The sequence below is a fragment of the Nerophis lumbriciformis genome, linkage group LG37, assembly GCF_033978685.3.
Source record: "Nerophis lumbriciformis linkage group LG37, RoL_Nlum_v2.1, whole genome shotgun sequence".
Taxonomy (NCBI): domain Eukaryota; kingdom Metazoa; phylum Chordata; class Actinopteri; order Syngnathiformes; family Syngnathidae; genus Nerophis; species Nerophis lumbriciformis.
This window is the reverse complement of record NC_084584.2, coordinates 21266176-21410354: the sequence shown is the minus strand read 5'-3', so window position 1 is coordinate 21410354 and position 144179 is coordinate 21266176. Positions and strand designations below refer to the sequence as shown.

General features: G+C 40.5%; 4 protein-coding genes across 5 annotated transcripts in view; 1 reads left to right on the top strand and 3 right to left on the bottom strand.

Moving 5' to 3' along the window:
* The window catches only part of snx27a (sorting nexin 27a), a 38703-nt gene extending 24914 nt beyond the window's left edge, over positions 1–13789 (bottom strand). The window contains exon 1 of the mRNA XM_061931360.1: positions 13692–13789. Coding sequence (XP_061787344.1) covers positions 13692–13729 — 38 coding nt within the window. The 5' untranslated portion in view covers positions 13730–13789. The remainder of the gene's footprint in view (positions 1–13691) is intronic.
* A 5794-nt stretch (positions 13790–19583) lies between these two features.
* On the bottom strand, positions 19584–20872 carry LOC133577258 (ictacalcin-like). The gene is made up of 3 exons (XM_061930925.1): positions 20710–20872; positions 19920–20062; positions 19584–19845 (listed from the first exon to the last, which is right to left on the bottom strand). The coding sequence occupies exons 2-3, from the start codon at positions 20055–20057 to the stop codon at positions 19705–19707; spliced, it is 279 nt and encodes a 92-aa protein (XP_061786909.1). The 5' UTR covers positions 20058–20062; positions 20710–20872; the 3' UTR covers positions 19584–19704.
* A 25980-nt stretch (positions 20873–46852) lies between these two features.
* LOC133577369 (protein S100-A1-like) lies at positions 46853–52653 on the bottom strand. The gene is made up of 3 exons (XM_061931119.1): positions 52530–52653; positions 47142–47312; positions 46853–47079 (listed from the first exon to the last, which is right to left on the bottom strand). Exons 2-3 carry the CDS (start codon positions 47277–47279, stop codon positions 46918–46920), a joined length of 300 nt encoding a protein of 99 aa, XP_061787103.1. The 5' UTR covers positions 47280–47312; positions 52530–52653; the 3' UTR covers positions 46853–46917.
* A 5504-nt stretch (positions 52654–58157) lies between these two features.
* On the top strand, positions 58158–117615 carry trim46b (tripartite motif containing 46b). 2 transcript variants are annotated; one of them, XM_061931115.1, is made up of 12 exons: positions 58158–58416; positions 70707–70968; positions 73931–74114; positions 76654–76852; positions 76931–77077; positions 86826–86921; positions 87037–87290; positions 87407–87528; positions 93287–93628; positions 98894–99123; positions 112060–112127; positions 112200–117615. In XM_061931115.1, the coding sequence occupies exons 1-12, from the start codon at positions 58297–58299 to the stop codon at positions 112639–112641; spliced, it is 2466 nt and encodes an 821-aa protein (XP_061787099.1). In that variant the 5' UTR covers positions 58158–58296; the 3' UTR covers positions 112642–117615. The 2 variants fall into 2 exon arrangements, with proteins under 2 accessions (XP_061787099.1, XP_061787100.1); XM_061931116.1 differs by lacking the exon at positions 58158–58416 and adding an exon at positions 59090–59169.
* The last annotated feature ends 26564 nt before the right edge of the window (positions 117616–144179 follow it).

The window sequence follows — 144179 nt, the reverse complement described above, 5'->3', positions numbered from 1 at the left end:
ATTTTTACTTTTTTATTTAACAAAACAAATGTTCCCACTTAAAACTGACGTCATCGCTTATGCGTCGTTTAGCCACTGGGCGTCACTGTAATACAAAAATAACAAAATAATAAATCATAGTAATAGTCGTTTCATTAAATCATCTTCTTACGCAAACAATAGTAGTATTAATAGTATGTTGTCGTGATTTTTTTGTGAATGGTAGTTAATAATAATCTAAAATAATGCATTATGTTGAATGTGTCCAAACTTTTTCCAGCGAGGGCCGCATACAGAAAAGTTAAAGGCTGCAGGGGCCACTTTGTACTTTTTTGTACATTCAAGAGCCGAAAACTTGTCATGATCTCATATGACCGTTATCATTAGGTTATTGTATCTTGTATTATTTCTTGTCCAGCACTCTTATTTGTCATTCCACATTCTGTTTGCCTTTATTTGCTGCCATTCCTCTGGCCTGAGCCAGTCCCTGATTGGCAATGCAGGCTGCTTTTCGGAACTGGGTTATTTTGCTTTGTACCTCAACATGTTACCTTTGCTTGCTTTGCGCTTCATACGCCTGATTTCCATTTGTGCACGACCCAACTGCACAATATTGTTTTTGTGTTACCTGCACTTCCCTAATAAAAAGGCTTCTTTTCTGCACTTACCTGCCCTCTCAGCATCCAAGGGTCTATATATACACCGTAACGTAACAAAAAAACAATACAATGGAGTTAAAAAAATCTTATTAATATTCTTTATTAATATTAGTATCATTATTACACTAGTGCAGTGGTTCTAAAACTTTTAGTACCATCATAATGAGCCATGTTAAAATACAGTAGTAATGGGCCTAAATATTCATTAAAAACAAGGGAGAGGTTTTATTTGACAAATATATTTAATATTTTTGGCCACTGTAACATTACACACAGTTTGAACACTGTGTTGAATATTAATTATTCAATTGGCTCCATCTAGTGGACTCCATCTGTGGTACCACAGTCTGAGAATTACTGCACTATAGTGCTTTAGCACACTAAAAATCTTACCATATCTTGCAGGAAATCTGTACATGTTCATCAAACACCATGTAGAAGACACACAGTTCAACGGAAATTGGAAATTTGGCTAATTCAATTGTACCTTAGTATTCTAATTGTCTGACAGTTTCCTAATCAAACACATGTTTGTATTGTCTGTAGAAGGTGTCGCGGGCCAATAAAAAACAAGCTGCTGGCTTCAAATGGCCCCCTGGCCACACTTTGGACACCACTGTGTATATTTTTAAGCAATAAAACAATAAATAGCAATAATACTACAATGCGGGTTATGGCAGTCGTGCCCACGCCTTATTGCTTGTTGTTGTCATTTAATAGCTCTTAAATACAAATCACACCAGCTATTGTGATGATGGGTTGAATAGAATAGAACTGATAAGAATAGAACAGAATAGAGTAGAATAGAGTCCCTTTATTGGGTCAGGTCACCAGTCTGTCTCCACTGGCTGGCACACACAGACATTCACTAGTGCAGCTTCGGGGCAATTTAATATCTTCCAGTTCATCTAACGTGCACTTGTCTTTTTTCAAAGCGTGTGAGGGAATTGGCCCCAGGCATCATGTGGCCATAACCAAGATTTTGTTTATGGCCTCATTTTGGTCTTTAATATTACTTATTCATTTGCTTACTATCATTAGATTCTTTCAGGATTTCGCCCCACCCTAACCCCTAGCTCATGCTTCACATATACACAATACTTAATTTGGTTGAAACTAGCTTTTTAAAACGCATGTAAAAAAATATTGCTAATGTTATTGCATGCCACATGCAGCTTATAATGTCTCCAAGATTTTGTATGGAAAACATTTTAGACTAACAAATTAAAGATAGGATCTTCCCATCGTGATAACCCAAAAGCACAGTCGATGGCGCACTTCATGATCAGAAAGACAACATGTTTATGTCTTAGTTTCATCAATATCGTTTCCCATAAAGCATTCATTTAGACATTTATAAGAGGGTCAAAAAAGTGCCCTACAATATCCTTAAATCCCTAAATTAGTAAGCAAATAGTGCCAACACATTTAATATAAAGTAGCTAGAATGTGAATTTAAATATCATATTCACTGATTATAAACAGGACATGTTTATGTAGAGATCAGCTGATTCATGCATGATTATCATTAATGGATAATAATGATCCTGATAATATGTCATTACTGTAATTATTGATATTAGTGCATCTACTGGGGGTAAAGCCTCCCCTGTCTTTAAAAACAAGTGAATCGTCTGTTTGGAACAATAATCAAGGTTCTTGAACCCAACACAGTTATGTGCTATAATATGCAAAAGTGAAACGTATTAATCATAAGTTTGTCCGATGCCACCACAGATGGATTTATTATATTTGTACCTTTAATCTATCACCTCGTCCGGGTTCCCAAATGTTTGTGCGGTGTATGAATGCATAAATGTGAGCTTTGATGACATTATGACGTATCTGTTGAGCGACCATGCAGTGAAGTGTTCCACGCTGGATTCGCTGGTACAGGGCGCAATTAACTATTTTGGTATTTTTTGCTTTGGTTTGTTTTGTTGCTTCTTCCAAACATGTGACGCCAACGTAACACTTGGCCCCCCGCAGCCAATCTTGATTTAAACATTTTCTGGCAGCAAGCAACATACCATGCACTTGTGTGACTTTTTTGACAAAATACAATAATGCAAAGTCGTTTGTCCTTTCCTCCCATGTTTTGCGAAATTTTGCTTCAAAATCAATCCAGACAACCGTAAGCAGCAGCCTACTATGCACTGTAGTGACCTTTTGAGCGTATAATTGAGCAAAATAAAACATCTATTTGTCTGCAGATTTTGGTCAAAACCCAATTAAAAATTGAAAAATTCAAACAGCCTTTTTATCGAACTTTGACAGGAAAAAATATTCCTATCATAACCTTTATGATGTCGTCTTTTATAACTGATGGATTTTAATGAAAGAAAAAAAAACTTCAAATCTTTAAAGTAACAATAGAGTGGAAAAATAAGTTGCCTCTATGTTCAAGCTTTTATCATATATCTGATTTATGACAACAAAAGACTTCCATAGTTTGCAAATAAATAGATATGATCAAAATAGTCTCAACGTCACAGAGATTACCGAGCCATTTTGAGAAATAATGAGTAAACGAGTCACAATATATATCAAGCAGACCTTTTGAGAGCCAACAACGATTACTTTGGGAAAAAAATGATGATCACAGACCTTATATTTTTGAACCCGAACACAAAGAGGACGAGCAATAAGTTTTAGAAGCCGGTTGAAACACTATAGCATCTGCAGCATTGCGAGGTGCTAAACATACAAACTAACCATAATAAAAAAAACACTTACTGTAATATTTCCACTCTCGCTGGGATGCCAACCAACAGGACGCTCACATAATTCCGTTTGGATGAAGATTCAATCACAATCCTTACGAAGGGCTAAAAAAAGTTGCTGTAACTAGTATCTTTTTTGCCAACTCGTACAAACCCCGTTTCCATATGAGTTGGGAAATTGTTTTAGATGTAAATATAAACGGAATACAATGATTTGAAAATCATTTTCAACCCATATTCAGTTGAATACGCAACAAAGACAACATATTTGATGTTCAAACTGATAAACATTTTTTTGTTGTTGCAAATAATCATTAACTTTAGAATTTGATGCCAGCAACACGTGACAAAGAAGTTGGGAAAGGTGGCAATAAATACTGATAAAGTTGAGGAATGCTCATCAAACACTTATTTGGAACATCCCACAGGTGAACAGGAAAATTGGGAACAGGTGGGTGCCATGATTGGGTATTAAAGTAGATTCCATGAAATGCTCAGTCATTCACAAACAAGGATGGGGCGAGGGTCACCACTTTGTCAACAAATGCGTGAGCAAATTGTTGAACAGTTTAAGAAAAACCTTTCTCAACCAGCTATTGCAAGGAATTTAGGGATTCACCATCTACGGTCCGTAATATCATCAAAGGGTTCAGAGAATCTGGAGAAATCACTGCACGTAAGCAGCTAAGCCGTGACCTTTGATCCCTCAGGCTGTACTGGATCAACAAGCGACATCGGTGTGTAAAGGATATCACCACATGGGCTCAGGAACACTTCAGAAACCCACTGTCAGTAACTACAGTTGGTCGCTACATCTGTAAGTGCAAGTTAAAACTCTCCTATGCAAGGCGAAAACCGTTTATCAACAACACCCAGAAACGCCGTCGGCTTCGCTGGGCCTGAGCTCATCTAAGATGGACTGATACAAAGTGGAAAAGTGTTCTGTGGTCTGACAAGTCCATATTTCAAATTGTTTTTGGAAACTGTGGACGTCGTGTCCTCCGGACCAAAGAGGAAAAGAACCATCCGGATTGTTATAGGCGCAAAGTTGAAAAGCCAGCATCTGTGATGGTATGGGGGTGTATTAGTGCCCAAGACATGGGTAACTTACACATCTGTGAAGGCGCCATTAATGCTGAAAGGTACATACAGGTTTTGGAGCAACATATGTTGCCATCCAAGCAACGTTACCATGGACGCCCCTGCTTATTTCAGCAAGACAATGCCAAGCCACGTGTTACATCAACGTGCCTTCATAGTAAAAGAGTGCGGGTACTACACTGGCCTGCCTGTAGTCCAGACCTGTCTCCCATTGAAAATGTGTGGCGCATTATGAAGCCTAAAATACCACAACGGAGACCCCCGGACTGTTGAACAACTTAAGCTGTACATCAAGCAAGAATGGGAAAGAATTCCACCTGAGAAGCTTAAAAAATGTGTCTCCTCAGTTCCCAAACGTTTACTGAGTGTTGTTAAAAGGAAAGGCCATGTAACACAGTGGTGAACATGCCCTTTCCCAACTACTTTGGCACGTGTTGCAGCCATGAAATTCTAAGTTAATTATTTTTTGCAAAAAAATAATGAAGTGTATGAGTTTGAACATCAAATATCTTGTCTTTGTAGTGCATTCAATTGAATATGAGTTGAAAAGGACTTGCAAATCATTGTATTCCGTTTATATTTACTTGTAACACAATTTCCCAACTCATATGGAAACGGGGTTTGTAATAGTAAAAGTCGACCAGCCTGTCAGTCCATGGCCACATTTGTCTACTATCAGGTGAGAGATGGATGAATTATAGTCTAAAATATACTTTTATCAAGTTTGAGATGAAGCAGAAGCAGCCGCCAGTTTAATGTGTCAACAATAGCAGAGTAAGCTAGTAGTTAGCTCACTGCTATCAATGCGCCGCTAAAAATAGTATGTCTGCGTTGGCGTTTATAATAACAATATCCCTTGTATCTGGTTAATATTCAGGTCATGACATGTAAATAGAATATTGTTAATGGTTTTAAAGAACTCCTCTCTGAGCTGCCACCTTAACGTGGTAGAGGAGTTTGCGTGTCCCAATGATCCTAGGAGCTATGTTGTCCGGGGGCTTCTATGCCCCCTGGTAGGGTCTCCCAAGGCAAACTGGTCCTAGGTGAGGGATCAGACAAAGAGCAGCTCGAAGACCTCTATGAAGAACACGAACAAGGAACCCAGATTTCCCTCGCCCGGACGCGGGTCACCGGGGCCCTCCTCTGGAGCCAGGCCCGGAGGTGTGGCACGATGGCGAGCGCCTGGTGGCCGGGCCTGTCCCCATGGGGCCCGGCCGGGCACAGCCCGAAGAGGCAACGTGGGTCCCCCCTCCAATGGGCTCACCACCCATAGCAGGGGTCATAGAGGTCGGGTGCGATGTGAGCTGGGCGGAAGCCGAAGGCAGGGCACTTGGCGGTCCGATCCTCGGCTACAGAAGCTAGCTCTTGGGACGTGGAACGTCACCTCGCTGGGGGGGAAGGAGCCTGAGCTAGTGCGTGAGGTGGAGAAGTTCCGGCTAGATATAGTCGGACTCACTTCGACGCACAGCAAGGGCTCTGGAACCAGTTCTCTTGACAGGGGCTGGACTCTCTTCCACTCTGGCGTTGCCAGCAATGAGAGGCGACGGGCTGGGGTGGCAATTCTTGTTTCCCCTCGGCTCAAAGCCTGCACGTTGGAGTTCAACCCGGTGGACGAGAGGGTAGCCTCCCTCCGCCTTCGGGTGGGGGGACGGGTCCTGACTGTTGTTTGCGCTTACGCGCCCAACGGCAGTTCAGATTACCCACCCTTTTTGGATTCACTCGAGGGAGTACTGGAGAGTGCTCCCCCGGGTGATTCCCTCGTTCTACTGGGGGACTTCAACGCTCATGTTGGCAACGACAGTGAAACCTGGAGAGGCGTGATTGGGAAGAATGGCCGCCCGGATCTGAACCCGAGTGGTGTTTTGTTATTGGACTTTTGTGCTCGTCACGGATTGTCAATAACAAACACCATGTTCAAACATAAGGGTGTCCATATGTGCACTTGGCACCAGGACACCCTAGGCCGCAGTTCCATGATCGACTTTGTAGTTGTGTCATCGGATTTGCGGCCTCATGTTTTGGACACTCGGGTGAAGAGAGGGGCGGAGCTTTCTACCGATCACCACCTGGTGGTGAGTTGGCTGCGATGGTGGGGGAGGATGCCGGACAGACCTGGCAGGCCCAAACGCATTGTGAGGGTTTGCTGGGAACGTCTAGCAGAGTCTCCTGTCAGAGAGAGTTTCAATTCCCACCTCCGGAAGAACTTTGAACATGTCACGAGGGAGGCGCTGGACATTGAGTCCGAGTGGACGATGTTCCGTACCTCTGTTGTCGGGGCGGCCGATTGGAGCTGTGGCCGCAGGGTAGTTGGTGCCTGTCGTGGCGGTAATCCTAGAACCCGTTGGTGGACACCGGCGGTGAGGGATGCCGTCAAGCTGAAGAAGGAGTCCTATCGGGTTCTTTTGGCTCATGGGACTCCTGACGCAGCAGACAGGTACCGACAGGCCAAGCGGTGTGCGGCTTCAGCGGTCGCGGAGGCAAAAACTCGGACATGGGAGGAGTTCGGTGAGGCCATGGAAAAAGACTTCCGGACGGCTTCGAAGCAATTCTGGACCACCATCCGCCGCCTCAGGAAGGGGAAGCAGTGCAGTGTCAACACCGTGTATGGTGGGGATGGTGCTCTGTTGACCTCGACTGCGGATGTTGTGGATCGGTGGAGAGAATACTTCGAAGACCTCCTCAATCCTACCAGCACGTCTTCCTATGAGGAAGCAGGGCCTGGGGAATCTGTGGTGGGCTCTCCTATTTCTGGGGCTGAGGTTGCCGAGGTAGTTAAAAAGCTCCTCGGTGGCAAGGCCCCGGGGGTGGATGAGATCCGCCCGGAGTTCCTTAAGGCTCTGGATGTTGTGGGGCTGTCTTGGTTGACAAGACTCTGCAACATCGCGTGGACATCGGGGGCGGTACCTCTGGATTGGCAGACCGGGGTGGTGGTTCCTCTCTTTAAGAAGGGGAACCGGAGGGTGTGTTCCAACTATCGTGGGATCACACTCCTCAGCCTTCCCGGTAAGGTCTATTCAGGTGTACTGGAGAGGAGGCTACGCCGGATAGTCGAACCTCGGATTCAGGAGGAACAGTGTGGTTTTCGTCCTGGTCGTGGAACTGTGGACCAGCTCTATACTCTCGGTAGGGTCCTTGGGGGTGCATGGGAGTTTGCCCAACCAGTCTACATGTGCTTTGTGGACTTGGAGAAGGCATTCGACCGTGTACCCCGGGAAGTCCTGTGGGGAGTGCTCAGAGAGTATGGGGTAACGGACTGTCTTATTGTGGCGGTTCGCTCCCTGTATAATCGGTGTCAGAGCTTGGTCCGCATTGCCGGCAGTAAGTCGGACACGTTTCCAGTGAGGGTTGGACTCCGCCAGGGCTGCCCTTTGTCACCGATTCTGTTCATAACCTTTATGGACAGAATTTCTAGGCGCAGTCAGGGCGTTGAGGGTATCTGGTTTGGTGGCTGCAGGATTAGGTCTCTGCTTTTTGCAGATGATGTGGTCCTGATGGCTTCATCTGGCCAAGATCTTCAGCTCTCACTGGATCGGTTCGCAGCCGAGTGTGAAGCGACTGGGATGAGAATCAGCACCTCCAAATCCGAGTCCATGGTTCTCGCCCGGAAAAGGGTGGAGTGCCATCTCCGGGTTGGGGAGGAGATCTTGCCCCAAGTGGAGGAGTTCAAGTACCTCGGAGTCTTGTTCACGAGTGAGGGAAGAGTGGATCGTGAGATCGACAGGCGGATCGGTGCGGCATCTTCAGTAATGCGGACGCTGTATCGATCCGTTGTGGTGAAGAAGGAGCTGAGCCGGAACGCAAAGCTCTCGATTTACCGGTCGATCTACGTTCCCATCCTCACCTATGGTCATGAGCTTTGGGTCATGACCGAAAGGACAAGATCACGGGTACAAGCGGCCGAAATGAGTTTCCTCCGCCGGGTGGCGGGGCTCTCCCTTAGAGATAGGGTGAGAAGCTCTGCCATCCGGGGGGAGCTCAAAGTAAAGCCGCTGCTCCTCCATATCGAGAGGAGCCAGATGAGGTGGTTCGGGCATCTGGTCAGGATGCCACCCGAACGCCTCTCTCGGGAGGTGTTTCGGGCACGTCCGACCGGTAGGAGGCCACGGGGAAGACCCAGGACACGTTGGGAAGACTATGTCTCCCGGCTGGCCTGGGAACGCCTCGGGATCCACCGGGAGGAGCTGGACGAAGTGGCTGGGGAGAGGGAAGTCTGGGCTTCCCTGCTTAGGCTGCTGCCCCCGCGACCCGACCTCGGATAAGCGGAAGAAGATGGATGGATGGATGGATGGATGGATGGTTTTAAAGAAAGTTTAATGAGCGCAACAGAGGACCCTCGTTCGGTTGACTCAATTGTTGGTGATTTATTCGTGATTTCGAATGCATAAAAAAGCCAAGCATACGTGTTCATGTCTTACATAAGGATTGTGAATAATAAACTGCGTATCTCTTTCAAATGTTTGCTTATTTCCAGTAGGACTGATCTGATAACATGGTCAGAGTGCAGAAGTGTTACTCCAGTGACGTAGAATGTACGAAAATTACCGAAGGTGTTCGGAGCGGAATATTCAAAATGGCTGACTGAATTTCAGCATCAGAATCAGAATCAGAAATACTTTATTAATCCCATTAAGATTTTCAGCACAATCCCATTCAAGAGCAGATAAACATTGCAGGGAAACAGAACAGGATCGCTGACGGGTCTTATAAAAAAGGTGAGAAACAGGTCAACGCTGGGGGGGAGTGAGAAAAAAAATAAAAAATAAAGTCTAAGCCTGGGCCCCTGGAGAGTGGGTCCAGACTGAGGCCAAGGGAAAACAACTTCATAGCCATAGCACACATAAGTATGTGTGTAAGAGGGAAACATCAAACATCAAAGAACACAAAGGATATTAAAGACATTAAAAGAGCAGAGATGACGCAACCAGCCATTTCTACATACAGCTACAAAAGTAAAACAACTACAAAAAAAAACATATACACTATGGTGGCCTCTGTGGTGTTCCATGCCATCGTCTGCTGGGGTGGGGGAAGCATGGCCAGAGACAGGAGCAGACCCAACAAAACAACCAAGAGAGCCGACTCCACCCTCGGCCGCCCACTAACTCTCAGCCAGTGTCCAGTCTGCGTGGATGAGCGAGGATACGTCTAAGGAGACTGAGGTGTCCGATACATGCTCATTCAGCCAAGACACTGTGAAGCCTGTCCGTCCCGGCACTCCGCGTAGCTCCGCAGCCCTGTCTCTTCATCCGCATCTCCTCCAGTCTCTCCAAAAAAACTCTGGTGTGGCAGAGACCCAGCAGCTGGTCTCCATGGCCAAAAGGCTCCCAGAAGTTCACAAAAAAGCACCGCAGAAGTCATGAAAGTGCCACCCCTGGTCGCACAGTCCCAAAGGATCCCGAACCAAAAGGCATCAAAAAACCCAAAAACACATGGAAACAAGATGGGAAACATCGGGAACACAAAGGATGATACAAGAGCACATAGCTCCTGCCACCAGCATCCACTACAGCGGCGCCATCTTGGGGAGAAAAATAAAAATTGTGGCATTTTCTTAACCTCGTTGGAGGTACCGAACCCCACCTGTTTCATATGCGCATTCACTGAACCCTTCTTTAGTGAAAAATAAAATGTTTTTTATTTTTCAAATTCAAGAAAAAATTATATGTTTTTTTACTGGTGTACAAAATGAACCGTGCACGGAAATCACCTTGTTCAAAGAACAAAACCAACACAGTGCATGAACTCAAAACAAACTACACACCTTACACACATTACCATGAATTGATTAACGTGGACCCCGACTTAAACAAGTTGAAAAACTTATTCGGATGTTACCATTTAGTGGTCAATGGTACGGAATATGTACTGTACTGGACTCTTACTATTATGTTGGATCCACTATGGACTGGACTCTCACAATATTATGTCAGACCCACTCGACATCCATTGCATTCGGTCTCCCCGAGAGGGGGGTTACATATGCGGTCCTCTCCAAGGTTTCTCATAGTCATTCACATCGACGTCCCACTGGGGTGAGTTTTTCCTTGCCCTTATGTGGGCTCTGTACCGAGGATGTGGTTGTGGCTTGTGCAGCCCTTTGAGACACTTGTGATTTAGGACTATATAAATAAACATTGATTGATTGATTGATTGATTGATACTGTGTAAACTGTACTGTTTCATACAATGCATTCTCTTCCTTTGCAATATGCTAGTAAAAGTTTCAATCGATCAATCAAACAACCTGCAAATCAGATGGAAAATTAGAGGGAACATTGTTTGGGGGTATCCATAATACGCTGATAGGGAGAAGTTTTTATTTACATGATAAGTCGGATGTGTCTTTACCTCCGTGGCGGAGGCTCTGCCGAACCCCTGAGGCCGACTCACCGAACCCCTAGGGTTCGATCGAACCCAGGTTAAGAACCACTGTTTTAGACGGTATTTTCACATACAGTACTTTGCGGATTGTAAATACAATTGAATATGGTTTCATGGATACAGTGAAACACAATTAAGCATATTAAGTCAACTTGTTTTTCCACTCCTCTGGTACTTTAACAAAAGCCCATGATATGATCAGGTGTCCAACCCGACTGGTTGTGGAAGAAAAAAACAGCAAAGAGGGTAAAGCTTCCCGTCAAAATAAGACACCTAACGCTACTGAGCATGCGCATCAGCGCTAAACGTTTTCTTGAATTTAAATACCCATTGAAATGAGCTAGCTACCTTGTGTAGAAAAAAAGAGTTGAATTTGTTACAACAAGTAAGTCATTCTTTTAAAGTAGTTTTCTTCCCTAGTGTCTTCTGACCAGTATGCATGTAGACAATTTCAGTGTGAGGAAGCTCCCATTGTATATTAATGGACAGTAAGTATGTAGACCAAGGGCGTCAAACGTACGGCCCGCAGACAGATTTGTTTTACTTGGCCGGCGAGATGAATTTGCTTAGTGCAAAAATGAGCTGAAGTTTTTCAATGAAAGAAACTGCTGTTCCAAATGTGTCCACTCGATGTCGCAATAGCAATTCCGTTGGGCAAGCAAAGGGTTTGTAAATACAGAAAAGCATGGCTGCGACTCCTCGCCCTGGATCCAAATGAAACGTAAAACCTGTCGTTTTACGTCTTCTGCTTCGAACACATGGTTCTTTGAAGTGAAGTGAAGTGAATTATATTTATATAGCGCTTTTTCTCTAATGACTCAAAGCGCTTTACATAGTGAAACCCAATATCTAAGTTACATTTAAACCAGTGTGGGTGGCACTGGGAGCAGGTGGGTAAAGTGTCTTGCCCAAGGACACAACGGCAGTGACTAGGATGGCAGAAGCGGGGATCGAACCTGCAACCCTCAAGTTGCTGGCACGGCCGCTCTACCAACCGAGCTATACCGCCCCTTTGGCACCCTCATTGGCCCAAAATGTGCAGAGTGTAGCTCAACTCTCTTTGAATAGTTTCTACCTACATTTTTAATGGTTTGTTGAGTCAGCACAAGGTTAATACGGGTCCTGGGCATGACGTTAAAGTGCATCCGGCAATGGAGGCTCCTCTATGGGGTCTTGGGGCACTAGGAGGTTAACCCCTTTACTACTGTTACCCCAGGTGGCCCTTGGCAAAGGCCTAGTACCTGACTGCCCCCTAGCCAGGGATACGGGGAAGACCTCAACGGCGGAGCAGGCGGAAGACGGTAGATTTAAGAGCTACCACAACGGCTGCGATGGCGGAAGAAGGCTGCAGCAGAAAAGGGTCCCCAGTCGTCTTGGACTCCATGCCACTGGACCCTGACCCGATTCTGTCAAGGATGGTGTGGTGACTGTCTGTGCACCAGTCTCCCCACGTTAAACTAAGTCACGCACAGGCATCCTCCATGGAGGGATACACCCCTACCAGGAGGATCGTCATACTCGTTCGAGTGACCGCCGATGAATACGGTGAAAGACAAATGAGGTATTTGATACCTGTAGAAGAGTTTTTATCTATCTATCCATCCATCCATCCATCAATTTCCTAACGCTTGTCCCTTTCGGGGTGGCGGAGCCTATTTCAGCTGCATTCGGGCGGGGTACACCCTGGACAAGTTGCCACCTCATCGCAGGGCCAACACATATAGACAGACAACATTCACACACTAGTGCCAATTTAGTGGTGCCAATCAACCTATGGAGGTGCGAGGATATTTATTTTGTTCAATCCCAGATAGGCTGTGACTTATAGTTTAATGGCTTTAGTTTAGTTTATTATTTCTTCGGTCAATGGTCAAAAAAATAAACAAACAGTTTTACATAAACAAACAGTTGTACATTCATAAATTTAAAAAATATATAAGAAAATGTTGCAGACCGAAAGGGTTTAGGCTGAAGTTGAACACTTATTGCGCCTAACCTAACCCTATAAACATAGCCAAGTACGAGATGAGCTTCCAAAAAAAATATACAATTTCCTTTTCACAACATATTTTAAATACACATTTTACACAACATAAATACTGTTCAATTATATACACAGTAAAGGCATGTGAAATATATACAGTATATAAAAACCTTTGCACCAATTATATACTATATACAAATAATTATACTTCCATTATATTTATATCCCACATTTAGTTTTTGATAACATTGATCATAGTATTAGCTACTGTGTTGATTCAAGAGTAATATGTTTTTCCAAGACATTGGTCTTAAAGTTTTTTTTTAAATGTGTGAATGAAGATACACTAAGACAAAGTCTAAGTTTGTGTCCTTTGTTGTGTTTTTGAAACTGCACCATTTTTTTCCTCAGCAATTCCGACCAACTTAAAGTGTTTTGTCAAGAGTATTATTTGTGATTTGTACATTTTCAGAATGGCCAAAGTAAAACAAAGAAAACAATCTGAAGTTTTCTTTATTTTTAAGTTATCCTTCCGGTCCAGCCCACTTGGAAATAGATTTTCCTCCAAGGGGCACCTGAGCTAAAATGAGTTTGACAGCCCTGACGTAGACAATTGTGAGGAAATAGCAATTCAGCGAAAAACAAAGGTTGCGTGTGCACCAAAGAACTACGACAATAATATTAATTAATAATTTTTTGATGGCTAAATATGCCTGTCAGAATATGCTTGTGACGCTTGGGTCGCAGGATAGCGAAGATTATGATTTAAGATGCAGAAGGTAGCAAGAGACAGCGTGCAGGTATGAGATATTTAATGCATTAGGGAATGCACAAAAAGCTAAGACTATGCAAAAACAAACTTACTTGGAAACTGCAGAAAAGGGAACAGCGTTGAACAGCATCCACACAGTTAACAATCCACCAACAAAGACCGCCGCACCAGCTGGACTTAAATAGCGACGACTAAACTCAAAACAGGTGCGCTGGGAGACAAAATAAAGCTGCTGCAAGACACTCAAAAAGAAAGTGGAACTACAAAATAAGTGTGCAGGACAGGAACTCAACATTAAACATGGAAAAACACTAAAAAACTCCAAATAAGGCACGGCCTGGTGTAACCAGCCGTGACAGTGCTACCTCTATTTCATACAAATAACTACCGTATTTTCAAGCCTATAGAGCGCACCGGGATATAAGCCGCAACCACAACATTTTTTACAACATTTTCCCCCCCATATATTAGCCGCACCGGACTATAAGCCGCAGATATATACGTTGTAAAATGAGTTATTTACACATAAATATTCTGTAAATGTTTATTTACATGCCTTAATTGTTTCCAAACGTTGTCTGTAACACGGCAGTAAAACGGCTGATCCAACAAAACAGGAGTCATTGTCATGGACCCACTAGCTGCGGAAGCTAGCTCTCCAATCAGCTAAACAGACTCAATAACTCCACGGTGACGTCTGTTTTAGTTATAGTGTAAAACTTACAATCTTACAAATATCTGCCTCCGTGGTGTCGGAGGCAGATATTTACATATATCCGTATTTAAGTGTTACTTCTTTATTTTCATAGTCATATTACAAAACAGCTAGTGTTCTTCTTCCAATTGTGGTCTTTTGGTTGTCTGCAAGTACTGTGTGCTAACCTTGACTTTGGAATGTAAGGAGGACAGATACTCCTTTTCCTTATCTGTTCCTGTGCCCAGCTGAGGAGGACAATGGGCATGTGTTTGGGCTGGAAAGAGAGACAACGAGGGGGGGAGCGAGAGACACTTTATAGAAGAGAAGGTTTCCATATTTTAGATCAGACCATCTTAGCTGCGCGATTGAAAGTTCTATGCTGGACTGGTCTCATTCTATTTCCAAAGCTTTGGAAATAAATGACAAAATACCTATTCTGTCTCTGGTGGTTCTTCTACTCAGCTTTAAGTGTCATAAAAGAGCTTGGGAGTGGCCAGCAACTTGAATTCCCAGGGAGGAATAACTGGTCCAAACGCAACAGTTGCTTGGAGTGATGAAAGAAGACTCCATATGTGTAGCTAGCACTACCCGTAAATGGAAGGACACCTGCAGTGAGCAAACTCATCCATAAGATGGCGGCATAGCATGAACAATAAAACACGTTCTCGGTGCATTTGCTCGTTTTTATTTAAAAACTATTTTCATTGGAAACAAAACTCCATAAATTTACCTGCACTGTCAGAAAAATTGTATCTAAGTTACCACAAAACTTTGTGTTTCAATGATTTCCCGGCAAGAGGACAAAAGCTGTCTTTGATCTTACCAATCAAAAGGCTTGTAAAACTCCACTGTGTAGGATGGGAAGCGACATGGAGGTGTGGGTTTCTTGTATTGTATTGTAATCCACAGGAAGATTTGATCTTGACCCGAGATCTACAAAGCGGAGAGGAAGCAGGGCCTGACCCCCCTCCAGGCACCTTTTCTTTGAACTGTTTTGTGACCAAAGGCAGCGGCTGTTTACGACCCTCTTCCTTTAGAAACAGCTGTTGCCATGTAATCAGGGAAAGTCCAAATAAAAGAGGAGGCGTAAAATCTTTCGTCAGAGCGTGGTGGGAGACTGTACAAGAGTACAGACCAGACATTTCTCCTCAATTGAGCTAAATCGAATTCGGTCTCTGTTTGATTCCTTGCTTCTTTGTCTGTTTAATAGATGTCATCAGTGTTTGAACCTGACATCTTCTGTCATAGAAGCAGCAGAGTTCAAGGTGTAAGAAAAAAGTAGCGGTTTATAGTCCGGAATATAATAATAGCCATTCTACAGTTGGAGCGGTATCTGATATCCAAATTGCTGTTTCAAAACTAATGGTAGCATTTTTTTTGACGTGGGAGTGTAAATTGAATTATGTAACTTGGAGCTTTTTTTTTTTTTGACAAGGCAGCTCATTTTGACAGAACATCGGCTCTGGTCGGGAGACATGGATCTGTACAGCCGTGCGTTGTCAGCATAACCGTGGAAATTAATTCCATGTCTTCTGACGACATTGCCAAGTGGAATAATGTAAATATCAAAAAGAAGAGGACCTAAAATAGACCCTTGAGGGACACCACATGTGATTTTATGGCTCTTTGAGGTGTTTTTATCCATACTCACTAATCATTTTCTGATTCGGAAGTGAGCCACGTGTGAGTAGTACCACAGAGGCCCAGCAGGCGTTTCGGTAGATCTAAAAAGGCTGACAGTTTTTATGGACTTTTCTACTTCAGGAACTTTTTTTAGGAACTTTCCCATTTAACACCAAAAAGTACGCAGGTAGATTTAGTCCTTCAGGAACTATTTTTGGTTCTTGCCAAAAGGTTCCTGGTATTTTCGAGGGGCAGTCTGTGCTGTCGGCTGCTGATTAGTTGAACACTTTTAGGGGCGTTCCTAAAACGTATTTTTTGAACACACCATTGCAAAGTTTGTGGGGACGCTTTGTTTATTTCTTTTGTGTGGCATCTTTGTGCTGAAGAACGCTGATCAGTGGAACTATCTTGCAGTGTTTTTACTAAGCCGTAGTCTTAGACTATATGCAGTTTACTGTTTAGTATTTTTTAGAAACTTCATTTTGATACGTGACGCCACGAAAAGTGGACGGACTCTTTTAAATGTATTCACAGAAGACATGAAAGTATTCAGTCGGACTTCGAAGCGGCGTCTTCAGCTTAGACTTAGACAAACTTTATTGATCCACAAGGGAAATTGTTGTAAATTGTTCTAGCTGCTTACTACTCAGACTTTGTTGGATATATGTGAAATAAAGGAGGCAGTACACAAGTGGAACAAAGGTAAATGACATCAAATATTAACTATTTACTTTATTACATGCTGTAAAAGTAGTCAGTGATACGCCATTTGTCTAGTTCAGGGGTCGGCAACCAAAAACGTTGAAAGAGCCATATTGGACCAAAAATACAAAAAATCTGCCTTAAATTAAAAGCCTTCTATAAGTGATATAATGAAGTCAACACATGATATACGTGTCTATATTAGCTATAATAGCCTACTATCAAAATGCCTATGTGTCGCAGGCTGACGCAAATCTTCGTTGACAGAAATGTTGAAATGTAATAATTATTCTACACATTTTTACAACATTAGAGACCTTTAGTACATCAGAGGCTACTCAGAAGGTGAGATAACTCCTGGAAATGACTGGCTTTTATTGGCCAAAGGTATAGATGTGTGTGTCCAAGTTAAAGGAAACGGCAGGCTGTCTTCTATTAATAGATTTATTACAATCTTTGGCAAGCTAGGTAATGTTTGCTGTGGTCTGGAACAACATTGCACGCAAACATCTATCTGAAATGCAGCCAATATTACATAAATATAATGATAATATAATAATAAGAAATGCAAAACTAAATTATATACAAAGAGATTAAAAGTAAAGGATATTAAATTAGTTCAAATATACCTACAAACGAGGCATAATGATGCAATATGTACATACAGCTAGCCTAATTGGCTTTGATTAGCTTGCAGTCATGCACTGACCAAATATGCCTGATTAGCACTCTAACAAGTCAATAACATCAACAAAGCGCGCCTTTGTGCATTCACGCACAGCATAAAACTTTTGGTGGACAAAATGAGACAAGGAAGGAGTGGAAGATTTTACATGTAAACAAACTGTTGCGTCGCAGTCCATATTATGGTGAATTCAAGAACCGCCGAAATTAGTAGGACAAAACGATGTTCACCAAATACTCTCATCAGTGAAGCATACACACAAACATATTAAATTGTGGGCTTTCTAACAATTGGGAAGGTTTGTGTCATGTTTGTCCTCAAACAAAAAAAATGTTTTTCCCCCCATCTTTTTCCATTTTCAATCATTTTTTAAAAATGCTCCAGGGAGCCACTAGGGCGGCACTAGAGCCGCGGGTTGCTGACCCCCGGTCTAGTTAGTAGTCTCAACTCGACTGAACCGAACTGAACAAGCATTAGCCAAATCTGATGTGTTTGTGTCGTTGCCGTGGGATAAACACTTCTCCCGGGTTTCAAACCCAATTCACTGGATTGAAAGACATTGACATTTACTATTTATATACGGTTTTCCCGGATGAACTAGACCATAAGAACTCGCCTGACCCTCATGAATTCTTTATTAACTGTAGGGACGGCTTTCTGACTGCGGACACTAAACATCCACAGACTTTCTATGAACAATTTGGTACACTTTGTTTTTAAATGATATTGTTGTGTATGTTATTAGGGACCGCAATGTCCCTTTGGGACAGAGGACCCTATTGTAATTGTAAGGTTTTATTATTATTATACCGGCCGCCTCTTTGAGCTGTAATTTGACCCCCTTAACATGCTTCAAAACTCACCAAACTGGACACACACATCAGGACTGGCAAAAATTGCGATCTAATAAAAAAAAAACCCAACCCCAAAACTCAAAATTGCGCTCTAGCGCCCCCTAGGAAGAAAACACAGACACAACTGCTCCTAGGAAGAAAACAGACAAAACTGCCTGTAACTTCCAGTAGGAATGTCTTAAAGACATGAAACAAAAACCTCTATGTAGGTCTTTTTTAGACCTACATTTCATATATTGACAACCCCCAGCAAAAATCAACAGGAAGTTTGCAATTCCCCCTTCAAAACAAAAGTTTTGTAAAAACCGGTCACCTTTTTTCAAACATTATCTCCTCTGAGCGCGTTTGTCGTGTCGGCTTCAAACTAGCACAGGAGAGAGATTGAACCCTTCTGATTAAAAGTTGACGAAAGAGTTTTAATTTCTGCTCCGGTTTGGATTTTATGTGCCGTCAAAGTCGGTCCCGTCCATCGCTGCTTGCAGCTTTAATTTATATTGCATTTACTTGCGCTTTAGTAAAGGAAATATGACCTAATATTGTCTGTTTATTTACATGTGTATAAATATACTAAACCACTGCTCCATACGCCTTCAACCTATTTTGTATAAACTACCATGAACTGTGAAATGCATTGGAAACACAAACCACACCCTTCTTTTTTTTTTTTGTCCTGTCCAGCTTCTCTGGCAAATCATATAGTTGATGTATATCGGCTGTTCAGATTTACTTTACAAAAGAGAAGTGTGGGATACTTCTCTTGTTGCCTTATTTGTATTTGACTGTATTAAATGTATTTATATTACCATTTGGTGCAGCCGGGTCGGAGCAGGAGGGGATAGAAAGAGAAAAAAAGGAAGAATTGTGGGGACAATAGGGGGATTAGACAGAGAGACAAAAACAACAACAGCAAACACAACAACAACAACAACAACAACAACAAAAGAGCAACATCAGCAAATATGATATGCACAAATATGATGGTAAAAGTGATAGCAAAGAAGCAGTTAGCGAAATAAATAATAATACAGAAATGACAATGAACATTATTACACTACAAATGGAGCATTACAAATACCAATAGAAATAGTGCTATTGATAATGAAAAATACCAATAATATAACTTTATTATCAACAATACAGTTGTTCAAATGCAACAATATATGTACGTAATGATCACTAGAGATACAAAAGAATGCAGAAAAACGGTGAGGAAGAAAGAGAAGCAATCTATATTAACCTTGTAGATTGTTATAGTAACAATAGGTTACAAACCACACCCTTCTACAAGAACCAATAGTTCCAGGAACTAGAGGTTCCAGGAACTTAAAAGTTCCTGAACTTTTGGTGGAAAAGGGCCTAATGAGAATCATCGCTTAACTTGAGATTCTTTTACTATCTTTAAAGGACAATAAAGACACACCAGCAGTGTTTTGGTGACTTTTATTGTGTTATGAGATACGATATCATTGGCTATGACTTACAATGGGCCTTTTTGAGACATCAAATATGCGTCTTTTCACATAGGCGGCTCCGCTTGGGATTTTCTATTTTGTGGTGAAGGACTCGAAGCACAACTGAGTGAGGCAGGCGACCAGGTTGACGTATTCCCGGAAGTCCACACTGTTGTCTTTGTTAACGTCCAGGTCCTTGAAGATGCGATCAATGCCCGCCTTGTCGTTGGATTTCTGCAGCGGACACGCGGACCGGCTTTACACACACTTTAGTTTTAAGGCGATTCCTGTGCGGAGAGGTCACTCACCGACATCGGACCCCCAAACTCCTTCTCGAGCAGCTCCTTCAGCTCTTTTTTGCTCAGAGTGTTCTTGTCGCCCTCCTTGCCGGCGTACTTCTGGAAGCAGTCGATGAGGAGAGCCATGGCCTGCTGGATCTGAGACATGATGGCTGCGGAGAGAGAGGAACAGAAGATAAACGTTCACAAACAAGTCTTTGATGAGGCTGTAAAGGAGCCAAATCCCTGTGCTATGTCTCCCTCTAGAGGCCGAGCCCCGCCTGTGCAGGTTTAATGGAGCACTGTGCCAGTGGGATCATGAGGTCAAAAACTGGCAGGAGACCAAAAAGCCTTGAGTGTTTACAAAGGAAGACTGTCAGACGAGAACCACACTGCATACTTTTAATATATAATACTCTTTTTGTGCAATAGTTTTTTTTTTTTTTCCCCGAGTAAGAACATTGTTTTTTTCCACAAGTGACGCAGGCCAACGCCATGGCGACAGCTTTGTTACTCCCTATCTTGTCAAAAATTGAGCAAAGAAGCACGTTTATAAAGGGATAATAAAAAAGGGTTGAAGCTGTTTCCTAGCGTGTTGCATTCAGGCGCCCTTTCTCATGGCTGGCGCCAGCTGCTCATTATGTAAACACGCACTCAAGATAGAGATGATGCAGAATGAAAGCACATTACTGACTAGGTTTGAACTTTCTTCACAATACGGGAGTGTTTGTCGCTGAAAACCAGAATTTCTGGAAAGAATGAGTCAGAAAAGGGGAAGCTCTGGTAATAAAAAGTTGAATTTCCTTGCTTTCCTACTCACCTGATTGGTTGTTTTTCTCGACACGGGAGCACGGAGACGAGCTGAAGAGCGGGAGCGCGGCCGAAGTGATGAGGAAGTGGATGCAAAGAGGCTTTATACTTCCACCACACCCTTCATCCCTCCCTCACCCCTGATGCTCCTTTCATCCTCCTCCTCCTTCCTGCTCTCCTCTTTCACTCCAGAGGAAGAAAGAGAGAGAGAAAAAAAAGAACACGACTTATGTAACGTTGCAAATAAAATATCAACGCGAGCGGGATTGCGGCACGGGGAGTGGCGCGGAAGTTCCAAAGTCTGGGTTTGATTGTGTCACCGAGCCTTTTTGCTCCACTTTAAGTCACTTTTTTTTTTTTTTTTTGCCCAAGAAAAATAACGGCCTCTGTGCTTCTGCCAGTGAAGCCAACACAACTACTCAGTCGCTACGCACTTTGTTTCCTTTCCCCTCTTGCATTTTTTGTGGTGGAGGCTGTGACTCACACACACACACACACACACACACACACACGCGCACATGCACGCACGCACACACACGGTTCTGTAGCAACACAATGTTTGTGTCTTTGTCAACTAAACAACGCCTTCCGTGACTAAAACTCTGTCGTAACCACAATAATGCAGCCGAGTCCATCTCAAATTAACTTCCACCAAAGTCCTGCAGACATGCACAGAATTTAATCAGCACAAAAAAAAAGAGGAATTTTCCACTGCTTTTGCCAAACATACACTCTTAAAACTAGATTGCAAAAAGGACACACACACACAAAAAAAAAAGAACTGAATTGAGGACTATACCACCGAGATCTCATAAAAGCAAAAAAACAAACAAAAAAACAAATATTAAATTGTATAAAAAATGTTCTATACAAGGGCAGCACGGTGGAACAGGGGTTAGTGCGTGTGCCTCACAATACGAAGGTCCTGGGTTCGATCCTGGGCTCGGGATCTTTCTGTGTGGAGTTTGCATGTTCTCCCCGTGACTGTGTGGGTTCCCTCCGGGTACTCCGGCTTCCTCCCACCTCCAAAAACATGCACCTGGGGATAGGTTGATTGGCAACACTAAATGGTCCCTAGTGTGGGAATGTGAGTGTGAATGTTGTCTGTCTATCTGTGTTGGCCCTGCGATGAAGTGGCGACTTGTCCAGGGTGTACCCCGCCTTCCGGCTGAATGCAGCTGAGATTGGCTCCAGCACCCCCCCCCCCCGCGACCCCGAACAAGACAAGCGGTAGAAAATGGATGGATGGATGGATCCACTATACAAGCAACCCTGCAGTGTGTTTACCTATACGCTCAATTTTTGTATTTTAGTCTAAAAAAAAAGGTGATGGTGGTAGGCAATAGGCTACTAGGAGCTGGCCGAGCACACAATAGCACACAAGCTAGACATAATAAGTAATACGTGTCCCAAATTGAACAATATTGCAGTCTAAAAGAGCACATTTGTCAAAAAAAATTAAAAAATCAAATAATCATAGGACTAGCGTTTTCAAAAGTATCCCGTAACAAACGTGTCTGCACTATGAGTTGAATTTGAGTTTATTTCGAACATGCAAGCATACAACATGATACATCACAATTTCCAGTTTCTCTTTTCAACATGTTCGAAAAGGAGTAGGAAGAAGCAGAGCTTATTTAATCCTACCCCTTTTCTTTTACATAACAGTTGCTAAAACTTTTGTTCACTTCCTGTTCTCAATTTATTCACAATATACTCCATAAGTAATCACAATAAAGATAAGTAAATAAATAATAATTGGTGAAGTAAGTTACATTTCATATGTTGAGGTAAGTAAGATTATTTTGAGAGTGAAAGAATGAAAGAATGGATGAGTTAAATAAATTCAGAATGTTTGTCATGGTTCTTCTTCTTTGTAGTTTGTAAACACTTTAAGTTTGAAGAGTTTCTTGAAGTGGATCATATTAGTACATTGTTTGATTGCTTTCCTTAATCCATTCCATAATTTAATTCCACGTACTGATATACTGAAGGTCTTAAGTGTTGTACGTGCATATTCAGCTTACTGCGCTACGAGCTGAATTCAATGAATTATTGTGACCACTTTGTGTTGCCAGAAAAACAATTACCACTCTACTTCAACTTAAAGACAGCATAAGTTTGTTAATAATGAACAGGTTCGTTTTTTTTTCTCATAGCTACCGTTGTTCTCTGTTTGACTAATTACACTTGATCAAGCCTTTTCTAACACACCACCAGGGTTGTCTCGATACCAATATTTTGGTACCGGTACCAAAATGTATTTCGATACTTTGCTAAATAAAGGGGACCACAAAAATAATGGCATTATTGGCTTTTTTTTTAACAAAAAAAATTCTTAGGGTACATTAAACATATGTTTCTAATTGCAAGTTTGTCCTTAAATAAAATAGTGAACATACAAGACAACTTGTCTTTTAGTAGTAAGTAAACAAACTAATTTGTCTGCTGACATATGCAGTAACATATTGTGTCATTCCCCATTCTATTATTTTGTCCAAATTATAAAGCACAAGCTGTAAAATTGTATTATTAATCCACTTGTTCATTTACTGTTAATATCTGCTTATTTTATTTATTTATGTATTAGCCTTTATTTAACCAGGTAAAATCCCATTGAGATCAAAGATCTCTTTTCCAAGGGAGACCTGGCCAAGAGGGCAGCAGCAAGGTTACATTAAAAACAGTAAACAAATACATAAAACATCACATTTACAACATTAAAACTTGCTCACATGACACATGTGCATACAGACAAGGTAGACTGCAATCCTTTCACAGAAGCTTTAAACTCATTCAACGTAACTAGGGTTTGAAGCTTAATGTTCGATTGTAGGTTATTCCAAGCCTTCGGTGCTGAAAACCTAAATGCTTTCTTGCCCAGTTCAGTTCTTACTTTGGGGACGACAAATTGCAGAACATTCATTGAACGAAGATTGTGACTTCCTTGTTTCTTTGTTAAAAGACAAGACAGATAAGATGGAGTGATACCCAGAATGGTTTTGTAGATGAAAACATACCAATGATTGAGATGTCCAGTTAACCATTGAGTATAACACGCAATGGTGAGTAAGGGGAGCGCAGTTGGTGATGAATCTCAGTGTCCCGTAGTACACACTATCCAGCTTGTGGAGACAACCAGCAGTAGCATTCATGTACAACACATCTCCATAGTCAAAAACAGGTAAAAAGGTTGTTTCCACCAATTTCTGTTTCACAGTAAAAGAAAAGCAAGACTTGTTTCTATAATAAAATCCCAGTAAAAGTTTCAGTTTTTTTACAACATACTGAATGTGCTCCTTAAAACTCAAGTGGTCATCAATTAAAAATCCTAAATATTTAAAAGCAGATACTAACATAATTTGTTGCCCATTTCTTGTTAAAATGTTCTCACACAGTGATGATCTTACAGTTTTTGATGTGGTAAAGAGCATACACTTTGTTTTCTCTGCATTTAAAACCAGTTGAAGATAGCAAAGTTGTTCTTGTACTCTGTCAAATGCATGTTGTAGATATTTAAAAGCTTCAGCAAGAGTGGGTGCTGTGCAGTATATGACAGTATCATCAGCATAGAAATGGAAAGTTGAGTTCGGAATATTCTGTCCAAGATTATTTATGTAAATAGTGAATAATAAGGGGCCCAACACAGAACCTTGAGGGACACCCTTTTTCACTTGCAGTACGTCCGAGGAGGAACCTTCTATCTGAACAGCCTGAGTTCTACTTGTGAGGTAATTTGCAAACCATCCAACTGCTTGCTGAGAAAAACCAATAGCTGAAAGACGTTTGATTAAAATGACATTATCAACAGTATCAAATGCCTTTGAAAAGTCAATAAAGAGGGACAGACAGCACTGCTTCTTGTCAAGAGCTTCAGTTACATCATTTATAAACTTCATAGCAGCAGTAACACTACTGTAATTTCTACGAAAACCTGACTGAAATGGTGACAGAATAAAATTGGTGTCCAAAAAGTCTTTTATCTGTTCACTGATAAGGGATTCAAGCACTTTTGCCAGAACAGAGAGTTTAGAGATCGGTCTGTAATTATTTAGATTACTAGGGTCACCTCCTTTTAATAGGGGGATTACAAGGGCAGATTTCCAATCCAAAGGGATTTCATTTGAAATTAGAGTAAGGTTAAAAATGTGAGTCAGTGGTTCAGCTATAATTTCAGCTGCTAACTTTAAAAAGAGCGGCTCCAACTTATCTGAGCCAGCTGGCTTTTAGGTTTATTTTCTCTTTTAACATGTTCTATCTACACTTCTGTTAAAATGTAATAATCACTTATTCTTCTGTTGTTTGGATACTTTACATTAGTTTTGGATGATACCACAAATTTAAGTATCGATCCGATACCAAGTAGTTACATTGGTCACAATCTAAGTTCCCATGTGTCCAGGGACGTATTTCCTGAGTTTATAAATATTATATGCATTTTTTTTTTAATTAAGAAAAAAGATTTTATGACGATAAAAACAATAGATGTAATCATAGTAGTAACGACTAGATACACTCTTGTACTTGGTATCATTACAGTGGATGTCAGGCGTAGATCTACCCATGGCATTTATTTACATTGTGACGCCGGTGAGCTATTGCATCCTCCTACGGTGTGTAGTGAAGCATGTTTAGCTATTCTTCGTCCTGCAGGGATGATACTTGTAAGAAACTTACTTTATTTGTCACCGTGGAGGCGAGGATTAGTGATTTAGAAGTAGTTACAACACTGCCGATTACCATGAATTGATTAACATGGACCCCGACAAGTTGAAAAACTTATTCGGGTGTTACCATTTAGTGGTCAATTGTACGCATACTTGCCAACCCTCCCAATTTTCCCGGGAGACTCCCGAATTTCAGTGCCCCTCCCGAAAATCTCCCGGGGCAACCATTCTCCCGAATTTCTCCCGATTTTCACCCGAACAACAGTATTGGGGGCGTGCCTTAAAGGCACTGCCTTTAGCGTCCTCTATAACCTTCCATACAAACAGCGTGCCGGCCCAGTCACATAATATATGCGGCTTTTACACACACATAAGTGAATGCAAACGCATACTTGGTCAACAGCCATACAGGTCACACTGAGGGTGGCCGTATAAACAACTTTACCACTGTTACAAATATGCGCCACACTGTGAACCCACACCAAACTAGAATAACAAACACATTTCGGTAGAACATCCGCACCGTTACACAACATAAACACAACAGAACAAATACCAAGAACCCTTTGCAGCACTAACTCTTCCGGGACACTACAATATAACCACCAAACCCCGCCGCCCCCCTTCCACCCCACACTCTTAGTTATTACATCTGGGGATGTCCGACAATGGCTTTTTGCCGATATCCGATATTGTCCAACTCTTTAATTACCGATACTGATATCAACCGATACCGATATCAACCGATATATACAGTCGTGGAATTAACACATTATTATGCCTAATTTGGACAACCAGGTATTGTGAAGATAAGGTACTTTTTAAAAAAGAATTAATAAAATTATAAATAAATGAACAAATTAAAAACATTTTCTTGAATAAAAAAGAAAGTAAACCAATATAAAAACAGTTACATAGAAACTAGTAATTAATGAAAATTAGTAAAATTAACTGTTAAAGGTTAGTACTATTAGTGGACCAGCAGCACGCACAATCATGCGTGCTTACGGACTGTATCCTTTGCAGACTGTATTGATATATATTGATATATAATGTAGGAACCAGAATATTAATAACAGAAAGAAACAACCCTTTTGTGTGAATGAGTGTAAATGGGGGAGGGAAGCTTTTTGGGTTGGTGCACTAATTGTATCTTGTGTTTTTTATGTTGATTTAATAAAAAAAACTAACAAAAAAACAAAACGATACCGATAATTAAAAAAACCGATACCGATAATTTACGATATTACATTTTAACGCATTTATCGGCCGATAATATCGGCAGACCGATATTATCGGACATCTCTAATTACATCATAGCATATCATAGCAAATTCAAGACACCACGCAATTATGCCCCCTGGTGGCGATGAGCAGCACAGGGGCAGAAAGTCATACAAATAAACATAAGAGAGAGGAGATCCTCAATATCAGCTTTCTTACCCATGTGACGATACTGTCCAGCACTTCATTTCCGATACCAATATCAACAAATATCGACCTGACAATCCGCACATACAAAACACTAGTAAATAATTTGTGCCATACCACAAAACACCTCATCCGATATCATTAACGGCAGAAATAACTAAATCGATATCTCACTTTCATGTCAATATGTTATGAGGTCAATATGTCTCTGTTTTCTGATTCACAATCCATCCCTGAAACCGTTCAGCACTTAACATATTTGCTGCAGAATTGCATTAGCGGCAACAATGAGTGCTTGACTCTGCCAACATTCCGAGAAGGGATTGGCTGCAGCTGCAGACTCTAAGTCGCGCCCACAGGAGTGACGACAACGGAAGAGAACAGTGTCTTAAAGACATGCCCACTGACAAGGCGAGAGTGGGCACTTGATATGTAACCTGATCCAAGATGGCTAATGCATGGTTGTTATTATTTTGGTTGTTTTTTCGGCTGATTATATGCAACCTTAACCCAAACCCAAACCGAACCCTAACTTATTTCCAGCAGTATTTACATTTTTTTTTCTTTCTGATTCCCTATTGTCCCTCAAGGTTCACTTTTGTTTAAGACACACTTCATTTCTGTTGTCGTCACCCCAGTGGGCACGTCTGTAAAGGGGCGCGACTTAGAGTGGACGTGACTAATGTTTGAGGCCGCAGCTAGTTGTACTCGAACATTCCAGCGTTAAAAAATGATTCCCGGGCGTGGCCACCGCTGCTGCTCACTGCTCCCCTCACCCCCCAGGGGGTGTGATCAAGGGTGAGGGGTCAAATGCAGAGGACAAATTTCACCACACCTAGTGTGTGTGTGACAATCATTGGTACTTTAACTTTTAACTTTACAATAACCGGTCTCATTTATTGTATGCCATCTAGTGGTCAAATACAGAACTTTGCCATCTATTGGCCATGTGTAAAACTTCACATGTAGTCACTTAAAAGGGGAACTGCACATTTATTTTGGAATTTTTCCTATTGTTCTTGATCATTATGAGAGAAATGACGATGGATGTTTTTTTTTGGGGGGGGGGGTTCCGCCTACAAAGCCCTTGAAAAAACCCTCCTAAAACCGCCATTGAGGTTTTATATACATGTTGTAATGTTGTAAGTATAAATGTAATGTAGAAAATGGGCACATATATAATACCATATTTTCCGGACTATAAAGCGCACTTAAATACCTTTTTTGTCTCAAAACTCGCACCTTATAACCCGGTGCGTCTAATGTAAGGAATACGTTTGGTTGAGCTTACCCACCTCGGAGCAATTTTATTTGGTACATGTTGTAATTGTTCTTCGGCAGAGAGCAAGTGCTTACAAAGTGGAATGAAAATGATAAACAGTACAACAGTGCCATCTATTGGAAAAACTACTGCATTACAACACTCCTACTTAGTTTTTTTCAATGACAAAGTCCCTTTAAATAATATTACAGAGCCGTGCTCTCCTTTACAATAATATGTCAAACAACAACAAAATATTTTTTGTTTTTTTACATTGTTTTCACAGGAACTCTTTTAGCCACCTGTCAAGCACAACTAACCACTTTATCTAAATAGGGAAAAGTCCAATCTCACCCCTGAGATATTCAAACTTCTGTCTAGGCAGTGGTTTGGTAAAGATATCCGCTTTCATGTCATTTGTTGGACAATATTGCAGTTCTATTTGTCTATTCAGCACACATTCACGGATGTAGTGATAGCGAATGTCTATTTGTTTGGTCCTGGAGTGGTTCACAGGATTCTTCGCGATTGCGATGGGTCCTTGGTTGTCTTCCAGGATCACTGTGGACATAGTTTTCACTCCGAGATCACTCAGTAATCTTTTCAGCCAGATTCCTTCTTGAGCTGCTTGACTGAGTGCGATGTACTCCGCTTCTGCTGTTGAAAGTGCAACTGTTGCTTGTTTCTTGCTGAGCCAGCTCACTGCTCCTCCACTCAGTAGAAAAACGTTGCCTGTTGTTGAGCGTCGGTCATCCTGATCTCCATCTGAGAATCCAATCAAGACTCCAGAGTCTGACTGCTTATACTTGAGAGCAAAGTTCACTGTCCCTTTCAAATATCGAAGTATCCTCTTCACAGCGGTCAGATGTGCAACATCTGGATTTGCGTTGAACTTTGACACAGCACTCACTGCTTGAGCTATGTCTGGTCGTGTGGCCATTGCAGCATACAGTAGACTTCCCACCATTGACTGATAGGTATGCTGGTCCACTTGTTTACTGACATCATCGCTCTTTCTCAATTTGACATTGGCATCAGCAGGAGTTGTCACAGGATTTGCATTATCCATTCCATATTTCTGAAGTATGGCTTCAATGTAATGCTTCTGATGAAGAATTACATGATTCTTCTCTTTATCTTGGATCACAGAGATGCCCAGGATATAGGACAGCTCTCCCATGTCTTTCATCTTGTAGCTCTCCTTGAGAGCCACTTTGAGCTTGTTCATGCTCTCAGTTGACACTGTTATCACAATCAAATCATCGACGTAAACTGCAAGTATCTCAAGCTCTTTTCTTGATCTCACGAACACACAGGGGTCTGATGTGCTCTGCTTGAATCCGATTTCCATCATGAACTCAGTGAAAGCCTTGCTCCAGCAGCGAGGAGACTGCTTCAGTCCATAGATTGATTTTTTTTTAGTTTGCACACCAGGTGTTCCTGCCCTGGTTTGATGTAGCCCTCTGGCTGCTCCATGTAGATTTCTTCTTCCAGGTGCCCATTAAGGAATGCAGTTACAACATCCATCTGGTGTACATGTAAATTGTTTTGAATGGCAAAGGACAATAATGTACGAATAGAGCTGAAACGTACCACAGGTGAAAATGTTTCATCATAGTCAGCACCATACAACTGTGAGTAGCCCTTGGCAACGAGCCTGCACTTGTATCTCTCCACTCTTCCATCACTATGATGCTTGACTCTAAACACCCATCTCGATCCTACTGCCTTTCTTTCTCTTGGGAAATTCACCAAGTCCCACGTCTCATTTTCAAGCAGTGACTCATATTCCAAGTCAGCCGCCTCCTGCCATTCTTTTGCATTAGGACTCACCAATGCTCCTTTTAGTGTGATTGGCTCTGTCACACGACACATATTGGCATGATGATCAACAGTCACTATATCGACAAACTCATCATATCCAAATCTCCTTGGAGCATTTCTGATTCTTCCACTTGTTCTGACAGTGCTGTCAACTGTGACTTCATCATGTTGTGTTTCATTCTCATCTGTTTGTATGGTTATCTCGTACTCTGAATAGAGTACTTTCATTTCCTGCTTCCAGCTGAAGTTTGATTCATCGAAGATGACATCACGACGGATTAGAATCCTCCTCTTCTCTTCATCATACAGGCGATATCCCTTGGCATTGTTTGCATATCCCACAAAACGAAGCTTCACAGCCTTTTTGTCCAGTTTCCTTCTTTCTTCATCTGGGATATGTGCATAAGCAATACAGCCAAACACCTTCATGTGACTCATGTCAGGTTTCTTTCCACACCATTTCTCATAGGGTGTCTCTTCCTTCAGAACAGCTGTGGGCAGCGTGTTCTACACGTGCTACAGCCTCTGCCCAGAACATCTTTGACAACTTTGCATGTGACAACATGCTTCTAGCTGCTTCAACTAATATCCTGTTTTTTCTTTCTGCAACACCATTTTGCTGTGGTGAGTGAGGTACAGTCATTTCATGGTGGATGCCTTGAGACTTCAAATATTCTTGAAACTCCTTTGATGTGTACTCACCACCATTATCTGTCCTCAGCCTTGTGACGCTTAGACCAGACTCATTTGAGAATGTTCTCTCAAATTCCCTGAATTTGATTAGCACCTCATTTTTCTGTTTCAAGAAGTATACCTTGCAGCATCTTGTGTAATCATCAATGAAAGTCACAAAATATTTTGCTCCACCTATAGATTCAGTCTGCATGGGACCACAGACATCACTGTGAATCAGCTGCATCTTGCGTTTGGAACGAATTCCTCCAATCGACTTGAATGGCTTCTTAGCCAACTTGCCTTCCACATCTTCACAGAAGGGATTTTTTTTTTTGCAAAAAAGTTCACTCCGTTCACCAGATCCTTGAGTTCTTTAAGCTTGGTAGTGTGACCAAGGCGCTGGTGCCACAGGCTGGCCGCTACAGACATACAGTTTTACTTCCTTTAATATCCAGCTGATATAGTCCATCAGCTCTTTGTGTTCCCATTCCTTGAAGTGTTCCACTTTTTCCACGTATGTAGCAACGAGACTTTCTGAACTGCACTGTATTCCCTTTCTTGATAGCAGCTCCCACTGAGAATAAATTCCCAGACAGCTTTGGAACATACAGCACATCATACATTGTGACATTTTTTACATCACTTAATTTGAAAGTCATTTTCAGGTTGACATTTCCAATTCCTAGGGCGTCAACCACCCTGCTGTCACCCAGTTTCACAGAATGTGATTTTGTGAACTGCTGGTATTCTTTAAAGGGGAACATTATCACAATTTCAGAAGGGTTAAAACCATTAAAAATCAGTTCCCAGTGGCTTATTTTATTTTTCGAAGTTTTTTTCAAATTTTTACCCATCACGCAATATCCCTAAAAAAAGCTTCAAAGTGCCTGATTTTAACCATCGTTATAAACACCCGTCCATTTTCCTGTGACATCACACAATGATGCCAATACAAACAAACATGGCGGATAGAACAGCAAGGTATAGCGACATTAGCTCGGATTCAGACTCGGATTTCTGCGGCTTAAGCGATTCAACAGATTACGCATGTATTGAAACGGATGGTTGTAGTGTGGAGGCAGGTAGCGAAAATGAAATTGAAGAAGAAACTGAAGCTATTGAGCCATATCGGTTTGAACCGTATGCAAGCGAAACCGACGAAAACGACACGACAGCCAGCGACACGGGAGAAAGCGAGGACGAATTTGGCGATCGCCTTCTAACCAACGATTGGTATGTGTTTGTTTGGCATTAAAGGAAACTAACAACTATGACCCAGGTTTACAGCATATGAAATACATTTGGCAACAACATGCACTTTGAGAGTGCAGACAGCTCATTTCAGGCGTGCTAAGAACAAATATTTTTCCACGATTTCAGCACTCAGGTTAACCATACCTAAATAGACACAAAATACTGCATTACACAAGACTACCCGAATGTACTCGAATGATTGAAAAAAATTAATGTTTTTAAGCTAAATTATTGGTAAACACAGTTTATGTATAATAATTTACGTAAAACCGCGAGTAATGAATAAAGTTTTCATCAATTAATATATTCTGTAGACATACCCTCATCCGCTCTCTTTTCCTGAAAGCTGATCTGTCCAGTTTTGGAGTTGATGTCAGCATCTGCTTTGAGTGTCGCAGGATATCCACACATTCTTGCCATCTCTGTCGTAGCATAGCTTTCGTCGGTAAAGTGTGCGGAACAAACGACTGACCATTTCGTCGGCTTTCCCCACAGCCTCGTATTTTGAACAAATTTCGTCCAATTTCTTGCCACTTTCGCATCTTTGGGCCACTGGTGCAACTTGAATCCGTCCCTGTTCGTGTTGTTACACCCTCCGACAACACACCGACGAAAGTGAGAAAATGGCGGATTGCTTCCCGATGTGACGTCGCAACGTGACGTCATCGCTCCGAGAGCGAATAATAGAAAGGCGTATAATTCGCCAAAATTCACCCATTTAGAGTTCGGAAATCGGTTAAAAAAATATATGGTCTTTTTTCTGCAACATCAAGGTATATATTGACGCTTACATAGGTCTGGTGATAATGTTCCCCTTTAATAATGTCTTTATCACACATCATGTGTTTTGATGCTCCAGAATCAATTAACCACTTAGCTTGTTGTGGTTTGTCACTGTTTGCATCCCTGATCACAAAGGCACTTTCAGAGGAATCTTCTTCATCCTCACACATCATGTGCTTGGCCTTGTGGATTTTCTTTTTTGGTTTGTTTTTCAAGGTTGGACATTCGCGCTTGATATGGCCTTCTCTACCAGATTGGTAACATCTCCACTTGCTTTTGTCTGCTGCTCCCACTGTCTTGGAGCTATCCTGCACATTTCCCCGAAATTGTGATGACATGGCGGATGCACCACCTGACGTAGCACCACTGGAATCATTAGCATTCACTCGCTTTTGCTCTTCATTTATGACAAACTTCAGTGTCAAGTTGTCAATCTTTGTTTCTAATGCAGTGACAATTGTAGCATAACTTGGTGGCAAGCTACCCAACAATGTTACAATTTGGTCTTCCTCTTCAATTACAGATCCAATTGCTGATAGCTGATCAGTTAGCTCCTTCATTTGTTTTAAATGATCAGTTAAAGCCTCTCCTTCCTTCATTTCATATCTGAAATATCTTTTCTTCAGGAACAGTTTATCAGCCAAAGTATCCCTCTCAAAATGGGCTTTCAGCGTGGTCCACGCCTCTTTGGGAGTTTGACAGTTTGTTATCAGGTACAACTGGGGTGTACTTACATTTAGCACTAACATAGAGAACACTTTCTCTCTCCGTCTTGTGAATTCCGCCTGTGCTGCTGCGTTAGCATCTGCGGCTAGCGTCTCCGTCTCCATTAGCATGCCCCATAGTCCTTTAGCCTTTAGCAAGTGTTCCATCTGAAACTTCCATGTTGCCCAGTTCTCTGGTCCGCTCAGTCTGTCAATAAACATGTTATCCTCCATTGTGAGTTCCCACAAAACCGTTTATCTTCACACAAAGTCCGTGCACAACAGCTTTTTAGCGACAATCTGGGCCCATAACCTATTCTTCGGCAGAGTTTTTATTAACTGGCAAAACACACATAGAGCAAGTGCATACAAAGTGGAATGAAAATGCCATCTATTGGAAAAACTACTGCATTACAACAGTAATGACAAGTGTGACCAGTAGATGGCAGTCAAGCATAAGAGAGAAGTGTAGGCTGCACCGTTTGATGTGCTTCAACATACGAGTATTATTATGGTGTGTGTATAAGGTAAGACATATTATCTGGCGTTTTCTTTTGCAATATTATGCAAAAGCAACTTTTCTTACCTTCTGGTACCTGCTGATCTCTATTTGGGATCTGCATAAATCCTGGAAAATTGCACGCGTCCGCCTTTGTAGTCCGTGCTGACCCCGTAGTCGATAAGCTTCTTCTTTTTCTCTATCTTCTTGTTATGTGACATTCATCCTCCGCTGTTGCCATTTCTAATATAAAGTAGTGTAAAGTTATTACTTATATCTGTCAGTAAACTCGCCATGAAAGCGCTAAAACATACCGGTGTAGTGAGTTTACATTATTCACCCAAGGAACTTTAGTTATTAGAGAGCTCCGGTCGGACGGTTTTTGCACGGGACACATTTCCGGTGTTGATTCCGGATGAGGAGATGCTGCTCCGTTATTGATGTAAGTAAAGTCTGAATGTCATTAAAACAGTTAGCTCCATCTTTTGACACTTCCTCCACTCCCGTCCTTGCACGCTACAACAAAGACGGGGAGAAGACGTTGTCGAAGGTGAGCCACGTAAATAAAAACCGCCCACAAAAAGGCGCATCCGGAAGCGACTGTTAGAAAGCGGCTTGAAGATGATCTGTAAAACTTAATCTATGCAACATTTTGACCAAAGAACTACCATTACATGTTGTGTAGACCACAAGGAAGTGTTTTACATTTAGAAAAAAAAAAAAAAAAAATTACTCCTCTAATGCGCCCTATAATCCGGTGCGCCTTATATATGAAAAAAGAAAAAAAAATAGACCATTCATCGGCAGTGCACCTTATGGTCCGGAAAATACGGTAACATAATAGTTACGTATTTTGATAATTTTAAGCATACGCGGTTCATTAATTAAAAAAACGCATCACAACGTTTGCTTTTTTTCCCCTTCATCACCGATTATTACTCACTGGAGACTTTATGAGAGCCAACAAACATAAGAAAATATCACTTACTGTACAATGTCTGCTGTCGTTAGGATGCCGACTGATAGGATGTTCATATATTCCCATTTATATGAAGAATGTCTCATCATCCTCGCAAAGAAACGGGATGGGGCAGGCCTGGGCAATTATTTTGACTCGGGGGCCAAATTTAGAGGAAAAAATGTGTCTGGGGGCCGGTATATTTATTTTTGGGAACACTAATACAAAACCTCACAATAATGTCTGATTGAATGCTAAAAACGTTACACAGACCGCCTGAAAAAACTGAATGGAATTTTCTTTTCTTTACTGAATGAGACACCTAGAATGTACATGAAAATAAAGAATGTGGGATTTTCAATATTAACTATGAAAGATAAAAAACGGAATATTGACAACATCTTTTACTTCTCACACCCCTCTCGATCGACATAATTTACAATCAAGCGAAATGCAACAAACACAGCAAAATATGAACGTGAAAGGTAAAAAACCCCATCTAAAATCTGATATATCACTAAGCTTTAGAACTTTCTTGAAAAATCTCCTTCCACGTCTGTCCCTGACACCCACATTTCAGGCTGGCCGCTCTGGAAACATTCTGTGGAAACGCTCCCCACCAACACTGCTCGGTGCCTCGTCTAAGCTGCTGTTACCATAGTAACTAATATATAAAGCAAAAGCGCAGATTCCCACCATTGAAATACTTTGTATACTTCAAGACTTACGGTCATTTGAAAACATCACTGCACACCATAATGGCAGCTACAGTTCACACCTTAAAGATCTAAAAAAAATATTTGGGAACGTCCGGCGGGCTGGATTGAAAAGCTTAACGGGCCGCATGCGGCAAGTCTGGGGTAGGACGACAAGTGTTTTTTCATGTCGTCCTCGCCAGTTTCGGGTCCTAAATGGGTGTCAAAGTGTACCAACTTGTTGGAATACCTTCTCAGACTTCTTCTGTCTGGGTGAGATGCAATGTTCCCTCTAATTGTTCATGTGTGTGAGCAAACGCAAAAACTCCCTGAGCATTCAGTGGAGCCCATGTGAGCAACCTCAGACGTGCACACTGTGGCTACACCAGCAGCACACCTGTCCCAAACCTGACTAAATAACAAGTTCAATCTCCATCCATCCATTGTATACCGCTTGTCCCTTTCGGGGTCGCGGGGGGTGCTGGAGCCTATCTCAGCTGCATTCGGGCGGAAGGCGGGGTACACCCTGGACAAGTCCCCACCTCATCGCAGGGCCAACACAGATAGACAGACACCATTCTCTTATTATTATAATCAAATGACAGCAGTCATTTCCATGAGGTTATTTTCTAATGTAAGTGTTTAGGCCCACTTACAATGACAATAACAAAAAATATTGTTTTTCATGAACTGTGTACTTATGTTGTTTGTCCTGCTTTGGAAATAATTTGTACCCCTTTCAGACATTGCATTTAGTTCCCATTAAAACATTCACATGTTGCACAATGAGATGTAAGCAGGGGATCATGTGTACATTCCTGCAACTTCCTGTTTGTAGAAAATATATTTTTATTAGTATTTATTTAATATACTAACAGCATTTCATGATTAATATTTATAAATTAAGATTCCTAATAAATGACACTAGAATAAGCACACATTTGATTGGTAAATCATAGTGTAACGACCTGGAATTACACTTTTTGCGTGGTGTTGGAGTTGTCCGACTTTTTGTGTGGCTGTAAACGCATCACTGGCTAAGTGCCATATGTGCATGTGTTGGCGCAAGTGAGAAAGAGCGAGCGGCTGCTGTTGATATAACAAAGTTGCTTTTGGTCGGGTTTGTACTGCAGAAAATTACCACTTTTGCTCGATATAATTTTTTTTACTAATGTTTTGGTGATGTGTTTATGGCCGACAATAAAGAGTTTTGCTCAGTAAAGTGATCGATGGAATTCATGTCCTCAAAGCGCCTCGACAGACGTTACAATATTTGACGAAAACTGTTTTCTCTGTCGTGTCCGTGTCGTGTCGAAAATTGTTATGCGCTTATTTTTTTATTTGATTTTGTGCATGGCATAGATTTGCCGTGCGCAGAGGACGCTTGAGCAGTGCGCAATTGCACAGGCGCGCACCTTAGAGGGAACATTGGTGAGATGTATGATTTATGATCTAGAATAATCTTACAGGGAGCAAGGAAACGAGGTGGTAGCAGACCTCTCGATGACGTAAACATAGGGACACATGGTAGGGATCAAGGCGCCGCTATGAATAGTTTGTCTGCGTTAGCCCTTCTAATAACAAAATCAGTAATACTTGGTTATTAATCAAGTCCCGAAATGTAAATGGAGTATTGTTGGTGCTTTTTGAATGTTTTTTTATTCGATTTTATGGGCGAAATAGAGGAGCTCCCTTTGGTTCCGCTGTAAGATGACTTTTATTGACGGTTATTTACAAGTTAGAATGCATTTAAAAAAAATCTATCAGTCTTCATGTCTTTCATAATGATTGTGAACGATAAGCAAAATTCCAAAAAAGTGCAGTTCCCTTTAACAACCTCTTATGGACGAATACAAAACTTACTTTTCATCATATCTGGGTGTCATTCTATGACATTTAGTTGTCAAATAGAAAACTTTAAAATGTCCAGTATTTATTTTATTCTATCTATTGGTCAAATAGAAAACTTGTCTATGGATCTTCTCATTCATCCAGGGCTTTGTATTCCAGACTGTTTGGTTTGTTTTAGAAGATGTTTTGCCTCTAATCCGAGTAGGCTTCATCAGTTCATGCTCATAGACTTAGATTGGTCAGATCTAGTCTTCTAAGACAAACCAAACAGTCCAGTTGCAATTGACTAAGTGCCCTGAGAATCAAATAGAAAACCTCACAATGTCCAGTCTCTATCTTCTGGTCATACTTCAAACTGTCCTGTACTTTCCCCCCCTGCTATCTTGTGATCAAATAAAGAATGTCAGCATATTTGGTAGCTTTTTCTGCCCTCTAGTGGTCAAACAGTAGTCAACATTTCTGGCAGACATTTGAACCTAAAGTGGTCGTGCTTGTGTTGCTATGGTAACAGATCAATATCAATAAGCCCATGACGACGTGACTAATGTCAGCATGAATTGAGCAATTGTGGAAAAGTCTGTAACCAGCATACGTCATGAATCATTTCATAACACAAAAAAGTATTGTTACAATTAGGGATGTCCGATAATGGCTTTTTGCCGATATTCCGATATTGTCCAACTCTTTAATTACCGATACCGATATCAACCGATACCGATATCAACCGATATATGCAATCGTGGAATTAACACATTATTATGCCTAATTTGGACAACCAGGTATGGTAAAGATAAGGTACTTAAAAAAAAAAAAAAAAAGATAAGATAAATAAATTAAAAACATTTTCTTGAATAAAAAAGAAAGTAAAACAATATAAAAACAGTTACATAAAAACTAGTAATTAATGAAAATGAGTAAAATTAACTGTTAAAGGTTAGTACTATTAGTGGACCAGCAGCACGCACAATCATGTATGCTTACCGACTGTATCCCTTGCAGACTGTATTGATATATATTGATATATAATGTAGGAACCAGAATATTAATAACAGAAAGAAAGAACCCTTTTGTGTGAATGAGTGTAAATGAGGAAGGGAGGTTGGTGCACTAATTGTATGTGTATCTTGTGTTTTTTATGTTGATTTAATAAAAAAACAAAAAACAAACAAACAAAAAAAAAACGATACCGACAATAAAAAACCGATACCGATCATTTCCGATATTACATTTTAACGCATTTATCGGCCTGCCGATATTATCGGACATCTCTAGTTACAATCCTGACATAGCTTAAACACTAACACTTAGCCCTTCCAATAGTACACGTAATTTTTCTCTACCACTCAAACTAACCGAATAAGCAATATTTGCACTTACCAATTCTATATTTAAAATATCTCCCCTCTACTTTGGTACTAAGATCACCCAGGTAGACCTTGTAGATGCAGAGGAAAAGATTATTTTGGTGATGTCTTTTTCTAGCAAAAATGGCGAACTGGAATGCGTGACGGCAGCAGAACGGCGCCGCCACAGTGGCGGACTATTTTCATTTTTATTCAAGTCAATGTGCTCCGTTTCCGCCACTGCGGGCTATTCATTCCTGCGCTAAATACATTTGCCCGTCCCCGCAAGACATTTGTTTAGGTTAGCTAAAATCTGCTTATGTTGGACAGGAAGTTATGCACAAACAAAATGAATTATGCGGTTTACTTTCAAAATAAAATACTCCGTTTTCAAGGCGGATCGTATTTTACACTTTAAAACGACGACCGACATGAAGTCGACTTGTCAAAGGTTTTCAGACGTAATTTCACCTTGTTGACACAAATGGATGAAAACATGTTGATTTTGGAGGGTCACAACTAAAAAAATCATACACAGGCATATCCCGGGCAGCTATATGGGGAAATGGGGGCCTTTACTACGACTCCCCTTATAGCGTGATCAAGCGCGGATTGGCCAGATCTCATAAAAGTCCACGTTACTTTGCTGCACGACGCAGTCACAACACAATGGCGGTGAGGATCGCCGGACTGCGGGTGGCGGCCTCGGTCCGTGGCGGCACCGTTCAGCTGCCGTTACGCATCCAATGGAAATCCGGTATGTTAAAAGGTTATGCTAATGACTGGTCAACTGCAAAACTTCACATTATACAATGTTAATTTTATACCATCTAGCGGTCAAAATAATTACATTTAGTTGTCATTTTATTCCCCCTTCTGGTCGAATCAAAAACTTCACAACATCCAGTAGCCATTTTATGCCCTTCTGTGGCCAAATACACAACTTCACAATAGCTGGCACCCAAAAACAAATCTTCACGTAATACAATGTTCATTTTCTGCCATCTAGCTGTCGAATAAAGAACATCATTTCAGATAGTCGTTTACTGCCATCTAGTGGCCAACTACAAATCTCTACATTATACAGTTCCTTTTCTGCCATCTAGTGGTCGAATGTCCTAATAGCTGGTAGTCATTTTCTGCTTTCAGCTGGCCAACTATGAATTTTCACAAAAAATTAGAAAACAAAGAAAAATGTATAAATAAATAGTAAATAAAAAAATAAGAATAAACAAATAACTGTCAATATGTATTGTTTGCTATTAATGGTCAAAAAGAGAACCTCATGATATATCTGTTAGTTATTTACTGCCATCTAGTGGCCAACTACAAATCTGAACATCATACTGTGTTCCTTTTTTGTTATCTGCTGGTCAAATAGAGAATGCCATACTATATCGTTGTCGTTTTCTGCTATCTGATAGCCACAGTGTTGACAAAAAAGCTAAAAACAAACAAACATATTAAATAAAAATGTATAAAAAAAAGATTTATGGTAGATAAACATATATGTAAAAAACTATAAAGCTTCAGCGTTTGCTATCTCGTGGTCGAATAGAGAACCTCATAACATATGGTAGTCATTTACTGCCATCTAGTGGCCAACTACACATATTACAGTGTTGCCTTTCTGTTAGGGCAGGGGTCGGCAACCCAAAATGTTGAAAGAGCCATATTGGACCAAAAATACAAAAACAAATCTGTCTGGAGCCGCAAAAAATTAAAAGCCATATTACATACAGATAGTGTGTCATGAGATATAAATTGAATTAAGAGGACTTAAAGGAAACTAAATGACCTCAAATGTACCTACAAATGAGGCATAATGATGCAATATGTACATATAGCTAGCCTAAATAGCATGTTAGCATCGATTAGCTTGCAGTCATGCAGTGACCAAATATGTCTGATTAGCACTCCACACAAATTAACAACATCAACAAAACTCACCTTTGTGCATTCATGCACAACGTTAAAAGTTTGGTGGACAAAATGAGACAGAAAAAGAAGTGGCATAAAACACGTCCTCGAAAGTCGGAGAAAGTTATACATGTAAACAAACCACGGTGAGTTCAAGGACCGCCAAAAGTAGTAGGACAAAACGGCGCTCGCCAAATACTCGAATCAGTGAAGCATGTTTAATATTTTAAACAGTGTGCTTTATAAGAATTAGGGAGGTTTGCGTCATGTTTGTCCTCCTACGGAAACCATACTAAAACAAACAAAAAAATGTTTCCCCCTCATCTTTTTCCATTTTTCATACATTTTTGAAAAAGCTCCAGAGAGCCACTAGGGCATGCGGCTCTAGAGCCGCGGGTTGCCGACGCCTGTGCTCGGGAGTGGTCAAATAGAGAACGTCAAAAATATGCTAGTCAATTTCAGACTATAAGTCTTTACAAAAAGATAAAAAAAAAGATATCAATATTTTTTTTAAATAAATGAATAAAAACATTTATAAATCTTCACAAAACATTCAATGTTAATTTCCTGCGGGGGTCAGCAACCCGCTGCTCTCGAGCCGCATGCGGGTCTTTAGTGCCGCTTCAGTGGCTCCCTGGAGCATTTTTAAAAAAGGATTGAAATGGGAAAAGATGGGGGAAAAATATTTTTGGGGTTTTAGTATGTTTTTTGTTTGAGGACAAACATGACACCAATCCTTCCCAATTGTTAGAAAGCCCACTGTTTAATATGTTCGTGTTATGCTTCACTGATGAGAGTATTTGGTGAACATAATTTTGTCCTACTAATTTCGGCGGTTCTTGAACTCACCATAGTGTGGACATGTAAACAGTTTGTTTACATGTAAAATCTTGTACTCCTTCTTTGTCTAATTTTGTCCACCAAAAGTTTTATGCTGTGCATGAATGCACAAAGGTGAGCTTTGTTGATGTTATTGACTTGTTGGAGTGCTAAATCAGGCATGACTGCAAGCTAATCAATGCTAACATGCTATTTAGGTTAGCTGTTTTTTGATTGATTGATTGAAACTTTTATTAGTAGATTGCACAGTACAGTACATATTCCGTACAATTGACCACTAAATGGTAGCACCCGAATACGTTTTTCAGCTTGATTAAGTCGGGGTCCACGTAAATCAATTCATGGTACAAATATATACTATCAGCATAATACAGTCCTCACACAAGTTAATCATCAGAGTATATACATTGAATTATTTTACATTATTTACAATGCAGGGGGTGGGATGTGAAGGGTTCGAATGGGGTTCGGACGGGGGGCTTAGGTTTGGTTGGTATCAGCACTTCAGTCATCAACAATTGCATCATCAGAGAAATGGACATTGAAACAGTGTAGGTCTGACTTGGTAGGATATGTACAGCGAGCAGTGAACATAGTGAGTTCAGAAAGCATAAGAACAAGTATGTACATTTGATTATTTACATTTGATTATTTACAATCCGGGGAGGTTTCTATTCTCAGTTCCATTTTGAAAGTAATGGAAAAAATAGTTTATGAACAGGTCGATGGTTACCTTGCCACCAATAAACTCATGTACAAATTCCAATCCGGCTTCTGAACTAACCACTCCACTGACACACGCCTTCTCTATCTGACCGACCACATCAAACATGAGGTGGACACGGGCAAATACTGCGGCATGGTCATGCTGGATCTTCAGAAGGCCTTTGACACCGTTGACCACGCTATACTGTTGGATAAGCTCAGAGCAATCGGATTTGTCAAAACCTCATCGAGCTGGATGCAATCTTACTTGGAGGGGAGGGAACAGGTGGTAGAGGTGAACGGCACCGTGTCCCCCCCCCTCAGTGAGCTGTGGAGTCCCCCAAGGCAGTATATTGGGGCCTTTACTGTTTCTAATATACATAAACGACTTGTCATCAGCATGCGACTGTGAATTGTTCCTGTTTGCGGATGACTCGGCCCTGCTGGTATCAGACAGGGACAAGTCACGTGGAGAAAATCCTCAGTGCTGAACTCTGTAGAACTTGCACCTGGCTCGCTGACAACAAGCTATCCATACACTTGGGTAAAACGGAATCCATCCTATTTGGGTCCCACATCAACCTTAAGAAAGTCAATGACTTCACTATAAAAGTGGGTGACATTGTTATCACCAGGAAAGATGAGGTCACCTACCGAGGTTACATTCTAGAGGCTAATCTTTCCTGTGATAAAATGGCAAACAAGGTAATCAAAAAGGTCAACCAACAAACAAGATTTCTCTATAGAATCTCCTCTCTGGTCAACAAAAGCACCATGAGGATTCTGGCGGGAACTCTCGTTCAACCCTTTTTCGATTACGCATGCACCTCCTGGTACCCGAGCACCTCCAAAACCCTCAAATCTAAACTCCAAACATCCCAGAACAAGCTAGTCAGATTACTTCTAGACCTCCACCCCAGATACCACCTCACTCCTACCCACTTCTCCAAAGTGGGCTGGCTCAGGGTGGAGGACAGAGTAAAACAACTTGCACTGAGCCTAGTCTATAAAATCCGCTACACCTCCCTGATACCGAAGTACATGTCAAACTACTTCCTTAATGTAAATGACCGCCATAACCACAACACCAGGGGGAGCTCTACTAACCACGTTAAACCCAGATTCCGATCTAACAAAGGTCTTAACTCATTCTCTTTCTATGCCACATCAATGTGGAATGCGCTCCCAACAGGTATAAAAGAAAGGGCATCTCTATCCTCCTTCAAAACCGCAATAAAAGTACACCTCCAGGCAACTTCAACCCTAAACTAACACCCTCCCCGGATTGTTAATAATCAAATGTAAACAATCAAATGCAGATACTCTTCTTATGCCTTCTGATCTCTCTCTCTCTCTCTATGTCTACTACTTGCTGTACATATCCTACCAAGTCAGACCTACACTGTTTCAATATCCATTTCTCTGTTCTCAATTGTTGATGACTGATGATAACAACCAAACCTAACGCCCCCCCCCCCTCCACACCCCGAATTGTACAAACCCCGTTTCCATATGAGTTGGGAAATTGTGTTAGATGTAAATATAAACGGAATACAATGATTTGCAAATCATTTTCAACCCATATTCAGTTGAATTTGCTACAAAGACAACATATTTGATGTTCAAACTGATAAACATTTTTTTTGTTGCAAATAATCATCCATCCATCCATCCATTTTCTACCGCTTATTCCCTACATCATTAACTTTAGAATTTGATGCCAGCAACACGTGACAAAGAAGTTGGGAAAGGTGGCAATAAATACTGATAAAGTTGAGGAATGCTCATCAAACACTTATTTGGAACATCCCACAGGTGAACAGGCAAATTGGGAACAGGTGGGTGCCATGATTGGGTATAAAAGTAGATTCCATGAAATGCTCAGTCATTTACAAACAAGGATGGGGCGAGGGTCACCACTTTGTCAACAAATGCGTGAGCAAATTGTTGAACAGTTTAAGAAAAACCTTTCTCAACCAGCTATTGCAAGGAATTTAGGGATTTCACCATCTACGGTCCGTAATATCATCAAAGGGTTCAGAGAATCTGGAGAAATCACTGCACGTAAGCAGCTAAGCCCGTGACCGTCGATCCCTTAGGCTGTACTACATCAACAAGCAACATCAGTGTGTAAAGGATATCACCACATGGGCTCAGGAACACTTCAGAAACCCACTGTCAGTAACTACAGTTGGTCGCTACATCTGTAAATGCAAGTTAAAACTCTCCTATGCAAGGCGAAAACCGTTTATCAACAACACCCAGAAACGGTGTCGGCTTCGCTGGGCCTGAGCTCATCTAAGATGGACTGACACAAAGTGGAAAAGTGTTCTGTGGTCTGACGAGTCCACATTTCAAATTGTTTTTGGAAACTGTGGACGTCGTGTCCTCCGGACCAAAGAGGAAAAGAACCATCCGGATTGTCATAGGCGCAAGGTTGAAAAGCCAGCATCTGTGATGGTATGGGGGTGTATTAGTGCCCAAGACATGGGTAACTTACACATCTGTGAAGGCACCATTAATGCTGAAATGTACATACAGGTTTTGGAGCAACGTTACCATGGACGCCCCTGCTTATTTCAGCAAAACAATACTAAGCCACATGTTACATCAACGTGGCTTCATAGTAAAAGAGTGCGGGTACTAGACTGGCCTGCCTGTAGTCCAGACCTGTCTCCCATTGAAAATGTGTGGCGCATTATGAAGCCTAAAATACCACAACGGAGACCCCCGGACTGTTGAACAACTTAAGCTGTACATCAAGCAAGAATGGGAAAGAATTCCACCTGAGAAGCTTAAAAAATGTGTCTCTTCAGTTCCCAAACATTTACTGAGTGTTGTAAAAAGGAAAGGCCATGTAACACAGTGGTGAACATGCCCTTTCCCAACTACTTTGGCACGTGTTGCAACCATGAAATTCTAAGTTAATTATTATTTGCAAAAAAAGAATGAAGTTTATGAGTTTGAACATCAAATATCTTGTCTTTGTAGTGCATTCAATTGAATATGAGTTGAAAAGGACTTGCAAATCATTGTATTCCGTTTATATTTACATCTAACACAATTTACCAACTCATATGGAAACGGGGTTTGTAAATAATGTAAATAATTCAATGTATACACCCTGATGATTGTCTTGTGTGATAACTGTATTATGATGATAGTATATATGATAGTATATATCTGTATCATGAATCAATTTAAACAAGTTGAAAAACTTATTCGGGTGTTACCATTTAGTGGTCAACTGTACGGAATATGTACTTCACTGTGCAATCTACTAATAAAAGTCTCAATCAATCAATCAATCAAAGGTGGGATGTGGAGAGGGGAGGGTGTTAGTCTAGGGTTGTAGTTGCCTGGAGGTGTTCTTTTAGTGGGGTTTTGAAGGAGGATAGAGATGCATGTACATATTGCATCATATGCCTCATTTGTAGGTACACTTGAGCTCATTTAATATCCTTTACTTTTAACCTCTTTGTATATAGTTTAGTCTTGCATGTCTTATTATCTTATTATCATTATGTTTGTTTTTTTTTGGTTTTTTTCATAAAAAAATACAGTCATGTGTGCTTACGGACTGTATCCCTGAAAACTGTATTGATCTATGGATGGATGAATGGATGGATGGATGTAGGAACCAGAAATATTAATAACAGAAAGAAACAACCGTTTTGTGCGAATGATGGGGGAGGGAGGTTATTTGGGTTGGTGCACTAATAGTAAGTGTATCTTGTGTTTTTTATGTTGATTTAATACATTTTGTATTTTTTTCTTGTACCAATCGATCCATGGAACGGTACCGGGCCACTGAAATAGAGAACTTCATATGCATGTACCCCGTCTTCCACCCAAATGCAGCGAAGATAGGCTCCAGCACCCCCCCCCCCGCCACCTCGAAAGGGACAAGCGGTAAAAAATGGATGGATGGATAATTTCTCATTTTATGCCACCTCGTGGTCAACTACCAAACCTTCCCATCATACAGTGTTGTTCTTCTGCCATCTAGTGGTCAAATAGAGAACAACATAATGTCAGACAGTCATTTTCTGCCATCTAGTGGTCAAGCCGAAAATGACACACAATTGCCTTGACAACAAATCCAAACAACTCCTTCACTATAACACACACAAACACTTATTTGTGTTGTGTGTATCTATATACATACAGTATATATTTTGCATATTTACATGGGGGTGTATTTCATTTCTGAGCAAGAGAAAGAAAGATTACAGGAAATAATGAGTGGATCTTTACCTGGGCGTGGCGCCTGTGGGTTTTAAAGGCACCATTACACCCTGCATTGTTTAAGACACAACATTACACACTGCATTGTGTCCTGGCAACCTGTTTTGCCTTGTAAGTACCTTGTACCATTTTCCCCCGAGTTCAGACTTCTAGGCAGGGAAGTTTAGAGACTGGATTTTTCCACTCGTCTCCCCCCCCCCCCCCCCCGCCATGATGCACACAGAAAAGTATTTAGTGGAGCAACACAGCCTGAAATATTTCCTCATAAATCCACAGCTCATTTGTGCGCCAGTGGCGTGGAAAGGTGTGGAAACGCGTGGAACATTCCGGCATTCCCCCGGGACAGCGATACGTTATCAAACAAAGAGGGAGAGTCTGCTGTGTACTTTGCCTCCTTGTCATGGCTGACTGGACCTTTCAGGTGGGAATGCTCCCGGTTGCCATGGGAATGGGTGCAGTAGTAAAGAGACTTGGCAATAAAAACAAAGTCATGAGGAAGTTGGAAACCCAGTTGGGACATTTAATGGACTACACACATAAAACACGTCCTCTTGCAGGATTCACTTCCTGGCCTTCTGCTTCATTTGCAACTTGTAGCACTGCTCGCAAGCTATGGAGAGTCCGACCACTAATGACACAAACTCCTCAAAGTCCACCTGGCCGTCCCCGTTTGTGTCCAAGTCCTTCATGATCTTGTCCACGGCAGCGGGGTCCTTCTGGGACTGAAGTGAGGAAAGGAAGGGTGAAGATCTAGTGTGGCATTCCCTTTAAGGTCCTTACTTACTCGGAGGAAGTTGGACAGCTCGTTCTCCATCAGTTCCCGCAGCTCCCGCCGGTTGAGGGTCCCCTTGCCGTCCCTGGAGGCGTAACGGTGGAACACGGTGATGAGGGACTCCATGGCGATCTCTAGTTCCGAAGGCATGGTCGCTTCAAGTGGGCTTGCACTGAGGGGGAACTGTGGAAACAGTAAAAATGTCCACTGTATTTGAATCATTATTCAAATTAGGTCATTTATTCCCACTTTTCCTTACAGAGGTGCTCTAAATCGAACTGATTAAGAGGGCACACGGGCCCCCTTTAGGCCACCCCAAATATTTTCACTAAATCCCGAGCTTCCTCTTACGTTAAAATGCAAAACTGTTCCAAAAATTGAGAAAAAGACAAGCTAATAAATCAATCGATGAATGATTTTATGAATTAATTTTACAAATCAATTGATCTATTACTGTAGTTATTACTATATAAAACTGAATTAATCACTCATTTTAATATGACTTTGATTAATATTATTAAGTGATATATTACTATCACAATAAATATTTTTATAACTATATTAGTAGAAATCAATTACAATTCTATTCAACAATCATTAATTTAATTTGATTGCATTTAGCTCATTTGACTCAATTTAAAGGTATTTTCACCATTAATAATAACTATCATCTGTTTATTTTTATATTATTAACAAAACAGTAATAGTACAAATGTATTTATTTCCTATATCAAAAATATGTATATTTGCCTCCTCTCTGAGCTGCCACCTTACCGTGGTAGAGGAGTTTGCGTGTCCCAATGATCCTAGGAGCTATGTTGTCCGGGGGATTTATGCCCCCTGGTAGGGTCTCCCAAGACAAACTGGTCCTAGGTGAGGGATCAGACAAAGAGCAGCTCGAAGACCTCCATGAAGAATAAAAATAAAGGACCCAGATTTCCCTCGCCCGGACGCGGGTCACCGGGGCCCCCTTCTAGAGCCAGGCCCGGAGGCGGGGCACGATGGCGAGCGCCTGGTGGCCGGGCCTGTCCCCATGGGGCACAGCCCGAAGAGGCAACGTGGGTCCCCCCTCCAATGGGCTCACCACCCATAGCAGGGGCCATAGAGGTCGGGTGCAGTGTGAGCTGGGCGGCAGCCGAAGGCAGGGCACTTGGCGGTCCGATCCTCGGCTACAGAAGCTAGCTCTTGGGACGTGGAACGCCACCTCGCTGGGGGGAAGGAGCCTGAGCTAGTGCGCGAGGTCGAGAAGTTCCGGCTAGATATAGTCGGACTCACTTCGACGCACAGCAAGGGCTCTGGAACCAGTTCTCTCGAGAGGGGCTGGACTCTCTTCCACTCTGGCGATGAGAGGCGACGGGCTGGGGTGGCAATTCTTGTTGCCCCCCGGCTCAGAGCCTGCACGTTGGAGTTCAACCCGGTGGACGAGAGGGTAGCTTCCCGCCACCTTCGGGTGGGGGGACGGATCCTGACTGTGGTTTGCGCTTACGCGCCAAATGGCAGCTCAGAGTACCCGCCCTTTTTGGATTCGCTCGAGGGAGTACTTGAGAGCGCTCCCCCGGGTGATTCCCTCGTTCTACTGGGGGACACTCAATGCTCATGTTGGCAGCGACAGTGAAACCTGGAGAGGCGTGATTGGGAAGAATGGCCGCCCGGATCTGAACCCGAGTGGTGTTTTGTTATTGGACTTTTGTGCCCGTCACAGATTGTCCATAATGAACACCATGTTCAAACATAAGGGTGTCCATATGTGCACTTGGCACCAGGACACCCTAGGCCGCAGTTCCATGATCGACTTTGTAGTTGTGTTATCGGATTTGCGGCCTCATGTTTTGGACACTCGGGTGAAGAGAGGGGCGGAGCTTTCAACCGATCACCACCTGGTGGTGAGTTGGCTGCGATGGTGGGGGAGGATGCCGGACAGACCTGGCAGGCCCAAACGCATTGTGAGGGTTTGTTGGGAACGTCTGGCAGAGTCTCCTGTCAGAGAGAGTTTCAATTCCCACCTCCGGAAGAACTTTGAACATGTCACGAGGGAGGTGCTGGACATTGAGTCCGAGTGGACCATGTTCCGCGCCTCTATTGTCGAGGCAGCTGATTGGAGCTGTGGCCGCAAGGTAGTTGGTGCCTGTCGTGGCGGTAATCCTAGAACCCGTTGGTGGACACCGGCGGTGAGGGATGCCGTCAAACTGAAGAAGGAGTCCTATCGGGTTCTTTTGGCTCATAGGACTCCTGAGGCAGCGGACAGGTACCGACAGGCCAAGCGGTGTGCGGCTTTGGCGGTAGCGGAGGCAAAAACTCGGACATGGGAGGAGTTCGGGGAAGCCATGGAAAACAACTTCCGGACGGCTTCGAAGCGATTCTGGACCACCATCCGCCGCCTCAGGAAGGGGAAGCAGTGCACTATCAACACCGTGTATGGTGAGGATGGTGTTCTGCTGACCTCGACTGCGGATGTTGTGGATCGGTGGAGAGAATACTTCGAAGACCTCCTCAATCCCACCAACACGTCTTCCTATGAGGAAGCAGTGCCTGGGGAATCTGTGGTGGGCTCTTCTATTTCTGGGTCTGAGGTTGCTGAGGTAGTTAAAAAGCTCCTCGGTGGCAAGGCCCCGGGGGTGGATGAGATCCGCCCGGAGTTCCTTAAGGCTCTGGATGCTGTGGGGCTGTCTTGGTTGACAAGACTCTGCAGCATCGCGTGGACATCGGGGGCGGTACCTCTGGATTGGCAGACCGGGGTGGTGGTTCCTCTCTTTAAGAAGGGGAACCGGAGGGTGTGTTCTAACTATCGTGGGATCACACTCCTCAGCCTTCCCGGTAAGGTCTATTCAGGTGTACTGGAGAGGAGGCTACGCCGGATAGTCGAACCTCGGATTCAGGAGGAACAGTGTGGTTTTCGTCCTGGTCGTGGAACTGTGGACCAGCTCTATACTCTCGGCAGGGTCCTTGAGGGTTCATGGGAGTTTGCCCAACCAGTCTACATGTGCTTTGTGGACTTGGAGAAGGCATTCGACCGTGTCCCTCGGGAAGTCCTGTGGGGAGTGCTCAGAGAGTATGGGGTATCGGACTGTCTGATTTTGGCGGTCCGCTCCCTGTATGATCAGTGTCAGAGCTTGGTCCGCATTGCCGGCAGTAAGTCGAACACATTTCCAGTGAGGGTTGGACTCCGCCAAGGCTGCCCTTTGTCACCGATTCTGTTCATAACTTTTATGGACAGAATTTCTAGGCGCAGTCAAGGCGTTGAGGGGATCCGGTTTGGTGGCTGCAGGATTTGGTCTCTGCTTTTTGCAGATGATGTGGTCCTGATGGCTTCATCTGGCCAGGATCTTCAGCTCTCGCTGGATCGGTTCGCAGCCGAGTGTGAAGCGACTGGGATGAGAATCAGCACCTCCAAGTCCGAGTCCATGGTTCTCGCCCGGAAAAGGGTGGAGTGCCATCTCCGGGTTGGGGAGGAGACCCTGCTCCAAGTGGAGGAGTTCAAGTACCTCGGAGTCTTGTTCACGAGTGAGGGAAGAGTGGATCGTGAGATCGACAGGCGGATCAATGCGGCGTCTTCAGTAATGCGGACGCTGTATCAATCCGTTGTGGTGAAGAAGGAGCTGAGCCGGAAGGCAAAGCTCTCAATTTACCGGTCGATCTACGTTCCCATCCTCACCTATGGTCATGAGCTTTGGGTTTTGACCGAAAGGACAAGATCACGGGTACAAGCGGCCGAAATGAGTTTCCTCCGCCGAGTGGCGGGGCTCTCCCTTAGAGATAGGGTGAGAAGCTCTGTCATCCGGGGGAAGCTCAAAGTAAAGCCGCTGCTCCTCCACATCGAGAGGAGCCTGATGAGGTGGTTCGGGCATCTGGTCAGGATGCCACCCGATCGCCTCCCTTGGGAGGTGTTTAGGGCACGTCCGACCGGTAGGAGGCCACGGGGAAGACCCAGGACACGTTGGGAAGACAACGTCTCCCGGCTGGCCTGGGAACGCCTCGGGATCCCCCGGGAAGAGCTGGACAAAGTGGCTGGGGAGAGGGAAGTCTGGGCTTCCCTGCTTAAGCTGCTGCCCCCGCGACCCGACCTCGGATAAGCGGAAGAAGATGGATGGATGGATGGATGTATATTTGCCAGAAAGGAAATTCAACTAATAATAATTTCAAGTAAATTGTTTTTTATTTTTAAAAATATTGTATTATTTGCTAGAAAGGAATTTAAACTACAAATAACTTTACATATTTAAAAATATATATATTTTTAGATTGAAAAAATATGCATTTGCCAGAAAGTAAATTCAACGGACAATAATTGTAATTTTGTATAAAAAATATTATACATGATATAAAGGATATTCAACCAACAATAATTTTTTGGTAAATCCTTTTTCATCTTTATATTTAAAAAAATATATCATATTTGCCAGAAATAATTTTCAGGTACATTATTGTATATATATATATAATTTCTTGAAAAAGAAAATTCAACTAACTTAAGGGGAAATTTTTATTCCTTAACTTTTAATATTTAAAATAACATTGTATGATGTTTGCTAAAAAAATACATTTGACTAATAATACATTCAGGTAAGTTGTTATTATTATTTTTTTTTTTTAATGTTTTTTAAGGCCGGGTTTGGTTTTGGAAATGGAATTGTATTATTATGGTATTATTGTGTATTATTTTGTTGGACTGATTAATAAATTAAAAAAAACAAAAAACAATAGAATATCATGGTATATTTATTATAAAGGAAATTCAATAATCTAATAATATTTTAGGTAAATTATTAGTTGTTTTGGATTTTTTGAAAGCATTTTTAATAAAGACCTTCAGTCTTGCCATTCCTCATAGTCATGAGACAAGTATTGTATAACTGCGACGCGTGCTTGCCATACATTCCCCGAGGTCCTCTCATGTTTCTATTAAGTCTTTCAATTAATTTACAATCTTTTAATACTATTTTGGAGGTTGTGGTCATCATTATTACAGTTTTCCATGACAAGTAGGTGACACAGTTCAAGAAGCTGCTTGTAAAGGGTTAAGCAATCCTTTTGGGTTGTGGTTTGCTGCAAAAAACCCTGCCCACAGATGACTCAGGAATTGCAAGGCAGTCTGATGTGAGTGGAAAATAAAGCATACAAGCAAAACACAAATAGCAAAGATGAATAAGTAGTCTCACTATTTAACTGGTTTGCACCAAGGGATACTTGACAACACGCTGCAGTATAGAACCACGCCTATTAGATTTGCAGAAGAGCTGGAGTATGTCCGGGGTGTAGAAAGCTGACATAAAAATGTGTTTAAAGTAACAATAAAGCACATTCAGATAGTGCTCATCTAAGCTGCATCAATCCAAGCACAGCAGAATGAGCTGTACTAACATACTAGCTACGCATTGAAGGTGAAATGATCAACTTTCTTACCGTCAGCACAGGAGGGAAATGATGAACAGAAGTTGACCCAAAGTGCAGCAGAGGTTTTATAGACCGGCAACGCCCTGCCCGAGCGGTGCAGTGTGTGTGTGTGTGTGTGTGTGTGTGTGTGTGTGGGTGTGTGTGTGAGTCAACAGCAGTGAACCATGACACAGACCATTAGAGCTGGCTGTTAACATGATGAAATAAACTTTACTGGACTACGGCTGGCTTCCATGGCGAAAAACAAACAAGCGTGGAAAGTGACTCAACATACCAGATAAAGCCACTCAGCAGAGACAACACATACTGCTGATTACATTTGATCAGTAAACTAACCTCACATTACGTCTCCTATGAAGCGGAGCGTGGAATTGGTAGAGCGTTGGCTTTGTTTATAGCAATCGTGAATAACACAGAAGTTTGCATGCTGGATGTTAACGTCATGTAAAATGTTTTTGTTGATGGAAAAAAATGACAAGCTATTTTCCATATTCATTTAAAGAAAGCCTACCCAGTGGCCTAGTGGTTAGAGTGTCCGCCCTGAGATCGGTAGGTCATGAGTTCAAACCCCGGCCGAGTCATACCAAAGACTATTACCTTAGCAGGGTTGGAATTGGGGGTTAAATCACCAAAATGATTCCCGGGCGCAACCACTGCTGCTGCTCACTGCTTCCCTCACCTCCCAGGGGGTAAACAAGGGTTTGGGTCAAATGCAGAGGACACATTTCACCACACCTAATGTGTGTGTGACAATCATTGGTACTTTAGTGAAGTGAACTATATTTATATAGCGCTTTTCTCTCGTGACTCAAAGCGCTTATACATAGTGAAACTCAATATCTAAGTTACATTTTTAAACCAGTGTGGGTGGCACTGGGAGCAGGTGGGTAAAGCGTCTTGCCCAAGGACACAATGGCAGTGATTAGGATGGCAGAAGCGGGGATCGAACCTGGAACCCTCAAGGTGCTGGCACGGCCACTCTACCAACTCTATTTATTATAAATAATATGTGTAAACGTATACATTATGTATAAATATATATTGTATATACCGCCCCAAATTTAACTTTAAGCTTTTTGGCAAATAGTTTTGCACAATTTGTACCATTTGATGGAATAAATTATCATTAGCTTTTTGGTGTAGTTTATTACATAAAATACATAAATTAGCATTAGTATTTCTTTTATATTCAAACGTGCATCCATCCATTGTCTACTGCTTGTCCCTTTCGGGGTCAATTTTACACATTTTAATTTGCTGATTTTAAATATGTAATAAAAAAATTATACTGTTTACACTTTACCACATCGCAATTTTTTTTTATTAGGCATATTGCACAACATTCCTGCCCTAAATTAAGCATGTTGAAGCATAAAAATGGCTAAATGAACAACAAATATCAATACTGCAATAGTATTGGCCACGAGAGGAGACCAAAACCACTCACACCTGTTCTGTATTGTGGCCACTGATTGGCTCAGTGACAGGATGCATAACTATATTGAATTAAAAGGGTGACTAAAGGGGTTTATTTCATGTCATTTTTTGTTGTTGAAAAATAATTAGAAAATGGATGGATGGATGGAAGTTTTATATGCTCTCTCTCTCTCTCTCTCTCTCTCTCTCTCTCTCTCTCTCTCTCTCTCTCTCTATGTGTGTGTATATATATATATATATATATATATATATATATAATATATATATATATATATATATATACATATATAAATATACATACATACATATTTACAATTATATATATACATATATAATACATATAAAATATTTATTATAAAAATATATGTAAATATATATATATATAAATATACATACATACATATATACAATTATATATACATACATATATAATACATATAATATATTTATTATATATAATATATGTAAATATATACATTATATATAAATATGTATTGTATATAACATTATTATATATATATTTTTTCTAGATTGGGAAAGTTTTATTATAAAAACTGAAATAAAATTTAAGAATATATAATTTTTTACAAAATTAGTTATGCCTTGTAATTTTCACACAAAACATGCTATGACTCGGTTTATTTTTAATTCCTAATATGTTTTTTAATTGTATATTTTTAATTGGAAAATGACATGTATAAAATGGTTTTATTTTAGTAATATATATGTATATATATACAGTATATATATATATATATATATATATATATATAGATATATATATAGATATATATATATATATATATATATATATATATATATAAACACACACACACAAAGATATATATATACATTTATATATACATATACATATACACATTGAAATATAGACGCATACATACATACATACATAAATACATATATACATACACACACATACATATATACAGTATATGCATATACACATACATACTTATATACACATATACATACATACATACATACGTGTATATATATAAACACACATTATATATACATATATACACATATATACATTATATAAACACCTATATATACACACATATATACATTATATATGTACACACACATTATATATACACAACACACATATACACACACACATTGAGTTTGGGTTTATATATATATATATATATATATATATATATATATATATATATATATATATATATATATATATATATATATATATATATATATAAACCCAAACTCAAACCATCCTTGTTTGTGAATGACTGAGCATTTCATGGAGTCTACTTTTATACCCAATCATGGCACCCACCTGTTCCCAATTAGCCTGTTCACCTGTGGGATGTTCCACATAAGTGTTTGATGAGCATTCCTCAACTTTCTCAGTCTCTTTTGCCACTTGTGCCAGCTTTTACGAAACATGCTGCAGACATCAAATTCTAAATCAGCTAATATTTGCGAAAAATAAAGTTTTACAGTTCGAACGTTAAGTATCTTGTCTTTGCAGTCTATTCAATTGAATATAGGTTGAAAAGGATTTGCAAATCATTGTATTATGTTTTTATTTACGATTTACACAACGTGCCAACTTCACTGGTTTTGGGTTTTGTACATACATACATACATACAAATATATACACATACATACATACATACATATATACACAATATATATACATATATACATTATATACACATATATATATATATTATATATACACACATTATATATATATACACACATTATATACTGTGTTTATATACATATATATATACATATATACAGTGTTGGGACTAACGCGTTACAAAGTAACGCGTTACTGTAACGCCGTTACTATCGGCGGTAACTAGTAATCTAACGCGTTATTTTTTATATTCAGTAACTCCGTTACCGTTACTACATGATGCGTTACTGCGTTATTTTGCGTTATTTTTTATGTAGTATCGGCTAGAAACTGAGAAGATCTGAGTGTTGCAGCGCTGCTGAAGAGGCGACAAAAAAGAGGCGCGCCGCGCGCTGTCTGTGTGTACGTGTGTGTGTGTGTGTGTGAGTGTGTGTGTGTGGGAGGGGGCGTGTCTGTGTCTACTATCAAGACGTCATGGCGAACCCCGAAGCCGAGTTTCTTAAAATGGAGATATTTTCAGTACCTTTCTTTTATCGACCACAAAGAAAAGAACATTTTAGTTGAATGTAAGTTTCAAATATGCTGAAACAGCGACAAAAACAACATGCTTTGACGAAGCTAGTAAAGAGACACACACTTCACCTCCACCTCCAACAGCGGCTGGATTTTAATGAGGCACTGCACACTGAAGGTACACACACTCTGTCAATTCTCTTATATACTCTTTCATTTTAAACTTTTAGAGTGTTTGATTATCACATCACTCTAAATGTTTAGACTATAAAGTTCACAAACCTAAGAGGGATACTGGAGGGCCAGGCTAATATTTCCTTTTCTCTAAACTAAGTGGGGAAATGTGTAGAGTGTTCTGGGCTTCAGACATGATTTTATTTCAGAATTCCTTGAGAAAACGCCTGGTTAGGCTTTATGTATGTAGTGTGTGCCTTTCTTGGTTTACAGCTATGTTGTTATTATGCTGTTTGTTACTTATGTATGTTAAGTTGCAGCTATTTAAAATAGTTTTGTCAATTTGTTCTGGTCTGAAACAAATTGGCCCTTTAAAACATATCTTTGTCTTTGTGTGTTGTATGTAGAGCACATTGCTTAGCAGAGTTCAGTGATGCAAATGCATGTCAAGTTGATCAACAGATTGTATTATTCTCCAGTGCAATAACCGTACTAAAATGAAGGCTAAAAAGGCATTAAATGGGACCTTAAAAAAAAAAAAAAAAAAAATATAAGTAACTAAATAGTTACTTTTCACAGTAACGCATTATTTTTTGGTTTAAGTAACTGAGTTAGTAACTGAGTTACTTTTGAAATAAAGTAACTAGTAACTGTAACTAGTTACTGGTTTTCAGTAACTAACCCAACACTGCATATATATATATATATATATATACAGTGTATATATATATATATATATATATATATATATATATATATATATATATATATATATATATATATAATATATATCCATCCATCCATTTTCTACCGCGTGTCCCTATCGGGGGTGCTGTAGCCTATAAACATTATATATATATATATATATATATATATATATATATATATATATATATATATATATATATATATATATATATATATATATATACACACACACACACACACACACACACACACACACACACACACACACACACACACACACACACACACACACACACACTATATATATATACGTTTTATATTATATATATAAATACACACATATTTACTATATACATCTATATATATACACACACACACACACACACATATATATATATATACACATTATATATTATATATATATAAATACACACATATATACTATATACATCTATATATATATACACACACACAAATATATTCTATATATATACACACACACATATATATTATATATATCTATATACATACACACACATATATATATATTATATATATCTACACACACATTATATATATACACACATTATATATTATATATATATAAATACACACATATATACTATATACATCTATATATATATACACACACACAAATATATATTCTATATATACACACACATATATATTATATACATCTACACGCACACACACATTATATATACATTATACATATACATATATATATATATATATATATATATATATATATATATATATATATATATATATATATATATAGATAGATAGATAGATAGATAGATATAGATCATTGTTTTTACGTGCCTTGCAATTCTCTGACAACAACCCGCTACAACGCTAAAGGTAATTTCCAGCAGTTGAAAGGCTTGAGTTTGGCGCCTCCCAGTGGACCACATGCGGAACCACATTACAAAAATAAAATGGCATATATATTTTTGACTCATTACGCCGGTTGCCAAAAAAATAGATATGGAAAAAAAAAAAAAAAATCACAAAAAACTTAAACAAAAAAATATAAAATACAAATGATAAATCTCCAGTTTGTATATTTAATACAAAGGGTGCGTTACGTGATTGGTCGCCGTTGAGTGAGAGTGGGGGTGCGCTATAGGTCCGCAAGTGTTTGTCGCGTTGATCATTCGCGCAATTGTATTTTAGGAGATACACGCAAATAATCCTTTATAAAAACCAAACTGGAATATTCTGGAAAAGCTGAAATGTTACATTTTCTCGTAACCGGAGTGAGGAGGGCGTTGTTCCTCCGATAAATGATCGGCACTCACGCTGCTTTACCCCCCACACCATGTCAACAAGAGGTCGCCACTAACATGGATGGCATGGACTTGAAAGCAGCCACGTCGACGATGGACGCTTTGGTTCGCATCAGTGTGAGTAAATACATCTTTTTTTTTTAATATATTGTGGAACAAGCGGTAGAAAATGGATGCATGGATGGATTGTGCATTGATTAGGGTATATTTGCAGGACGCCATCTTGCACTTAACCTGTTTTATTTAACATAAAAACAATTGAATGAATAGCAACGTATTTAATTACACTCGACTGGAAGTCAACAGTCGTTTTCAGCTGCTGTAACACACACACACACACACACACACACACACACACACACACACACACACACACACACACACACGGATGCCCTTATCTACAGCATGTCTTTACACAACCCCCCTCAATACAAAAGTCGCTTTGTAATTCGGATGATTTTAAAACCACCCCGCTCATAATCATTTGTACGCGTTTGGAACTGTGATGTCTGATGGCGGGTGAGGGTTTTGGAAGGAAACCTTTCCATTCTGGGCTCAAGGGATGCTCGTCGCCATGGAGACGGCAGAGCTGGATGCACGGATGCTGCGTACGCGGCTGACTGCAGGGGGCTTTAAATCCATCCCGGTGCCAGTGTGAGGATTTGTATACATATTCCTATGTATGTAGTTTATGTAATGGGTTAATATCAATAAAAAAAAAAAAAAAAGCCTCACCGGCGAGCTCCTCCCCCCGCATCCCCCCTTTACACCCCCCCCCCTCCCCCCTCCCCTTACTGAAGCTATTGCGTCGCCCCGCTGCTGTAAACGTGCACGCGGCCAACTGTCATGGCGCCGAGGCTCCAGGTGAAGGTAAGGATGTTTAGCACCGCTTTTTATTTCCTTTTCACGGCCGCGTCGCCATTAAGTGGGAATATTAAATCAAGAGAATGAAAGGAGAGAAGGAGGGGATGACATTGGAGAATGACACGGGAAAAGGAAAGGAAATGAGGAACATATCGCAGGTCATGATGTTATTTCTGTCTACGTGTGCACGTCCAGTTTTTTTTAAATGTGCTGTGATAAGCAGTCCTTTTGACTTATGGTGTCACTGCTGATGGGCGGCCGTGGTTTCATCAGCATTTTGGCTGAAAGTTCAGGTGAGGGGCATATTTTAAAAGCCCCCCGACAGGACAGGAAGTGCTGCTATTTGAGTCCGTGCAGGGCCGCACGTCCGCAGCGAGCCGTCAGCGTGCCCTTTTAATGGCGTTTCCTCGTCCTTTAGCGCGTATTAGCACTGGCGTGCTATACCAGGAGTATCAAACTCACTTTCATCGAGGGCCACATCCCTGAGAGGGCCGTTTGTAACAGTGAATATATTTCAATAAAAGCATAATTTCAGTAGAAATGTTCAAATAAATGATATCAGCAAGAACGTTAGCCAGGTAGCGGCAAGCAACAAAATATGACTCCACCTATCAAATGAGCATAAAAACCTGTTAGCATGCAAGTAGTTAGCAGTGCAATGACTGAATATTTGACTCTGAGGTGAATACCTGCAAAATTAGCATTCTAACAGTTAGCCTACATCAAACGTGTCCAAACTTTTGTACCAATGGCCGCATAAAACCAGTCAAAGTATACATTTTGATATTTTTTTAATTTAAAAAAAAAAAATGCTGAAAACTGACATATATTTTATGTCATTTCCTCGTCCTTTAGCACGTATTAGCACTGGTGTGCTATATCAGGAGTATCAAACTCACCATCGAGGGCCACATCCCTGAGAGGGCCGTTTGTAACAGTGAATATATCTAAATAAAAGCATAATTTCAGTAGAAATTGCGCGGGAATGCTGAAAATTTTAAAATAAATGATATCAGCAAGTACGTTAGCCAGGTAGCGGCAAGCAACAAAATATGACTCCACCTATCAAATGAGCATAATAACCTGTTAGCATGCAAGTAGTTAGCATGCATGCAATGACAGAATATTTGACTCAGAGGAAAATTAGCATGCTAACAGTTAGCCTTCATCAAACGTGTCCAAACTTTTGTACCAAGGGCAGCATAAAACAAGTCAAAGTATACATTTTGATATTTTTTTAATTTTGAAAAAAAAAATGCTGAAAACTGACATATATTTTATGTCATTTCCTTGTCCTTTAGCACGTATTAGCACCGGCGTGCTATACCAGAAGTATCAAACTCACTTTCATCGAGGGCCGTTTGTAACAGTGAATATGAATAAAAGCATAATTTCAGTAGAAATTGCACGGGAATGCTGAAAATCTAAAAAAAAAAAAATGATATCAGCTAGCACGTTAGCCAGGTAGCTTCAAGCAACAAAATATGACTCCACCTATCAAATGAGCATAAAAACCTGTTAGCATGTTCGTAGTTAGCATGCATGCAATGACAGAATATTTAACTCTGAGGTGAATACCTGCAAAATTAGCATTCTAACAGTTAGCCTACATCAAACGTGTCCAAACTTTTGTACCAATGGCCGCATAAAACCAGTCAAAGTATACATTTTGATATTTTTTTAATTTAAAAAAAAAAAATGCTGAAAACTGACATATATTTTATGTCATTTCCTCGTCCTTTAGCACGTATTAGCACTGGTGTGCTATATCAGGAGTATCAAACTCACCTTCATCGAGGGCCACATCGCTGAGAGGGCCGTTTGTAACAGTGAATATATCTAAATAAAAGCATAATTTCAGTAGAAATTGCGCGGGAATGCTGAAAATTTTAAAATAAATGATATCAGCAAGTACGTTAGCCAGGTAGCGGCAAGCAACAAAATATGACTCCACCTATCAAATGAGCATAAAAACCTGTTAGCATGCAAGTAGTTAGCATGCATGCAATGACAGAATATTTGACTCAGAGGAAAATTAGCATGCTAACAGTTAGCCTTCATCAAACGTGTCCAAACTTTTGTACCAAGGGCAGCATAAAACAAGTCAAAGTATACATTTTGATATTTTTTTAATTTTGAAAAAAAAAATGCTGAAAACTGACATATATTTTATGTCATTTCCTTGTCCTTTAGCACGTATTAGCACCGGCGTGCTATACCAGAAGTATCAAACTCACTTTCATCGAGGGCCGTTTGTAACAGTGAATATGAATAAAAGCATAATTTCAGTAGAAATTGCACGGGAATGCTGAAAATCTAAAAAAAAAAAAATGATATCAGCTAGCACGTTAGCCAGGTAGCTTCAAGCAACAAAATATGACTCCACCTATCAAATGAGCATAAAAACCTGTTAGCATGTTCGTAGTTAGCATGCATGCAATGACAGAATATTTAACTCTGAGGTGAATACCTGCATAATTCGCATGCTAACAGTTAGCCTACATCAAACGTGTCCAAACTTTTGTACCAAGGGCCGCATAACAACAAGTCAAAGTACACGAGGGCCATTTGGATATTTTTTTAATTTTGAAAAAAAAAATGCTGAAAACTGACATATATTTTATGTTATTTCCTCTTCCTTTAGCACATATTAGCGCTGACATGCTATACCAGGAGTATCAAACTCATTTTCATCGAGGGCCACATCTCTGAAAGGGCCGTTTGTAACAGTGAATATATTTGAATAAAAGTATAATTTCAGTAGAAATTGCGCGGGAATTCTGAAAATCTGAAAATAAACGCTATCAGCTAGCATGTTAGCCAGGTAGCGGCAAGCAACAAAATATGACTCCACCTATCAAATGAGCATAAAAACCTGTTAGCATGCAAGTAGTTAGCATGCGTGCAATGACAGAATATTTGACTCTGAGGTGAATACATGCAAAATTAGCACGCTAACATTAGCTTGCAGGCAATATAGTCAAGTAACAAAATACATGACTTTAGGTATATACCTGCAAAATGAGCGACAAACACTAGCATGCTAACAGTTAGCCTACATCAAACTTTTGTACCAAGGGCCGCAACAACAAGTCAAAGTATATGGGGGCCATTTTGATATTTTTTTAATTTGGAAAAAAAAATGCTGAAAACTGACATATATTTTATGTAATTTCCTAGTCCTTTAGCACATATTAGCGCTGACATGCTATATCAGGAGTATCAAACTCACTTTCATCGAGGGCCACATCCCTGAAAGGGCCGTTTGTAATTGTGAATATATATGAATAAAAGCATAATTTCAGTAGAAATTGCGCGGGAATGCTGAAAATCTGAAAATAAATGCTATCAGCTAGCACGTTAGCCAGGTAGCGGCAAGCAACAAAACATGACTCCACCTATCAAATGAGCATAAAAACCTGTTAGCATGCAAGTAGTTAGCATGCGTGCAATGACCGAATATTTGACTCTGAGGTGAATACCTGCAGAATTAGCATGCTAACATTAGCAAAATGAGCGACAAAAACTAGCATGATAACAGTTAGCCTACATCAAACGTGTCCAAACTTTTGTACCAAGGGCCACATAACAACAAGTAAAAGTATACAGAGGCCATTTTGATATTTTTTTAATTTTGAAAAAAAAAATGCTGAAAACTGACATATATTTTATGTTATTTCCTCGTCCTTTAGCACGTATTAGCACTGCCGTGCTATACCAGGAGTATCAAACTCACTTTCATTGAGGGCCATTTGTAACCGTGAATATACAGTATATGAATAAAATCATAATTTCAGTAGAAATTGCGTGTGAATGCTGAAAATCTAAAAAAAAAAATGACATCAGCTAGCACGTTAGCCAGGTAGCGGCAAGCAACTAAATATGACTCCACCTATCAAATGAGCATAAAAACCTGTTAGCATGCTAGTAGTTAGCATGCATGCAATGACAGAATATTTGACTCGGAGGTGAATACATGCAAAATTAGCACGCTAACATTAGCTTGCAGGCAATATAGTCAAGTAACAAACTATATGACTTTAGGTATATACCTTAAAAAGGGGCGACAAAAACTAGCATGCTAACAGTTAGCCTACATCAAATATGTCCAAACTTTTGTACCAAGAGCCACATAACAACAAGTCAAAGTATACGGGGGCCATTTTGATATTTTTTTAATAAAAAAAATGCTGAAAACTGACATATATTTTATGTTATTTCCTCGTCCTTTAGCACGTATTAGCACTGACTTGCTATACCAGGAGTATCAAACTCACTTTCATTGAGGGCCGTTTGTAACCGTGAATATACAGTATATGAATAAAAGCATACTTTCAGTAGAAATTGCGCGGGAATGCTGAAAATCTAAAAAAAAAAAATGATATCAGCTAGCATGTTAGCCAGGTAGCGGTAAGCAACTAAATATGACTCCACCTATCAAATGAGCATAAAAACCTGTTAGCATGCTAGTAGTTAGTATGCATGCAATTACAGAATATTTGACTCTGAGGTGATTATATGCAAAATTAGCATGCTAATATTAGCATGCAGGCAATATAGTCAAGTGACAAAATATATGACTTTAGGTATATACCTTAAAAAGGGGCGACAAACACTAGCATATTAACAGTTAGCCTACATCAAACGTGTCCAAACTTTTGTACCAAGGGCCGCATAACAACAAGTCAAAGTATATGGGGGCCATTTTGATATTTTTCTAATTTGGAAAAAAAAATGCTGAAAACTGACATATATTTTATGTAATTTCCTAGTCCTTTAGCACATATTAGCACTGACGTGCTATATCAGGAGTATCAAACTCACTTTCATCGAGGGCCACATCCCTGAGAGGGCCGTTTGTAACAGTGAATCTATGTAAATAAAGGCATAATTTCAGTAGAAATTGCACGGGAATGCTGAAAATCTAAAACAAATAAATGATATCAGCTAGCACGTTAGCCAGGTAGCGGCAAGCAACAAAATATGACTCCACCTATCCAATGAGCATAAAAACCTGTTAGCATGCTAGTAGTTAGCATGCATGCAATGACCGAATATTTGACTCTAAGGTGAATACATGCAAAATTAGCATACCAATATTAGCATGCAGGCAATATAGTCAAGTAACAAAATATATGACTTTAGGTATATGCCTTAAAAAGGGGCGACAAAAACTAGCATGCTAACAGTTAGCCTACATCAAATATGTCCAAACTTTTGTACCATGAGCCGCATAACAACAAGTCAAAGTATACGGGGGCCATTTTGATATTTTTTTAATAAAAAAAAATGCTGAAAACTGATATATTTTATGTCATTTCCTCGTCCTTTAGCACGTATTATCACTGTCGTGCTATACCAGGAGTATCAAACTCATTTTCATTGAGGGCTGTTTGTAACCGTGAATATACAGTATATGAATAAAAGCATAATTTCAGTAGAAATTGCACGGGAATGCTGAAAATCTAAAAAAAATAAATGATATCAGCTAGCATGTTAGCCAGGTAGCGGTAAGCAACAAAATATGACTCCACCTATCAAATGAGCATAAAAACCTGTTAGCATGCTAGTAGTTAGCATGCATGCAATGACAGAATATTTGACTAAGAGATGAATACATGCAAAATTAGCATACTAATATTAGCATGCAGGCAATATAGTCAAGTGACAAAATATATGACTTTAGGTATATACCTTTAAAAAGGGGCGACAAACACTAGCATGCTAACAGTAAGCCTACATCAAACGTGTCTAAACGTTTGTAACAAGTTAAAGTATACATTTTGATATTTTTTTAATTTGGAAAATAATATGCTGAAAACTGACATATATTTTATGTTATTTCCTCATCCTTTAGCACGTATTAGCACTGTCGTGCTATACCAGGATTATCAAACTCACTTTCATCGAGGGCCACATCCCTGAAAGGGCCGTTTGTAATAGTGAATCTATATGAATAAAAGCATCATTTCAGTAGAAATTGCGCTTGAATGCTGAAAATCTGAAAATAAATGCTATCACCTAGCACGTTAGCCAGGTAAGCAACAAAATATGACTCTACAAAAACGCAGATTTGAATGTGTCTGTTTTGTGATTTGTGTGTGTGTTTAAAAAATAATCTGTGCCTCCGTGTAGCGATGTGTGTGTCTGAGTTTAGATCTGCACTGGTGATGTTAAAGAGACTGAATTTAGCTTATTTTGCATGAAGTTTTTTTTAAATTTTAATTACCGGTAAACAATTGTTGTCACTGAATTTGTTTCAGGCGGATCAGGTTTTATCCGGCCCGCGTGATGAGTTTGTCGAGTAATAATACATTTAACAAGAGAGACTGCTGTTCTAAATGTGTCCACTGGATGTCACAATAACAATTCTGTTAGGCAAGCAAACAGTTTATACCGGGGCCAAGCAAGAGGTACACAGTAAAGGGGGACTGTGGCTCCTCCTCCTCAACCCACATGAAACTTAAAACCTGCCGTTTTATGTCTTCTGCTTCGAACACATCGTTATTTGGCACCCTTACCCCCCCCCCCCCCTTAACGAGAAAACGTAACTCTTTTGAATAGTTTTTACATCCGTTTCTTACGGTTTGTTGAGTTTGAAACGTGGACATGACAAAGGAGGTATTTGATACCTAGAATAGTTTACATGTTGTGTTTTTTTGTTCAATCCCAGAAAGACTATGGCTTAAAGTTTAATCCTGGCTTTGTAGATACACTGAGATGAAGTCTAAACTCATTGGGCCCCATTCAGCAATAAGTTCCTAACTTTTCCTCTTATCTTTCTTTCTTAGTGATTTCCTCAAAAGAGTCCATTCAAATTCATGACGTGTTCTTAAACGGCCAAATTGTTCCCACCTGCTGTTCTTAAGTTGCTGAATGCCAAATGGTTAGCGCGTGCGTGTCTATCATAATTTGCCATATAAACACGCCCTTAGTTACCCAATATGCATATGTAAACACCCTTAATTCCGTAATTTGCATAGGTAAACACCCTTAATTCCCCATATAAGGGCACAAATCCGGCGGAAAAGCCGAACATCAAACACACGGAGAAAACACAAACAGATTACAGAAGATAAATTCGTATTATCCCGCGGGGGAAATACATACTGTCAAAACCTAAGTTTAAGAAAGGGGGGACTGCTGAGGTAGCCTAAAGTGTTCAAATAAATATTCGTCACTTCGGGCAAATAGCTCTACATGGTCGTGATATATGTGTTCCCTCCCCAGGTCACGATCTGCGACATCTTGCAGTAGCAGCAAAAGCATTGCCATTGTGTGAGTTGAGTCTTTTAAAGAGAGAGAGTATGTATCTATCCATCTATCTATTTATCTATGATATTAATGTAACATTAGACAATAGAAGTAAGGGAACTTGTCACACTTAAGAACAAATAGGCCACCCTAAGAGTGCTCTAGAGCAGGGGTGTCAAACTCAAATACAGAGTGGGCCAAAATTTAAAACTGAACAAAGCCGCGGGCCAAGGTTAAACAAATCAACCTTTTAAGCAAGGCGTATATAACTTTATAGTGACATGCAAAATCGAGTTTCAAATAATAATAATAATAATAATTCAAAAATATCAATGGCATATCAAATAACATTTCTATAAAAATTGAATGCCTCTTTTCTATTTGCAGCCTTCTGAGGTAAATATCAAAATAAACTTTTTCCCCAGGCTAATAATACATTTGAAAATAAAATAACAATAATGAATGAATCAAACATTCAAGCCTTGAAGTAGCAAGAGAGAGTGCATGAATAAAACGTTAATTATTGCTCAGTTTGCTACACTGGTTTGCTTTAACACTGAATATGGAACAAGCAACGCTTATATAACTTAATAGTGCAAAATCTAATTTCAAAAAACAAACGAAAAAACATCAATGGTATATTAAATACAATTTCAATAAAAAATTGAATGCCTCTTTTCTATTTGCAGCCTTCTGAGGTAAATATCAACATTAACTTTTTCCACAGGCTAATACATTTGAAAATAAAATAACAATGAATAAATCAACCATTCAGGACTTTTTACTGCTCAGTTTGCGACACACTGATCTAATCTGATGTGCCCAAGCCAGATACCTGCCATCTTTTCTGGGATGCTAGTTCATTAATGTCGGGGCCCAGGTGAGCGGGTTTGGGGGGGGCGGGGTTTGGTGGTAGCGGGGGTTGTATATTGTAGCGTCCCGGAAGAGTTAGTGCTGCAAGGGGTTCTGGGTATTTGTTCTGTTGTGTTTATGTTGTGTTACGGTGCGGATGTTCTCCCGAAATGTGTTTGTCATTCTTGTTTGGTGTGGTTTCACAGTGTGGCGCATATTTGTAACAGTGTTAAAGTTGTTTATGCAGCCACCTTCAGTGGGACCTGTATGGCTGTTGATCAAGTATGAATTGCATTCACTTATATGTGTGTGTAGAAGCCGCATATATCATGTAACAGGGGCCGGCACGCTGTTTGTATGGAGGAAAAGCAGACGTGACGACAGGTTGTAGAGGACGCTAAAGGCAGTGCCTTTAAGGCACGCCCCCAATATTGTTGTCCGGGTGGAAATTGGGAGAATGGTTGCCCTGGGAGACTTTCGAGAGGGGCACTGAAAATCGGGAGGGTTGGCAAGTATGAGTATTAGCGGTGAATGCGCTGTATAATACCAACGGGCCAGCTCTAATGTTAATTTGATATTGCCTCAAGGGCCAAATTAAATTACACGGTGGGCCAAATTTGGCCCGCGGGCCAGAGTTTGACACCCATGCTCTAGAGCACTCATTTTGTTCCTACCTACGAATAAATCCCAGCTAAGAAAACATTGGTGAATACAAAAATCTCCTTAAAAACTTCATAAGTGGGCCTAAGAACAAAATTTGTTCTTAAGGCCGTGCGCGACCCGAGGGTCCCTGGTTCAATCCCCACCTAGTACCAACCTCGTCATGTCCGTTGTGTCCTGAGCAAGACACTTCACCCTTGCTCCTGATGGGTGCTGGTTAGCGCCTTGCATGGCAGCTCCCTCCATCAGTGTGTGAATGTGTGTGTGAATGGGTAAATGTGGAAGTAGTGTCAAAGCGCTTTGAGTACCTTGAAGGTAGAAAAGCGCTATACAAGTACAACCCATTTATCATTTATTTAAGAAGGGTTGCTGAATGGGGGCCCCATTGTGTTTTTGAAGCTGCACCAATTCCCTCGGAATTTTCAACATACTTGAGGTGTTTTGTCCAGAGGATTATTTGTGATGTGGACGTTTTCACAATGTGCTTGTTCTATTTCTGGTCAAAGTAAAACAAAGAAAACAACCTGGAGTTGTCTTTATTTTGAAGTTATCATGACATGATTTTACCATTCCGGCCCACTTAGGAATAGATTTTCCTCCTGAGCTAAAATGACTTTCACACCCCTGGTTTAATGCATCAAACTCAATTCAAGTTTGATTAAAAAATACATAAAAAATATAAATTCTGCTTAGGACCCCAATCTGTTCGGTAGGCCCCTAAGTGTTATGGCTCATTTTCTGTTATTTTATATTTGCCACCAGTGACTCGTTTTTACAGGATTTGTGCAGAGAGCACCGCCACCCGACAGAGGAATCTCATTTCGGCCGCTTGTACCCGTGATCTTGTCCTTTTGGTCATAATCAAAAGCTTATGACCATTATCGGCGGTCACTCGAACGAGTATGACGATCCTCCTGGTAGGGGTGTATCACTTTATGGAGGATGCCTGTGCGTGACTTTGTTTTACGTGGGGAGACTGGTGCACAGACAGTCACCACACGATCCTTGACAGAATCGGGTCAGGGTCCAGTGGCATGGGGTCCAAGACGACTGGGGACCCTTTATCTGCTGCAGCCTTCTTCCGACATCGCAGCCGTTGTGGTAGTTCTTAAATCTACCGTCTTCTCCGTATCCCTGGCTAGGGGGCAGTCAGGTACTAGGCCTTTGCCAAGGGCCACCTGGGGTAACAGTAGTAAAGGGGTTAACCTCCTAGTGCCCCAAGACCCCATAGAGGAGCCTCCACTGCCGGATGCACTTTAACGTCATGCCCAGGACATTTATGACCATAGGAGAGGATATGTACTGTACCCAGTAAATTGAGAGCTCTGCCTTCCAGCTCAGCTCCTTCTTCACCACGACGGGTCAATACAGCGTCCGCATCACCGAAGACGTTGCACCGATGCGCCTGTGCGTCATATTCCCTGAAAATCGTGTCATCTCTCGACACTTAGGTGAAATCCTACATTGTGGGCTAAAAAAAGAAGGCGCTGCGTTCGGAGCTGAATAATTCACGTCTGACATTTATGAATATTTAACGAGGATGATGACCCATGCTGCTTGCCTGGGACCTATTTACAGCACCTCTCATGACGGAATTACACGAAACCCCCAGGAAACAATAACCAAGTCCCTGTCCTGGCTGCTCAGCACAATATGGCGGATAACCAAAGTATGAAGGAAATGGTTTGTCCAGGCTACTCAGCACAATATGGCTGACTTGACAATAACAAAGACACTTATGATGATGTCTTCAGGGTAGAAATGACCATTATATTAATAATGTATTATTATTATTATTATTAATGTATTATTATTTATTTATTTGTTTATTTAATTGATGTATTTGTAGATACTACTTTGTTATTTTTTTAAATAAATGTTTTTATTAAATTTGACAGGTATTACAATATACAATAGAACAGTAGTCACATTTTCCCCTTTTTTTCCCACCCACTTCCAAAAACAGCAACCCAACACATACCCCATACACACATATTTTGGAGAGTTTGGAATTAGTGAAATAAATACGATGGACAACCTTAAATTGTATTAAATTAAGCCTTGAACAGGATGTACTGTTATTAACTCGGGTTAAGGCAGAATCCCAATCTCCATCATCTATAGATCTGCCAAGCTCTTATTTAAATATTTTGACACTTAGGGCAGACAAGAGATATATGATGTATGTGAATATGATGTATCCATTCATCCATCCATTTTCTACCGCTTATTCCCTTTGGGGTCGCGGGGGGCGCTGGAGCCTATCTCATATATGATGTAATGCAGTGGTTCTCAACCTTTTTTCAGTGATGTACCCCCTGTGAATTTTTTTTTAATTCAAGTACCCCCTAATCAGAGCAAAGCATTTTTGGTTGAAAAAAAGAGATAAAGAAGTAAAATACAGCACTATGTCATCAGTTTCTGATTTATTAAATTGTATAACAGTGCAAAATATTGCTAATTGTAGTGGTCTTTCTTGAACTATTTGGAAAAAAATATAGGTTTTATTTATATTTATAAAGGATTTTTGAATTGTTGCTATTTTTAGAATATTAAAAAAAAATCTCACATACCCCTTGGCATACCTTCAAGTACCCCCAGGGGTACGCGTACCCCCATTTGAGAACCACTGATGTGATGGATAGGAATGTCTGATGCTAAATGTCAATTAAAAAAGAAAAAAAAAAAAAAGAAAAAAAAAAGATCATTATAACATCATTGTAATGTTGGCTTGCCATGTTTTAGCTTTCGCGCTGACATTTTGACTCCTCCCACAGTCCAACATGAAGAGCCTGGAGCACGAGTTGCACTGCCCCGTCTGCAAGGACATCGTCAAGCAGCCCGTGGTGCTGCCTTGCCTTCACAGCGTGTGCCTCATGTGTGCCTGCGAGGTGTTGGTGGCCAGCGGCTACCCGCCGCCGGAGCTCCCCGCCGAGCCCAACTCGCCCGCCTCCACGCCCAACACGCGCTCCCCGCGGCAGCTCCGCAGGCCCACGCCAAAAGCCGAGCAGCGGCCCATCGACCGGGTACTGCGGGCAGGTAAGGTCCGGTCACTTAAAGCAGTGTTTTTCAACTAGTGTATCGTGAGAGATTATGTAATTTCACCTAATTGGGTTAAAAATATTCTTATAATCTGTGAATATTGTGCCGTTGTTAAATGTGTCTTTACTGTCTAGTTCTCGGCAGAGTAACCGTGCAATACTCTTCCATATCAGTAGGTGGCAGCAGGAAGCTAATTGCTTTGTAGATGTCGGTAACACGCATACTTGCCAACCTTCCCAAATTTTCCGGGAGACTCCCGAATTTCAGTGCCTTTCCCGGAAATCTCCCGGGACAACCATTCTCCCGAATTTCTCCCGATTTCCAGCCGGACTTAAGGTGCAGGTGCGGACCTGAGTGAGGACAGCCTGTCGTCACGTCCGCTTTTCCTTCATATAAACAGCGTGCCGGCCCAGTCACGTTATAATATCTATGGCTTTGGGAGAGTGCACAGCTGCACACACAACAAGAAGGAGACGAAGCAGAAGAACGAAAAAGAGGCAGTCATGGCGACGACGAGTGACAGAAAATTGAACGAGGGTGGACAATTCAAACCTAAACTCACTCCTTTCCTGCAAATTAAATTTCACAGATGCTGCCCATACCTATGCTCCTTCAAAGGCTGTGCTACTGGCTACAAAGCATTGCACTTTCAAATACAACAATGAGTAGAGGAGTGTTATGTGTGTGTATATGTGTAAATAAATGAACACTGAAATTCAAGTAATTCTTATATATATATATATATATATATATATATATATATATATATATATTAAAATACATATATATACATATATATTTATATATATAAATAAAATACACACATATATATATATATATATATATATATATATATATATATATATATATATAAATAAATATATATACATATATATATATAAGAAATACTTGAATTTCAGTGAATTCTAGCTATAAATATACTCCTCAAACGCCCCCCCCCGGCCCCCCTGACCCCGCCCACCTCAACCCCCCCCTCCCCGCCAATCTCCCGAATTCGGAGGTCTCAAGGTTGGCAAGTATGGTAACACGTCGTGTCATGGTCACAATATGCAGACGACAGCGGAAAGCAGCGTGCAGGCAATAAGGTATCTAATGCTTAAATCAAAAATAAACAAAAGGCGAGTACCGCTAAGAAAAGGCATGGAAGCTTAGGCATGGCTATGCAAAACGAAACTAAAACGCAACTGGCTGCAAAGTAAACAAAACACAAAATGCTGGACGACAGCAAAGACTTACTGTGGAGCAGAGCGGAGACGGCGCCCACAAAGTACATCCGTACATGACGTGACAATCAACAATGTCCCCATCAAAAAAGGAAAGCGTCCGCACAACTTAAATAGTCTGCATTGCGAAAACATAGCAGGTGTGGAGAACAGCGCTCAAGGAAGACAGGAAAATACCAACAAAACAGGAAAAAAAAACACCAAAATAGCACAAGACAAGAACTAAAAGACTACACACAGGAAAACACCAAAAAACTCAAAATAAGTCAGGGGGTGACAGTACACCTACTCTGAGACAAAAGCTATACTGATGCATGGTTGGTTATGGTTTGAATTAATATCCAACAATTGCGAGAACGACTTTTTATTGTCTATATCGTCTACTGAGTTTCGTTTTTAAATGATTTCTGCTGGTGGTGTGCCTCAGGATTTTTTCAATGAAAAAAATGTGCCTTGGCGCAAACAAGGTTGAAAAACACCAACTTAAAGGTGCACTTGGGTTTCGGGTTGTCCCGATACCAATATTTTGTATTTCGATACTTTGATACTTTTCTAAATAAAGGGGCCCACAAAAAAACAGCATTATTGGCTTTATTTTAACAAAAAATCTTACAGTACATTAAACATATGTTTCTTATTGCAAGTTTGTCCTTAAATAAAATAGTGAACATACTAGACAACTTGTCTTTCAGTAGTAAGTAAGCAAACAAAGGCTCCTAATTTAGTCTGCTAACATATGCAGTAACATATTGTGTCATTTATCATTCTATTGTTTTGTCGAAATGATGAGGGACAAGCTGTAAAAATGAATTATTAATCCATTTGTTCATTTACTGTTAATATCTGCTTATTTTCCATTTCAACATGTTCTATCTACACTTCTGTTAAAATGTAATAAGCACTTATTCTTCTGTTGTTTGATACTTTACATTTGTTTTGGATGATACCACAAATTTAGGTATCGATGCGATACCAAGTAGTTACAGGATCATACATTGGTCATAATTTAAGTCCTCACGTATCCAGAGACGTATTTACTAAGTTTATAAACATAATATACATTTTTAAAAAAGGAAAAAAAATGTTGTGACAATAAATAATATCGATGTAATCATAGTAGTATTGACTAGATATGCTATTATACAGTGGATGTCAGTTGTAGATCCACCCATGGCATTTGTTTACATTCAGGCGCGCTAGTTTTTGTTAGCGGTGATGCCAATGAGCTATCGTATCCTCCTACGGTGTGTAGTGAAGCATGTTTAGCTATTCCTCGTCCTGCAATGATGATACGTGTAAGAAACTTACTTTATTCGTCGCCATGGAGACAAGGATTAGTGATTTAGAAGTAGCTAAAACACCGCCGACTGCGGATAGACGTTAGCCGCTAGCTAGCTAGCCATGTCTTAAAGTACCTCTTCCTGAGGGCGTTTCAGTGTTATAACTTCACCTTTATCGTTAGTTTTTAAGCCAAAATGCGTCCGTTTTAAATTTTCTGTCTGCACACTGTGTCTGCTTATAAGTACTCTGTGATTGTGCGCTGCCGAACATGCTCTTCTGCTTGTAAACACAATGTCATGTCTGTTACAAAAAAAGCGGTACTTTTCAAACAGAGTATAGTACCGTTTTTAATTCATTAGTACCACGGTACTATACTAGTACCTGTATACCATACAACACTAAGGGAAACATTAATCCTCCGTCTGGTTTTGGAGGTCCCCACCCGCCGTCACCATCCATGCCCCGCTCTCCGGGATACCTGGGGCGCCGCCGCAAAGAGGGCCCGCCGCCCCTGATTATGATGTTCCCCTGCGTCCCCTGTGGACGGGACGTGGAGCTCGGGGAGAAAGGCCTCACCGACTGCCTGCGTAACCTCACCTTGGAGCGCATAGTGGAGAGGTAACGCACACTCACGCACACATCGCACAACCAATGTCGTAATGGCAGTGAGTCAGCATTAATAGCGCTGATGGGTTGATTGTAAACAAGAGTACGGCAAGTGTAACACGCTGAGTAGCAATATTTTAAAGTGCATGCAGAGGTGAACACAGAAGATACTATGGAAATATTACTGTAGCAAGCGATTTGTGTGTCTGTTTAGATTTGTGTGTGTAAAAAAAAAATTCCATGTTGCGATTTGTGTGTCTGTGTTTAGATTTGTGAGTTTGTAAACACAACTCTGTGCTTTTGTGTTGCAATTTGTGTGTCTCTGTTTAGATTTGTGTGTGTGTAAAACAATCTATACGTCTGTGTTCAAGTCTGTGTGAAGCAGGTACCCTTAATCAAATGTTGCAATTTGTGTGTCTGTGTTTAGATTACCGGTAGTGTGTGTAAAACAATCTGTGAGAAGCAGGGACCCTCAATCGGCTGTTGCAATTTGTGTTAGTGTTAAGATTTGTGTGTGTATAAACAAAACATCTGTTTGTCCGTGTTGCAATTTGTGTGTCTGTGTTAAGATTTGTGTGTAAAGGAAATCTGTGCGTTCGTGTTGCTATTTGTGTGTCTGTGTTTAGTGGTGAGTGCGGGTAAGGGAAAGCTGAAGTTGCAAATATTTTCCAGACATACAGATCGCAACACGGAAAGACAGATTTTTGTTTTCTCACGCACAAATCTATACGCACACGCACACACACGCACACACACGCACACACACACACACACACACACACACACACACACACACACACACACACACACACACACACACACACACACACACACACACACACACACACACGTACTCGCGAATTGTTTTGCAACAATAATACTTATCGTAAATTGTTAGATCACACATAACACACACATTTATACTACACGCTTTTTTTGGGGGCGGGAATACGCTGTCTAGCGCCTAGTACAAAACCCAAAACCAGTGAAGTTGGCACGTTGTGTAAATGGTAAATAAAAACAGACATCCTTTTCAACCTATAATCAGTTGAATAGACGGCAAAGACAAGATACTTAACGTTTGAACTGGAAAACTTTGTTATTTGTTGCAAATATTAGCACATTCGGAATTTGATGCCTGCAACATGTTTCAAAAAAGCTGGCACAAGTGGCAAAAAAGACTGAGAAAGTTTAGGAATGCTCATCAAACACTTATTTGAACCATCCCACAGGTGAACAGGCTAATTGGGAACAGGTGGGTGCCATGATTGGGTATAAAAGCAGCTTCCATGAAATGCTCAGTCATTCACAAACAAGGATGGGGCGAGGGTCACCACTTTGTGAACAAATGCGTGGGCAAATTGTCGAACAGTTTAAGAACAACTTTTCTCAACAAGCTATTGCAAGGAATTTAGGGATTTCACCATCTACGGTCCGTAATATCATCAAATGGTCCAGAGAATCTGGAGAAATCACTGCACATAATCGATGATATTACGGACCTTTGATCCCTCAGATGGTACTGCATCCAAAAGCGACATCAGTGTGTAAAGGATACCACCACATGGGCTCAGGAACACTTCAGAAAACCACTGTCAGTAACTACAGTTGGTCGCTACATCTGTAAGTGCAAGTTAAAACTCTACTATGCAAAGCGAAAGCCATTTATCAACAACACCCAGAAACGCTGCCGGCTTCGCTGGGCCCGAGCTCATCTAAGGTGGACTGACGCAAAGTGGAAAAGTGTTTTGTGGCCTGACGAGTCCACATTTCAAATAGTTTTTGGAAACTGTGGCTGTCGCGTCCTCCGGACCAAGGAGGAAAAGAACCATCCGGATTGTTAAAGGCTCAAAGTTGAAAAACCAGCATCTGTGATGGTATGGGGGTGTATTAGTGCCCTAGACATGGGTAACTTACACATCTGTGAAGGCACCATTTATGCTGAAAGGTACATACAGGTTTTGGAGCAACATATGTTGCCATCCAAGCAACGTTACCATGGACGCCCCTGCTTATTTCAACAAGACAATGCCAAGCCACGTGTTACAACAGCGTGGCTTCATAGTAAAAGAGTGTAGGTAGTGGACTGGCCTGCCTGTAGTCCAGACCTGTCTCCTAAAATACCACAACGTAGACCCCGGACTGTTGAACAACTTAAGCTGTACATCAAGCAAGAATGGGAAAGAATTCCACCTGAAAACTTCAAAAATTGGTCTCCTCAGTTCCCAAACGTTTACTGAGTGTTGTTAAAAGGAAAGGCCATGTAACACAGTGGTAAACATGCCCCTGTGCCAACCTTTTTGAAATGTATTGCTGTCATTAAACTCTAAGATAATGATTATTTGCACAAAAAAAAATGTTTCTCAGTTCGAACATTAAATATCTTGTCTTAGCAGTCTATTCAATTGAATATAGGTTGAAAAGGATTTGCAAATCATTGTATTCTGTTTTTATTTATGAATTACACAACATGTCAACTTCACTGGTTATGGGGTTTTGTAAGATAATTGCGATAACAACAGTTAGGTGCAATGATATTGTGGACGGGCAGGTACCGACACACGGTGAGCCTGGGCATTGTGGCCGTCATGTGTCAGTTCTGCAAGCCCCCGCACGCCCTGGAGGCCACCAAGGGCTGCGCCGACTGCAGGGCCAACTTCTGTAATGAGTGCTTCAAACTCTACCACCCGTGGGGGACGCCGCGGGCGCAGCACGAGCACATCCTGCCCACGCTCAACTTCAGACCAAAGGCAAGACGCCTCCTGTATGTAGTGTGTGTGTGTGTGTGTGTGTGTGTGCGCATATGACATCACAGTTTCGCTCTTTAGGTGCTGACGTGCACGGAGCACGACCAGGAGAAGCTACAGTTCTACTGTAGGACTTGTCAGCGGCTGCTTTGTCCGCTCTGCAAGCTGCGACGTGTGCACACGGGACACAAGATCCTACCTGTGGCCCAGGCATACCAAGCTCTAAAGGTACCTACCGCCCCCAAATGACTTCAATAATAATTATTAAAGAAACAGGTAGCTCGCTTGGACCACATTTATGAACAAGTATAACAACAACACAGCAGCAACAGAGTCAATAGTGTAGTAGCATCAAGAAAAAAACGTGTTAATAGCGCTGATGAGTTCATTGTAAACAACAAAGGGGAAAGTTAAACACGCTTCATTGTCACACAACTACATTTTAAAGTGCACACTGAGGTAGATAAATCTGGTTGTGGCAATATAAGAAAAGAAAAAATAAACACCACATCAGGTGGTTGCCCACAACCACAGCTGTTCAGAAGTATATTGCTCACCACACACCAGGCGACTAGAAGACTAGAGGGTTCTCAATATATCAATTAATGCTGCAGCTAGCCAATATTGCACTGAAATTTCCTTTGATTAATTGGGTACAATTTTGTTTGGCTAAAAAACAATTATAAATACTAGAGATGTCCAATAATATCGGCCTGCCGATATTATCGGCCGATATATGCGTTAAAATGTAATATCGGAAATTATTGGTAACGTTTTTTCTTATTATCGGTATCGGTATCGTTTTTATTTTTTATTTTTTATTAAATCAACATAAAAAACACAAGATACACTTACAATTAGTGCACCAACCCAAAAAAACTTCCTCCCCCATTTATACTCATTCACACAAAAGGGTTGTTTCTTTCTGTTATTAATATTCTGGTTCCTACATTATATATCAATATATATCAATACAGTCTGCAAGGGATACAGTCCGTAAGCACACATGATTGTGCGTGCTGCTGGTCCACTAATAGTACTAACCTTTAACAGTTAATTTTACTCATTTTCATTAATTACTAGTTTCTATGTAACTGTTTTTATATTGTTTTTACTTTCTTTTTTATTCAAGAAAATGTTTTTAATTTATTTATCTTATTTTATATATTTTTTAAAAAGGACCTTATCTTCACCATACCTGGTTGTCCAAATTAGGCATAATAATGTGTTAATTCCACGACTGTATATATCGGTTGATATCGGTATCGGTTGATATCGGTATCGGTACTTAAAGAGTTGGACAATATCGGAATATCGGATATCGGCAAAAAGCCATTATCGGACATCCCTAATAAATACACAAGAAAAAATATATAATAATAAAGAATACAAATATGTTGCAGGTTAATGGGTCGGAGCTCATCATTCATTTATAACAAACACACGATGACCGTTGCATCATATCTTATATGGTGGTTTTTGACCACTCTTCTATAGTTTTAATACAAATAAAGTGCATTGTCTTCGCTTGAAAACAACATCTAACATACAGATCGCAACGCATTTGAACATGAATCACATATACTTGCATCTTTAAAGCCAGTTCCCTTAACTATAATCTACAGATGTCCGATAATGACTTTTTTGCCGATATCCGATATTCCGATATTGTCCAACTCTTAATAACCGATTCAACCAATACCGATATACAGGTAAAAGCCAGTAAATTAGAATATTTTGAAAAACTTGATTTATTTCAGTAATTGCATTCAAAAGGTGTAACTTGTACATTATATTTATTCATTGCACACAGACTGATGCATTCAAATGTTTATTTCATTTAATTTTGATGATTTGAAGTGGCAACAAATGAAAATCCAAAATTCCGTGTGTCACAAAATTAGAATATTACTTAAGGCTAATACAAAAAAGGGATTTTTAGAAATGTTGGCCAACTGAAAAGTATGAAAATGAAAAATATGAGCATGTACAATACTCAATACTTGGTTGGAGCTCCTTTTGCCTCAATTACTGCGTTAATGCGGCGTGGCATGGAATCGATGAGTTTCTGGCACTGCTCAGGTGTTATGAGAGCCCAGGTTGCTCTGATAGTGGCCTTCAACTCTTCTGCGTTTTTGGGTCTGGCATTCTGCATCTTCCTTTTCACAATACCCCACAGATTTTCTATGGGGCTAAGGTCAGGGGAGTTGGCGGGCCAATTTAGAACAGAAATACCATGGTCCGTAAACCAGGCACGGGTAGATTTTGCGCTGTGTGCAGGCGCCAAGTCCTGTTGGAACTTGAAATCTCCATCTCCATAGAGCAGGTCAGCAGCAGGAAGCATGAAGTGCTCTAAAACTTGCTGGTAGACGGCTGCGTTGACCCTGGATCTCAGGAAACAGAGTGGACCGACACCAGCAGATGACATGGCACCCCAAACCATCACCCAACCATGCAAATTTTGCATTTCCTTTGGAAATCGAGGTCCCAGAGTCTGGAGGAAGACAGGAGAGGCACAGGATCCACGTTGCCTGAAGTCTAGTGTAAAGTTTCCACCATCAGTGATGGTTTGGGGTGCCATGTCATCTGCTGGTGTCGGTCCACTCTGTTTCCTGAGATCCAGGGTCAACGCAGCCGTCTACCAGCAAGTTTTAGAGCACTTCATGCTTCCTGCTGCTGACCTGCTCTATGGAGATGGAGATTTCAAGTTCCAACAGGACTTGGCGCCTGCACACAGCGCAAAATCTACCCGTGCCTGGTTTACGGACCATGGTATTTCTGTTCTAAATTGGCCCGCCAACTCCCCTGACCTTAGCCCCATAGAAAATCTGTGGGGTATTGTGAAAAGGAAGATGCAGAATGCCAGACCCAAAAACGCAGAAGAGTTGAAGGCCACTATCAGAGCAACCTGGGCTCTCATAACACCTGAGCAGTGCCAGAAACTCATCGACTCCATGCCACGCCGCATTAACGCAGTAATTGAGGCAAAAGGAGCTCCAACCAAGTATTGAGTATTGTACATGCTCATATTTTTCATTTTCATACTTTTCAGTTGGCCAACATTTCTAAAAATCCCTTTTTTGTATTAGCCTTAAGTAATATTCTAATTTTGTGACACACGGAATTTTGGATTTTCATTTGTTGCCACTTCAAATCATCAAAATTAAATGAAATAAACATTTGAATGCATCAGTCTGTGTGCAATGAATAAATATAATGTACAAGTTACACCTTTTGAATGCAATTACTGAAATAAATCAAGTTTTTCAAAATATTCTAATTTACTGGCTTTTACCTGTATACAGTGGTGGAATTAACCCATAATTATGCCTAATTTTGTTGTGATGCCCCGCTGGATGCATTAAACAATGTAACAAGGTTTTTCCAAAATAAATCAACTCAAGTTATGGAAAAAAATGCCAACATGGCACTGCCATATTTATTATTGAAGTCACAAAGTGCATTATTTCTTTTAACATGCCTCAAAACAGCAGCTTGGAATTTGGGACATGCTCTCCCTGAGAGAGCATGAGGAGGTTGAGGGGGGCGGGGTTGGGGGTGGGGTGTGGGGTGTGTTGGGTTGAGTTGAATGGTTGCCCCGGGAGATTTTCGGGAGGGGCACTGAAATTCGGGAGTCTCCCGGGAAAATCGGGAGGGTTGGCAAGTATGACTGGGAGACGCAACTGCTCTGTACTTCTCCCTACGTCCGTGTACCACTCCATACAGCGCCGTTTTAAAAAGTCATACATTTTAATTTTTGAAACCGATACCGATAATTTCCGATATTACATTTTAAAGCATTTATCGGCCGATAATATCGGCAGTCCGATCTCTTGTCATTATCATTTTTAGAGCATGCTTTTATAGTGAAAGTACGCAGGAAGTGGTAGATTTTCTCGAATTAGTACAAATAACCATTCGATTCTAAAACACAAGATTTCGAACATGACATTGTTATGACTTTCAATGTGCACGCTGACTTAGTAAGGCCAGTATGTCTCTTACACTCAAGCTAATCATGCCACTTGTTTTAAAACTTATCATCGGCGCTCGCCAACAGTTAATATCATGCTTTTGGCGTTACCAATAAGTACATCATTCCTGGGAGCAGAGAATCTACTAGCTCAGTGGTTCTCAAAAAGTTTCCCCAAGTACCACTTGAGAAAAAACTTGGCTCACCAAATACCACCCTGATGACCAACATTAGAATACAGTAGCGTAGTAGGCCTAAGTGTTCATTAAAAACAAGGCTGAGTTTTTTTTTAACAAGTATATTTATAATCTTTTTTGGCCACTGTAACATTTCACACAGTTTGAACAGTAACACTGTGTATGAATATGGGAAAATACAACACTGTACTTTAATTAAGTGATTTTGTCACTGTACCACAACTTGAGAATTACTGTACTAGAGGAATTGAATCACCCCTAATATTTATCACAATGTCACGATCGGACCCATTCCGACAAATTCAACCTCATAGCTATGTCCAAAGGCCTCAACTTCTCTGTACATTTTGGCCAATCAGCCTTATTTTCGGCAGTCGAATTCGTCTCTGAGCGGCGCTCAAACGCGCACGTCATCTTTCTAATCAGAACTTATTTTTGTTTCTGGTGTAGACGAAGCAGAAACAGCAAAGAGTAACACTATATTAACTCTTTATTGCTCAAACGGCACAATTTTTATCCTCCCGCTTAGCTCAGACCTACTTCTGGTTCCTGTCTATGGCGCTAAGCCTTCTGGGAAATGTAGTATTCAAACATTCCCTTCCTTGTTGCCATGTATATCTATATTTATTTCACCTTTATCTATTCAGAGTAAGACAATTAAGAACAGGTTTCATTTGCAAAGCTGACTTAGCAAATGGGCAGCTTTTACATGTTAGAGATGTTGAAGTGTGATGATTATCTCTCGTTCTCTCATTTACTAACAAAATAATTGCGCTATAAATCGCCCTCAACAGTTCGCAAATGCTCTTAATGTGCGAAGGTTTTCTTTTTAGTTGTAAGAAAGACAAACAGTTTTCAAGTGTAAAACATACACGGAGAATGTCTGCAACTTGTGGACAACAGAGCAGACAGCAGACAATAAGAAAGCCTTCGTTGGAGTTTCTTTATATAATTATTATAATGAATTATTACTCGGGTTAGTTACTGAATCCGGTACTCTTTTGGCACCGACCAAATCCCGCTGGTCCTACCAGGCACCGATTCACGTAAAATCTACCAGTGCCATATTACAGTACCTGGGTTGCACGTGACGTCACGCCCTGTTGCCGACTCAGCCGGCTCTTCGCACTTTGGTACTTGGCGATCACTCAAGCAGCACTGAGAGCGGACTCAGCCAAACTACCTCGAGGTATTGTTGCAATTTTTAAAGCCAACAAAGCAATTGGCTCCCAAAAAGGCCCTAACATAGGTAAAGTATGTCTCCACTTTTCCAAAAAAAAATACATTAGCTTGATGCTAATATACCTTCGCTTTCCTATTGATACGCTACTGATTAGCATTAGCGATTTTAACTTTTTAATTTCAACATCTTCAAATTTGTAAATGAAAGTAAAATGAAATGCATGTTAAAATCAAACAGCTGGTGTGTAAAAAGTACAATACTTACAGTATAAACACTTTTTAGGGTGCAACAAAAACAAAAAAAACCACACACTTAAACTATACACTACTGCCATCTAACGTCTTGGACTTACAACTGTATTTGCAACTTAGGGCCTGATTTACTAAAGGTACACTGTCTAGCATCTAGTACAAAACCCAAAACCAGCGAAGTTGGCACGTTGTGTAAATGGTAAATAAAAACAGAATACAATGATTTGCAAATCCTTTTCAACTTATATTCAATTGAATAAACTGCAAAGACAAGATACTTAACGTTCGAACTGGTAAACTGTGATATTTTTTGCAAATTTTAGCTCATTTGGAATTTGATGCCTGCAACATGTCTAAAAAAAGCTGGCACAAGTGGCAAAAAAGACTGAGAAAGTTGAGGAATGCTCATCAAACACTTATGTGGAACAGCCCACGGGTAAACAGGCTAATTGGGAACAGGTGGGTGCCATCATTGGGTATAAAAGTAGCTTCCATAAAATGCTCAATCTTTCACAAACGAGGACGGGGCGAGGGTCACCACTTTCTCAACAAATGCGTGAGCAAATTGTCAAACAGTTTAAGAACAACATTTCTCAAAGAGGTATTGCAAGGATATTAGGGATTTCACCATCTACAGTCCGTAATATCATCAAAAGGGCCAGAGAATCTGGAGAAATCACTGCACGTAAGCGGCAAGGCTGAAAACCAACATCGAATGCCCGTGACCTTCGATCCTTCAGGCGATACTGCATCAAAACTGGACATCAGTGTGTAAAGGATATCACCACATGGGCTTAGGAACACTTCAGAAAACCACTGTCAGTAACTACAGTTTGTCGCTACATCTATAAGTGCAAGTTAAAACTCTACTATGCAAAGCGAAAGCCATTAATCAACAACACCCAGAAACGCTGCCGGCTTCACTGGGCCCGAGCTTATCTAAGGTGGACTGATGCAAAGTGGAAAAGTGTTCTGTGGTCTGATGAGTCCACATTTCAAATTGTTTTTGGAAACTGTGGACGTCGTGTCCTCCGGAACTAAAAGGAAAAGAACCGTCTGGACTGTTATAGGCGCAAAGTTCAAAAGCCAGCATCTGTGATGGTATGGGGGTGAATTAGTGCCCAAGGCATGGGTAACTTACACATCTGTGAAGACACCATTAATTCCTGAAGGTACATACAGGTTTTGGAGCAACATATGTTGCCATTCAAGCAAGGTCTTTTTCATGGACGCCCCTGCTTATTTCAACAAGACAATGCCAAGCCACATTTTGCACGTGTTACAACTGCGTGGCTTTGTAGTAAATAAATTTAAAAAAATAAAAAACAATATTTATTAACGCACGCAAACACGGTGGCTTCACGGTGGGCTTCACGGTGGCAGAGGGGTTAGTGCATCTGCCTCACAATACGAAGGTCCTGAGTAGTCTTGGGTTCAATCCCGGGCTCGGGATCTTTCTGTGTGGAGTTTGCATGTCCTCCCCGTGACTGCGTGGGTTCCCTCCGGGTACTCCGGCTTCCTCCCACCTCCAAAGACATGCACCTGGGGATAAGTTGATTGGCAACACTAAATTGGCCCTAGTGTGTGGATGTGAGTGTGAATGTTGTCTGTCTATCTGTGTTGGCCCTGCGATGAGGTGGCGACTTGTCCAGGGTGTACGCCGCCTTCCGCCCGATTGTAGCTGAGATAGGCTCCAGCGCCCCCCGCGACCCCGAAGGGAATAAGCGGTAGAAAATGGATGGATGGATGGATTTATTAACGCACGCAAACAGTACCAAACATTGGTACCGTTGAGTATTTGTATTGATTCCCAGGTATCGGTTCAAATGTGAACAGTAACCATCCCTAAGTATTATTATTATATTGAAATAAAACAGGACAACATTCTGACTATTAGTTCTGAGTACATCATGTGCGTTTACTGCCATCTAGTGTTTCCTTTTAAATCTGTTCTGTACTGTTCCTGTTTATTTTGAACATGTATACGATGTCAGCATGTTACATCCCATATTACACATTTTCATTTCTCATTACAACATGTCTGAAAAGAAGTAGGAAGAAGCAAAGCTTATTTAATCCTACCCCTTTCCACTTCATATTAACTTGTTATACACTATATTGCCAAAAGTCTTTGGCCACCCATCCAAATGATCAGAATCAGGTGTCCCAATCATTTGGCCCGGCCGCAGGGGTGTAAAATCAAGCACTTAGGCATGGAAACTGTTTGTACAAACATTTGTGAAAGAATGGGCCGCTCTGAGGCGCTCAGTGATTTCCAGCGTGGAACTGTCATAGGATGCCACTTGTGCAACAAATCCAGTCATGAAATTTCATCGCTCCTAAATATTCCAAAGTCAACTGTCGGCTTTATTATAAGAAAATGGTAGAGTTTGGGAACAACAGCAACTCAGCCACCAAGTGGTAGGCCAAGTAAACTGACAGAGAGGGGTCAGCGGATGCTGGAGCGCATAGTGCAAAGAGGTCGCTACAGAGCTACAAACTTCATGTGACCTTCCAATTAGCCCACGTACAGTACGCAGAGAGCTTCATGGAATGGGTTTCCATGGCCGAGCAGCTGCATCTAAGCCATACATCACCAAGCCCAATGCAAAGCATGGGGTGCAGTGGTGGAAAGCATTGGACTCTAGAGCAGTGGAAACATGTTCCCTGCAGTGTTGAATCACACTTTTCCATCTGGCTATCTGATGGACGAGTCTGGGTTTGGAGGTTGCCAGGAGAACGGTACATTTCGGACTGCGTTGTGCCGAGTGTGAAATTTGGTGGAGGAGGAATTATGGTGTTGGGTTGTTTTTCAGGAGTTGGGCTTGGCCCCTTAGTTCCAGTGAAAGGAACTTTGAATGCTCCAGGATACCAAAACATTTTGGACAATTCCAGTTTGGAGCGGGCCCCTTCCTCTTCCAACATGACTGTGCACCAGTGCACAAAGCAAGGTCAATAAAGACATGGATAACAGAATCTGGTGTGGATGAACTTGACTGGCCTGCACAGAGTCCTGACCTGAACCCGATAGAACACCTTTGGGATGAATTAGAACGGAGACTGGGAGCCAGGCCTTCTCCACCAACATCAGTGTGTGACCTCACCAATGCGCTTTTGGAAGAATGGTCGAAAATTCCTGCAAACACACTCTGCAACCTTGTGGACAGCCTTCCCAGAAAAGTTGAAGCTGTATCAGCTGCAAAAGGTGGACCGACATCATATCGAACCCTATGGGTTAGGAATGGGATGGCACTTCAAGTTCATATGTGAGTCAAGGCAGGTGACCAAATACTTTTGGCAATATAGTGTATATTCATTCCTTGTTCTCAATTTATAAATCAATGGTATAAAACAAGTAAAACATCAATATGTTTTTTTCTTTCTTTTTTTTTTAAAACTTAAAACATTGATAGAAAAGTCATAAAATCATGAGTTTATTTAATGTTATCAAAAAATATAAACCTCAAAACATCACACCTTTTACTGCAATCTTCTTAATAAATGTGGCAAATTTAGACATTTTAGGTTGCAACAATCACAAAAAACTAGGGATGTCCGATAATGGCTTTTTGCCGATATCCGATATTCCGATATTGTCCAACTCTTTATTTACCGATACCGATATTAACCGATATATACAGTCGTGGAATTCACACATTATTATGCCTAATTTGGACAATTACCGGTAGGTATGGTGAAGATAAGGTACTTTAAAAAAAAAAAATAAAAAAAAATAAAAAAGAAAGTAAAACAATATAAAAACAGTTACATAGAAACTAGTAATTAATGAAAATGAGTCAAATTAACTGTTAAAGGTTAGTACTATTAGTGGACCAGCAGCACGCACAATCATGTGTGCTTACGGACTGTATCCCTTGCAGACTGTATTGATATATATTGATATATAATGTAGGAACCAGAATATTAATAACAGAAAGAAACAACCCTTTTGTGTGAATGAGTGTGAATGGGGGAGGGAGGTTGTTTGGGTTGGTGCACTAATTGTAAGTGTATCTTGTGTTTTTTATGTTGATTTAATTTTTAAAAAAAAACACAAAAAAAAACATACTGAAAAACGATACCGATAATTTCCGATATTACATTTTAACGTATTTTGGACAACTCTACAAAACAAAACAAAAATATATATATATAGTCTGAGAATAAAAGTTGGATTAAAAATTGGATTTCTACAAATTTGCAAACAAACAGAGAAAAAGCAGTACAATCTAATAAAAACGTGTACTTTTTTTTTTTTTTTTAACTATAAGAGTGTGATGTTTAATACACATCTATAGCAGACATTGTAGTCGAATACAAAACATGCAACAGCATAATTTCTTAATCGTTTTTTTCTCTGTGTTTGTGATAGGAGAAGATTACAAAAGAGATGAACTACATTCTGTCCAACCAGGACACGGTTCTGTCTCAGATTACACAGCTGGAGAGCGCCATCACTCAGACGGAGGTGATTAATGACCCAGACAGTGGAACGCGAGCGCTAAAACGCGTTCAAAGTCAAACCTGGTTTTGAAGGCATTGAGTATTCAGCAGGTGTCTAAAACACGTGCGTCCGCATTTAGGTGAACAGCGTGTCCGCCAGAGAGCAGCTGGCTCAGAGCATCAGGGACCTGACGGCGGCTCTGGCCGAGCGCCACGCCTCGCTCACCCAGGCCCTGGAGGCGGCGCGCCAGAAGCGAGGCGAGGCGCTAGGCTCTCAAGTGACCGAGCGTCGCAGCTTGCTGGAGCACGCCGGGCTGGTGGCCTTCACGCAGGAGCTGCTGAAGGAAACAGACCAGCCCTGTTTTGTGCAGGCCGCACGCCAGACGCATAACAGGTACGCCATTAGTGCGGCCTGGAAAGGAAACTGACCATTGTTCTTTGTTTGATGTTTTTAGAATAATGAGGTACTGGAGCCAAAACTACAAGAACTATTTTCTGTGCTTGCATCAGGTTCAACAAGGCTATAGAAAACCTGCAGCACTTTGCTCTGGCTGCAGATCCGTCTTTCAGGCACTTCCAGCTGGATGTCTCCAAAGAGCTCAAATTGCTCACAGAACTGAATTTTACACGAGGTAAGAACATAAAAACTACCACAGTGCTTTCTCAGTTATTTTCTGTCATGACCCCACCTGGGTTGAATTACTCAATCACTTGGTGATACAGTGCATCCGGAAAGTATTCACATCGCTTCACTTTTTTCCACATTTTGTTATGCTACAGCCTTATTCCAAAATGGAATGCATTCATGTTTGTCCTCAAAATTCTACACACAATACCCCATATTGACAGCGTGAAAAGAAAACACATGTACATACAAACCCCGTTTCCATATGAGTTGGGAAATTGTGTTAGATGTAAATATAAACGGAATACAATGATTTGCAAATCATTTTCAACCCATATTCAGTTGAATATGCTACAAAGACAACATATTTGATGTTCAAACTGATAAACATTTTTTTTTTACAAATAATCATTAACTTTAGAATTTGATGCCAGCAACACGTGACAAAGAAGTTGGGAAAGGTGGCAATAAATACTGATAAAGTTGAGGAATGCTCATCAAACACTTATTTGGAACATCCCACAGGTGAACAGGCAAATTGGGAACAGGTGGGTGCCATGATTGGGTATAAAAACAGCTTCCCAAAAAATGCTCAGTCTTTCACAAGAAAGGATGGGGCAAGGTACACCCCTTTGTCCACAATTGCGTGAGCAAATAGTCAAACAGTTTAAGAACAACGTTTCTCAAAGTGCAATTGCAAGAAATTTAGGGATTTCAACATCTACGGTCCAAAAGGTTCAGAGAATCTGGAGAAATCACTGTACGTAAGCGGCAAAGCCGGAAACCAACATTGAATGACCGTGACCTTCGATCCCCCAGATGGCACTGTATCAAAAACCGACATCAATCTCTAAAGGATATCACCACATGGGCTCAGGAACACTTCAGAAAACCACTGTCACTAAATACAGTTGGTCGCTACATCTGTAAGTGCAAGTTAAAGCTCTACTATGCAAAGCGAAAGCCATTTATCAACAACATCCAGAAACGCCGCCGGCTTCTCTGGGCCCGAGATCATCTAAGATGGACTCATGCAAAGTGGAAAAGTGTTCTGTGGTCTGACAAGTTCACATTTCAAATTGTTTTTGGAAATATTCGACATTGTGTCATCCGGACCAAAGGGGAAGCGAACCTTCCAGACTGTTATTGAAGCAAAGTTCAAAAGCCAGCATCTGTGATGGTATGGGGGTGCATTAGTGCCCAAGGCATGGGTAACTTACACATCTGTGAAGGCACCATTAATGCTGAAAGGTACATACAGGTTTTGGAGCAACATATGTTGCCATCTAAGCGCCGTCTTTTTCATGGACGCCCCTGCTTATTTCAGCAAGACAATGCCAAGCCACATTCAGCACGTGTTACAACAACGTGGCTTCGTAAAAAAAAGAGTGCGGGTACTTTCCTGGTCCGCCTGCAGTCCAGACCTGTCTCCCGTCGAAAATGTGTGGCACATTATGAAGCATAAAATACGACAGCGGAGACCCTGGACTGTTGAACGACTGAAGCTCTACATAAAACAAGAATGGGAAAGAATTCCACTTTCAAAGCTTCAACAATTAGTTTCCTCAGTTCCCAATCGTTTATTCAGTGTTGTTAAAAGGAAAGGCCATGTAACACAGTGGTGAACATGCCCTTTCCCAACTACTTTGGCATGTGTTGCAGCCATGAAATTCGAAGTTAATTATTATTTGCAAAAAAAAATTAAGTTTATGAGTTTGAACATCAAATATCTTGTCTTTGTAGTGCATTCAATTGAATATGGGTTGAAAAGGATTTGCAAATCATTGTATTCCGTTTATATTTACAGTTGATTGGCAACACTAAATTGGCCTTAGTGTGTGAATGTTGTCTGTCTATCTGTGTTGGCCCTGCGATGAGGTGGCGACTTGTCCAGGGTGTACCCCGCCTTCCGCCCGATTGTAGTTGAGATAGGCTCCAGCGCCCCCCGCGACCCCAAAGGGAATAAGCGGTAGAAATTGGATGGATGGACAATTTCCCAACTCATATGGAAACTGGGTTTGTAAGTAAGCACAGCCTTTGCCGTGAAGCTCAAACGTGAGCTCAGGTGCATCCTGTTTCAACTGATCATCGTTGAAATGTTCCTCGAGCCGTGGTAAATTCAGCTGATTGGACATGATTTGAACAGGCACACATCTGTCTATATATGAGGTCCCGCACTTGACAGTGCGCTCCAGCGCCCCCGCGACCCTGAAGGGGCCAAGCGTCAGAAAATGGCCGGGAGGATGGACTTGACCAAGATTGAAGTCGAAGGAATTGTCTGTAAACCTCCGAGACAGGATTGTCTCGAGACACACATCTGGGGAAGGGTAGAGAAAAATATCTGTGTGGAGGTTGCCCCCCAGTGGGTTCTCCAGACCAATCACCGACATGAGAGCAGGATCCAGGTTCACAACATAGACTTATTTTCTCCACAAGTCTCTCGGGTGCTTTTCAGCAATTGTATTTTCCTCAATAAATCTCTCGGGTGCTTTTCAGCAATTGTCTTTTCCTCTCTCGCTCGCGCTCTGGCTCTAGCTCCAACTCCCACTCCACACGTCTCTCCTCCTGGCTGCTGCTTTATAACAGAGCGACAGGTGATTAGATAACCAGGCCCAGGCCTGTCGCTGATTTCGAGGCCGGTCCTGGCACACCCCGCTTCGCTGCAGGCCCGCAGGCCATGCCCCCTCCACAATCTGCTACCTTGAAAGTCCCAATGAGCACAAAGAACTCATCCATAAATGGAAGAAGTTTGGAACCACCAGGACTCTTCCTAGAGCTGGCCAACCGTCTAAACCAAGGGCCCTAGTCAGGAAGGTGACCAAGAACACAATGGTCACCCTGTCAGAGCTACAGCATTCCTCCGTGGAGAAAGGAGAACCTTCCAGAAGGACAACCATCTCTGCAGCAAACCACCAATTAGGCCTGTATGGTAGAGTGGTCATACGGAAGCCATTTTTTAGTAAAAAGTTTGCCAAAATGCACCTGAAAGACTCACAGACCATGAGAAAGAAAATGACCTTGTCTGATGGGACAAAAAAATTTTTAAGTTTAATTTTTAAGTTTTTGGCGTGAATTCCAGGCATCATGATTGGAAAAAAACAGGCACCGCTCATCACCATGCCTACAGTGAAGCTTGGTGGTGGCAGCATCATGCTGTGGGAATGCCTTTCAGCGGCAGGATCTGAGAGACTAGTAAAGATAAAGGGAAAGATGAATGCAGCAATGTACAGAGACATCCTGGATGAAAACCTGCTCCAGAGCGCTCTTAAACTCAGACTGGGGTGACGGTTTAACTTTCAACATAGAAGCTACCCTAAGCACACAGCCAAGATGTCAAAGGAATAACTTGCCAGACTTGAATCCGATTGAACATCTCTGGAGAGATCTGAAAATGGCTGTGCACCGACGCTTCCCATTCAACCTGAGTTTGAAAAAATGGGCAAAACTGCCCAAAGACAGGTGTGCCAAGCTTGTGGCATCGCATTCAAAAAGACTCAAGCTGTAATTGCTGCCAAAGGCATTGAGCAAAGGCCGTGAATACTCATGCACATGTGATTTCTTAGTTTTTTATTTTTAATAAATTTGCAAAAAAATATTTTAAAAAACTTTCACATTGTCGTTATAGGATATTGTCTGTAGAATTTTGCGGAGAAAAATGAATTTATTCCATTTTGGAATATGGCTGCAACATAACAAAATGTTGAAAAAGTAAATCGCTGAGAATACTTTCCGGATGCGCTGTATTTATGTATCTGGCATAAATACTCTATGCGGTTGTTTAGGTACACATAATTATGGCGACCAGACATTTCACTCGCTGATCATCACTGTGGTTTATACTTTGTTTCTACTAAACGTCTATTCAGCGGTGAGTCAACATGTCCTTTGTAATAGTCTTAGTTGGGTTTAGCAGCATGGTGGCCGCGTCCATTCAAAAGCCCATAGAGATTATTTGCTAATTAATCATCATTTGAACGCTGTCATCGTGTCAGATTTACGGTCGTATTTCTAAAACAACCATACTCTTTAAGTTTGTATTGTAGCCAAATTTTTTTTCCAAATATATGATGTCCTAAAACCTTTTTTTTTTTTAATATTAAATGTGTTTTGTTTACTTTTCCAATGTATGCCGAAGTGGCAATACAGGTTTGAATAGGCTTCACTGCGGTAGGCAATATCAGAGACTTATCCTTAGACCCATCAACCTTTTTATTTTTACCCTTTCATATAAACTTTGGACAATATCTAGAATATAAACACATGTCTATTGAACATATTGGATTAATTGAATTGTAGTTCTCAATAGAGTCTTTTTGTAAATTGTACATAGTGAATATTTATAGTAAATACAAAACTTTGCTTGTCTAATATCAATACATTATTTCTTAATATCTTACTATAAACGTACTTGAATTTCATTTTTGATAATTGTGTCTTTTTTGCACACACCCACCCAAGCTCCAGACCCACTATTTGAGAACCACTGTTATAGCACATATCTATTGTACATCAACATTGTAGAAATGCAGTTTTAGCTACAGCGCAGTACAAATCAACTGTATTTATATTCATATTTTACTTGTTAATTTATCTCCCTAGTTTCTTTCAAACATATATCTTGTTTCTTCTTTTTTTCTGAATGTTATATTTTACTGTATATGTAGAAAATGGATGGATAGATGGATATTACATGTTTTTTACACATTCTTTATTTTATCTTACTGTAAAAATTATATCTTTATTATATATTTTATCTTCTTTTAAATATAAAATAAAATGTATTACATTTTAAAGTATATATATTGTACATTTGTCTAATAATTTAATATAAACAATACATTTAATAATACATGTTATTAATACATTTATTTGAATTTTTTTTTTTTATATATATAACCTCTGTTTTTGCCTTCTTCAATTCCATCCATCCATCCATTTTCTACCGCTTGTCCCTTTCGGGGTGGCGGGGGGTGCTGGAGCCTATCCCAGCTACGTTGCTAAAACAAGCACATTTTATTAAGTTTTTTAACCATGTATTTTAAGTATTGAATATTAAATCATTTTTATTTAATCTAAAAAAATATTTTAAAGTGTTGTGTCATTTCAAATTTTAATTGTATTTCAGATACAATTTTAAATGTTAGTTGACATTGTACTCAAATCTGTATTTAAAATGTCTATTTTATGTAAAAAAAAAAAAGTTAATTAAATGTGTTCCATACACATCAAAATTAATGTTATTTCTCTCTCTCTATATATATATACAGAATAGAAAGTACTTTATTGATCCCTGGGGGAAATTCAGCACCACAGTTTGCTCACAATAAACAATAAACACTTAAGTATTTTTACGTATTTTAAGTATTTTTTACATGTAAATAATATAAATACAGTCTATTATACAGCATTATTCACATGTGAATAATATCAATACAGTCTATTATACATTCAAGTACAGTCAAAAAGGAACATATGCATTATGGCTGTCGGTATGAAGGAGATATATATATATATATATATATATATATATATATATATATATATATATATACATATACATATACATATATACATATACATATATATATATATATATATATATATATATATATATATATATATATATATATATATATATATATATATTCACTTTATTCTATGTAATTCAATGAATCTTGTATTCAATTTGATTTTAAATTTAACTTGTATTATAACAGTGGGGTTTAGTTTGAAAAAGTATTTAAAATATTTTTTTTGGGCCACAGCTCCTCAGGCCCCAGTCCTAGACACCCAGCATTCCTTGGCCTATGACCAGCTCTACCTGAGCTGGCGCCTTCCGCCTTCCTCCGCGCCCGCCTGGCACTTTTCTGTGGAGTATCGCCGCCGGGGGGTGGTACCCGGCGGCGCGTCCAGGGGCAGCAACAGAGGGGGGCTGGTGGCCGCCGCCCGCTGGGGCTGGCAGCGGCTGGACGAGGTGAGCGGCATGAGCGCCGTCATCGACCGGCTGGAGATGGACAGCGTGTACGTGCTGCGGGTGAGGGGCTGCAACAAGGCGGGCTACGGCGAGTACAGTGAGGAGGTGTACCTGCACACCCCTCCAGCACCAGGTACCAAAACTCAACTACGGTTTTACCCCTAAGGGACATTTGGTGCCATTACATGTTTATTTTGTGTGGAAAATCAAATAAAGTTACCAGAGAATATTCACTTTTAAAACATTTTCCATCTTTATTCCTTAAATTAGCCTAAAATACACTTTTTAAAAGTAAGGTAGCATTACTAGTGTAGGGGTCTTCCACGTTTTCCATGCCAAGGACCCCAAAACTGGAGTGGGGACCCCTTATTCATACTGTAAATTATGCTTTAAATTAAACTAGTTCTAAAGACATTCAAATAAAATAGCATAGCTCCGCTAATAGCCACTAACATGCTAATTGCCCGCTGGCAACCAGGGCCACTAATTGCTAGGTGGCAATTAGAGCTTTAATCGCTTGCTATCTTAAATGCTAAGATGAATATATATATTTTTCATATTTACATTCATATAGCCATACCACTGACATTTCTAAACTATATACTACAGTGTGTTGGATTCATGTTAATGTGTATTCAAGCACATTTAAATTTGTGAAACAATTGCCATGAAAATATCTACTTTGCGAAAATGTATTGAAATCTGTCATGTACGGAACCAATTAAAAGTAATAAACAAGGGTTTACTGCATTGGCGTTGTTAGGCCTATTTTAGGGGGGCTCAAGCCCCCCTAAAATATTCTTAAGCCCCCCTAAATAATTTGGTGTTTTTTTGTTTGTTTTTTACAAATAAATGCCGACATATTCATTATAAAGTGGCCCAAATATGAGTTTAAATAAATAATCATATAACCTGTTATTATTCACTCAGTTTCCCCTCACTTCGTAGCGTAAGGTAGAGAGCCCCTTTCGTGCGTCGGTATCCAATCCATTCCACTTGTTCATATAGAAAATGCCCACATCACTCAAATTCCAGCCCGCATTTTATCTGCGACCTTGCTTGCGGTCCTGCAGGTGTACGAAGCACATTATCTTCCTTTACAATGAGTGAAGCTGCACAAAACCTTGTGTGTGCAATTGTAAATAATTTATTTTTTAAGTTTTGTGTTTCTTGTAGAATCTATATAAAGTAATATACATTAGCCTATTGTTAAAATAATGAAAAAAACATCATTAAATATATTTGTTTTATTGTATTGTTACATTAATAGCTGTTTTATTATTATAGGATGGCTTGTTAAACATTTAATAGGATTTTCAGAGGGAGGAAAAACCAAGACATTTAATATAAAATGTAAAATGAATAAATACATAAAAAGAAAAAGAAAATATATGGTTAAAAGCCATCGTCCCGGGGAGCATTTCATTTCGTCCCGTGCATTTTTAGAAAATAATAATAATAACAATGAATAATTTCTAAGTCTTTGTTAGCCGTTTGTGAAGTTTTGTGCTCGTGCGTAACATTCGCTCGCATCCTGTGCATCTCCTGGGGGCAAAGCCCCCCCTGTCCTTAAAAGCTAGCGACGCCCCTGGTTTACTGTACTGGCCTTCTATTTTTTATTGTCACTCTTGTCCACATGATTGGGGATAATCGTTCCCATTCAAAGCAAGCAGCAAATAATTTCTGCAAAAGTGCCTTACTACTGAGATATTATGAGTATGTCTCTGTTTATATGTTTTCTAAATGGCCTTTAAAGGGGTAAAATCCCCCAAATACAAATAAAGTCTGTATTTCACGCAGAAGTAGTTTTAAAAGACCGACTCGTTCAAAGATGACAAAATATATTTACCGTATTTTTCGGAGTATAAGTCTCACCGGAGTATAAGTCGCACCTGCCGAAAATGCATAATAAAGAAGGAAAAAAACATATATAAGTCGCACTGGAGCCAGACCAAACTATGAAAAAAAACTGCGACTTATAGTTCGAAAAATACGGTATGTTGTTTTTGCAGCAGTTTTTTGGGAAGAACTTAAGACCTTGAGTGTGAGTTTTCGTTTTAAATCTGACGCTGCAGAAAAAAATAATCCATCAAAATCAATGTTGCTACCGATCATTGATCCATGCTTGAAATGTGTTTTTAGTCATTATAGATTTTTTTGAAATAAAAAATACAGTGGAGTTTTGTGAACATAATGCAGTCCTTCTCAATTATCTTCTGTAGGAAGAAGAAAACATTTTGTTTAATATAGATCAGGGGTGTCAAATGTATGAACAGGTTTAATCCGGCCCGCGTGCCGCAGAATGAGTTTGCGGAGTATAGAAAATGAGCTGCAGTTTTTTAATGAAAGAAACTGCTATTCTAAATGTGTACACATTTCACAATAGCAATTCCAGGAAACCACATTATACTGTTTAAAGATGACGTGTCAGCTGACTTTAAGCACCCTCTGGGTTGGCTGCCGCTACTCCAATCAGCGCAGGTGCAAGAAATCATCTGTCCCTGTTGTGGCTAATGCTGTAGCATTGTAAATAATCCACTCAAAATATAAAATAAGATGGTAAGATGCAAAGACCATCATTTTCCTAGTAGTAAGAGTTCCGTGCAGCGCTCGCAATTGGTTGATGGTGCGATGCGCACCCTGAACTCCATTGTAAAAATGTGAGTTTCTACATTTGTCGTTTGTTCTATTTTATTCTTTGCTTAAATCTACCATGTTCACATTTGTGCTGTGGCAGTTTTGGAGGTCACGAATTTGGCGGTATGAGGAAACACTGTAGCTTCTCCAAACACGTTTTTTAATGGTGAACTGCCAACATGAGAATGCTAAACAGGAAGTGCTTAAAGTTTAATGGCTTTGTAAATACACCGAGACAAAGTCTAAGTTCATAGTGTTCCTCACAGTGTTTTTAGAAACCGCCCCAATTTTTTGCTCAGAATTTTTCAACTAACTTGAAGTGTTTTGCCAAGAGGATTATTTGTAAGGTGCACATTTTTAGAATGTGCTTGGTCTAATTTTGGCCAAAGTAAGACAAAGAAAACAATTTTGAAGTTATCTTTATTTTTTTAAATTATTATGCCATGGTTTTTTCAGTTCGGCCTGCCTGGGAATAGAATTTCCTCCATGCGGCCCGTAAGCTAAAATGAGTTTGACACCCTTGATATAGATCATATTAAAGAATAACTTTATTAACTGCATGATACTATTTACTCACTATTTGAGAAGGACTGACATAATGGCATGTGAAGGGTAAAAATACAATAAATAAATATACTTATTATAAACGACATAGTTAGTATTTTGCATGTTTATTACAGGCTAAAGTAGTTTTTAAAGGGGAACATTATCACCAGACCTATGTAAGCGTCAATATATACTTTGATGTTGCAGAAAAAAGACCATATATTTTTTTAACCGATTTCCGAACTCTAAATGGGTGAATTTTGGCGAATTAAACGCCTTTCTAATATTCGCTCTCGGAGCGATGATGTCACAACGTGGCGTCACATCGGGAAGCAATCCGCCATTTTCTCAAACACCGAGTCAAATCAGCTCTGTTATTTTCCGTTTTTTCGACTGTTTTCCGTACCTTGGAGACATCATGCCTCGTCGGTGTGTTGTCGGAGGGTGTAACAACACGAACAGGGACGGATTCAAGTTGCACCAGTGGCCCAAAGATGCGAAAGTGGCAAGAAATTGGACGTTTGTTCCGCACACTTTACCGACGAAAGCTATGCTACGACAGAGATGGCAAGAATGTGTGGATATCCTGCGACACTCAAAGCAGATGCATTTCCAACGATAAAGTCAAAGAAATCTTCCGCCAGACCCCCATTGAATCTGCCGGAGTGTGTGAGCAATTCAGGGACAAAGGACCTCGGTAGCACGGCAAGCAATGGCGGCAGTTTGTTCCCGCAGACGAGCGAGCTATCGACCCTAGCTTCCCTGGCCTGCTGACATCAACTCCAAAACTGGACAGATCAGCTTTCAGGAAAAGAGCGCAGATGAGGGTATGTTTACAGAATATATTAATTGATGAAAATTGGGCTGTCTGCACTCTCAAAGTGCATGTTGTTGCCAAATGTATTTCATATGCTGTAAACCTAGTTCATAGTTGTTAGTTTCCTTTAATGCCAAACAAACACGTACCAATCGTTGGTTAGAAGGCGATCGCCGAATTCGTCCTCGCTTTCTCTTGTGTCGCTGGCTGTCGTGTCGTTTTCGTCGGTTTCGCTTGCATACGGTTCAAACCGATATGGCTCAATAGCTTCAGTTTCTTCTTCAATTTCGTTTTCGCTACCTGCCTCCACACTACAACCATCCGTTTCAATACATTCGTGATCTGTTGAATCGCTTAAGCCGCTGAAATCCGAGTCTGAATCCGAGCTAATGTCGCTATAACTTGCAGTTCTTTCCGCCGTGTTTGTTTGTGTTGGCTTCACTATGTGACGTCACAGGAAAATGGACGGGTGTATATAACGATGGTTAAAATCAGGCACTTTGAAGCTTTTTTTAGGGATATTGCGTGATGGGTAAAAATTTGAAAAAAACTTCGAAAATATAATAAGCCACTGGGAACTGATTTTTAATGGTTTTAACAATTCTGAAATTGTGATAATGTTCCCCTTTAAAGACTCAGTGAAAAAATATGAAGATAGGCTATTTTTGCAAGCAGACATTTTTTGCCATTAAAAGTGTGAGTTCTATTCAAGGTTTGTTGCAACCCACTTCACCACTGGGTTAACACCCGCTGGAATGCTTGTGTCAAATCAGAAGACGCCCGTCGGTATACATTACGCTGGTCTGCAATGGTGAAACAGTAACTCATTCTCTTTTCTGCTTACCACCACGACTTACCCACTCCTCCCTACCGCCCCCATCAACACGCCTCCTTATTTCCTATACTTCCTCATCTCTTGTCACCTTTTTATTTCCATTTCACAGCTTCTCATCCTCTTCAGCCGCTCCTTCCATGCCGCCAACCTCCACGCCGCCTACGGAACGTAAGAAGAACGCCGTACGGCCATTCCGCTCCCCTCCCCGCCCCCCCCTTACATCTTTTTTCCACTCTGGTCTTTTTCCCCCCTCTAACGAGAAGCGTCTCCGCGGTGATGAGGTTTGCACCGTGTTAAGACTAAGGCTTAACGAGGCGGATTGGATTCCGATCCGTGGCTTTAAATGGCGTGATTGGTGGTGAACGACCCCCCCGTTTCCCTCACCCATCCCCTGTTAGCCCCTCCTGCTACTGCATACGACCCCTCTTTGAATTGAAGAAAAAAAAGCGATACCTTGAGTGTTCTCTTCCCTGCGTTGAGAGGTGTATTCCCGCTTTGGTTTGCCTTTCCTTGTTATGTTCCACACTTGACGGCCGTTTCACGCTCCACCTCTTTTTCTACAGTGCTCAACTTCTACCTGGACTCCCGCTGGGGTCTCCACGCCGACCGCCTGGTGGTCAGCAAGGAGCAACGAGCGGCCCGCAGCATCCCTGGTCTCTCCCTGTTGCAGGCGGCCGACCACGCGCTCACTACCTGTCACATGACCGCCGACCTCTTGGTGGGAGACGTGGCCATCACGCAGGGGAGACACTACTGGGCGTGCTCAGTGGAGCCCGGGTCTTACCTAGTGAAGGTACGTCTGGACTAAACATTAGGCACCCCTGTATTAAAGCACTATAGTAGTCCAACTCTGTATATAACGATTCTAAAGGTACCCGTATTTTCCGGACCATAGGGCGCACCGGATTATGAGGCGCACTGCCAATGAGCGGGTCTATTTTCAAACAAAAGGGCGTAGAAAAGGGGTCATATTTATCCATCCATCCATCCATCTTCTTCCGCTTATCCGAGGTCGGGTCACTGGGGCAGCAGCCTAAGCAGGGAAGCCCAGACTTCCCTCTCCCCAGCCACTTCGTCCAGCTCCTCCCGGGGGATCCCGAGGCGTTCCCAGGCCAGCCGGGAGAGATGGTCTTCCCAACGTGTCCTGGGTCTTCCCCGTGGCCTCCTACCGGTCAGACGTGCCCTAAACACCTCCCTAGGGAGGCGTTCGGGTGGAATCCTGACCAGATGCTCGAACCACCTCATCTGGCTCCTCTCAATGTGGAGGAGCAGCGGCTTTACTTTGAGCTCCTCCCGGATGACAGAGCATTTCGGCCGCTTGTACCCGTGATCTTGTCCTTTCGGTCATAACCCAAAGCTCATGACCATAGGTGAGGATGGGAACGTAGATCAACCAGTAAATCGAGAGCTTTGCCTTCCGGCTCAGCTCCTTCTTCACCACAACGGATCGATACAGCGTCCGCATTACTGAAGACGCCGCACCGATCCGCCTGTCGATCTCACGATCCACTCTTCCCTCACTCGTGAACAAGACTCCGAGGTACTTGAACTCCTCCACTTGGGGCAGGGTCTCCTCCCCAACCCGGAGATGGCACTCCACCCTTTTCTGGGCGAGAACCATGGACTCGGACTTGGAGGTGCTGATTCTCATCCCAGTCGCTTCACACTCAGCTGCGAACCGATCCAGTGAGAGCTGAAGATCTTGGCCAGATGAAGCTATCAGGACCACATCATCTGCAAAAAGCAGAGACCTAATCCTGCAGCCACCAAACCAGATACCCTCAACGCCCTGACTGCGCCTAGAAATTCTATCCATAAAGGTTATGGACAGAATCGGGTCATATTTATTTTTTTTCGAAATGTAAAACCCTTCCTTGTGGTCTACATAACATGTAATGGTGGTTCTTTGGTCAAAATGTTGCATAGATGATGTTTTACAGATCATCTTCAAGCCGCTTTCTGACAGTCGCTTCAGGATGCGGCGTTTTGTGGGCGGTCTTATTTACGTGGCTCACCTTCGACGGTGTCTTCTCCCCATCATTTTTGTTGCAAGGATGGGAGTGGAAGAAGTGTCAAAAGGTGGAGCTAACTGTTTTAATGACATTCAGACTTTACTTCAATCAATAACGGAGCAGCATCTCCTCATCCGAAAACAACAACAACATCGGAAATGCCATCCATCCATCCATCCATTTTCTACCGCTTATTCCCTTTGGGGTCGCGGGGGGCGCTGGAGTCTATCTCAGCTACAATCGGGCGGAAGGCGGGGTACACCCTGGACAAGTCGCCACCTCATCACAGGGCCAACACAGATAGACAGACAACATTCACACTCACATTCACACACTAGGGCCAATTTAGTGTTGCCAATCAACCTATCCCCAGGTGCATGTCTTTGGAGGTGGGAGGAAGCCGGAGTACCCGGAGGGAACCCACGCAGTCACGGGGAGGACATGCAAACTCCACACAGAAAGATCCCGAGCCTGGGATTGAACCCAGGACTACTCAGGACCTTCGTATTGTGAGGCAGACGCACTAACCCCTCTTCCACCGTGCTGCCCCCCGGAAATGTGTCCCGTGAAAAACCGTGCGACCGGAACTCTCTAATAACTAAAGTTCCTTGGGTGAATAATGTAAACTCTCACTACACCGGTATGTTTTAGCGCATTCATGGCGAGTTTACTGACAGATATAAGTAAGAACTTTAGACTACTTCAAATCGCTTTCTGACAGTCGTTTCAGGATGCAGCGTTTTGTGGGCGGTCCTATTTACGTGGCTCACCTTCGACGGCGTCTTCTCCCCGTCATTTTTGTTGCAAGGACGGGAGTGGAAGAAGTGTCAAAAGGTGAAGCTAACTGTTTGAATGACATTCAGACTTTACGTCAATCAATAACGGAGCAGCATCTCCTCATCCGAAAACAACAACAAGGCCGGAAATGTGTCCCGTGAAAAACCGTGTGACTGGAACTCTCTAATAACTAAAGGTCCTTGGGAGAATAATGTAAACTCACTACACCGGTATGTTTTAGCGCTTTCATGGCGAGTTTCCTGACAGATATAAGTAAGAACTTTACACTACTTTATATTAGAAATGGCAACAGCGGAGGATGAATGTCCCATAACAAGAAGATAGAGAAAAAGAAGAAGCTTATCGACTACGGTGTCGGCACGGACTACAAAGGCGGACGCGCGCAAATTTTCAGGACTTATGCAGATCCCAAATACAGATCAGCAGGTACCAGAAGATAAGAAAAGTTGCTTTTGCATAATATTACGAAACAAAACGCCAGATGATATGCCTTACCTTATACACACACCATAATAGTACTAGTATATTGAAGCACAGTACAATCCATCAAGCGGTGCGGCTTCAGAGCTTACCAAAGTCGTATTGAAACATTTTGATAGATTTTTGAGCGCTGTTTGTAATGTTCTATATTTTCAATGGAACATATAAAATGTTGGTGTTATTTACTTGAGTCATATTACAGTCTACACGTATCTCTTATGTGTGACTGACATCATATTGCAGTCTCCACAAATCTCTAATGTGTGACTGCCATCTACTGGTCACATTTATCATTTCACCATGCACCAAATAAAATAGCTTTGAGGTCGGTCAGCATTAGGCGCACCAGTTTATAAGGCGCACTGTCGAGTTTGGAGAAAATGAAATGATTTTAAGTGCGCCTTATAGTCCGAAAAATACGGTACCTTGTTACTGTGTAACATCCATCAAAATATACACAAACTTACCACTAAGTCACTCACAGTGCAAATGCACAAACAATTAACTCCAAGAATTAAATTAAATAACCATAAATAGAGGAAAAACTCCTAATATGACCTACTTTTCTTCACAATTATTTACATCCAGCTTTGTGTCTCCGTCACGTCACACATTGCATTCGTCAAGCGGCCCGAAGCCAACCTAATGAGCTTCACAATCACACATCGTGCCTGACTGTCTTGGACTAAGTCAGGGGTCGGCAACCCAAAATGTTGAAAGAGCCATATTGGACCAAAAGAAGAATAATCTCTCTGGAGCCGCAAAAAATTAAAAGCCTTATGTAAATGTTATAATGAAGACAACACATGATATAAGTGTCTATATTAGCTATAATAGCCTACTATCAAAATGACTATGCGTTGCAGGCTGATGCAAATCTTCGTTGACAGAAATGTTGTAATTTTAATACTTATTCTACACATTTTTACAACACTGGAAAACATTAGTAAAACGGAGGCTTCTCAGAAGATGAGATAACTCCTGGAAATGACTGGCTCAGAATGGCTTTGCTGTGGTCTGGAACAACATGGCACACAAACAACTCTGAGAAATCCATCCATCCATCCATCTTCTTCCGCTTATCCGAGGTCGGGTCGCGGGGGCAGCAGCTTAAGCAGGGAAGCCCAGACTTCCCTCTCCCCAGCCACTTCGTCCAGCTCTTCCTGTGCGACCCCGAGGCGTTCCCAGGCCAGCCGGGAGACATAGTCTTCCCAACGTGTCCTGGGTCTTCCCCGCGGCCTCCTACCGGTGGGACGTGCCCTAAACACCTCCCTAGGGAGGCGTTCGGGTGGCATCCTGACCAGATGCCCGAACCACCTCATCTGGCTCCTCTCGATGTGGAGGAGCAGCGGCTTTACTTTGAGCTCCTCCCGGATGGCAGAGCTTCTCACCCTATCTCTAAGGGAGAGCCCCGCCACCCGGCGGAGGAAACTCATTTCAGCCGCTTGTACCCGTGATCTTGTCCTTTCGGTCATAACCCAAAGCTCATGACCATAGGTGAGGATGGGAACGTAGATCGACCGGTAAATTGAGAGCTTTGCCTTCCGGCTCAGCTCCTTCTTCACCACAACGGATCGATACAGCGTCCGCATTACTGAAGACGCCGCACCGATCCGCCTGTCGATCTCACGATCCACTCTTCCCTCACTCGTGAACAAGACTCCGAGGTACTTGAACTCCTCCACTTGGGGCAGGGTCTCCTCCCCAACCCGGAGATGGCACTCCACCCTTTTCTGGGCGAGAACCATGGACTCGGACTTGGAGGTGCTGATTCTCATCCCAGTCGCTTCACACTCAGCTGCGAACCGATCCAGTGAGAGCTGAAGATCTTGGCCAGATGAAGCTATCAGGACCACATCATCTGCAAAAAGCAGAGACCTAATCCTGCAGCCACCAAACCAGATACCCTCAACGCCCTGACTGCGCCTAGAAATTCTATCCATAAAGGTTATGGACAGAATCGGGTCATATTTATTTTTTTTCGAAATGTAAAACCCTTCCTTGTGGTCTACATAACATGTAATGGTGGTTCTTTGGTCAAAATGTTGCATAGATGATGTTTTACAGATCATCTTCAAGCCGCTTTCTGACAGTCGCTTCAGGATGCGGCGTTTTGTGGGCGGTCTTATTTACGTGGCTCACCTTCGACGGTGTCTTCTCCCCATCATTTTTGTTGCAAGGATGGGAGTGGAAGAAGTGTCAAAAGGTGGAGCTAACTGTTTTAATGACATTCAGACTTTACTTCAATCAATAACGGAGCAGCATCTCCTCATCCGAAAACAACAACAACATCGGAAATGCCATCCATCCATCCATCCATTTTCTACCGCTTATTCCCTTTGGGGTCGCGGGGGGCGCTGGAGCCTATCTCAGCTACAATCGGGCGGAAGGCGGGGTACACCCTGGACAAGTCGCCACCTCATCACAGGGCCAACACAGATAGACAGACAACATTCACACTCACATTCACACACTAGGGCCAATTTAGTGTTGCCAATCAACCTATCCCCAGGTGCATGTCTTTGGAGGTGGGAGGAAGCCGGAGTACCCGGAGGGAACCCACGCAGTCACGGGGAGGACATGCAAACTCCACACAGAAAGATCCCGAGCCTGGGATTGAACCCAGGACTACTCAGGACCTTCGTATTGTGAGGCAGACGCACTAACCCCTCTTCCACCGTGCTGCCCCCCGGAAATGTGTCCCGTGAAAAACCGTGCGACCGGAACTCTCTAATAACTAAAGTTCCTTGGGTGAATAATGTAAACTCACTACACCGGTATGTTTTAGCGCATTCATGGCGAGTTTACTGACAGATATAAGTAAGAACTTTAGACTACTTCAAATCGCTTTCTGACAGTCGTTTCAGGATGCAGCGTTTTGTGGGCGGTCCTATTTACGTGGCTCACCTTCGATGGCGTCTTCTCCCCGTCATTTTTGTTGCAAGGACGGGAGTGGAAGAAGTGTCAAAAGGTGAAGCTAACTGTTTGAATGACATTCAGACTTTACGTCAATCAATAACGGAGCAGCATCTCCTCATCCGAAAACAACAACAAGGCCGGAAATGTGTCCCGTGAAAAACCGTGTGACTGGAACTCTCTAATAACTAAAGGTCCTTGGGTGAATAATGTAAACTCACTACACCGGTATGTTTTAGCGCTTTCATGGCGAGTTTCCTGACAGATATAAGTAAGAACTTTACACTACTTTATATTAGAAATGGCAACAGCGGAGGATGAATGTCCCATAACAAGAAGATAGAGAAAAAGAAGAAGCTTATCGACTACGGTGTCGGCACGGACTACAAAGGCGGACGCGCGCAAATTTTCAGGACTTATGCAGATCCCAAATACAGATCAGCAGGTACCAGAAGATAAGAAAAGTTGCTTTTGCATAATATTACGAAACAAAACGCCAGATGATATGCCTTACCTTATACACACACCATAATAGTACTAGTATATTGAAGCACAGTACAATCCATCAAGCGGTGCGGCTTCAGAGCTTACCAAAGTCGTATTGAAACATTTTGATAGATTTTTGAGCGCTGTTTGTAATGTTCTATATTTTCAATGGAACATATAAAATGTTGGTGTTATTTACTTGAGTCATATTACAGTCTACACGTATCTCTTATGTGTGACTGACATCATATTGCAGTCTCCACAAATCTCTAATGTGTGACTGCCATCTACTGGTCACATTTATCATTTCACCATGCACCAAATAAAATAGCTTTGAGGTCGGTCAGCATTAGGCGCACCAGTTTATAAGGCGCACTGTCGAGTTTGGAGAAAATGAAATGATTTTAAGTGCGCCTTATAGTCCGAAAAATACGGTACCTTGTTACTGTGTAACATCCATCAAAATATACACAAACTTACCACTAAGTCACTCACAGTGCAAATGCACAAACAATTAACTCCAAGAATTAAATTAAATAACCATAAATAGAGGAAAAACTCCTAATATGACCTACTTTTCTTCACAATTATTTACATCCAGCTTTGTGTCTCCGTCACGTCACACATTGCATTCGTCAAGCGGCCCGAAGCCAACCTAATGAGCTTCACAATCACACATCGTGCCTGACTGTCTTGGACTAAGTCAGGGGTCGGCAACCCAAAATGTTGAAAGAGCCATATTGGACCAAAAGAAGAATAATCTCTCTGGAGCCGCAAAAAATTAAAAGCCTTATGTAAATGTTATAATGAAGACAACACATGATATAAGTGTCTATATTAGCTATAATAGCCTACTATCAAAATGACTATGCGTTGCAGGCTGATGCAAATCTTCGTTGACAGAAATGTTGTAATTTTAATACTTATTCTACACATTTTTACAACACTGGAAAACATTAGTAAAACGGAGGCTTCTCAGAAGATGAGATAACTCCTGGAAATGACTGGCTCAGAATGGCTTTGCTGTGGTCTGGAACAACATGGCACACAAACAACTCTGAGAAATCCATCCATCCATCCATCTTCTTCCGCTTATCCGAGGTCGGGTCGCGGGGGCAGCAGCTTAAGCAGGGAAGCCCAGACTTCCCTCTCCCCAGCCACTTCGTCCAGCTCTTCCTGTGCGACCCCGAGGCGTTCCCAGGCCAGCCGGGAGACATAGTCTTCCCAACGTGTCCTGGGTCTTCCCCGCGGCCTCCTACCGGTGGGACGTGCCCTAAACACCTCCCTAGGGAGGCGTTCGGGTGGCATCCTGACCAGATGCCCGAACCACCTCATCTGGCTCCTCTCGATGTGGAGGAGCAGCGGCTTTACTTTGAGCTCCTCCCGGATGGCAGAGCTTCTCACCCTATCTCTAAGGGAGAGCCCCGCCACCCGGCGGAGGAAACTCATTTCAGCCGCTTGTACCCGTGATCTTGTCCTTTCGGTCATAACCCAAAGCTCATGACCATAGGTGAGGATGGGAACGTAGATCGACCGGTAAATTGAGAGCTTTGCCTTCCGGCTCAGCTCCTTCTTCACCACAACGGATCGATACAGCGTCCGCATTACTGAAGACGCCGCACCGATCCGCCTGTCGATCTCACGATCCACTCTTCCCCCACTCGTGAACAAGACTCCGAGGTACTTGAACTCCTCCACTTGGGGCAAGATCTCCTCCCCAACCCGGAGATGGCACTCCACCCTTTTCCGGGCGAAATGAGAAATGCAGCCAATATTACACACAGATAATGTGTCATGATGAGACATGCAAATATAAATTAGATACAAAGAGGACATAAATACAGGAAATAAAATGAGCTCAAGCGTACCTACAAACGAGGCATAATGATGCAATATGTACATACAGTTAGCCTAAATAGCATGTTAGCATTTATTAGCATGCAGTGACCAAGTATGCTTGATTAGCACTCCAACAAGTCAATAATGTCAACAAATTTGTGCATTCACGCACAGCATAAAACGTTTGGTGGACAAAATGAGAGGAAGAAGGAGTGGCATAAAACACGTCTTTATGTGGCAGCTTTGGAGAAAGTTGTACATGTAAACTAATTACGGTGAGTTCAAGGACCGACAAAATTAGTAGGAGAAAACGACGCTCCCCAAATACTCTCATCAGCGAAGCATGTTTAATATAAACAGTGGGATTTCTAACAATTAGGAAGGTTTGTGTCATGTTTGTCTTCCTACAGAAACCATATTAAAACAAAAATATTTTTTCCCCTCATCTTTTTACATTTTCATACATTTTTGAAAAAGCTCCAGGGAGCCACTAGGGCGGCGCTAAACTTGAGCCGCGGATTGCCGACCCCCGTACTAAGTAATGATATTAATATATATAGTATTGGACAGTGTTTCTTAACCATAGGGCCCCAAAAGTGCCCCTTAGAGGACCACCCCTGTGGTTCGTTTGGGTCGCAGCGGCACTCCGTTGTAATACACTTTTCCACCACTTGGAGCAGTAATGACAATATAGTATCAAACAAACAGAAGGAGTCTGGAACTAGAGTCACGGAGAAGTTTCTCGAGCACAAAAATGATGACTAAATTAGGGAATTTGTACTTCAATTTGCACATGAATGTTATTGACAGTTTAATATATTATTAATATTTATTATTTATTCAATTAATTTATTTAAGCACAATATAATATGTAAATATTATTTTTTTAATCAGTTTTTATGAGTCTCTTCTTTTGCAGTATATTTGGTTTGTACTGATTTTGTAATTAGACTGACCTAAACCTTGATAATAATCTTAGAGATTGACAAATGTTTTCCTATCATTTAAACACAGTATATTAGATATAATTACTGAATACCATTAATATCAATAGTAAGTTTACTAATACAGTGTTAATATTTAACTGTAGAGGAAATTCAAAAAGGTTAAAACCTCTAATAAGACATATAGATTTAATAATGAAACACGCAGTCCCTCCAGGAATTTGCAGGCTTATTTGTGATTGTTGCGTCCCACGAATATCTGATTTGTGGCAGTTTTTTCAGAAAGTTACTGCAAAAGTTACCACGTTTTGAGGCCTTTTTTTTTCTCCAAAGCACAGGATCTCAACAAAAATTGGCCTAGTGGTTAGCATGTCAGCCACACAGTCAGGGGAATGGCCCCAGAGAGATACGACAACCGATGAGCACACAAAAGGCTCATAAACATCCCGCATTTCAATTGCGTTTCAATCAGAGTTCATTTGGAGATCAGTCTCTCCTACAGTCGCGATCAAAAGTTTACATACACTTGTAAAAAACAGAATGTCATGGCTGTCTTGAGTTTCCAATAATTTCTACAACTCTTATTTTTTGTGATAGAGTGATTGGAGCACATACTTGTTGGTCACAAAAAACATTCATGACGTTTGGTTCTATTATGAATTTATTATGGGTCTACTGAAAATGTGACCAAATCTGCTGGGTCAAAAGTATCCACACAGCAATGTTAATATTTGTCCCTTGGCAAGTTTCACTGCAATAACGAGCTTTTGGTAGCCATCCACAAGCTTCTGGTTGAATTTTTGACCACTCCTCTTGGCAAAATTGGTGCAGTTCAGCTAAATGTGTTGGTTTTCTGACATGGACTTGTTTCTTCAGCATTGTCCACACGTTTAAGTCAGGATTTTGGGAAGGCCATTCTAAAACCTTCATTCTCACCTGATTTAGCCATTCCTTTAACACTTCTGACGTGTGTTTGGGGTCATTGTCCTGTTGGAACACCCAACTGCGCCCAAGACCCAACCTCCGGGCTGATGATTTTAGGTTGTCCTGAAGAATTTGGAGGTAATCCTCCTTTTTCATTGTCCCATTTAAACTACCAGTTTCTCCTCCAAACATATTGCTGGGTATTGTGGCCAAACAGCTCAATTTTTGTTTCATCTGACATCACATGGACAAACATAAGAGCTTCTGAAGGAAAGTTCTGTGGTCAGATGAAACAAAAATTGAGCTGTTTGGCCACAATACCCAGCAATATGTTTGGAGGAGAAAAGGTGAGGCCTTTAATCCCAGGAACACCACCCTACCGTCAAGCATGGTGGCGGTAGTATTATGCTCTGGGCCTGATTTGCTGCCAATAGAACTGGTGCTTTACAGAGAGTAAATGGGACAATGAAAAAGGAGGATTACCTCCAAATTTTTCAGGACAACCTAAAATCATCAGCCCGGGCGCAGTTGGGTGTTCCAACAGGACAATGACCCCAAACACACGTCAAATTTGGTAAAGAATGGCTAAATCAGGCTAGAATTAAGGTTTTAGAATGGCCTTCCCAAAGTCCTGACTTAAACGTGTGGACAGTGCTGAAGAAACAAGTCCATGTCAGAAAACCAACAAATTTAGCTGAACTGCACCAATTTTGTCAAGAGGAGTGGTCAAAAACTCAAGCAGAAGCTTGTGGATGGCAACCAAAAGTGCCTTATTGCATTGAAACTTGCCAAGGGACATGTAACCAAATATTAACATTGCTGTATGTATACTTTTGACCCAGCAGATTTGGTCACATTTTCAGTAGACCCATAATAAATTCATAAAAGAACCAAACTTCATGAATGTTTTTTGTGACCAACAACTATGTGCTCCAATCACTCTATCACAAAAAAATAAGAGTTGTAGAAATTATTGGAAACTCAGGACAGCCATGACATTATATCAGTGGTTCTTAACCTTGTTGGAGGTACCGAACCCCACCAGTTTCATATGCGCATTCACCGAACCCTCCTTTTTTTTTTTTCAAATTCAAGACAAAGTTATTATATGTTTTTGGTAACACTTTAATATGGGGAACATATTCTATGTAACAAAGACTTAATTTAGAGTTATTTGGTTAGGGTTAGAGGGTTAGGGCCAGGGTTAGAGGGTTAGGGTTATAATAAGGCCATGCCGAATAAGGCATTAATAAGTACTTAATAATGACTAGTTAAGAGCCAATATGTTACTAATATGCATGCTAATAAGCAACTAATTAATGGTGAATATGTTCCCCATACTAAAGTGTTACCATGTTTTATTACTGGTGCACAAAATGAACCGTGCATGAACATCACCTTGTTCAAACAACAAAACCAACACAGTGCATAAACTCACAACAAATTACACACCTGCAAATCAGTGTGACTTCTGCTGTTGCCGTATCCGTAATACGCCGATAGGGAGAAGTTTTTATTTACACGATGAGTCGGGTGTGTTTTGACCTCCGCCGAACCCCTGAGCCCGACCCAGGTTAAGAACCACTGGCCTAAACCCCGTGTCAGCCACACTAACCCATCGTTTAAGGTTCCCCTCCTTGGATATTTTTTTACACTGGTAAGTGCGCCGTCTATTTCTTGAATCTCCGGCTCTTAGCTCTCTATGGACTCATTGTGGATTGTGGCAATTAATTATGCCGCATACATGTTTTCAACTTGGTAAAGAAAGTAACAAAACTTAAGCACAGAGTCTTGCATTCTCCCATGTAAATAAGCGATTCAGAGTCCAGCAAGACCCACAATGCAATGTGTTTGTACGTCACACTTTCAAAACCTATATTCCCTATACCTGGTTAATTAAGAACAATTTATGTTTATTTAACCAATTTGTTTAAATTGTTTTTAAGCATGTGGGAGACTCTCTCTTTCCAGTCCATTAGGCAGAATATTAAATGTTTCCTGAACACTCTAATTAAGGCGTTTATTCAGTTAACTCGGGAAATAAGTCCCTACACGTGGGAGGGCTTTAAATTTGAGCCAATAGTAGGAAATCATTTAAATATTTACCGTATTTTCTGGACCATAGGGCGCACCGGATTATAAGGCGCACTGCTGATGAGCAGGTCTATTCAGGTTTATTTTCATACAAAAGGCGCGCATTAAAGGAGTCATATTATTATTTTTTTTTTCTAAATTTAAAACACTTCCTTGTGTCACAACAAATTACACACCTGCAAATCAGTGTGACTTCTGCTGTTGCCGTATCCATAATACGCCGATAGGGGGAATTTTTTATTTACACCATGAGTCGGGTGTGTTTTGACCTCCGCCGAACCCGTAGGGTTCGATCGAACCCATGTTAAGAACCACTGCATTATATCCTTCATGACCTATATGTCAACTTTTGACCACAACGGTATTTCAGAAAAGCACCCCATAGTTCTTGAAACTTTAAAGAAACAACCATTCAATCTCAGCCTAACCTTTATCAGTTTGAAAAATAAACAATGGCTTTTTGCCGATATCCGATATTGTCCAACTCTTTAATTACCGATACCGATATCAACCGATACCGATATCAACCGATATATACAGTCGTGGAATTAACACATTATTATGCCTAATTTGGACAACCAGGTATGGTGAAGATAAGGTACTTTTAAAAAAAAATGCATAAAATAAAATAAATTAATTAAAAACTTTTTTTTGAATAAAAAAGAAAGTAAAACAATATAAAAACAGTTACATTGAAACTAGTAATTAATGAAAATGAGTAAAATTAACTGTTAAAGGTTAGTACTATTAGTGGACCAGCAGCACGCACAATCATGTGTGCTTACGGACTGTATCCCTTGCAGACTGTATTGATATATATTGATATATAATGTAGGAACCAGAATATTAATAACAGAAAGAAACAACCCTTTTGTGTGAATGAGTGTGAATGGGGGAGGGAGGTTTTTTGGGTTGGTGCACTAATTGTAAGTGTATCCTGTGTTTTTTATGTTGATTTAATTTAAAAAAAAAAAAAAAAAAAAAACGATACCTATAATAAAAAAAAAACGATACCGATAATTTCCGATATTACATTTTAACGGATTTATCGGCACATCTCTAATAAGGCGCATCTTTAATCCAGCGGGTGTGGCAAGGAGGCGCTGTTGCCTTCCAATTTAACACAACGGTAGTGAATGCTACAAGATCCTTTTTGGATTTGTTGTGCCCACTCCTAATTCGAAGAATCATGCAAAGCAACTTCATTTACTATAAATTGATATTACTGGTTTCCAGGTTGGTGTTGGTTTGGAGTCCAAACTCCAGGAGTGGTTTCATCTACCAGAGGACATGGCTAGTCCCCGGTGAGACATAGAAGTGCTTACAGTAAATACACAGTGATGATAGCAATAACAGTAATCACAAATGTCCTCCAGCTACGACCCAGACAGCGGCCATGACAGCGGTGCAGAAGACGGCGTTGACTCCGCCCCGCCCTTCTGCTTCCTCACCATGGGCATGGGTAAGATCTACCTACCCCAGCACACCAACCACCACCACCACAACAACGGACATCGCTCCGACCCCAACGGCAACGCCCCGTCCGCCCCGGCGGGCCTCACCTACCCGCTGCCGCCCCGGCTAGGCGTGTGCCTGGACTTCGAGAAGGGCCGCGTCACCTTCTACGACGCCCACTCCCTGCGCCCCCTGTGGGAGGGCCACGTGGACTGCTCGGGCCCCGTGTGCCCCGCGTTCTGTTTCATCGGCGGCGGGGCGCTGCAGCTCCAGGAGCTGGTGGCCAACCGCAGTGCGGATCAGACGCCCGTGAGGAGGGTGACCATCCAACCGCGCCTCGTCTCCAATTTGAACAACAACTGATTTGGAATGTTAACAATTTCTAGCAACAAATATGCAATGTAATTAAGTTTCTATTTGCAAGAAGCGCCGCTTTAGTAGTGTTAGGTGTGCCCGACACTATCTTTGATGCTTGCACTTGTCGCCTGGCTGTCTTATTTATTTATTTATTTAGAACGCCAATGTCCGTATCGCACCACTCTCTCCATCCCATGTCCTTAAATCAGGGGTGTCCAAAGTGCGGCCCGGGGCCATTTGCGGCCCGCAGCTAATTGTTTACCAACCCGCCACACATTCTGCAAAAATTGCAAAATTGATAGTATTGCAAAAATAAAAAAAAACATTAAAAAAAAAGTGGAATGAGGTGAAATCTAACAAGAAAAAGTTGCAATGTTGACACAGCTGCCATGGAGGCTGTTTTTTTTTCTTTTGTCTTTTCTTTATTTTTCTTTTTTTTTGCGATTGCTCCAAAAAAAAAAATAAAGACAAACAAATCTATGTTATAATTAATTATTGACCTATTCATGGCTCCAATTAATTCAAAAATTTCACTTTAAAATGTTTTATGTGGAAAAAATATTGCATATTTTGTGTGGTTGCTATATAAAAACATCAAAGTTTTCTTTGACAAAAGAGCATAAAAACAAACAAAATAATAGTTCATACGTAAAATCGACAGATATATCTGAAGTTGATCTCGTAACTTAAGTGTTGAAAGTAAAAGAAAACCTAATAAAAATGTATCACTTTATGAGTGGGGGACCTTTTGGATCCCAAACATATTTAGTGGGATTTTATTAATATTTTCACTGTGATTACTCAAAACTATTAAAGAATTCAAATTAATGGTGTCCTGCATTATTGATCTTTTAGAGCTCTAATTACAAAATACTGCATATTTCCAGTTTTGCTATAAAAAACAAAGTTGTCTTTGACAGAAAAGGCATTTTTTTTTTTTTCACTTTTTATCAACCTGAAGTTGATATAGAGATTTACTATAAGCGTTAAATAAAAAATAATAATAATCATTTGACTTATTTTTAGCGTTTTAATGACTGAGATCCTTTATGGTCCCCGGGGGCCCTATAGGATAAAAAAAAAAATCCATATATATCAAAATGGCCCCCGCATGCTTAAATTTTTCCGTGTGCGGCCCTCAGTGGAAAAAGTTTGGACACCCCTGCCTTAAATGTTCAATTTATGTGCTTTGTTTAAAAACGTGAGTAAAAGTGCATCAGTAACAACCAATCCTCCAATCCTATTGTTTAAATGTGGTCTGTTAGGGGGAAGGAGAGGCAGTAGAGTGTAATTAGAAGCTCCAATTATACCTCTGGAACGCAGCTAATCGCTAGTTTCAATGGCTGTGTTTGTGTTTTGTGATTCTAATACATGTCCCTCCTCCGCACATGATTGTTTAAAACATTGTCCAACAGCCGGTTTCTAAACACCCTTTATTTGTTTAAAAAAAAAAAAAAAAAAAAAAAGTTTTATTATGAAGTAAACAAACACCATTTTTGTTCTTGTGAATAGATTCAAACCACGCTAACTTTCACCTGCTGGCAGAATGTTTTCAAAAGAAATTGTATTTAAAAAAAAAAAGTAAACAGAATAGCTGAGATAGGCTCCAGCGCCCCCCGCGACCCCAAAGGGAATAAGCGGTAGAAAATGGATGGAAGGAAACAGAATAGATTGCAAAAAAAAAAAAAGGTTTTCGTTTGTCGTTATTTCTTTTATCCGCTAGAGGGCAGCAAATCCAACAAGATGCTGATAAAACCATATAAATATTGATTTTCTGATTTATTAAATTAGCCATTCCAAAGACTGGACTTATTTCATGGCTCTTTTACCCTCATACATGTTTATTAAATATTATATATAAATTTGTATACATTTCTCCCCAAAATCTCTTATTTGTGTTTTTAGTGAAGTGAAGTGAATTATATTTATATAGCGCTTTTTCTCTAGTGACTCAAAGCGCTTTACATAGTGAAACCCAATATCTAAGTTACATTTAAACCAGTGTGGGGGGCACTGGGAGCAGGTGGGTAAAGTGTCTTGCCCAAGGACACAACAGCAGGGACTAGGATGGCGGAAGCGGGGATCGAACCTTTAACCCTCAAGTTGCTGGCACGGCCACTCTACCAACCGAGCGATACCGCTATATATATATATATATATATATATATATATATATATATATATATATATATATATATATATATATAAAATGTAATATAAATTTAGGAGAATAAATAAGAATAAAGTGGATTAAAAAGTAATATTAAAATGGAAGAGAGGGGCAGATATTAATGCAAAGAAATATTTAAAAATAAAAAATGAATATTAAATTGAATCAACAAAGTAAATGTAATAAAATTAACAAAGTCATGAAACTAAAGAGTACAAGCCAAACCCAAAATAAGCTGAAAATACCGACACATCTAGTTTATTTGAATTTAAACAAAATCCCATTTATTTCCACAGAATAAAAAAAGTTGTATTTAGGGCTGTCCAAAATAACGAGTTAACTCATGTGATTAACCACAAACAATAATCCAATTAACCATGCACATTAATCACACAATGTATTTTGAGCGCACATGCTCCAGCGGATAGTTAAGACTTTAAATAAAACTGCTACCAGCTTTGGAGCAAATAAATGACGCATATGACATTCTGACAATAACAATAATTCATTAGTGTCAAAATATTGGGGTCTTTTTTTTTAGGTTTAAATTTTGTAAGCAAGTAAATTACGGTGATTAATCTCATTTAAAACAAATGAAAGTAGTTTTAATGAATAATGATTACTAATTACTTATTTTATTGTTGTTATTTCTATTAAGGGAGAATGTCAGTGTCGCCGAAGACAACACAGGAAACAATTGAGAGTTTTTAGTGTCAATGTCGCCCCCTGTTGGCTATATATAATAGTCGTTATTCAACACTATACTTCCTGTCCTTTCCTGATGAACAACAACAACAGCAAAAATAATACAATTATAATAATAATAAATCACTTGTGGAATCTCACATATGTGCCAAGTAAAGCATGCTCAGCAGGGAAGTTTTTTTGGGGGGGGGGCCCATCTGCTTTGAATAAAGGTATTACAATACATGTGTAGGTGTTTAGCATTCCTTATGTAAATGTAATGTAAATGGACGGCCACAGTTTACACTCTTTATGAGCTTCACCATGAAAAAAAAAATTAAAAAAAAATCACATTTGTCTTTAATTAGGAGGTAGGGAAAATGGAAAGAGTCGAGGTTTGGTATTTTTCAATGCATAGGTGCACACAAGTATTGGGACACATTGCAGAGAGCACAACAGTGTCTCTGCAACATATGGAAGAATAAAAGCAACACCCCCCCCCCACCTCCTCCCAGACGCTCGGCTTTATCCGCACCTCCTTTCTTGCGTCCAAATCTGCAACAGATTGGGTTTAGTCTGACTGGAGGTATGCAGCCACAACAGACACATGTAGGGGTCTGCGTAATCCTCGCTCCGAGTATTAAGCACACAGCGTGGGCATTCTTTTAAAGGAATTACCCATATGTAATCTCTGTGATCATCATTTGGTACGGTTCGGGAAGCGGTGGGAGGACTGGGAGTGGTTGTTGTGGGGGCGGGGGGGATCTGGAGAAGTCAGGAATCTGCTAACCCAACTAAAGCACATGTTGGCAACGACCATATAGACGTAGAAAACCCACAGAAAGAGGTGTAGCGAATCCAATGGGTAGCCACTGGAACATATGGAATGTCCTCTGCAGTGGACATTGGCTTTTCATAACAAGGCTATTTTTCTTCTCCGAAATGTGCAACTCTGACCTTTGAAATAGACCAAAAATCGTCCACAGCTGCTCAGCAGGATACACTTTAAAGTAGCTCTTAGGACGGGCTGTCAATTGGAAGCATACGATAATCGGGGAGAAGCTTTAAAACTCATCACATAAAAAAATGATGTAATTTTTTTTTTTACTTTATTAATGATTTGGAGTGCATGAGAAAGTGGAAAGTGTAAAATAGCTTTCTTTGACCTCATGGTCACAAGTATATCATCTTGGGAGGCTGTGTCCTCTGTAGTGGACATTTATGGTTTGCATAGCAAGTAGGGATGTCCGATAATATCGGCCGATAAATGCTTTAAAATGTAATATCAGAAATGATCAGGATCGGTTTCAAAATTATCGGTATCGGTTTCAAAAAGTAAAATTAATGACTTTTTAAAACGCCGCTGTGTACACGGACGTAGGGAGAAGTACAGAGCGCCAATAAACCTTGAAGGCACTGCCTTTGCGTGCCGGCCCAATCACTTAATATCTACAGCTTTTGACACACTCACAAGTGAATGCAATTCATACTTGGTCAACAGCCTTACAGGTCACACTGAGGGTGGCCGTATAAACAACTTTAACACTGTTACAAATATGCGCCACACTGTAAACCCACACCAAATAAGAACGACAAACACATTTGGGGAGAACATCCGCACCGTAACACAACATCAACACAACAGAACAAATACCCAGAACCCCTTGCAGCACTAACTCTTCCGGGACGCTACAATATACACCCCCCGCTACCCCCTACAACATTTATTTCACATTACTGTAGTATTTTTTTACCATTGTATTTGATAGGTCCAATACAGTTTTAATAAAAAAGTAAACACATAAAATAGATAGAGATGTCCGATAATGTCTTTTTTGCCGATATCCGATATTCCGATATTGTCCAACTCTTAATTACCCATTCCGATATCGATATATGCAGTCGTGGAATTAACACATTATTATGCCTAATTTTGTTGTGATGCCCCGCTGGATGCATTAAACAATGCAACAAGGTTTTCCAAAATAAATCAACTCAAGTTATGGAAAAAAATGCCATCATGGCACTGCCATATTTATTATTGAAGTCACAAAGTGCATTATTTTTTTTAACATGCCTCAAAACAGCAGCTTGGAATTTGGGACATGCTCCTGAGAGAGCATGAGGAGGTTGAGGTGGGCGGGGTTGAGGTGGGGAGAGGGGGTTAGGGGGCAGCGGGGGGTGTATATTGTAGCGTCCCGGAAGAGTTAGTGCTGCAAGGGGTTCTGGGTATTTGTTCTGTTGTGTTACGGTGCGGATGTTCTCCCGAAATGTGTTTGTCAGACTTGTTTGGTGTGGGTTCACAGTGTGGCGCATATTTGTAACAGTGTTAAAGTTGTTTATACGCCCACCCTCAGTGTGACCTGTATGGCTATTGACCAAATATGCCTTGTGTGTGTGAAAAGCCGTAGAAATTATGTGATTGGGCCGGCACGCAAAGGCAGTGCCTTTAAGATTTATTCGCGCTCTGTACTTTTCCCTACGTCCGTGTACACAGCGGCGTTTTAAAAAGTCATACATTTTACTTATTGAAACCGATACCGATAATTTCCGATATCTGCAGTCCGATATTATCGGACATCTCTAAAAATAGACTTTAAAATTACCAAAAATTGCATTTCAATAAATATTGAACATCTTGAGGTTAAGTTCAAGATTTTTTTCCCAGTTATAAAAAAATGGGTGGAGTGGTTTGTTTTGTTACTATCACTTTCCAACAAATTGTTGGTCCGTGTTGACGGGCTCCTGTTGCTCATTGGATTTGAAGCCAAAATATTCCCATACCTGCTAACTTTAGTTACACCGAGACAAAGATTGTGTATGACCTTCAAGAGGGTTCACTTCATTTAATTCTACTATTGAATAAATCCGCCCAGGTGCTGAGATTGTTGCGCAGAGTGAACCCTCTTGCACTCTGTTAGAAGACATCAAAAACACACAGGACATGCCGATTTATTGATGCCAACAAATCATCCAGTTAATTTCCATTTATCGTTCCATTAATAGATTTGATCGACCAGCGCCTCAGAATCTTTTTTTTTTTGCTGAAATTAAAAACAAATGTCTACAGAAGATGGGTCCAAAGGAGGATATCACACAACACAGTGGCAGATAAACAATGTTGGAACAGCTGTACGCCGCAAATGGCTCAGCCAGCATAAATAGAGCTGAGGAGTTCATTGTAAACAAGATTCATAAACTACTGGATGCTAACTACTCGCACAACTTCAAATGTAGCTACTCGGGATGGGCGATATGACCTCAAATCTATGTCACAATATATATTGCAGCCTCCTGCCATAACGATATATGTCACATGATATTATTTGGTATGTAAACCATAATAGATCCATTTCAAGATGGGTTACAATAGAGATGTCCGATAATATCGGCCGATAAATGCGTTAAAATGTAATATCAGAAATTATCGGTATCGTGTTTTTTATTATCGGTATCATTTTATTTTGTATTTATTTTTTATTAAATCAACATAAAAAACAAGATACACTTACAATTAGTGCACCAACCCAAAAATCCTCCCTCCCCCATTCACACTCATTCACACAAAAGGGTTGTTTCTTTCTGTTACTAATATTCTGGTTCCTACATTATACATCAATATATATCAATACAGTCTGCAGGGATACAGTCTGTAAGCACACATGAGTGTGCGTGCTGCTGGTCCACTAATAGTACTAACCTTTAACAGTTAATTTTACTAATTTTCATTAATTACTAGTTTCTATGTAACTGTATATTGTTTTACTTTCTTTTTTATTCAAGAAAATGTTTTTAATTTATTTATCTTATTTTATTTTATTATTATTTTTTTTAAAGTACCTTATCTTCACCATACCTGGTTGTCCAAATTTGGCATAATAATGTGTTAATTCCACAACTGTATATATCGGTTGATATCGGTATCGGTTGATATCGGTATCGGTAATGAAAGAGTTGGACAATATCGGAATATCGGATATCGGCAAAAAGCCATTATCGGACATCCCTAGTTACAAAGGTGCCTAATTTGGCTGCTGACATATGCAGTAACATATGACATCATCAATCAATGAATCAATGTTTATTTATATAGCCCTAAATCACAAGTGTCTCAAAGGGCTGCACAAGCCACAAAGACATCCTCTGTTCAGATCATTTATGGCTGTATTATTCTGTTAAAATATTATTAATCTACTTGCTAATTGAATGTAAATAATGGGTTACTTTCTGTTGTAACATGGTTCTATCTACACGTCTGTTAAAATATAATACAATACTTCTGTTTTTTTCCTGTTGTTTGGATACTTTCCATTTAGTTTTGGCTGATACTACAAATTTGGGTATGGATCCAATACCAAGTACTATTGGTATTGGTCATACCATTCAAATTTTCAAGATTATCAAATGACTAAATGTTTGATCACAATTATAAATGAGACAAAAACAGCATGGCAATGTAACAATATCAATTAAATAAAAATAAATAATTGATTAAATTATTTCCTACTATTGGCTCACATTTAAAGCCCTCCCATGTGTAGGGACTTATTTCCTGAGTTAACTGAATAAAGGTCTCCCACATGCTTAAAAACTATTTAAACAAATTAGTTAAATAAACATAAATTGTTCTTAATTAACCAGGTATAGGCCAGTGGTTCTTAACCAGGGTTCGATGGAACCCTAGGGGTTCGGTGAGTCGGGCTCAGGGGTTCGGCGGAGGTCAAAACACACCCGACTCATCGTGTAAATAAAAACTTCTCCCTATCGGCGTATTACAAATACGGCAACAGCAGAAGTCACACTGATTTGCAGGTGTGTAATTTGTTGTGAGTTTATGCACTGTGTTGGTTTTGTTGTTTGAACAAGGTGATGTTCATGCACGGTTCATTTTGTGCACCAGTAATAAAACATGGTAACACTTTAGTATGGGGAACATATTCACCATTAATTAGTTGCTTATTAACATGCAAATTAGTAACATATTGGCTTTTAACTCGTCATTATTAAGTACTTATTAATGCCTTATTCGGCATGGCCTTATTATAACCCTAACCCTCTAACCCTGGCCCTAACCCCCTAACCCTAACCCTAACCAAAAAACTCTAAATTAAGTCTTTGTTACTTAGAAAATGTACCCCTAGTGTCCAAAAAACTCTAAATTAAGTCTTTGTTACTTAGAATATGTTCCCCATACTAAAGTGTTACCAAAAACATAACTTTGTCTTGAATTTGTCTTTATTCTTCACTAAAGAAGGGTTCGGTGAATACGCATTATGAAACTGGTGGGGTTTGGTACCTCCAACAAGGTTAAGAACCACTGGTATAGGCAATATAGGTTTTGAAAGTGTGACGTACAAACACATTGCATTGTGGGTCTGGCTGGACTCTGAATCGCTTATTTACATGGCAGAATGCAAGACTCTGTGCTTAAGTTTTGTTACTTCCTTTACCCAGTTGAAAACATGCATGCGGCATGATTAATTGCCACAATCCTGGTCATGATCGCTTTAAGGGAAAACATTTTTTTTTTTAGATTTTTCTCTAATCCAGCGTTAAAGCAAAGCCGAAGGATGTTGGGTTATGAAGCTAATAAAGCCGTGAGACGATCAAACATGACTTTTAACGCCATCACCAGGTACAAGTTGGTGTGTCCACGGCATTTTCAGACTGGTAAGTTTGAATCAAAGCTTGTTCTATGTAGTTTCACAACCAATGATTGTACCAATGATTGTCACACACACACTAGGTATGGCGAAATTATTCTCTGCATTTGACCCATCAGCCTTGGTCCACCCCCTGGGAGGTGAGGGGAGCAGTGAGCAGCAGCGGTCGCGCGCCTGGGAATCATTTTTGGTGATTTAACCCCCAATTCCAACCCTTGATGCCGAGTGCCAAGCAGAGAGGTAATGGGTCCCATTATTATAGTCTTTGGTATGACAACCTACCGATCTCAGGGCGGACACTCTAACCACTAGGCCACTGAATGGGTTACAAGGCCACTGAGTAGGTTATTTATTAGGCTGTTAACGTTAGCCAGGCTAGCTGTGGGCGACAAACAATGTACAGTATTTTGGAAAAAAGCTTGTAGTGCTTACATTTAGTCTTGGGTTGGTCAGCACAAAAACGAATGAGTATTTTTTTCGGAGAATTAGCGCAATGATCAAAGTATTTAAAAGTAATAATGGGCGTATTTCTTTTAGGGGAACCTGCTTAATTAATTAATGATTATGAGCAATTTGAATGGAGGACAATGAGCCTTAACAGACTTTGCATTCTGAGATTCTTCACCGGTATAAAAACGGACTCTGATGCCGACATACATACACAAGTTTGGCTTTGACAACGACGGAAGCTTATTCAAACCGCCTGTCTATAGGACGTGCTCATATGTATTATTTCCACCAATTGTACTTATTTTTTCGGGAAGTGAGCCTTCGGAGTAGGGCATAGTTTGTCTCGGTGCGATTCTTTATTTTGTACACCATTTTAATCCAGTTTGTTGCTCTATCTCACATTACTACAAAAATGGCTACCGGCACCCACAAAGTATTGCAAAATTACGTGCCCTTTCCTATAGGTATCGATATGTCCACAAACCACGTTAAAACCAGATTCCGATCCAACAAAGGTCTTAACTCATTCTCCTTCTATGCTACATCAATATGGAATGTACTCCCAACAGGTGTAAAAGAAAGTGCATCTCTATCCTCCTTCAAAACCGCACTAAAAGAACACCTCCTCCAGGCAACTACAACCCTAGACTAATACCCTCCCCCCACCACATCCCACCTCCCCGGATTGTAAATAATCAAATGTAAATAATCAAATGTATATACTTGTTCTTATGCTTTCTGAGCTCACTATGTTCACTGCTCACTGTACATAACCTACCAAGTCAGACCTACACTGTTTCAATATCCATTTCTCAGATAATATAATTGTTGATGACCGAAGTGCTGATATCAACCAAACCTAACCTCCCCCCCCCAACTTCCTCCACATCTCACCCACCGGATTGTAAATAATGTAAATAATTCAATGTATATACTCTGATGATTAACTTGTGTGATGACTGTATTATACTGATAGTATATATTTGTACCATGAATTGATTAACGTGGACCCCGACTTAAACAAGTTGACAAACTTATTGGGGTGTTACCATTTAGTGGTCAATTGTACGGAATATGTACTGTACTGTGCAATCTACTAATAAAAGTTTCAATCAATCAGTCTCTGGCTGCCTCTACACTAAGACGGCGAAGGTTATACAGGTTATACCTACCTAACCTTATCCCTGTCCACACACACCCAATGTCATCGTTTAAGCTTTGGTTTAAGCCCCCCTACCACCTACGTCCGCGGGCGCACCGCTACCTAGTACGCATGCGCGGGAAATGGCAGACATATATTACGCCATAGACACCTCTGACCTGGAAGTGTATCCTTACCCAGCAGTCTGGTATGTGAAGTATTTCAATGTAGCCAAACGCCACATTTCTTTTAACAGTAAATCTTGCTTGCCTCACCATCAACAGCTGTGAGACTCGCCCTATATTGTAGTGAATCACACCTGAGCAATCATAAATGAATCAATTCTTTAATGGACGTGTGAAAGTAAACAATGTGATGAAGATTGTTTTACAACAACCAACCTAGGGATCTAGATATCTGGTCAGGACACTCCTCACTCTTTTACCTTCACCTTCATTGTCCATTCTTGCAATTCTTGCAAATGGCGGTCGTTAAGCGGCTCCTTAATGGCTTCACAGTAGTTATGGAGTACAAAACTAGACGTTGAGTAATCGCTCGACATACATGGCGGACAATAACTGATACAGTCTGTTTTGCCAGTCCAAAAGCATTCGCTGTTTTCTGTAGTCTTCCCTCGTCGGCCAGGTGATACAAAGCACATGCAAACTTTTTTATCACATCCACAGGAGCCCTCATTTTCGTTGTCTCTAATTCGACAAATGGACGAAGTTGTTCGCTAAGTAGAATCACAGCTGATCTGGACATTCCAAAGTTTTCTTGCCAATTCTCCGGCACAACACACTCGTTGACAAACATATACCACCAGGTTGCCGTTCTTCCAGGGCTTATCCAAAACCGTCGCTCAACATTGCCATGTTGCCGTCTGAGATGTGTTTTATCCGAAATAACTGCAGTTTCATTCTCTTAAGGCAGTGGTTCTTAACCTTGTTGGAGGTTCCGAACCTCACCAGTTTCATATGCGCATTCACCGAACCCTTCTTTTGTGAAAAATAAAATGTTTTTTTTCAAATTCAAGACAAAGTTAACTGTTTTTTTTCCTCGTGCACAAAAAAGAACCATGCATGAACATCACCTTGTTCAAAGAATAAAACCAACAGTGCATGAACTCACAACAAATTACACACCTGCAAATCAGTGTGACTTCTGCTATTGCCGTATCCATGATACGCCGATATGGAGAAGTTTTTATTTACACGATGAGTCGGGTGTGTCTTGACCACGTTGGCGGAGGCTCCGCCGAACCCCTAGGGTTCGATCGAACCCAGGTTACGAACCACTGTCTTAAGGTATTCATTTGTGATTTCTACAAGCACCAGTACATGTAGAAGAAGGAGAAACACGGGCATGTCAGGATGATTCGCCTCCATCTTTCTAGTGGTTACCTCCGAGTGGAAACCGGTTGTTATGAAGCTGGCTGTGATGCGTTCTTTCTGACGTCACTTCCTCTCCGAACTCCGTTTAGAAACGATCAATGAGTCCATAGAGAGCTAAGAGCCGGAGATTCAAGAAATAGACGGCGCACTTACCCTCGTAAAAAAATATCCGAGGAGAGGAACCTTAAACAATGGGTTAGTGTGGCTGACACGGGGTTTAGGCTAAATAGTTATTCGTTTAAGGCAATGGTTCTTAACCTTGTTGGAGATACCGAACCCCACCAGTTTCATATGCGCGGTCACCGAACCCTTCTTTAGTGATTTTTTTTTTCTTTCTTCAAATTCAAGACAAAGTTATGTTTTTTTTTTACTGGTGCACAAAATGAACCGTGAATGAACATCACCTTGTTCAAACAACAAAACCAACACAGTGCATAAACTCACAACAAATTACACACCTGCAAATCAGTGTGACTTCTGCTTTTACCGTATCCACAATACACCGATAGGGAGAAGTTTATATTCACACGATGAGTCGGGTGTGTCTTGACCTCCGCCGAACCCCTGAGGCCAACTCACCGAACCTCTAGGATTCGATCGAACCCAGGTTAAGAACCACTGGTTTAAGGAGTTATCCGGCTTAATATAGACAGGGCTTCAGTCACTGGTTGTCAATTCAGTCCAATGTTGTTTGATTCTGGTGTCCCACAAGGCTCTGTTTAAGGTTTTGTTGACGTGTTTGAAGTAAAAGAGCCCTAAGTGTTCGATAGAAGAGTGTCCCAGAAGGTTACCGGTACTTTATGCTGAGATTCCAAAAAAAGGTCAAAGCTTCGAAGGATTACAGTTTTGTTTGAAATAAGACTGCCCACAAAACGGCACATCCTGAAGCGATTGTCAGAAAGCGGCTTGAAGATGATCTGTAAAACATAATCCATGCAACATTTTGACCAAAGAACCACCATTACATGTTATGTAGACCACAAGGAAGTGTTTTACATTTAGAAAAAAATAATAATAATGTGACTCCTTTAATGCGCGCCTTTTGTATGAAAATAAACCTGAATAGACCTGCTAATCGGCAGTGCGCCTTATAATCCGGTGCGCCTGATGGTCCGGAAAATACGGTACATTTTTAAAATAATTTCTTACTATTGGCTCACATTTAAAGCCCTCCCATGTGTAGGGACTTATTTCCTGAGTTAACTGAATAAAGGCCTTAATTAGAGTGTTCAGGATACATTTAATATTCTGCCTAATGGAGTGGAAAGAGGAGTTTAGAACATCCAGAGTCTCCCACATGCTTAAAGGCCTACCGAAACCCACTACTACCGACCACGCAGTTTATATATCAATGATGAAATCTTAACATTGCAACACATGCCAATACGGCCGGGTTAGATTAGTAAAGTGCAATTTTAAATTTCCCGCGAAATATCCTGCTGAAAACGTCTCGGTATGATGACGTTTGCGCGTGACGTCACGGATTGTAGCGGACATTTTGGGACACCATTGTGGCCAGCTATTAAGTCGTCTGTTTTCATTGCAAATTTCATTGTTTACATTCCCGAAAGATGACAGTCAAGCTTGTGTAGAACTGGGACAACAGAGACTCTTACCAGGAGGACTTTGAGTTAGATACGCAGACGCGGTACCGTGAGTACGCAACAGAATGTTGCCATAAGCATTTTGTTTAATTTGTATGTGTACCATGAGTACGCAGCTGCGGCTTCCAAACATTTGATCGCTTGCCCGTACGTGCGTGCCGCTATGTGCATGTCACGTACGTAACTTTGGGGACTTTGGGGAAATATATGTGCTGTATGAACTTTGGGGAGGTGAACGGTACTTTGGGCTGTGGGATTGAGTGTGTTGTGCAGGTGTTTTGAGTTGTATTGGCGGGTTATATGGACGGGAGGGGGGAGGTGTTTGTTATGCGGGATTAATTTGTGGCATATTAAATATAAGCCTGGTTGTGTTGTGGCTAATAGAGTATATACTGTATATGTCTTTTGTTTATTTACTGTTTTAGTCATTCCCAGCTGAATATCAGGTCCCACCCGCCTCTCACAGCATCTTCCCTATCTGAATCGCTCCCACTGCCCTCTAGTCCTTCACTCTCACTTTCCTCATCCACAAATCTTTCATCCTCGCTCAAATTAATGGGGAAATCGTCGCTTTCTCGGTCCGAATCGCTCTCGCTGCTTGTGGCCATGATTGTAAACAATGTGCAGATGTGAGGAGCTCCACAACCTGTGACGTCACGCTACTTCCGGTACAGGCAAGGCTTTTTTATCAGCGACCAAAAGTTGCGAACTTTATCGTCGATGTTCTCTACTAAATCCTTTCAGCAAAAGTATGGCAATATCGCGAAATGATCAAGTATGACACATAGAATGGACCTGCTATCCCCGTTTAAATAAGAAAATCGCATTTCAGTAGGCCTTTAAAAACAATTTAAACAAATTGGTTAAATAAACATAAATTGCGACTTGTCCAGGGTGTACCCCGCCTTCCGCCCGATTGTAGCTGAGATAGGCTCCAGCGCCCCCCACGTCCCCAAAAGGGAATAAGCGGTAGAAAATGGATGGATGGATGTTCTTAATTAACCAGGTATAGGCAATATAGGTTTTGAAAGTGTGACGTAGAAACACATTGCATTGTGGGTCTTGCTGGACTCTGAATCGCTTATTTACATGGCAGAATGCAAGACTCTGTGAGATTGCAAAAAAAAGGTCAAAGCTTCGAAGGATTAGTTTTGTTTAAAACCCTCAAAGCTGATGGTGACCCTCTGACACTGTCATGGCGTATAAATGAAGTTTATTAGACGGCTGCAGCGAGCATATTAACCACCCTCTCTGTCAGTCTGCTTGACCCTTTGCTGAAACCTGACCCCCGTGAGGGCTCTGCGCTGTCCGCCCCTCCAGGCACCTGCCAACCTTTCACCTCTTCACTCGCATCTGGAAAGGGACGGGGACGTATTCTTTCTTTCCACACATCAAACACCCTCCTTCCGTCTTTACGCCCTTTTCTTGAAGCGTACACAGTGCTGACGGCGGGGGCCGTGATGTATGCACAGCTGGTTTGGACACAGCCGTCCAGGAAACGTGTGCTTTACGCATCCCCTGTTGACATTCCCATCTGACTGGCCTTTCACTTTTCACACACCTGGAATTTAACTGCGTATGGGGGTATCGACGGCCGACTCAGCGGGATTTTAATTTTTTTTTAACCACGGCAGAAAACCGCCGCAGATACGCATCACATAACCTGTCGTGCTGCAGCCGCAATGCCTGAATGGAAAGTGACGGCTCACGACCGCATTCACACGCAATGGACCTTCACCTGCTCACATCATTTGTGGCCAAGAAACTTTTGCACTGCTGGGATTTATGGCAACAATAACAGTCAGTGTGGCGATATGTCATGTTATGCTAGCTTTAAAGTAACACCCGTGCGGCTAAAAGCTACTTTTGGTGGTAAACAGAAGGAATTCTGAGGATAAGGCCAGTGTGTTTCTGGTTTTAGCTTGCAGTTAAGTCAATATTTGGACATTTGGCTAACCAAGACACTTTAGCACTCTCAGTCAAACCTTTTGACATTTAGCTTAGCTTAGCATAGCCACAAGCCTGACGTTAGCCAAGATAAGTAAGACATGACATCCAAAAGAACCGCATCATATTTTTGCGAAGATTTAATCGGTGTAATAATATTTAGCCAATGCTAGCTAGCTGTATGTGAGGGTGTCCAAACTTTTGCCTTTAAGGAAAAAATGTCAATACAAAGGCTCACACTTTGTTATTTTATTTACTTGCGTTTATTAAACACGCTAAAACTAACCCAATGTGAGTCAAGAAGAAAATAAGAAGTTAGGTGTGTATTCTTAAAAAAAGAAACCAGCTATAACAATACAACTTTCTGTTGAAGTGGTCAAATTAAATGTTAACCAGTTTTAGTACCATATTTTTCGGACTATAAGTCGCAGTTTTTTTCATAGTTTGGCCGGGGGTGCGACTTATACTCAGGAGCGACTTGTGTGTGAAATTATTAACACATTACGGTAAAATATCAAATAAAATTATTTAGCTCATTCACGTAAGAGACTAGACGTATAAGATTTCATGGGATTTAGCGATTAGGAGTGACAGATTGTTTGGTAAACGTATAGCATGTTCTATATGTTATAGTTATTTGAATGACTCTTATCATAATATGTTACGTTAACATACCAGGCACGTTCTCAGTTGGTTATTTATGCCTCATATAATGTACACTTATTCAGCCTGTTGTTCACTATTCTTTATTTATTTTAAATTGCCTTTCAAATGTCTATTCTTGGTGTTGGGTTTTATCAAATAAATGTCCCCAAAAAATGCGACTTATACTCCAGTGCGACTTATATATGTTTTTTTTCCTTCTTTATTATGCATTTTCGGCCGGTGCGACTTATACTCCGGAGCGACTTATAGTCCGAAAAATACGGTAAAAGACATTTCATTTTGTAAAATTACCGTACTTTCCGTGCTACAGAGCGCACTGATATTCAAGCCACAATTAGAAGAAACAAATATTTTTACATGCATGTATTAGCCGCACTGGACCATAAGCCGCAGATTTATACTGGTACAAATGAAAAAACAGTGCCCCTGTTTTTACTGTTAAATCTACGGTTGTTGTTCTTACCCTACATTACTGTAAATGGAAAACGATACCAGAGTTTAGTTTTTTTACGGTAAAATTTGGGCGACTGAGTTACCAGTTTTTTACCCTCATTTTTACAGTGCACAATTTCATGGATTACTTGCTTAAAAGTCATTAGTCAAGGCGGTATTAATGTATTTATTTCTTTTTGAATGTATGTTAATGTATTATTTGTTGCAGTATTAGATACAATTATCAAGATATGACATTGCTTGCAGTACATGTCATTTTTGCCATCAGAATGGAAGATTAAATACATGTGCTAAGAAAAGACGCATATAAATTCAAGGCTTTTGTGGGCCACATAAAATAATGCGGCGGGCCAGATATGGCCCCAGGGCCTGAAGTTTGACACCTCCATTCCATAAAGTGCAGTATTTGCCTTATTTACTATTATTATGTTGTGGTTATTGATAATGATATTCACCAAGCAGGACTCCCGTTTTCGGGTTAAGGATGACAATGCTAATACCAACACGGCCGCTAATCGGCAATATCTTCACCGCGACCATGAAGTTGACCAACTTTTGGCAGAACAACTTTTTGGTGCACTTCATCTCCGACTCCTGCCTCATCAATAACACAGACTTCATGCTAGTAAGATGGTATTAGCTCTCATCTATCAGCAATTAAGTGGAAATGCACTTCATCTTCGAGGTAAATAACACAACTTCCGCCTTTGAAGTAAGCAATGTGGAATGCCAACTATGTATAACGCCAACAACACACAATGCTAACAACACAGCCAAGGGCCACAGCTATCTTAGCTGTGACTGTCAAGGTGACCAAGTTTTTGCTGGACAATTCGCGCCCATGGTATCAGCACATCAAAGATCAGTTCTAATTTAGAGGAATTACCTACAAACAGTGGTTCTTAACCATAGTTAAGTTAAGTTAAAGTACCAATGATTGTCACACACACACACACTAGGTGTGGTGAAATGTGTCCTCTGCATTTGACCCATCCCCTTGTTTACCCCCTGGGAGGTGAGGGGAGCAGTGAGCAGCAGCGGTGGCCGCGCTCGGGAATCATTTTGGTGATTTAAGGGCCGCAAGCTCCCCCTTACAGGGCCACCAAAAAAATATCTGTTTCTCAGCTGTGGTCCGTATGGGCGCAGCGGTACTCGGCTGTATCAATCAATCAAAGTTTACTTACATAGCTTGATCACAAATGTCTCAAAGGGCTGCACGAAACAGAACAACATCCTCGAGCAAGAAAAAACTCAACCCAATGGGAACAACGAGAAACCTTGGAAGGGACCGCAGGCTGTAATACACTTTTCCACCACTTGTGGCAGTAATGACAATCTCAATCAAACAGAAGTCTTGAGCTAAAAGATAAGTTTTTTAAGCACAAAAATTATGACTAAATGGGTGAAGCTGTATTTTCATTTGCACTGAGAGTTTGTTTAAACATTTTTTGTATTATTTATTAGTAATTTACTTAGAATTTATGTATATCTTTTTATTTTCTTATATTTTGCAGTATATTTAATTAGTATTTATTTTTGCAATCCGTCTGACCGAAGCCTTGATAATAATCTTTGTGATTAACACATGGTTTCATGACATTAAAAACAATAATAATACGCTTTAGCCTGTAAACTGTAAATAGGTTAGATATATTTATTGAATATGATTAAAATAAAGAGTAGGATTACTAATTCAGTGTTAGTATTTAAGTGTGCCCCGGCCCCCTCTGTTGTATAAAAGATGGGCCCTGAGGTCAATAAGGTTAAGAAACCCTTGCCCTACAAGATGCTTTGTCAGTCATTGTACTTATGTGCACATGTGAATGTGACAAAGTATTTCCACATTTCAGTGGCAATGATGCTAATACTGTAATGTAGGGTGGAACACACTGAAAACTACTATATTGGGTGAAACGTGTAAAAGTGACCATATGACTATATTTCATGTTTAAAGGGCTCTAAGCAACGTTCCCTCTAAGGTGCGCGCCTGCGCAATTGCGCACTGCTCAAGCGTCATCTGCGCACAGCAAATATATGCCGCGCACCAAATCAAATCCCACCTGTATTCTAAACAAAATAAACACATTTATTCTGTGTAATTTTGCAATACAACTCTGAGTGACAGTGACAACAAGCGGCCCTAACGGTGTTCGTCAACACCGTTCAATTATTGTAACGTCTATCGAGATGCTTCGAGGCCAGGAATTATATCGATCACTTTATTGAGCAAAACTGTTTATATTGGGCCATAACCACACCAAAAACGTGAGTAAAACACTTCTATCTCGAAAAACTAGTCATTTTCTGCCGTACAAACTAGGCCAAAAGCAACTTGTCATCTGTCACCAACACGCATACCACTAAACCACTGGTGTGTTTATGGCCACACAAAAAGTCAGACAACTCAAACACTACACAAAGTTACACTATGACTCCTCAGTCATACGTGTGCTTATTCTACTGTCATTTATTATTAATGTTAATTTATTGATATTGATCATGGAATGCTGTTACTAGAGAAAGTTACAGGAATGCACACTTCATCCTATGCTTACATTTCATTGTGCAACATGAGGATGTTTAAGGGGAACTAAATGTGATCTCTGAAAGGGGTACACATGATTTCCAAAGCAGGACCCCCACCCAGACAGATTGTACAATACTAATCTATAGCTTATGAAAAACAAGATTTATTTTATTTCCATTATAAGTGGGCCAAATCTCTAATATTAATAAATAATCTCATGAAAATGACTCCTCTCCTTTGAGTGTTATTATAAAAGATTGGTTTGAGACAGGTGTGCTGCTGGTATTGCCACGTGCGATGTTGCTCACATGTGCTCCACTGAATGCTCAGGGAGTTTTTGTGTTTGCTCACACACATGAACAATTAGAGGGAACATTGGCTCTAAGCATGTTAAAAATGTATTTAAACAGTTTTTTATGCTCTAACTATGAAAATATTCAATTTATTATAAATAATGATCCTACTTAGCGGACATTCCTTTACCACGGTCAGGCCTGGAACCGATTAACCGCAATAAATGAGGGACAACTATTTCTTGAAACTTTTTTTTTTTTTTGGAATGGTACAATAAAAGAGGGGTCGCTCGCTGCAAAAGGCGCCGAGTCGGACACTCCTGCTGATCCAATACAGTAGCTTGAAAAATTATTCGGACCCCTCAAAACTTCCCCCACATTTTGACACAACACAAGCACACGTACATTTCTATTGGGATTTTATGTGAAAGACCAACACTGAGCGGCAGACAGTTGTGAAGTTGAAAGGAAATGTTTAGGGGTGTTCACCTCCACGAATAATGGGGCGCTTTGAGTGTTGTCCATCACAGATATTATTACAGCACGGATCATAGAGCATACATTTAATATTTTATACTGTGGAATGTTAGAAAAGGCTGGATCAGATAAAATGACTTGCAACAATGGTAGGTATGAAAAACACTAAGCTGTTTAATATTAAATGTCTGAAATTGACTTACTTGTATGCTGTCTTTAAATTTAAGTATTCATTTGTTTTTGGAAAAACCTTGTGGTCACAATTATTAGTAAAATGATTAAATCGGACACAATTGTTACTGGATGCAGTATTTTTCGGACTATAAGGCGCTCTTAAAATCCTTTAATTTTCTCAAAACTCGACAGTGCGCCTTATAACCCGATGGTTAATGTACGGAATACTTTTGGTTTTGCTTACTGACCTCAAAGCTATTTTATTTGTGACCAGTAGATGGCAGTCACACATAAGAGATGCGTGCAGACTGCAATATGATGGCAACCACACATAAGAGATACGTGTATGAAAAATACTAAGCTGTTTAATATTAAATGTCTGAAATTGACCTACTTATATGCTGTCTATTAAATTTAAGTAATTTGTTTTTGGAAAAACCTTGTGGTCACAATTATTAGTAAAATGATTAAATCGGACACAATTGTTACTGGATGCAGTATTTTTCGGACTATAAGGCGCACTTAAAATCCTTTCATTTTCTCAAAACTCGACAGTGCGCCTTATAAGCCGGTGCGCCTAATGTACGGAATACTTTTAGTTGTGCTTACTGACCTCAAAGCTATTTTATTTGTGACCAGTAGATGGCAATCACACATAAGAGATGCGTGCAGACTGCAATATGATGGCAACCACACATAAGAGGTATGTGTAGACTGCAATATGACTCAAGTAAACAATACAAAAATGTTATACGTTCCATTGAAAATATACAACATTAAACACGGCGCTCAAAAATCTATTAAAATGTTTTAGTACGACTTTGGTAAGCTATGAAGTATTATTATGGTGTGTGTATAAGGTAAGACATATTATCTGGCGTTTTGTTTCGCAATATGCAAAAGACACTTTTCTTACCTTCTGGTACCTGCTGATCTGTATTTGAGATCTGCATAAGTCCTGTAAATTTGCGCGCTTCCGCCTTTGTAGTCCGTGCCGACACCGTAGTCGATAAGCTTCTTCTTTTTCTCTATCTTCTTGTTATGTGACATTCATCCTCCTCTGTTGCCATTTCTAATATAAAGTAGTGTAAAGTTCTTACTTATATCTGTCAGTAAACTTGCCATGAAAGCGCTAAAACATACCGGTGTAGTGAGTTTACATTATTCACCCAAGGAACTTTAGTTATTAGAGAGTTCCGGTCGGAAGGTTTTTCACGGGACACATTTATGGTGTTGTTGTTGCACTAGTGAGCCACGGATGAGGAGATGCTGCTCCGTTACTGATTGAAGTAAAGTCTGAATGTCATTAAAACAGTAAGCTCCATCTTTTGACACTTCTTCCACTCTCGTCCTTGCACGCTACACCGCTACAACAAAGATGACGGGGAGAAGACGCTGCCGAAGGTGAGCCACGTAAATAAGACCGCCCACAAAACGGCGCATCCTGAAGCGACTGTCAGAAAGCGGCTTGAAGATGATCTGTAAAACATAATCTATGCAACATTTTGACCAAAAAACCACCATTACATGTTATGTAGACCACAAGGAAGTGTTTTCCATTTAGAAAAAATAATAAGAATCCTTTAATGCGCCCTATAATCCGGTTTGCCTTTTGTATGAAAAAAGACCTGACTAGACCCGCTCATCGGCAGTGCGCCTTATAATCCGGTGCGCCCTATGGTCCGGAAAATACGGTACTTTTAATACGCTTCTGTCTTGGAGAGTTTTTATGTGTAATTAATATGCACTTATAAGTATGTTGCACTTCTTTTAATTGACAAATGTGTTTTAGACTGCAATATTGTTTAATTAAGGGCACTTATTGCATATGTCTCGCTTGTGTGCTATTGTGAGCTTAGCTGCTGTGTAGCTGTTAGCTCCTAGAAGCCTTTATCCTAACCATGTTTAACTTTTATAAATGACTTGACTAAAATACAAGAAAAGACCCAACCTTGTGTGCTTATTGGAGGACATTTAAATGTTAACTGGCTTTGCGCAAGTAAATGAGTTGCAGGACTGATTGTATCAGGCATTTCAGATTCAAGCCGATAATATCCGATACTTTCTACACCACACTTTTCAATTTATTTAAAAAAAAGAAATACATATCATGTAGTGTTGTCCTGATACCAAAATGTACTTCGATACTTTTCTGTAATTTTCGATACTTTTCTAAATAAAGGGGACCACAAAAAACGGCATGATTGGCTTTATTTGAACAAAAAATCTTAGGGTACATTAAATATATGTTTCTTATTGCAAGTTCGTCCTTAAATAAAATAGTGAATATACAAAACAGCTTGTCTTTTAGTAGTAAGTAAACAAACATACACTCTTAATTAGTCTTCTGACATTTGCAGTAACATATTGTGTCATTTTCCATTCTATTATTTTGTCAACATTATAAAGGACAAGCTGTAAAAATGAATTATTAATCTACTTGTTCATTTACTGTTAATGTCTGGTTATTTTCCATTTCAACATGTTCTATCTACACTTCTGTTAAAATGTAATAATCACTTATTCTTCTGTTGTTTGGATACTTTACATTAGTTTTGGATGATACCACAAATTTGGGTATCAATCCGATACCAAGGATCACACATTGGTCATATTCAAAGTCCTCATGTGTCCAGGGTTAATTTCCTGAGTTTATAAACATAATATACATTTTTTTTAAACAAAAAAAGATGTTGTGATGCTAAAAAATATCAATGTAATCATTGTAGTATCGACTACATACGCTCCTGTACTTGGTATCATTACAGTGGATGTTAGGTGTAGATCCACCAATGACGTTTGTTTACATTGTGACGCCGGTGAGCTACGGTGTGTAGTGAAGCATGTTTAGCTATTCCTCGTCCTGCAGGGATGATACTTGTAAGAAACTTACTTTATTTGTCGCCATGGAGACAAGGATTAGTGATTTAGAAGTAGCTACAACACTGCAGACTGCGGCAAGCTCGCCATGTCTTAAAGCACCTCTTCCTGAGGGCGTTTCAGTGTTATAACTTCACCTTTATCGTTCGTTTTCAAGCCAAAATGCGTCCGTTCTCCCTTTTCTGTCTACACCAGTGTTTTTCAACCACTGTGCCGCGGCACACTAGTCTGGTCTAGTACAGTCTGGTGTGCCGTGGGAGATGATCTAAATTCACCTATTTGGGTTAAATATATTTACGCAAACCAGTAAATATAGTCTGCAAATGATGTGTTGTTGTTGAGTGGTCGGTGCTGTCTAGAGCGCGGCAGAATAACCGTGTAATACTCTTTCATATCTGCAGGTGGCAGCAGGGAGCTAATTGCTTTGTAGATGTCGGAAACAGCGGGAGGCAGCGTGCAGGTAAAAAGGTGTCTAATGCTTAAACAAAAAATAAACAAAAGGTGAGTGCCCCTAAGAAAAGGCATTGAAGCTTAGGGAAGGCTATGCAGAACGAAACTAAAACTGAACTGGCTACAAAGTAAACAAACACAGAATGCTGGACGACAGCAAAGACTTACTGTGGAGCAAAGACGGCGTCCACAATGTACATCCGAACATGACATGACAATCAACAAAGTCCCCACAAAGAAGGATAAAAACAACTGAAATATTGTTGATTGCTAAAACAAAGTACCGTATTTTTCGGACTATAAGTCGCAGTTTTTTCATAGTTTGGCCGGGGGTGCGACTTATACTCAGGAGCGACTTATGTGTGAAATTATTAACACATTACCGTAAAATATCAAATAATATTATTTAGCTCATTCACGTAAGAGACTAAACGTATAAGATTTCATGGGATTTAGCGATTGGGAGTGACAGATTGTTTGGTAAACGTATAGCATGTTCTATATGTTATAGTTATTTGAATGACTCTTACCATAATATGTTACGTTAACATACCAGGCACGTTCCCAGTTGGTTATTTATGCCTCATATAACGTACACTTATTCAGCCTGTTGTTCACTATTCTTTATTTATTTTAAATTGCCTTTCAAATGTCTATTCTTGGTGTTGGGTTTTATCAAATAAATTTCCCCCAAAAATGCGACATATATGTTTTCCCCCTTCTTTATTATGCATTTTCGGCCGGTGCGACTTTTACTCCGGAGCGACTTATACTCCGAAAAATACGGTAGATGCGGGAAATATCGCTCAAAATAAGACATGAAACTTCTACAGGAAAACACCAAAAAAGAGAAAAAAAAACACAAAAATTGGAGCGCAAGACAAGAACTAAAAGACTACACACAGGAAAACAGCAAAAAAATCCAAATAAGTCAGGGCGTGATGTGACAGGTCATGACAGTACACCTACTTTGAGACAAGAGCTGTATTGATGCATGCCTGGTTATGGTTTAAAGTTATATCCAACAATTGCGACACTGACTTTTTACTGTCAACTGAGTTTTGTTTTTTTAATGATTTCTGCTGGTGGTGTGCCTGCGGATTTTTTCAACGCAAAAAATGTGCCTTGGCTCAAAAAAGGTTGAAAAACACTGGTCTACACACTGTGTCTGCTTGTAAGTACTCCGTGATTGTGCGCTGCCGAACATGCTCCTCTGCTCGCAAAACCAGCAATGTCACGACGTAAAGACGATGGGGGCAGGGGGTTGTTTGACTGGTACTTTTTAGAGGCGGTATAGTACCGAATATGATTAATTAGTATCGCGGTACTATACTAGTACTAGTACAACCCTAATATCATGTATTATTCTACTTTTACCACACAATTGTGTGCCTTTTTGTGCTGGTCTTTCACATACAATACCAAGGAAATATATTTATGTGTGTGATTGTGGCGTCACAGGATGATTTAAGTGATAAATACTTTTTCTAGCCTCACAGTCCCTTTTTGTGCTCAACAATGGCGTAATGCTTCATTAGCCGCAAGTCCAACACATTACGATGCTTTGATTTCAACTTGAGTGTAGCTTTTCTTTGCCTCAGTTGCAAAGATGGCCACCTCACGCGCCTCAAATCCTCCAAAGCAACATTTATCTGATTGATGTTCTTCCCCTTTCTACCTCGTTTCACACCAGCAATGTGATCACAAGCAGGAAGTTATGTTTTATTAACTCCCGCGGAGGGAATAGTAGAAGTGTTTGAGCCTGGAAGAATAATGTTCCAGGAGGCGTTATTGAATAAAGTGAATGCCATTGGAGGGGGTTGAAGGGTTAAAAACAGAGAGATGTATTTGATTGGAATGCGCACGACGGTGAATAATTCATATTCTTTTGAGAGTCGCCATGGAAAGTTCCCTGCACTGAAGTTGAGGCAGACATTAAGTTGAGATGTCGGCGGTAGACAAGGGCAGTTTTCATTTGGAATAGATTAAAAAAATGGTTTGTGGTTTACTCAGACAGTAAGAATCTAACAACAACAACATTTCATATCACAATTAAAGTCACCAAATTGATCACGGTAATTATTAATACTATCACAGTATTGTTGAACGTGCTATAAAGTACTTCTACACACACTGAAATCTTTTAACCAAGTCGTATTTGTTTTTAAAAACAAAAACAAAAAACAGACACACAATATACTATACTTTCCTCGGCAGAAGAAACATAAATATTTGTTACGGATGGGTTTACGCAGTGCGCTGCGTGGTTCGTTCTCCCGGGATGCAAACGGCCGACTCTGGACATGACTTGCAGGTAGGAACATAATTTCATCTTGAAAATCAACGAAGCACCAAAAAAACAGTAAAACCAGACGAAGGAAAAAAAGTGCCTATCGCACTGGATGCTAGCTTAGCACTTTAGCAAGGACTAGAGACAGGAATACCCACGTATCAGTAGCGTGGAGCAAACAAAGAAGCCAGGACGAGTGACCAGCAAAGGCAGGCTTAAATAGGGTCTCTTGATTACAAACAGGTGAGTGTCCCGAACAACAGAGGCAGGTGAAAATCATAAGTAACCATGGTGACTAAACAAACTCAAGGGTGCACAACAACAGGAACTAAGGGAGTCCAAAACTAACAGGAAACACAAAACCTGATCGGGACCACGGATCATGACAATATTATATTTATCTTAATAATAAATGCAACCTGGTTTATTTTTCTGTTGTATGTAGACACGTCCGTTTGATATTTACCTTTAGAGCAGTGGTTCTTAACCTTGTTGGAGGTACCAAACCCCACCAGTTTCATATGCACATTCACCGAACCCTTCTTTAGTGAAAAATAAAATGGGTTTTTTTCAAATTCAAGACAAAGTTATATGTTTTTGGAAACACTGTAGTATGGGGAACATATTCTAAGTAACAAAGACTTCATTTAGAGTTTTTTGGACACTAGGGGAACATATTCTTAGTAATAAAGACTTAATTTAGAGTTATTTGGTTAGGGTTAGGGGGTTAGGGCCAGGGTTAGAGAGTTGGGTTATAATAAGGCCATGCCGAATAAGACATTAATAAGTACTTAATAATGACTAGTTAAGAGCCAATATGTTACTAATTTGCATGTTAATAAGCAACTAATTAATGGTGAATATGTTCCCCATACTAAAGTGTTACCATGTTTTTTTTACTGGTGCACAAAATGAACCGTGCATGAACATCACCTTGTTCAAACAACAAAACCAACACGGTGCATAAACTCACAACAAATTACACACCTGCAAATCAGTCTACTTCTGCTGTTGCCGTATCCGTAATACGCCGATAGGGAGAAGTTTTTATTTACACGATGAGTCGGGTGTGTTTTGACCTCCGCCGAACCCCTGAGCCCGACTCACCGAACCCCTAGGGTTCGATCGAACCCAGGTTAAGAACCACTATGCTTTGAAATATGTTAATGTGTCTTGTATTTATGTTAATATTTTAGTTAGCTAGCTAGCTAATAGCACTACTGGCAGAAAGCTAACAATTAACAACGCTGGCTCCTAGTAATTAAGGGCGCTAACTACTAGCTAGCGAGTAGCGCCTTTAACTAGAAATAACGCTACTAGCTATCCTTCAGCGGCGCTAGCGTTCAGGGGCGCTACCTTGTGTCTCCAGGAAATGAGCAGTATCACCAGTCCGTGACATTATCGAAGTGCGGTCAACAAACACGTTTTTTTACGCTCATTTTAATTTGAAACGATAATAAGCTACTAAACATATGGACTTTTATTGCACTTTATCATTAATATTGATAATGGTTAGATCCATACTCCATACATGACTATTTTACATAGTTTATAAGAATACTACTCCTCTGAGCCTCATGTATACATATTTTAATAACAGCAAATCTTCAACATTTGTAAATAAAATGATCTTCCTATAAAAACAGATAACTTATATCACAACTTTCAAATTATAGAAATGTATCCATAATGGATACATCCCTACTCAACAGCAATAAAAATCCTCAATCCGAATTCATATTAGAACAACATACAGAAGTATTTGAAGAGTTCTGAAGTGAATCATTGTCTTATTTTATGCTCTAATCTTCTCAAAATTTTTGATGGTGGGTCAGGGTATTGGGAACATTGGCTGTTTTTAACCTCCTAACGTTAATATCCTAACATTAGCACGCTAACTTTTTTTTTTTTTTTTTAGCTAATTTTGCAGACATACACCTTAGGGTTGTATAACTTGGTACTTGACCCATGATAGCTGTTAGCATGCTTATATTAGCATAACTTTTTTACCATTTTTTTAGCCAAATACCCTAGAGTCATTGGTATTTGACACATGTTAACTGCTAGCATGCCAACGTTAGCATGTTAGCATGTTACCGTTAGCATGCTAACTTTTTTCGCCAATTTTGAAGCCGTACAACACAGAGTCATATAACTTTGTACTTGACGTATGCTAGTTGTTAGCATGTAAATGTTACAATACTAGTTAGATAATATATTGTGTTGTTATATTTTATTGATACAATTAATAATATGTTGTTATGCTATTAATAATATTATGTACCTATGCTAGTTTGCTAATATGCATGCTAACTTTTTTAACCAATTTTTTCAGCCGTGCACCTAAAAGTCCTAACTTGGTGCTTAACAATTGTTTTGATTGATTGATTGATTGAAACTTGTATTAGTAGATCTTACAGTACAGTACATATTCCATACAATTGACCACTAAATGGTAACACCCGAATAAGTTTTTCAACTTGTTTAAGTCGGGGTCCACGTAAATCAATCCGTTAACTGTTAACATGCTGATTTTAGCATGTTAGCATTCCTGAAATTTTTGGTGGTAGGTCAGGGTATCGGGGCCGTGCCCGCTGACTCTGGTGAACCCAGAGGGCAAGGGGGTTGAAGGCCCCTTCAACGCTGCTCACAGCTTTAAATGTCTTGTTACTCTCTTATTGAGGAATATATATTTACATTGATTAGAGCAGTGGTCCCCAACCTTTTTGTAGCTGCGGACCGGTCAACGCTTGAATTTTTTTTTTTTTTTTTTTTTTGTCATAAAGAAATACAATCATCATGTGTGCTTAGGGACTGTATCCCTGCAGACTGTATTGATATATATTGATATATAATGTAGGAACCAGAAATATTAATAACAGAAAGAAACAACCCTTTTGTGCGAATGAGTGTATCTTGTGTTTTTTATGTTGATTTAATATTTAAAAAAATAAAAAATAAAAAATGTAATTTATTTATTTATTTATTTTTATTTCTTGTGCGGCCCGATACCAATCGATCCACGGACCGGTACCGGGCCGTGGCCCGGTGGTTGGGGACCACTGGATTAGAGCACAATAATTCAATGTTTTAAAAAAAGTCAAGAACCTGTGTTCCATGACTTGAAAGAACAATGGCAAAAAGAGTAAACAACTGTACGAAAAGGCTGTAATATGCATGCCAAACCACTAGTTGGCGTCATTACTAAAAAATAAACAATAACAAAGTGGCAATTGCAGTGTTTTACCAGTTCAAAGACACAGCAAGCGGTTAAAACGATATTTTTTCAGTTGAAACGGCATGAAAAGATCCCCCCCCCCGACCCCCATCCCCCTTAATAATTAAACATGCCACGCTGCTCCGTGACTAACGTCTGGTGAGCTTGTTTGAATGCAAGGCACTCTGTAATTACTTTGTAGAATCAATCAGTGGCGTATTGATGTGTGCCCGGATCATTGCTCAGATCATGCACAACAGGCAACTTTCCCCAACTAATCTGGCGGAAGACACGTTTGGATGCAGCGAGACATTCTGAGGAGGGGCTGAGTGCAATTGATGTTATTTCTGCTTGCATCTTAAGTGAGCAGATCTAACTCATTGCAGTCTTTTCCCATGCATTTATTTGCAGACTGCTACAAATACATTTAGCGATACCTGTCCGCCCTTGCTCATAAACACTTAATAATGGGACTGTCTTTAAATGTAGCTCCGTATGACTGCATTCTTTTTGTGAGCCTAAACAAGATTTTGTTTGTGGCCCAATTTTGGTCTTTAATAATATTTATCATTATCAGACTCCTAGAGGCCCCCCACCCTAAACTAGAGATGTCTGATAATATCGGCCGATAAATGCTTTAAAATGTAATATCGGAAATTATCGGTATCGGTTTCAAAAAGTAAAATTTATGACTTTTTAAAACGCCGCTGTACGGAGTGGTACACGGACATAGGTAGAAGTACCGAGCAGTTGCGTCTCCCAGTCATACTTGCCAACCCTCCCAATATTCCCGGGAGACTCCCGAATTTCAGTGCCCCTCCCGAAAATCTCCCGGGGCAACCAGTCTCCCGAATTTCTCCCAGACAACAATATTGGAGGCGTGCCTTAAAGGCATTTCCTTTGCGTGCCGGCCCAATCACATAATATCTACGGCTTTTCACACACACAAGTGAATGCAATACATACTTCGTCAACAGCCATACAGGTCACACTGAGGGTGGCCGTATAAACAACTTTAACACTGTTACAAATATGCGCCACACTGTGAACCCACACCAAACAAGAATGACAAACACATTTCGGGAGAACATCCGCACCGTAACACAACATAAACAAATACCCAGAACCCCTTGCAGCACTAACTCTTTCAGGAGGCTACAAAATACGCCCACCTCAACCTCCTCATGCTCTTAATTCCAAGCTGCTGTTTTTTGAGGCATGTTAAAAAAAATTATGCACTTTGTGACTTCAATAATAAATATGGCAGTGCCATGTTGGCATTTTTTTCCATAACTTGAGTTGATTTATTTTGGAAAACCTTGTTACATTGTTTAATGCATCCAGCGGGGCATCACAACAAAATTAGGCATAATAATGTGTTAATTCCACGACTGTATATATCGACATCGGTTGATATCGGAATCGGTAATTAAGATTGGACAATATCGGAATATCGGCAAAAAAAACATTATCGGACATCTCTACCCTAAACCTAACATCACTGGCCCACATACACAAATTTTTTTGTTTACATGCATTAAAAAAACAAATTATTGTTTTAAATTAGGAGAAACTAGAAAAACCCATTTAGATTTTTGGCTTTTTAATGATGGGATTAACATATCTAGATTATATGATCGTAAAGTAGTTAGTGCCCTCTTCAAGTCTGGAGTTCCAGGCACGTGTCAATCTAACTAACGTGATAACCCAGAAGCACAGTAGATTGCACAATCCATACACAGAAAGTCAACAATATTTACATGTACTATATTTTCTGGACTTCAAGGCGCAGTTAAAATCCTTTTTTTCCTCAAAACTCGACAGTGCGCCTTATAACCCGGTGCGCCTAATGAAAGGAATCACTTTGGTTGAGCTTACCCACCTCAAAGCTATTTTATTTGGTACATGGTGTAATGGTAAGTGTGACTAGTAGATGGCAGTCAAACATAAAAGATAAGTGTAGACTGCACTATGATGGCAATTTGACTCAAGTAAACAACACCAGCATTTTATATGTTCCATTGAAAATATAGAACTTTACACACGGCGCTCAAAAATCTATCAAAATGTTTTAGTACGACTTTGTTAAGCTATGAAGCCATACCGCTTGATGTGCTTCAACACAGGAGTATTATTATGGTGTGTGTATAAGGTAAGACATATTATCCGGCGTTTTGTTTCGCAATATTATGCAAAAGCAACGTTTCTTATCTTCTGGTACCTGCTGATCTGTATTTAGGATCTGCATAATCCTGAAAAATGTGTAGTCTTTGCCTTTGTAGTCCGTGGCGACGTCGTAGTCGATAAGCTTCTTCTTTTTCTCTATCTTATTGTTATGGGACATTCATCCTCCGCTTTTGCCATTTCTAATATAAAGTAGTGTAAAGTTATTACTTATATCTGTCAGTAAACTCGCCATGAAAGCGCTAAAATATACCGGTGTAGTGAGTTTACATTATGCACCCAAGGAACTTTAGAGAGTTCTGGTCGGACGATTTTTCACGGGTGAGGAGACGCTGCTCCCTTATTGATTTAAGTAAAGTCTGAATGTCATTAAAACAGCTAGCTCCATCTTCTGACACTTCATCCACTCCCGTCCTTGCACGCTACACCGCTACAACAAAGATGATGGGGAGAAGACGCTGCCGAAGGTGAGCCACGTAAATAAGACCGCCCACAAAATTGCGAATCCTGAAGCGACTGTCAGAAAGCGGCTTGAAGATGATCTGTAAAAAACATCATTTATGCAACATTTTGACCAAAGAACCACCATTACATGTTATGTAGACCACAAGGAAGTGTTTTACATTTAAAAAAAAATTATAATAATATGACTCCTTTAATGCGCCCTATATGCACCTTATATATGAAAAAATAATAAAAAAATAGACCATTCATCGGCAGTGCGCCTTATAATCCGGTGCACCCTATGGTCCGGAAAATACGGCTATGTCTCTGTTTCATCAATGTTTTTAATTAAGCGTTTGAACAAGTAGCTTCATTCAGATTTTTTTCGGGGTGCTAAATGCTCCTTAAAATATCCCTAAACCACCTAAATATTTGG

Excerpts from the sequence above, each read along its gene's own strand:
- LOC133577369 (XM_061931119.1), bottom strand. The coding sequence starts at position 47,279 with ATGCCTTCGGAACTAGAGATCGCCATGGAGTCCCTCATCACCGTGTTC. Across the intron at positions 47,080-47,141 it reads AGCTGTCCAACTTCCTCCGA|TCCCAGAAGGACCCCGCTGC; the intron begins GTAAGTAAGGAC and ends TCCTCACTTCAG.
- LOC133577258 (XM_061930925.1), bottom strand. The coding sequence starts at position 20,057 with ATGTCTCAGATCCAGCAGGCCATGGCTCTCCTCATCGACTGCTTCCAG. Across the intron at positions 19,846-19,919 it reads AGTTTGGGGGTCCGATGTCG|AAATCCAACGACAAGGCGGG; the intron begins GTGAGTGACCTC and ends TGTCCGCTGCAG.
- trim46b (XM_061931115.1), top strand. The coding sequence starts at position 58,297 with ATGATCGGCACTCACGCTGCTTTACCCCCCACACCATGTCAACAAGAG. Across the intron at positions 87,529-93,286 it reads AGAACTGAATTTTACACGAG|CTCCTCAGGCCCCAGTCCTA; the intron begins GTAAGAACATAA and ends TTTGGGCCACAG. Across the intron at positions 99,124-112,059 it reads CCGGGTCTTACCTAGTGAAG|GTTGGTGTTGGTTTGGAGTC; the intron begins GTACGTCTGGAC and ends ACTGGTTTCCAG.